The following is a 134518-nucleotide window of genomic DNA, read 5'->3' on the forward strand; positions in this document are numbered from 1 at the left end:
GCTGAGAGCCACTCAGGAGCTCTGTCCCCGCCCCAATGCACGCGCACACAGCCTTCCTGCGAGTCCCACCCCGGGAGCACCCAAAGGTCCTCCCGCGTCAGAGCTGGGGAAAGGGCACCGTCTTCCGTCTTCTGTTGAGACGGGGGCTGACTTTCTGCACCACCGCCACCACCTCTCCGCCCCAACCTCATTCCCGAACGCCCCGCGCTGCCGGCCTAGCCCGGAGGTGCCAGGAAGGTGTCTGCCTCCCCGCCGGGCAGCTTCCGGCTCAGCCTTATCTGCCCCGTGCCCGGCCAGGTGAGCCGGGCCAGGTGAGCCGGGCCAGGCGCCACTCCCTCAGGGGCGGGCCGGGGGAGGGAGGGTTTGGCAGGGGAGCTGTGAGGAGGGTGAGGAGTGCTTTGGAGGAGGCTGGGAGGTGCAGAGGGGAGAGGCTGGGGGGGGGGGCGTGCTACGGGTCTGACCTGGGGGAGGGGCCGCCCCCGCAGCCTCACCTGCCCACGCGGACCGCCCGCTGCCTGTCCCGCCCCGCTCGGATTTAGTCCCGGCAGCGCCCGAGCCCGCGGAGCCGCCGCTTCCGCCTTTGCCAGGTGAGGGCCCGGCCCCGGGGCTGCCCGCCTCGCCCTCCGCTGCTCGGTCCTCCCTGCCCGGTCCTCCCTGCCCGGTCCTCCCTGCTCGGTCCTCCCTGCCCGGTCCTCCCTGCCCGGTCCTCCCTGCCCGGTCCTCCCTGCCCGATCCTCCCTGCTCGGTCCTCCCTGCCCGGTCCTCCCTGCCCGGTCCTCTCCTCCCTGCCGCCAGGCTCCCGGCGCTCTCCTGCCGCCCTGGTCCTTGCTCACCCCGAGTTCCCAGTGTGGGGCCCCGCTGCCTCCCGCTGTGTGTGTGTGTGTGTGTAAGGAGGAGTTGGTGTGCAGGTGTGTGAGGAGAGTGCTGGCAGCCCGGCCCAGAGCGCCGGAGGCTGTGGCTGCCCTGAGCTGAGAGAGTGACTCAGGGCTGCTGCTGCAGGGAGGGGCCCGGAGGGGGCCACGAGGGGGCCCCGGGGTGTCCGAGCTGGGAGCACAGCCGGATTCCACTGCAGATGCTGCGGCCTCCGGTGCGAGGCAGTGACGGGACCTCTCCGGGCGAGGGGCAGTCTGCTGCCTGCGGACTCAGGTGTCTGTGGACGCCGACCTGCTGTCTGGCGTGTTGTGTGTGTCCATGAGGGCCTCGGTGCTGTGGGTCTAGGGGGCAGCGGACTGCCCTGTCTCCACGACATGTGTGTGAGAGGTATGTGGCGTAAGCCTGGCGTTTATGGCCGCGTGCTAGAACGTGTCAGTGTGTGTGTGTGTGTGGGTGTGGGTGTGGGTGTGGGAGGCAGTGTACCTTTGTGTGTATGTGCACACGTGTGTGTGCCTACTTGTTTGAGGTTCTGAGGTACGGTGTGGTTAGCCAGCTGGGCACCTCTGGTATGTATGTGTAAGATGTCTCCTGTGTGAGTGAGGTGTCTCCGGGGTACATGAGTGTGCAGCGGTGTGTCTCCGGTCTGAAAAGGCGTGTGTCTGAGTGTGCTAGGGGCCAGGGCGCTGTGCCACCTGGAGAGTGAGCAGGGGACATGCCTGCAGTCTGTGGTGGAGTCTCAGGTGTGAGGGGCAGGGGCCTCGGTCTCAGCTTGGGGAGCAATCTCGTCTGCCCCTGATGTGTCCCTCCCTCCAGCCCCGAGGGTGTGTGATGGGGAGGGTGGAGCCGGGTCCATAGCCCTGGGGTCCGGTGGGTGTCCCAGGTGCCCTGGGCTGAGTCTGGAGGAGAGTGCTCCATCCCGGCTTCTCCGCAGACATGCTCCCGGAGGCGGGCTCGCCCTGGCTGCTGCGGCTGCTGCGGGACCTGCAGCTGGCCCAGTTCTACAGGCCCATCCTGGAGGAGCTGAACGTCACACGGCCCGAGCACTTCGACTTCGTGAGGCCTCAGGACCTGGACGCCATTGGCATGGGCCGGCCTGGTGAGGCCCCGGCCCCAGGCCCTCTCTCTCCCCCCAAACTGCCCTTTGCTACCACCCCACCAGCCCTCTTCTTACCTTTACATTCCTGGCATAATCCCCCCCCCCCATACTACCAGCCCTTTAATTCCGGTCTCCCCCAGCCCAGCGCAGACTGGCTGAAGCTTTAAAGAGGCACCGTTTGGGGCACAAGCCTAAGAACTGGGTCTACAAGGTGTGTGTTTCGGGGTGGGGGTGAGAGGTTGAGGGGCCAGCCTGGGGGGTGGGCTGTGCTGAGTGGCAGGGGTCTGCAGGCTTCCGCACACCGGATTTCCCTCCCCCGTTTCAGATCCTTGGGGGGCTTGCCCCTGAGCAGAAGGAGACGACCCCCCCACCTTCAGACAGCCCCCCGTCCCTCCCGGAGCCGGAGGGGGGCCTCAAGTGTCTGATCCCCGACGGCGCTGTGTGCAGAGGGGAGCTGCTGGGCTCCGGCTGCTTCGGGGTGGTGCACCGCGGGCTGTGGACGCTGCCCAGCGGTCAGAGCGTGAGTATCGGGGAGCCTCCTGCCCCTGGTCCCTGGGCCAGCTGCCCCCCGCCCTGCTGCCCCTCGTCCTGCTGCCCCTCCGCCCTGCTGCCCCTCCGCCCTGTTGCCCCCCGCCCTGCCTCCCACCCCCCCCCGCCCTGCTGCCCCCGCCCTGCTGCCCCCCGCCCTGCTGCCCCCCCCCCCCCTGCCTGCTGCCCCTCCACTCCGCCGCCCTCGCTCTGGCCCTGGTGTAGCTCTCCCTGTGGGGCCTGACGGTGCCTCTCCCCGCGCCCCCAGGTCCCGGTGGCGGTCAAGTCCCTCCGGGTGGCGGCCGAGGGCTCCGCGGGCTCGGGGCTGAGGGACTTCCTCCGGGAGGTGTCGGTCATGATGAGCCTGGAGCACCCGCATTTGCTGCGGCTGCACGGGCTGGTGCTGGGCCAGCCCCTGCAGATGGTGAGCGACCTGGCGGGCTCCCGGGACGCCGGGCGGAGGGAGAGGGAGGGCGGGTGACTAGGGCCCCTGGGGCGGGCCTCCGTGGGGTGGACCTCCGAGGGGCCTCCGTGGGCTGGGTCTCCGGGGTGGGGCCTCCGTGGGGCGGGCCTCCGTGGGCTGGCCCTCCGTGGGGTGGACCTCCGTGGAGCCTCCGTGGGCTGGGCCCCGCTCACCGGCGCCCCCCGCAGGTGATGGAGCTGGCGCCGCTGGGCTCCCTGCACGCCCGCCTCACGGCGCCGGCGCCCGCGGCCCCGCTGCCCGTGGCGCTGCTCTGCCTGTTCCTGCGGCAGCTGGCGGCGGCCATGGCGTACCTGGGCGCCCGCGGGCTGGTGCACCGCGACCTCGCCACGCGCAACCTGCTGCTGACCGCCCCGCGCACCATCAAGGTGGCCGACTTCGGGCTGGTGCGGCCGCTGGGCGGCGCCCGGGGCCGCTACGTGATGGGCGGGCCGCGCCCCATCCCCTACGCCTGGTGAGTGTGTGTGTGTGTGTGTGGGGGGGCACCCCATCCCCTACGCCTGGTGAGTGTGTGTGTGTGGGCACCCCATCCCCTACGCCTGGTGAGTGTGTGTGTGTGTTGGGGGGCGCCCCATCCCCTACGCCTGGTGAGTGTGTGTGTGGGGGGCACCCCATCCCCTACGCCTGGTGAGTGCGGGGCGCCCGCAGGAGGGTGTTCGGGGGCTGGTCCTGAGGGTGAGGATCTGGAGGGCAGTAACGGAGGGACTGGACCCAGAGGAGTCCGTGGGTCTGGAAGGATTTGGGAGCCCGGGTTGGGGGGGGGGGGTGCTCAGTGGGAGGGGGAAACCCCAGGGGCACACAGCCAGCCCCCTTCAGCTCCCCCTCCGCAGGTGCGCCCCGGAGAGCCTGCGCCAGGGGGCCTTCTCTCCCGCCTCGGACGTGTGGATGTTCGGGGTGACACTGTGGGAGATGTTCTCCGGGGGCAAGGAGCCCTGGGCCTGGGTCCCGCCCTACCTCATCCTGCAGCGGCTGGAGAAGGAGCAAGCGCGGCTGCCCAGGCCTCCTCTCTGCTCCCGGGCCCTCTACGCCCTCGCTCTGCGCTGCTGGGCCCTCCACCCTGCTGACCGGCCCAGCTTCTCCGCCCTGGAGGGGCTGATCCAAGAGGTGGGCACCCTCACACCCCCAGACCTCTCTTCCCTCTCTTCTTTCTCCCAGGGTTCCCTGCACAAGACTAACCACACTGACTCCTGGGCTGGGGGCTGGGACCCCCGTTTGCTCTGAACAGAGCAGTCCGTGCCTGCAGGGTGCTGAGACCCTGGGGAGCAGCTTGGAGCTGCGTAGAGGAAGGCTGAAGGGCTGAGGGCTGAAGGGGGCACAGAGCAGAGAGCTGCAGGCTGCCCTGGGCGTTGGCAGAGGAAGGCTCAGTGTGGAAGGGGAAGGCTGTGGAGGGGCTCAGGGCTGCCCCGCGGGAGGATCCGTGAGGCTGATAAACACCAGAGCTGGCCTCAGAGCACTTGATCTGCCTAGCAGGGGTCTTCAAACTACGGCCCGCGGGCCACATGCGGCCCGCAGAGGAGTCTGATCCTGCCCGCCAGGTTTTTTGGGCAGTGAGCGCAGCCGAGGTGTTACAGTAGGAATTAGTAGTTCATATAGTCCGGCCCTCCAGCTCTCTGAGGGACCGTGATCTGGCCCCCACTTTAAAAAGTTTGAGGACCCCTGGCCTAAGGTACTGGCCTGAGTGCCTCACATGTATTCTTTTTTTTTTTTTTTTAATATATTTTATTGATTTTACACAGAGAGGAATTGAGAGGGACAGAGAGTTAGAAACGTCGATGAGAGAGAAACATCGACCAGCCGCCTCCTGCACACCCCCCACTGGGGATGTGCCCGCAACCAAGGTACATGCCCTTGACCGGAATCGAACCCGGGACCTTTCAGTCCGCAGGCCGATGCTCTATCCACTGAGCCAAACCGGTCCCGGCCTCACATGTATTCTTACACATGTTCACTCATTTAATCCTCACAAAAACCCGGCAAGATCATTGTTATCTTGATTTTGCAGATGGGGCAACTCAGGCACTATCAGTTTAGGTGACTTGCCTGAAGGCACACGCAAGCCCTGACCGGTTTGGCTCAGTGGATAGAGCGTTGGCCTGTAAACTGAAGGGTTCCAGGTTCGATTCCGGTCAAGGGCATGTACCTTGGTTGCGGGCACATCCCAGGTGTGTGTGTGTGTGTGTGTGTGTGTGTGTGTGTGCAGGAGGCAGCTGATCCATGTTTCTCTCTCATCGATGTTTCTAACTCTCTATTTTTCTCCCTTCCTCTCTGTAAAAATCAATAATATATATATATATTTTTTAAATAAAATAAAATAAAAGCACACATAAGTGGAGGAGTTGGCATCTGAACCAGTCTCTCTGACTTCAGAGCTATTCCCTAATTGACTATACTATTTCAGGTGTTCTTTTGAAAACATTTTTGAAATAATTTTTCAACTACAGTTGACATACAGTATTACATTCATTTCAGCTGTACAGTGATTAGACATTATATAACTTACTAAGTGATCATCCCGATAAATTTTGTACCCATCTGATCCTACACATAATCATTAGAATATTATTGACTATATTCCCTACTTTACATCCCCATGACTATTCTGTTGCTATCAATGAGAGATTTATGTGAGAACAGAACATCAGTTGGCTGCCTCCTGCATGCCCCCTACTGGGAATTGAGCCTGAACACCAAACTCTTGCATGTGCCCTGGCCAGGAATCGAACCAGAAACCTTTCAGTGCACAGAAAGATGCCAAACAACTGAGCCACACCAGCCAGGGCTGTTTCTGTTCTGCTTGGCTCTTTATTTTGTTTTTAGATTCGATTGTTGATAGATATGTATTTAATGCCATTTTACTGTTCGTATTTTTAATCTTTTTTTTTTCTTCTTTTCTTCTTCTCCCTTTAACATTTCATCTAATACTGGCTTGGTGGTGATGAACTCCTTTAGTTTTTCCTTGTCTGGGAAGCTCTTTATCTGCCCTTCTATTCTAAATGTAGCTTTGCTGAATAATCTTGGTTATAGGTCCTTATTTTTCATTACTTTAAATATTTCTTGCTAATCCCTCTGGCCTGTAAAGTTTCTTTTAAGAAATCAGCTGACAGTCTTATGGGAGCTCCCATGTAGGTAACTAACTGCTTTTCTCTCTCTTTTTAGAGATAGAAATCTCTCTCTTTTTAAAAAAATATTTTTTATTGATTTCAGAGAAGGAGAGAGAGATAGAAACATCAATGATGAAAATCATTTATCAGCTGCCTCCTGCATGCCCCACAATGGGATCAAGCCCACAACCTGGGCATGTGCTCTTGACCAGAATCAAACCTGGGACCCTTCAGTCCGCAGGCTGACACTCTATCCACTGAGCCAAATCAGCGAGGGCCTCATGTCCTTCTGTGATGCTGTTGAAGTTCTAAGTTCATCTACTCTTCCCCTAAGTTCACTGAGCATCCTTATAACCACTGCTTTGAACTCTGCTTCTAGGAAGATTGCTTGTCTCCATTTTGCTTAGTTCTTTTTCTGGAGTTTTGTTCTGTTCTTTCATTTGGGATGTGTTTCTTTGTCTCCTCGTGTTGTCAGCCTCCCTGTGTTGGTTTCTGTGTATTAGGCAGAGCTGCTTTGTGTCCCAGTCTTGGTAGAAAGCCTAATGTAGTACATGTTCTGTAGGGTCAGAGGCACAGGCTCCCCATTCACCCAACCTCGGCACTCCAGTTGTGTCCACCCCTTCCTGTGGGCTGTGTACACCCTCCTGTTGTAGTTGAGCCCTGATTGCTGTTGGAGGGATTTACCCAGGCCAGTAGGCTGCAAGGGCTGCCTGCAACCAGCATGGAGGATCAGCTGTGCAGGGCCCATCCCACAAAGTAGGACTTCCGTCAGCAAGGCCCAGGTGGCTGCTGAGTTCGCTGCTTAAGTGAGTTGCTTGTGGGCCTGAAGCTGTTCACTGGGTGTGCTGGCTCTGGAGCCTCCTGAAGCTGCAGGCAAAGATCAGCGGCCACCTGTGTTCTGCTCAGGTCGCCTGGCATGAGCTACAAAGCAATCTGCACATGACCACTACTTATGCTCAGCTTGGAAGTATCCAGGAGAGGCCAAGCTGCAAGCCATACAGCTGCCACTAGTATGGGGCCTGGGGCCACTTAGAAAGAGGGATGGGGCGTGCCAAAGCTAGATGCTGCTTGTTTGAGAGATTCTGGGAATGTCTGAAGCATGAGCCAAGACAGGTGATTCACATGGAAAGGCCATTGGAAAGTACTTGGGTGGGCCTGAACGTTGGTGGGGCAAGGTCTCAGGGAATCACCAGGGCAAACAGTGACAGCCAGGGTAGTGGAAACTTGGATGTGGCGCCCTCCTGCAGGCTCTGTGGGGGAAGGACTCAGAAAAGGAATATGGCTTCTGCCAGCACTTCTGTCTGAGAGAAAGCTGCCCCTCCGGCTCTTGCCCTGATCCCAGACACTTCTGTCCCTCCCCGTATGTCCCTGGTGCCTTTTGGGCGCCTGCCCCAGGGCTGGAACTCAGAGGGAGTGAATCCAAGTAGGTGTGCTTGAGCCCTTTAAGAGGAACTGCCTGGGACTCCATAAGCCCCCCATCTCACTCAGCCACAGTCCCCACTGGTTTTCACAGCCACAGCTGTGGAGACTTCTCTTCCCAGTACTACCAGCCTGGAGTGGGGGACCAGGAGTGGGACTGGGACCCCTCACTACTCAGGGGAGGACCTCTGCAGCCAAGATATCCCTCCCAATTTTTATCTGCCATCTGAGGTGTTAGACTTATTATTCATATCCACTCCTCCTACCGTGTTTCCCCGAAAATAAGACATCCTCCGAAAATAAGACCTAGCACATGGAAAGATAAGACATCCCCTGAAAATAAGACCTAGTGCAACTTTGGGAGAAAAAATTAATACAAGACACTGTCTTATTTTCGGGGAAACAGGGCACTAGTCTCAATGTGGCTGCTTCTTTATATCCTTAGTTGTAGGACGTCCAGTCAGCTAGATTTCAGGCAGTTCTGAATGATGGTTGTTACGTAGCTTAGTTGTATTTTTCACGTGGTTGTGGAAGGATGTGTGTCACATTTACCTACGCTGCCATCTTGACTGGAAGTGTATACTGTTACAGGAATTACTCTAAGGGTACTAGGAAGTTGTGAAAGCACTCTGAGCAGGGAAGGAACAAGACTTTACGCACTGTATCGCTCCGGCTTGGTGCAGGAATGGGTTAGAGGGATGACACTGGAGGCGGGAAGCCCAGGTTGGAGAGAATAGCTGTGAAGCAGAAGAGAGATGGAGAGGTCTGGATGAGGGTTAAGACACCGGAGCTGGAAAGAAACGGAAACTTTCCAGAGGTGCTTGGCGGTGGATGTGACGGGCCTGGGTGTGGAGTAAAAGCGGAATGCAGGACGACGCCCTCTTGGCCTCCCTAGGGAGAGACAGACCCCCTTCTGTGGCTCCCTGACCCCTGGGCTGTGTCCAGCGTGGCATGGAATCCAGGCCTGCCTCCTCCGTGGCTACAATCGGGGGACAGGGAGGGCCAGGCCCATCCTGGGCCCAGAACAGGACACAGCTGGGACGGGTTTGACGGTGGGTGTGTAAACCAAGAGGAGTCTTTCTTCCCTGCTCCATGGCACCCTCTGCTGCTTCCCCAGGCCTGGCCCCCCGAGGGGCGGTGTGTGAGGGAGGTCACAGAGCCGGGTGCCCTGAGGATGGAGTCTGGAGATCTCATCACTGTCATCGAGGGCAGGTGAGTGCCTCATGTTTCCTCCCTCCCAACATGCCCGGCCCTGCTTCCTTTCCTGCTTTCCCCCAGCTCCTCCAGCCCTCATCCTCCGCCTCACTCCCTGACGCCCCGCCGTCCGGCCGCCGGCTGGAGCATGCCCACAGAGCCTTAGTGTTGGGGAGAAAAAGGCTTCCCTCCCCCGGGCGGACGCAGCTCCGTGGCACGCGGCCTGTGAGGGACGCCCCCGTGTTTCCCCCTCTTTCCACAGCCCCGGCTCCGCCTCCTGGAAGGGCCAGAATGGCCGCACGTTGAAAGTGGGCACGTTCCCAGCCTCGGCCGTGACGCTGGCTGACCCAAAGGGCGCGCCGGCCCCCTGCCCCGCCCACCGGGGCTCCCCTGCGTGGGGAGAGCAGAGACGGGGAAGCGCAGAAGGGTGAGGACCTGAGAGCCCGGGGACAGAGCTGGGCTGGGGCACCAACCACGCTCAGCAGCTGCTCTGCGAGGGGAGCGTGGGGAGGGGCGGGAGGGCTGGGAGGCTGGCCGTGCCTTCCGGGAGAAGCTTCCACTCTGAGTCTCAGTCAGAAAGGGAGCCCCGGGATCCTTTGGGGGAGACACTGATGTCGGGTGGGGCTGGGTGGAAGGCGAACTGGATTCCTCCCCGGCAGGGCCAGAGCCAAGGCGAAGCCTCGGGAGCCGCCTCCAGCTCAGGGGCCCAGAAGGAACGTGCCCCTGCAGAGGATGAAGGGTGAGTGTGGGGGAAGGGCGGGGCCCAGGGCCTCTGAGACCAGGAGCAACCCTCAGTTCTGCCCCCTGCTCTGAATCCATGCCTTCCGGATATGATTTCCCCACACGTGACTCCTTCCTTCCACCACTTCCTTCTGCCTGTGGGCTCGCAGCTGTCCTTTAAGACCGGCCCTGTCCGTGGCACAGCACCCCGCCTGCGGCGCCTGCCCTCCCAGCTGTGGGTACTTAGCTGCCCAGGCCTGGGTGTGCGTCTTACGGTCCCGGACCCCGGCGGACAGCACAGGCAGACAGAGTGGGAAGGAGGCAGGGCCCTGCATCGAGGCTTCCTCTCAAGATGTCTTTTCTCACCGCGCAGGCATTTCCAAGAGTCTGGAATCTGTTCTGTCTCTGGGCCCCTGCCCCAGAGGGGGTGGTTTGAGCCCCCCTGAACTTCGAAAAGCCAGAGATGTCCCCCAGGGGCCCCCCAGCCTGCCACCCCGCCCTCCCAACCAGCCACCCCGGGAGCGGCCTTCCTGGCCCAAAAGAGAACGAGAACCCCTGCACAGTCACCCCCTGGGCACCCCTGGAGACAGCAGGGCCGCTGTGCTCCCCGGAGGCCTCTTGCCCGACCCCGACTTGCAGAAGAGGGCGCTGGAGGTGAGGTCTCCCTGGCGCGGCCTGGAGTCCAGAAGGGGCTGCAGGCTGGGCTCAGAGCCTAAGGGAGGCTTTCTGCCCTAAGGTGCAGCTCAGCGTCCATGGAGTCACCCACCAGGAGTGCCAGGCGGCCCTGAGGGCCACGGGAGGAGACGTGGTCTCTGCCATCCAGAACCTTAAGGTAAGGGCAGCCCTCCTCTCTGCCCCCGCCGCCCTGCCCCTGCCCCTGACACTCAGCCGCCCCTCCCGCGCCCACAGGTAGACCAGCTGTTCCACCTGAGCAGCCGGTCCAGGGCCGACTGCCGGCACATCCTGGAGCGTTACCAGTGGGACCTCTCGGCGGCCAGTCGCTACGTCCTGGCTCGGCCCTGAGCTCGGCTCCTTCGGACATGGACACCAGAGGCACCGAGAGCGGGCCGTGTGGGGCCGCAGAGCCGAGCTAGCCCTGAAGAGAGCCGGCCAGAAGAGAGCCGGCCCGGCAGGCCCAGGTCCAGGGTCGGCGCTGACATGCGTCTCCTCCTGCCCGGCCTCGAGGCCTCAGAGGGCTCAAGCCCCCGAGGCTGGGCCATGGAAGGATGTAGCCCACCTGCCGACCACATTTCCCACCAGGAGGAGGAGGAGGAGGAGGAGGAGGAACAGAGCTGCTGTGCACCATTCCCACAGGAAGCTTGTCCTTGCTGCGGAGGACAAGGGCCACCCCGCACCCTGCGAACAGCGTCCTGAGGGGCCTTCACACCGAGCCCCTGGGCACAGTGTCCTGAGCGGCCTTCACACTGAGCCCCTGGGAGCAGCGTCCTGAGTGGCCTTCACACTGAGCCCCTAGGCACAGCGTCCTGAGTGGCCTTCACACTGAGCCCCTGGGAGCAGCGTCCTGAGTGGCCTTCACACTGAGCCCCTGGGAGCAGCGTCCTGAGTGGCCTTCACACTGAGCCCCTAGGCACAGCGTCCTGAGTGGCCTTCACACTGAGCCCCTGGGAGCAGTGTCCCGGGTGACGGGAGCAGCCACACTGACTTGGGGTGCGTGGCCCAGACTGCCTGGGCCTGGACCTGGGCCGGGGCCGTCATGGGTGATGAGAGTTGCTGCCTTGGATGCAAGGACACTTGATCCCGGCAGCATGGATTATGAGACGAGACGGGCCAGCCCCGCCCGGCCCAGCTGTCACATTCCCCTTTGTTCCGTCCGCCCTCTCCCATTACACGTATCTTCCAATGTCCAAAACATTACAAAGTTTATATGAATATAACATACAAATGCAGCCTCCTTTGTAGGAACAGGGCAGGGGGGGTGGTTCAGTAAGGCACACGGAGCTGCAGAAGCACCAGCGGTGGGGAGGGCGGGGGGCGGGGAGATTGGCGCTGGGGCCATGGCCCTAGAGCCGTTGCCGGGGAAACAGGGACCTCCTCTGAGTGCCATGTTCTGAGGCCGGACGGATTGGCCGAGCTGAGGCAGAGGGGGCGGCCACATCCGCCATCTTTGGTGCTGCTTACCCTTTCCCACCCCCGCTCTGCTGCGAGACCCCAGAGCAGAGGCCTGGAGGGGTGAGAGGAAGGGAGCAGGGCAGTGTGAAAGCCGATACGCCTGGCGCTGAGGGACGGCGGAGACAGCGGTGAGAGGTAGCGGGGAAGGGCTCTCGTACATACCCTCCTGCGGGGGCCACAGCGAAGGAGGCCGGGGGAGCGGGGCAGGGAGGGGCACCATGGCCCCAGCCTCTCAGGCACCCGTCTGTCCTCTGCAGCGCACCTGGAGGAAAGGGGCTGCCTCCGAGGAGGGGCCGGGCTGGGCCCGGCCAGGTGAGCATCTGGAGTTCTGGCTGAGGAGATGGTCCTCACCCTGAGATGCCGTCTAACTGGTGATGGCAGAGGGCCCAGGGCCTCCTCGCTTCTCGTAGAACATGTAGTCCTGAGGGGAGGGTTCCGTCAGCAGGAGACGCTGTCCCAACCCAGGTCTAACCTGCACCCCGCCCCCACGGAGTCTGTCCCTAGCCCTTCGCCAGCAGGAGGCAGGAGGTGCAGGCCTCCGGTGGGAAAAGGAGGGATAAAGGAGGGACCGCCACTCACAATGAGGAACGTGGCTCCCAGCAGCACCGCCTTCACCCTCACGTCCAGGTCCAGCGGGAACTGCAGGCCGAAGTCGTCTGCGTCGGTGAGGGCCTCCTGGAGCAGCCCGCCCCACTGCTTGCTGATGCGGCCCACGCTGCGGGACTCATCCGGGGTCTTCACCTGTCAGGAGCAGAGAGGCGAGGAGGACAGACCCAGCTAGGGTGGATGCAGCCGCTCGCCTGTCTCTTCCTCCCACGGGCACCCGTGTGGACTGTGCGGCTCCACACTCAGTGAACCCCTAACAGCCTTGAGTTTCCATGTGACTTCTGGGGAAACTGAGTCACCATAAGTCACCCTGGGGATAGCCAAAATCAGGATTCAGACATGGCTCTGTTTCTCTCTCTCTCTTTTTTTAAAAATATATTTTATTGATTTTTGTACAGAGAGGAAGGGAGAGAGATAGAGAGTTAGAAACATCAGTGAGAGAGAGTCATCGATCAGCTGCCTCTTGCACACCCCCTACTGGGGATACGCCCACAACCAAGGTACATGCCCTTGACTGGAATCGAACCCGGGGCTCTTCAGTCCCCAAGCCGACGCTCTATCCATTGAGCCAAAGTGGTTCCAGCGGCTCTGTTTCTCTTGAAGGACCATACATGTCCATGGAACACCAGTGTGAGAGAAACGGAAGCATAACAGAATCCAGTCTCCTCAGTGTGTGGCTGGTTGGTGGTTTGTTTTTATTACCAAAGTCCCTGCCACCCACGTTTGGCGCCGTTTGTGCCCTACACAGAGTAGCTTGGCCAAGAGGGCAAGGAGGCTGCGAAAATTCTGGCTGCACCCTATCGGCCAACCAGGCTCCTAGCACCGTGGTCAGCAAACGGCGGCTCGCGAGCCACATGCGGCTCTTTGGCCCCTTGAGTGTGGCTCTTCCACAAAATACCACGGCCTGGGAGAGTCTATTCTGAAGAAGTAGTGTTAGAAAAAGTTTAAGTTTAAAAAATGTGGCTCTCCGAAGAAATTTCCATCATTGTAATGTTGATATTTGGCTCTGTTGACTAATGAGTTTGCCGGCCACTCGCCTAGAAGACTGTGTCTGCCCAAAGGGTTGCCTTTGCAAAGTAGGGAGGGCCCTGTGCAGCACTGCATTCGAGCCTCAGCCAGAGGGCTCCAAGCCCATCTACTGGGGGAGAGGGTGGCCTCTGAGGACCATGCTTTCCACCGGACCCTCTGGGCCCAGCAGCAGCAGGTCCTGCTGATGTAGGTGGTAACTCACAGCGATGCTGGTCCTTTTCCTATGCTCATTCTCTATGCCCATAGTGACTAGAACTATCGTCATGTCCTTCTACGCCCTTCCCATCCCCTTCCCTCTCCATCCCACCCCCTGGGGCACTTCCTGATGATCAGTCCCAGGCTGGGCAGGTTCTCTCCCAGCCAACTGTGTGTCCCAACATCAATGATGAGAGAGTCATTGATTGGCTGCCTCCTGCATAACCCCACTGGGGATCGATCCCACAACCCGGGCATGTGCCCTTGGCCGGAATCGAACCTGGGACCCTTCAGCCCACAGGCAGATGCTCTATCCACTGAGCCAAACCGGGTAGGGCATCAGTGTTTCTTTTTTTCATTCTCTCTCCCTCCCTCTTCCCCCTCTCTAACAATCAATTAAAAAACTTAAATAAAAAAAAAATATCAAGGGTCTGTAAAGTGTCTTTGTCTCCTACAAGCAAAGGTGCTTTCCAGCCTCACACGGAAACTGTCTCCACTTGGGTTCACCAGGCTCCCGGTGGGCGGTAGGAGTGATGGTGAGAAGGATCTCACCTGAACTCCAGGCTGGAGAGGCCACTGGGCTTCTAGATTGGCAAGGCAAGCCACAGGGTGTTAAAAAGTTGACTTAGGCCGAAACCGGTGTGGCTCAGTGGATAGAGCGTCGGTCTGCGGACTGAAAGGTCCCAGGTTCGATTCCGATCAAGGGCATGTACCTTGGTTGCGGGCACATCCCCAGTAGGAGGTGTGCAGGAGGCAGCTGATAGATGATTCTCTCTCATGGATGTTTCTAACTCTCTATCCCTCTCTCTTCCTCTCTGTAAAAAATCAATAAAAATATACTTTTTAAAAAGTTGAGTTAGTGCTTGCTCCAGGGTCTGAGCTCACAAACCCATGCAGACAGCCCCATGGGCCCTTCTCCCTTCTAAACCCAGCCTGGCCGCAGACTGTCCCCTTCTCCATATGGCTGCAGGTGACGCTCAGCACTGGCCCTCAAGGTGAACCCCACTTGGTCATGCTTTTATAGGACCAGGGAGCCGTCCCATTTCCAAACGGAGGAACACTGGAAATGGGGTGGGAGTCACAGTGAGTTTGGCTCGATGAGCCCCATGTCTGGACTTTAGTGTTGGCCATCCTGCCTCGTGGAAGCTGCCATCTTGGTTTAGGAGGGTTTATAATCTCCCCTGATTCCTGATACCTCAAAGTTGGTGTCTGTGCCGCAGCTACAGGTCCAGCAGGGCCCCACCACTCGCAGGATCGTATGGCGATCGGCATCTTGGATGGAGAACTTGGGGAGGAAGGGGTGCCAGGTCTGCAGCACGTGGCCGATGGTGGTGCCCGGTGGCGACTGCACTTCCATCTGGAGTGGGAGGCAGGCAGGGTTACCTTGGCCCAAGCCCTCGCCACACCAGCTCTGTCCCGGTCTCCCCTCACCAGACCTCCCATCCCCTTTGCCCGCCCGCCTGTCACCCCCTCAGCAGACCTCCAGGCCCACCTGTTCCCTCCAGCCTCGCGCTGGTGATGCTCCATCCCTGACCCTCCTGGCCGCTACCCCACCCTCTCCCGGAGCCACCCCTCCGCGCCCACCTCCTGGCCCCTACCCGCCCTCTCCGGACCCGTCCTCCTTGCCCACCTCCTGGAGGCCGCACGGGCAGCAGCCGCAGCCGCAGTGCAGCGGGCGGAGCAGGCGCAGCACCTCCCGGTCGCCGGGGTCCACCAGCCGCACGCGGAGGGGGCGGCGGGCGCCGCAGCACAGCCGCGCACAGCAGTGGCTCTCCTCGGCCGCCTGCCCCAGCGGCTGCCCGGCCCCGGAGCGCAGCTCGTACCGGTTCCTGGTCTCCCAGCCCAGCAGCGCTGCAGGGGGACACGGAGCTCAGGCACCCGCGCTGCCAGGAGCCCGCGCCCTGCCCGTCCCGAGCCCCCCCTCCCCGCGCGCCCCGCACTCACTCTCCACGCGGCCCGCGCGCTGGTGGACCAGGACCTGGTCAATCTGCAAAGAGACGGGCCGCCCCCTCAGCACAGCCCGGCGCCCGGCCCTCCCTGCGGCTCCTCCCCCCATCCCACCCACTCACCGGCACCAGGAACTCCAGGCCAGCAGGCACCCCGGGCAGCGGCAGGAGCGGGGCGGCGGGCCCGGCGGCAGGACCCGGGCCGCCGGGCGAGGGGAAGACAGCGAAGCCCGGGGCGGGCGCGGGGGCGGGCGCCGGGCCCGGCCCGGGATGCTGCACCTGCTCCGGGTACCCGGCGGCCACAGGGTAGGGAGGAGGGGGCGAGGGGGCGTAGCCTGTGGGGGGGATGTATCCTGTGGATGGGTGGGTGGGGGAAACAGGGGTCGATGAGAGAGACTCGTGACCTCATCCTCTTGCCCCTTAACCCTTTGGTGGGGGGGGGGGGGGGGCCTCGAGGCTGCGGGGAAACGTGGTGAGAAGAGACTGGAGAGGATGGGGTGGGGGAGCAGGGCGGCGGCTCCGGGAGGAAGGGAGGGGCCCCACCCAGCCAGTCGGAGCACATTCCCGGAGGGTGCGTCCGACAGACACCCAGCTCCCAGTGGGGGTTCGCGGGGAGGAATAACGGAGACCCTCGCCCTGGGCCCACCTACCTGCCATGGGAGAGGGATGAGGGCTGTCGCTATACCGGAAGCTTGGCTCTCGGAGTGGAGGCAAGCCCGGGGAGAGCCTGACAGACACACAGACAGACACAAAGACGCACGGGCACACGCGGAGGCGGCTGCGCCAGGCGCCCGCCCAGGGTCTGTCGGGCGGCGCCTCTGACTCGGGGAGAAACCGAAAGTGTCAGCGGGCGGGGCAGGGTACCTGGGACCCCGGGTTCCCTCCGGGGTGTGCAGAACCGCCCCCTCCCTTTGTTCTCCCATTCTCCGCGGAGGCGGCTGTGGGCGGACGGCAGGGCGGGCGGACCCGCGATCGGACCGACGGCCCGACCTCGAGGGCGGCTTCCTGACCCCTCTGCATCCCCCGCTCACCTGAAGCCCCTAAAAGAGTCGGGGTGCCCAACGCTCCGAGGCTCCGAGAGCTCGCGGAGGCGGGCCCGGAGCCTGGCCCCGCCCCCGCCCCCGGCCCCGCCCCCGCCTGGGAGCCGCGCCTGCGCAGAGAGGACGCGGCTCTCCGGCGGCGGACCCGGGACCGAGGGCTCCTCCGAGTGGTGGGCGTCCCGCCTCTTCCGTCTGCCCGCGGCGGCCGCGGAGGAAGTCCTCCCGGGGAGGGAAGCGGCGGAGTCCTCCCGCTCCCCCCCCCCCGGGGTGCGGACTGAGGCTCAGCGCCCCTCCGCGGAGAGCGAGGACGGCCGGCACCGCTCGGACCCCGGGCTCCTGCTCCTAGGTGGTACGGGCCTCGCTGCGCAGCGGGATGCCCTTCACACCATCACTGCTTAGCTCCTGGTTCCCTTCCTCCCTGCCCGAGCTCACCGCGTTCTCTCATTCCTGACGCCGCAGTGACCCACGGTGACCCACACAGATGCCTTGCGATGCAGGCACTTGCTAAGGTCGTGCCCGGCCACGCGGGTGACAGGCTGCCCAATGGTGTCACCAGTGAGTGTGCAGGAGGTTAAGTTGGGGGAGACCAGACGAGGCAGTGCAGTCGGTAGAAAAGGCTCCCCCAAAAGAAGGGACTGGACCTCGGTCCCAGGTGTGAGGGGGAGAGGGCGTGCGCACAAGGCCCGTGGGAGCTGGGAACCTACTGAGAGATTTGACCACATTTAATTAAGAAAAAGTTATGGTCAAAACTTTGTTTTATTAAAACTGCAATGTGGAAAACAATGGGCGCCCAGGCTGGGTGGCTGGCAGCAGTCTGGGGGAGAGGGTGCTGTGGTGGTGCAGAGTGGACAGTATGGAACTTGTCTGAGGATGCGCTGGGGGGTGAAGAGTCCAGGGTAACCTCAGGCGCCTGGTGACGGGGCAGATGAAGGAGAAACTCATCAATATGAACATGGCAGCTGATTTTGGGGGCTCCTTTGCTGGTGTGTCCATGTTCTTCTGGGCTGTTCACCTGCTCCCACAGCTTCAGACAAGGGCTTGACTGCCCTCCACCAAAATGCACAGGCATACAGAAATTCAACTCTTCAACAAAGATTCCGTGCGCACCTACTGTATGCCAGACAGCATTTAAGGTGATAGGAATATTTACCAGATAAAAACAATTAACAAAACAAATATTCCTGATCCCCTGGGGTTCACATTCTAGTGAAGAAGAGACAGATAATGTAAATAAATACATCAGAAGTGACAAGTGCTATGAAGAAAAATAGAGCAGAATAAGGAGAATAGAGAGTGGTGGGCAGTGGTTGCAATTTAATTTTTAAAAATTTTTTTGTTGATTTCAGAGAAGAAATGAGAGAGAAAGATAGAAACATCAATGAGAGAGAATCATTGTTAGGCTGCCTCCTGCACACACACACACACACACACACACACACACCCCGCCCAATGGATTCCCACAACCCAGGCAAGTACCCTGACCTGGAATACAGCAGGTGACCTCCTGCTTTATGGATCAACACTCAGCCACTGAGCCACACCAGCTGGGCATGGGGTTGCAATTTTAAGGAGGGCAGACTAGAAGGTGATCATTGAGCAAATACCTAAAGGAAGTCAACGATTGAGCCATGCAGACTTCTACGTGAAGAGTGTTTCACGCATAGGCAACAGGCAAGGGTCTCGAGGCAGAAGTGTGCCTTCATTGATCAATGAACGAAAAGAAGGCTAGTGTAGCTGGGACAGGGTGAATGGGAGGGAGGAATAGAATGCATGAGAGGGAGGTAGGAGGCCAGATCACATATGGCCTTGTAGGCTATTGGATTACACTCTGAGATGGGAAGTGTTGGAGGGTTTGGACAGAGACAAGACATGAGCCTCACATACTGAAATAATGATCCTCAACTTCTGGCCACAGATTAGAAGCAGTTGGGGTGCTTTAAAAATACCTCTGCCTGGACCCTGCTAGCAGTTCTCTTAGGGTTGCCCAAGACCATTGGAAAACACAAATATTTACATTACGATTCATAACAGTAACAAAATTACAGTGATGAAGTAGCAATGAAAATAATTTTATGGTTGGGGGTCACCACAACATGAGGAGCTGTATTAAAGGGTGGAGGCATTAGGAAGGTTGAGAACCACTGCTTTAGAGGGAGAGAGGGAGGGAGAGAGAAACATCAATTTGAGAGACACATAGTTTCCTCCTGAAAGCACTCCATCTGGGCCCAGGATCGAAGTTACAACCCAGGTACATGCCTTGAACCAGGAATTGAACCCTTGACCCTTTGGTGCACGGGGCAATGTTCTAACCACTTAGAACACGGGCCAGGACCATAAGAACTTTTTGAGAATTCTTCAGCAGGCTTTAATGTGTAGCCAAGGCTGAGGACTACTGTTAGAAGGATTTCTCTTTCTTTCTCTCTGCTTTGTCCAATGTAGGCTGTAGATAATCAAGGACAGAACGAAGTTCTTGCATAAAACTAGGTGAGATTTAAAAGATACATGTTTTTATTGATTTTAAATATTTTTAATATATATATTTATTAATTTCAGAGAAGAAAGGAGAGGGAGAGATAGAAACATCAATGATGAGAATCACTGATCAGTTGCCTCCTGCACACCCCCTACTGGGGATCAAGCCTACAACCCGGGCATGTGCCCTTGACCAGAATCAAACCCAGGACCCTTCAGTCCAAAGGCCAATGCTCTATCTACTGAGACAAACTGGCTAGAGCTGTTTTTATTGATTTGAAAGAGAGGGGAAGGGAGACGGAGAGATAGGAACATCAATCAGCTGCTTCCTGCATGCCCCTCACTGGGGACTGAGCTGGCAACCTGGGCATGTGCCTTGACAGGAAATCAAACTGGCGACCTCTTGGTGCATGGGTCAAAGCTCAACCACCAAACCACACTAGCCAGGCAAACGAGGGGAGATTTAATGGTGGCATGAGTGGTAGCAGTGGGAAATGGTCAGATTCTAGTTATGTATTCAAGCCAACAGGATTTGATGATGGCTTGGACATAGGATGTGAGGAAAAGGGAAGTCAACGTTGACTCAAGCTTGGCCAGGAGGCTCCTCAGTGTGAGCTCCACACATACTCTGAATTGCCTTTTCCTGCTGCCCACTCATCCTGAGATCCAGGTGCTCCTGTTCTCCCTCTTGTTTGGTCACCAGTATGATCTTGTCCCTTTTTTCTGGGGAAAACCCAGCAGGTGGACAGAGGTCCCACCAATCTCCATGCACCAAGAGGTCGCCAGCCCACCTGTTCCTACTTGTAACACTGAACACATTGTATCAAATGTTTGAAGGGTCTGTCTTCACTGTTTCTTGGTGTGTACATGAAGGAAAGAATTTAGCGCTGGGTACTGAACAGAAGAGAGTTTGAATCACGGCTTACCCAGGTCCTCGCTGTGTGATACAGAACAAGTTCCTGTACCTCTCTTAGTTTCACTTTCCATCAGGACTGAGATACAATGTATAGTAACAATAAGGACAAATGAACAAGCAGGCCTTATTCATATTGGTTCCCCAAGAGCCCAGCCTACTGGGAGGACAAAGCTAAGGTATTAGAGATCGCATTACATGGAGGGTGGCCATTCCAGACACCGAGTTCTCCTCCCCCTGCAAGTTCCCTAGGTTCCAGACATTGCCTGAGATGAAGATAGAAATGCACCAAGAGCACTAAACTAAGAGGTAGGTGCCTGAGGATCCAGTGCTGGCTCTGCCAGCGGCATTGTGGGTCACTCTGGGGCCTATTTTACTTATCTTTCTTTCTTTTTCTTTTTTTAAATATATTTTTTATTGATTTTGCACAGAGAGGAAGGGATAGAGATAAAGAGCTAGAAACATCGATGAGAGAGAGTCTCTTGCACACCCCCTACTGGGGATATGCCCGCAACCAAGGTACATGCCCTTGACCGGAATCGCACCCAGTCCCCAAGCCGACACTCTATCCATTGAGCCAAACCGGTTTCGGCTATTTTACTTATCTTTCAATGAAGAATTATTGTGATCCTCTAATACACCTCACATCATGTCTCCTCCCTGGATACAAATGCTTCAGTGGCTTCCCATTGTACTCAGAAAACAGTCCAACCTCTCAGCATAGTCACCCCACCATTTGGCCAGCGCTACCCGCATCCTTCACTACTGACCCTTGTATGATCCTCAAGCCAGTCACCAGGAATTCTTTCAGGTCGCAATTGCTCCCTCTTGCTTTAGGGCTGCCTGGTTTGGAACACACCCTTCTCTCCTATCACCCAGCTCCTTTAAGACTCCACAGAGCACTCTACTACACTGCAGCTGCCACAGGAGGCTGGAGCCCAGTAGGAACTAGGGTGGGACACAGGGATTCTGGGTTTAAAGTTATGCAGATCCTAATGAAAGGCTGAATGAGGTTATCTAAGCATCCTTCATGAGAGGAACCGTCTGTACTTTTTTGAATGCACACCTTCAGAAAAATTAGGTATGCACCTCCAATATACTATACAGATATGCACTTTACAAAACATACACATATAGACATTTAAAAAAATGAAATTATATTGAGAAACCCCCCCCCAAGAAAATGAAATTAAAATATGTATGCATAGTAGTTCTAATTTTTTTTCTTCCCATTAAAATTTGGAAACCATTGATTTAAACTGCATAGGGGAGAAGCTGACAAAGTAGCCACAGAGAGAGAAAAGCCCAGAGTGGTGTCATAGAAGCAATATGATGTGTTTCAAGGACAGTGTGGCCAATTGTGTCAGATGCTGCAGGGAGGCTGAGAAAAATGAGATAGAAAATCATCCATTAGATCTGGCAACCAGGAGGTCATAGTGAGTTATGGGACCCTTCTGAGAGCATTTATGGGATGGAAGCCTGACCAGAGTGGGTTGCGGAGTAAATCTGAATCCAGGCTTCTCTCCTGAGCTCTCCAACTACCTGCGTGACGCCTCCAGCTGGAAGGAACATGTCCAAACTGACCTGCGGATTTGCCTCCCCCTAATCTGCAACCTCTTTCGGTTTCCTCGTCGGAGTAATAGCACCTCCATCAAGGTGTACAAGGCAGAAGCCTCCCTCATCCATCCCTTCTGCTCAATCCATCAGCAAGTCCTAGCAGCAGCATCTTAAACATATATTCTGAACTGGATCCTTTTCGCCCTAAGCCACGCCATCACCTCACACCTGGACCTCTTCAGTGGCTTCCTGACTGGTCTCCCTGTGGCCAACCCCCGACTGGTTCTCCAGATCTTGTAAACATACCCGATCCTAGCACTCTCCTTAAAAAAACCTTTCAATGACTTATTGTTGCACCACAAAGAAGTTCTGAGTGTCTGCCTGCCACATGTAGTGTTCTCCAACTCACCCAATGTTCTCCTGCCTCAGACTTCCATCTAAAAGGATAGCTCCCCTTAACCCACTCTTCCTCTGCCTCCCTCTTCTTTTCCTTCAAGCACAGCACAACTCACAGTGATAGGTTTGTTCAGTTAAGGTCTGTTTCCACTACCAAATGGAAGACTCCATGAGGGAAAGTTCGCACCCGTCTGTTCACAGTTGAATTTCCGTATGTCTGACACATGACCAATACTTGATGAGCACTGGCTTAATAAATACTGGCCCCCTAAACATCCCCCAGTTCGCCACACGCTGGGGTGCTACTCCGCCTGCCTCGCCACGTTTCCCCATTCCTTTTCTCAGAAACGTGGCCCACACTGAAGTGTCCTTTAGTCCCATACTCCTCTGCTCCCTACCGCTGTCTTTGTTTACTGTTCCTTTCACTCAGCAGAGCTCTTTCAAGGATCATCTCAAGCACTGTGAAGCTTTCCCCTTTTTATTTTTGTTAATCCTCATCCAAGGATATTTTCCCCATTGGTTTTTAGTGAGTGGAAGAGAGACACCTTGATTGGTTGCCTGCCACACACACCCCTCGCCAGGGTTGGGGAATCAAGCCTGCGACTGAGATGCATGCCCTTGACCAGAACTGAACGCAGGACCCTTCAGTCCACGGGCTGATGCTATATACACTGAGCCAAATCGGCTAGGGCTTGTGAAGCATTTTCTACCCCCTAACACGTAATGTCCTGTCCCTTCTTTGAACCCCAAAGTATAAGTGTAAGTACAGTAGCCCCCCTCATCCAAGGGGGATATGTTCTAAGACCTCCAGTGTGTGCCTGAAACCACAGGTAGTGCTGAACCCTATACACACACTGTGTCTTCCTGTATAGGCTCAATGCTCTCTGGTATGACAGGTTGCCATCTACAACAGAACACACTTACTGTTCATGTCTCCCACACACAAATTTAATGCCTTCTCCAACTTAACTAAGCATTTACCATGCACTGTGGCTGCAACTTTTGCACTTTGAGCTGCAACAGCAAAATCAGCATGAATTTCTTCCTCTTTCATAATTTTATAGATACATGTCCTTACTACAGATCTTAGCAACCTAAGCATGTCTTTATTTCCATAAGTCAAGCACTTTCACTTAAAAGAAGCACTCTACAGCTTCTCTTGGCATATCTCAATGGCCAGCATCACTACTCTTGTGCTTTGGGGCCATTACTGAGTAATATGAGGATTACCCGAACATAAACACAGCAAGTCCATTACAGTCGATCTGGTAACTAAGACAGCTACTAAGGGACTAATCGGCTGGTAGTTGGACAAAGGGATGATTCACATCATGGTGAGACAGAGAGGATGGCATGGAACAGCACACTTTCTAAAAGGTATAAATTGTTTATTTCTGGAATTTTCTACTTTGTATTTCTGGGCCACAGATGACCATGGGTAGACGTGAAATTGTGGAAAGCAAAACCACAGCTAAGGGGGGGAGGGGGGCTTCTGTAATGACATTCCTTCTGTCCTGCCTTGCCTTAAACTTGGCTTCCGGACTAAATGAGCGCTCACTTTGTGGTATGACAGGGCTGAAAAATTCTAGTAAGCACCAGAACCACAAGATGAGCTTATTAAAATATAGGTTCCAGGCCTTGAAGAGGGCTTCCATGAGAATCTTCAAGTATTATTTATCACTCTGTTGTGAGTTTAAGAACCTCATAACAGATTCACTTGAAGTGAACAGAGTCCTCAGACCCAAAGCTCACAGTCATCTTAGAAAGGGAGGGAGTTCAGAGGTTGACAATCCCTACCCTTCCTCATCCAAGAGGTTAGATGAACAAAGACTCCATATTTCTTTGCCTTTCTCTTTTAATCCCCTCCCTGTGTCACCTCTCAAAAATGTACCCAGAAATTAAACACAGGGAAGCTCAAAGAGCCAAGGCAAGCCAGCCCAAGATCAGAAGGCTCCCTCCCACAGGGGCCAGAGTCTGGATGCTGGTGTCTCCACTCAGAGCGTGGTAGTAAAAGCTGGTGCAGAACAAGGTGGTTCCAGAGGCTAAGAGTAACCCGGCCTGGGGAGATACAAGGAAGAAAACGAGATAATAAGCAAAGGGCAGATTGGACGGAGGGGGTGGGGCTTGTTCAGGGTTAGACCAGGGGTAAGTTTACCCAGAGGGGCTTTCTGCAATGGGGCACCCCTAACAGGGCCAGGCTGTGTAAGAAGTGGTGTTTGTTGGCCTTTTCAAAGAGCTGTAAGAAAAAGAAAAAGAGTTTTTGGGGGTGGGGGGGTAACTTCCTAAGCAACACAGAAGCCTGGATCTCAGGGGCAAAAGGTCGTCCCCAAACCGAAGTCTCAGCTTGCCCCTCCCGGAGGCACCCAACACCTCAGGCTTTCTGCCCTTGCGGCTCCAAAGTCCCGCATTCCGCCCCTCCCCTCGGGGACCCCCCACTTTGTGCCCTCATAGACCCGGAAATCGGGGAGCCCCAGTGCGGTTACTGCACCTCCTTTCCGTAGGCATCCGGAAACTGGGCGCCTGTGGGAAGGAGAGGCAAAAGTTACCAGCTCAGACGCCCCGACTCCCGGGGGACCCTCGCGGGCACCGGGGAGAAGGGCGTCCCCAGGAGGATTCTGACGGCGGAAACACGCACGGGTAGTCCTGGGATCCGACTGAAAGGCTTAGGGATTCGCAGGCTGTGTGGTGGCTGCGAGCCCTCCAATCCCCACAGACTCCATCCCTGCACCAGACCCCACGCGTCGCCCCAAGCACAGCCCAGCTCCACCCCAGGCCCCTGACCGTGGGCCCCGTAGGAGGCCAAGCCCAGGGCCCCGGCTCCAGACAAGGCGCCCAGGCGGCGGAAAGCGGCGCCAGGTCCGGCCATGGCAGTGGATGGTCACGAGCCCGGCGAACACCGCCCAGGCCACCCAGGAGGCCAGCCAATCCCGAGCTTCCATGCAAATCAGGCGCCCGGGTGCCCAATCAGGGCCGTGCTTATTCCGGCGTCCAGGTCTTCACCCCGGTGCCGGCGCCTTTGTAAAGCTCCTGTTGAATGGCGAGGACGTCTGGCGGCGGAGAAATCGAGACCAATGAGGAGCGGAGAAGCGGAGCGGTGGGGGGTGGGGCCGGGGGGCGGGGCTAGGGGATTTGCGTCACGGATTGGCCCACTTTCCAAGTTGATCGCCGCTTCTAACACCCCCTCCCTCCTCCGGCCGATTTCCAAAGACCCAGGTCCCCAAGCTAGTCCCGCCCCTTTCCCCACAGGCTCCTCCTTTCCGGCTTTAAACCAGGCCCACACCCAAAAATAGGCGACCCCGCGGACACCCAAGCCCCACCCATCTCCACCAAACCCCGCCCACCGTCCATAGGGTTCCGCCTCCAGGCCCGCAGGCCCCGCCCTCTTCACTGGATGCCCCGCCCCCTCCGGTTCGCCCCTCCGCCGCCAGCCGCGGGAGCCCCGGGGATGGGCGATCTGGGTGGATGTCTCCATCCTGCCCGATCCGCTTCGTCCATGCGTCGGTCTGTCCACTCCCGCCCTCCTCCACCGTCTCCAACCCCCCACACTCTGGAGGGCGGGCGGGCGGCGGGCGGGTGCGAGCGAGGGGTGTGCGCCGCGCTCTGCAGGGGGCGGGGGAGGCGGCCGCGCGGTGACGCGCGGGGCTGCTGCGGCTGCTCCGCCGACGGATCATCACTCTCGGGCTGGGATGGACGCGGGGCGGGCGGGCCCTGGCGCGCGGAGCCGAGAGTCCGGGCCTCCCGGCTGCTGAGCGAACCCCGAAACCTCCCCTTTACCCCCCCCCCCTTTCCCTTCTAGGAGCAGTGCTGACCCCCGTCCCGGGGTTCCAGACTCTACTCCCGCCTTCCTCTGACTCCCCGGACCTCCCACTCCCGCCCGCCCTCGGGATCGACTAGATCCCTCCCTCTCCCCGAGGATTCCGGCTGGATCTCTGCCCCTGCACCGCGGATCCTGCTCTCCCGGGCTTCGGGCCCCTGGGGATTGCGGTGGACTCTTCCTCCCGCACCCGATTCCTTAGGATCCTCCGCCGGTACCACCTTTTGGTCCCTCGAAGCCGGCCCGCGGAGCCAGTGGATCCTCAATCCAGTCTTGTCCCGTAGCCTCCTCCTCACTCTACTGTCCCCACTGCGGGGTTCCCTGTTCTCGGGTTCCTCCTGACCCCAGCCCCTCCCCTCCCCGGGGATCGACTGGATCCCGGCCCCGCCCCCTGGGGCTGGGGTGATCCCCCTCCCCCGCTGGGTGAGGCGCTGCGGGCGGGGGCTGGGCCTGCGGGACCGCGGGGGCTCAGAGGCCGCCGCCCCCTACTCGGAGCCCTGGATGGAGGCACCACGGCCCCAGGGCTGAGCCAGGTAGGAGCTACGCCGGGCCGGGTGGAGGGGACTGCGTGGCGGTCCACTGGGGTCTCCCACTCCCCATCTCTTTCTGCGCCTGGTCTCTCCCAGCCTGCCGTGTCTGCTTGTCTCCGCCTAGGGATGCTCTCGCCGTGTCTCTCCGTCTCAGTCTCTTTGTCTCTGCCTCTCTCCAGCCCATGAATGATCCTTTGAATGGGCCCACAGACCCCGTGTGTTCCCATCTCCCCCTCCCCCTCCTCCCCTTCCCGGCCAAGCCATTTTCCCCCACTGCAGGAAGAGGGGGGGCTGCGGCCTGAGCCCCTATCCCTCAACTCTCCCCGGCTGGGGGAGTCAGGCCTGGGCAGGAATGGAGAGAGCAAGGCAGAGAGATAGGAGATGTGGCAGACAGAAAGAGAACGGGAGAGGAAATGGGGGAGACAGAGATGGGGAAAGAAGAGGAGAGAGAAATAGAAAAGGCTTGGGGGAGAGATTTGGGGAAGGGATTTGCAGGAGAGAAAAACGAGGAACACTAAGGAGGGAGACAGAGAAGAGAGTGATGGAGAAAGACTGAGGGTGAGAGGCTGGAGACAAGAGCCGGAGCAGTCTGGCCGAGGCTGGGAAAGGTGCTCGGAGGGAGAGCTATGGAGAGGAAGGAGGGGGGGCAGGGGGAGGGAAGGAGGGAGAGGAGCTGGCGGGGAGAAGGCCAGGGGCCCAAAGTACCTTAAGGGAGGAGGGGTGGCGGGCAGAGAGACTGAGTTCGTAGGAGGGGGAGGGGGTGGAAGGCCGGGGAAGCAGAGCCCAGCCTGGCATGGGCAGAGGAGGTCCTGAGGGAGCCGGCCCCAAGCCCCCCGGGGGTGACGGGGGAGCAGAGCTTTGGAGGAACTGGCGGGGGAGGGCTGACGAGGTGTGTGTGTGGGGAAGGATTCCTGTGTCCTCATCTCTGGAATAAATTGACACCTGCAGAGAGCCACCCGCGGGCTGGCGCCTGGCTCCGAAAGCCCCGCGTCAGCAAACAGCTCTGGCAGCTGGGGGGGGGGGGGGGGGGGCGCGGAATGACCCTTCAGTCTGATCCTTCCCTGTCCTGGTCCTGCTGCCCTGGGCACTCAGGCTTCAGAGCAGCATCTGTGGGGAACTGGCAAGGGTGAGGAGCTGAGGGGATGAGAAGAGAGCCTAGGTTTGCCCCCAGGACCCGGGTCACAATGCCATGCATGAAAGAAGTGCCTGTAGTACTAGGCTGTTCAGGACTGGGGGGCGGTCAGTGGGCGCATGGGATGCCCTCCAAACCCACCTCAGCACCCCTTCTACCCAGCCAGAGGCCTGGTCACTAGGACTAGGCTCTGATTGGCCAACACGGGCCAAGAGGCGGGTCCTTTAGGGTTCTTTAATGCCCCAATCTTCTACTCCCCTCAACATATATACTTCCTCTATGCCAAGGTTTGGGGAAACTCTGGCATTCTGATTCCTGCCTCTGCCCTCATGCCCAGAATGGACCCCATCACCAAGGCAGTCCATTACCCTCTTCCTTCAGACCCGAACCGCCCCCCCCCAGGGTTAAAGCTGCAGCCCGTTGCCGAGGTAACATTGCGGGGCAGCATCCCTGTCGCTGGGCAACCGGCTGCAGGATCACGCATCTGTCCCTGGATGTGCCCCCACTCCATCACCCCCTCTCTACGCTAGCCCCTGCCTCGAGGCATCTTAACTTCTGAGGGGAGAAATGGAGAGAGCCTGGGGGAAAGGACCCCCTCCCTCCACTGATGCACAGATGCCTGGGGAATGGGGTGCTGGAGGGAGGAGGGTGCTGGGCCTGTGCAGTCCCGGGAAAAGGTGGGGAGTCTGGCCTGGGGTGGGGGTCCAGGGCCATGAAATCACAGCTCCGGAGTGATTAACACGTCTGAGCAAACCCTCCACATCCTGCTAATTAATGACTTGGTATTTTTATTTTCTCTTCCTTGTCTCTGTCATCCCTCCCAGGGAGGTGGGAAGTGGGACTTCTGAGGCCCCGGAGCCTCCTGGTTGGGATGAAGCAGCTGGAAGGAGGCAGGCGGGGTCTGCCGGTCCCTCGGCTTGTGCCCTGACCGTACCCCCAGCCTCAGACTTTTCTATCGGGTCCCTGCTGATGGAGGGGCTTTTAGGGTGGGGAGAAGTGCTGGGGGGCCTGAGGGTGGGAGAGGGGGGTCAGCCAGTCTGAATTCCAAGTCACTAACCACTTGTCTCTTCTGTTTCCCCGTTCCTTTCTGTCTGCCCCTCCCACCTCTCCCGTGTATTTCCTGTCCGTCTGTCTGTATCCTGCGGACCCTCTCCCTTTAACCCACAGGTCCAGCCTGCACTCACTCCTCCCACTTCCTTCCCCTTCCCCACCCCTCGCCCCCTCCATGGAAAGGAACAGACCCCTTCCCTGTCCAGTCTGACCCAGGTCCCTGTCCACTCCCCTCCTCCCTCCTTTCCCACCCCCTCCTCCCTCCTGGGGCGAGGGGGGGCCTCCCTCCCTCTGCCCCCCCTTCTCTCTCTCTCCGAGGGGGGGGTCCCGGGGAGGGAGGGGGGGTCCCCCTATCAGCATGTGGCTCCTGGCGCTGTGGCTGGTGGGGCTGGTGGGGGCTCAGCGCGGGGGAGGGGGTCCCGGAGGCGGCGCCCCAGGCGGCCCTGGCCTGGGCCTCGGCAGCCTCGGGGAGGAGCGCTTCCCGGTGGTGAACACGGCCTACGGGCGAGTGCGCGGCGTGCGACGTGAGCTCAACAACGAGATCCTGGGCCCGGTGGTGCAGTTCCTGGGCGTGCCCTACGCCACGCCACCCCTGGGCGCCCGCCGCTTCCAGCCGCCCGAGGCCCCCGCCTCGTGGCCCGGCATCCGCAACGCCACCGCCCTGCCGCCCGCCTGCCCGCAGAACCTGCACGGCGCGCTGCCCGCCATCATGCTGCCCGTGTGGTTCACCGACAACCTGGAGGCAGCCGCCACCTACGTGCAGAACCAGAGCGAGGACTGCCTGTACCTCAACCTCTACGTGCCCACCGAGGACGGTAAGGGCGCGGGCACCAGGCGGGCATCCCGCGGGCACAGCCCCCGGACACGCATGCAGCACCTCAGGCCCCGGCACAGCCCGGGATGGGAGCTGGCTCTGTGGAGACAGGGAGCGGGCAGTGTATCCCTGCCGGCTCTGTGCCCGCCCCGGGGGGATTGGGTGCCGGCTGAGCTGTCCCCGGAATGACTCCCATGTAGGCAGCACCCAGGAGCTCACTGCCCATAGAGCCAGTGGGAAAGTCAGCAGGCACTAGGCTGGACTTACCTTCCCCGACCCCACAGAGGAAGCATCCGTCACCCTGCCTGGGCACCCACTCCAGCTCTGCCCCACCTCCCCCACCCTGACTCCCGCCCCACCCCCACCCCCAGCCTGGACTGGTGCCTGGCTTGTCCACTTTGGCAGCACCTTTCCCGTGAGGACAGCTTAGACCCTCCTTTCCCCCAGACCAGTACTGCAGACTTCCGTCTGTCACATCACGCCCGAGCCCCTGCCTGAGCTGAGCCTCTTCTCCAGGATGCTGTGTCCTCTGACTCCCAGACCCCGAGGATCAGGGAAACTCCCGGCACAGCCCGCCCCTCCCCTCAGAACGTCTCCCTGCCCTTCACCGGGCTGTCTGGTCACTAAGCTCTCAGTTCACTCCGGCTCTGCTCACAGTCCCCCGGCCAGGCTCCGCCGGCCCCCCTGCAGCACGCTGCGGTGAGCAGAGCACCTTTCAGAGTGCCTTCCGGCTGTCTACACCAGAGGCAATCAGCAGTACGCCAGCCACCTCCACAGACCATCCTCACAGCCCATGGTACCCTCTCACACGCATGTCACTACAGAGAGCCCCACCCCTCAACGGAGACCTCTCCTACCACACCCCCACAGGCATTTTCCAACAACTTTACACTTAGGTCTGGTACCAGGAACCCCTCTGTGTACACCCTGCACCCAACACTCCCATATCGTGCACTCACATCCCTCAATGGGATCAGGGATCTCAGCTACTCAACATTCCGATCACGTACCCAACCAACCTACACCCTGACCATCTAGATCAGGGGTGGGGACATCTGGCCCTTGAAAGCATTTGGTCTGGCCCTGTCAAGGCAGCGGGGGTGAGTTAATGAACTGTTTGACCAAATGAGCTAATTTTTAAGTTGATAATTTTGTATGTCCTAAGAATGATGGTATAAATATGTGTTCCAACACCCTACAAACTGCAATTCCCAACCCCTTCACACAGCACACACCCCGACAGACACTTCTCTAAAACTGTGCTTCCCATCACACACCTGTGGCTCCCAATCTCCCTGGATATGGATCACGTGCCTAGAAACACCCACAGAGAGATCTTTATCCCATGTGCTCCCCCAGGCCATCCAGACCACAGTCCCTGGACCCAAAGTCCTCTTATGCAACCTCAGGACACCTCCTGTACCTCAACCAACACGTGTCCTTTCCAACAACTTTAGGGACCATCTTCCCTATATTGCTCATACCAACCATGTACCCCAACACCCTAACTACCGATATAAACCATGCCTCGTAGTAACCCATACACACAATGCCCAGAAGTATCATTTACCCTGATCTCATCCAGAGTCCAGGCATCCTAATAGGACACGTACTGAACACCCTCTGTGTGAGAACCGTCCACTCCACCTTCTTCTGCCACCCGTGGACTACTCATCCCAACATCCCAACCAGTATTCTCCGATGGAATTCTTCACCCCAGTGCTTCCACACAGACCATCCATCTCAGCACTCCCCATTCATGGACTCTCCACTCCCACATCTTCATACAGGCCGTCCAACCCATGTCCTTCTCCGAGGGTGGTCTCATCACCCTCTGTGTGAACCATCCACCCAACACTTCCCGCCGATAGACTGTCTACCCCAACACCCATATAAATTACCCACCCTGCCCCACACCGCCCAGGCCCACACCTTCTGTATTTTTAACCATCACTTACTGCCAACCTGCTTGGGGCCTGACACATGCAGGTGATCTCACTGAGTCTTCACACCAGCTGTGGAAGGAAGAGGTTGACTCAGGCGCACACACAGACAACATAGACACTTGATATCCTCACGTACACGCCTGCCTTGCTGACTTCACCCATCCTCATCCTGTCGCAGAGAACAGGCCCTGATCTTAATGGGTCCTCAGGGGCCATTGTCGCCAGTTCGGGAGCAGCCTTCCTCAGGCTGGCCCGGGCCTTGCTGACCCACCCCTCCCTCTGTGGTTGAGGTGAAACCGGTCAGCCTGGGGGAACCCCCTCAGGGCCCGGGGTTCCAAATCTCCCCTGAAAGAAACCTGGAGCCAGACTCGGCCTCAGTCAGGGATCTTTCCTTGACAGTGGGCCACGGGCACACTTTGTGCCTCCGAGCACTTCCTGGCACTGTGTTTCCTGTTCCCTATTTGTGGACTGAACCCCTGCATTGGGGGCAGGGGCTTTTTGGCATTAAAACAAGGTTTGATGAGGGGCGAGTGCCCCTGGTGGGACATTTGCCATTTGGGGGGAGAGCAGGCCTGGGTAGGGGGTGAGGTTTTGGGGGGAGGGGTACAGAGGGAAGAGGTGGAGTGGAGGGCAAGACCTGATGACCCCTTTCCCTGCTTTGCCCCACGTTGGGGAGGTGGGGTGAGAAGCCAGGCCTGTGAGTGCGGACGGAAGGGAGATGCTGGGGCTGAGAGGCGGGGTAGGTGGGCAGGCAGCCTCAGCTGACCTACCCTCAGCCCTCCAGGTGGGTCCAGAGGGAAGCAGAGTCCTTTCTGCTGCAGCCCCTCCTCTCCGCAGCCTTGGGGAGCAGGCAGGTGCTTGGCTGGCCCTGAGGAGGGTCCGCGGGAGTGGTGGCCATGTGGCACAGCTGGCCTTGGCCCCGGGGCAGCTTCCCCTCCCCTCCAACCTCCCCTCTAACACAGCTTCATTTCCAGCAACTAGCCAACCCACCGGCAAGCCAGATCCTTTCCAGCCGAGTCCATATGTCCTAAGACAGGCCTCAGCCCACTTAGGCACGCCCCCCCCCTCGCCCCCGCCACCAAAGCAAGCCTTTTCTTGGGGGCATGACTTTTTCCGGGGAGGGGAACAAAACTGGGTTGTAGAAACGTTTTTCTCTTTTCTTGGTTTCTTTTTCTTGCAAACAAGTTTTGCTTTTTTTGGCTTATTTTTTCTGCCCCCCCATCCTCCCCTTTTCTGCGTTCTGTCCTCCCTTCCCCATCCACAACCTCCCCCGACCCCCATCTTTCCCCACAAAATTGTCCTTTTTTCTCTGTTTTGTGTTCCCGGTCTTAGGTCCGCTCACAAAAAAACGTGACGAGGCGACGCTCAATCCGCCAGACACAGGTAGATTTAAAAATCCCGCTGCTGCATGTGGTTGCTGATCAGAGGAGTTCTCTCACGGCCCTGCCCCTAACTAAACGCCCCCACAGCCCTCCAGGCCCTCAGTTGTTCTCCCAACTAAACACGAAAAAGAAAAGAAAAGAAAAATTTATTAATAATTGGAAAAAAGAATTATGAAAACTTCAAACGAAATTTGAACAATGTTGGACCCACTAGAAAACCTGCAAGAAAAGCTAAACATGGCGAAAACAAAATGAAAAAAAAAAAAGAATTTGGAATGTCAGAAAAAAAATAAAACACCAAAGAATTGGATAAAATGTTTAGAGTTTGACAGAAATTTGGACTGTTTTGGAACTTGTGAAATGTAACACTTGAAAAAAACAATTTAAATTTGAAGCAAAACATTTGAAAAAAAAAAAAAAAAAAAGTAAGATGGCAAACTGATGACACAATTGAAACATCAGAAACCTGCTACAATTTCCAAAAGCCTGTCAGATAAGAAAACGCAAACATCTGAAGCCAATGAAAGGATTTGGAAATTTTTGAAAACAGGGCCCAATATCTTGAAGTTTCACCACAAAATCTTGAAAAATAAAATGCAAAGAACTTTTTTCTTTTTTTCTTTTTTTCCAAAAAACGGATCTTTTTTTTTCTTTTTTTTTTTTCTTCTTCTTGTTGAATCTGCCCTAAGAGCTTCTTGCTTTTTGGTTGTTGTTTTTCTTTCTTGATCCTGTTTTTTGTTGTGGGTTTTGAATTCTTGTTGCCCCAGCCCCCCTTCTTGCTTCTTCCCTTTCTGACTCCCCCTCCCCCCACTCGGGAGTGGAGGTGCTGGGTGGGGAAGAGGGGGGAACTAAGGACATTTAGGACAGGACTTGGACTCCAGCTTGAACTTGCTGGAAGGCCACTGGAGGTTCAGGAACAAGGGGAAATTCGGGGAGGACCCAGAGGGGCACTGCCCACCCAGGAGCTCCTGGCCAAAGTCAGGCAGAGAAGGTCCTAAGAGACAGGACAGGGAGCTGTCTGCAGGGGGTGGAGGAAAGTATCTTAGTGACCTGTTGACCGTCGGCTAGAAGAAGTTCCTAGCAGGATGCAGGAGGCTGGCCATGAAAATCCACTGTGGAGGCCGGGCCTGGCTCTGGAGTGCCCAGGCTAGTCAGAGGCTGCAGGTGTCAAGAAAGAGGCAGGCCTGTGGGCCAGGGGTCACCCAGCCCTGGTGCTGTGATGGGTCACGAGAGGCTGCAGGGGAGGGTGCGTCCTTTGTATGTAGTCTTGGGGACTGTGGTAAGTCCTCTCAGACTCCCCCTCCTCAGTCCAGTCTGGAGGGCCTCAGAGTCTCCTGCCTGCAGCAGTGATGATGGGATCCTCTGGGGACATGACAAGAGAAAGGGCTGGTGCAGAACCCAGGGCTCAGGCCAGTTTGCAGGGGGTTCCCAGACTACAGAGCGGCACCCTGGCTTCATTAAGCAGGTTCTTTCCCACCCTGCCTCCTTCTGCCATAGTAATTAGGCTGGGGGTTGCCATGGTGACTGGGGAGGTGACCTAGAAAGGAATTAGGGCGGGGAGGAGACCAAGCCCCCAGGGACCCTAGGGCCTGGCACCCCCTCATGGACAGACTAGGCTACCATGTGGAGCTGAGCCCCAAGGCCTAAGTCAGAAGAGGCCAGGACCTCCCAGCACCTTCAGCTCCAGGGTCACCGTAGGGGCGCGCTCTTCCAGGCGCAGGAAGGAGATTTGCTGCGTGTGTGTGTGTGTGTGTGGGGAGGGTCCCCTGCGTCCAGATGCCCCGAGGAGGGCCACATCCCGCCCCTGCCTCTGCCGGGCCTCCTGGAAGGCCTGCCAGGCCTCGGAAGAAGTGCGGTGGAGCAGGCTGGCAGGAGGGGGGAGGGGCCTGCAGAGCTAGCTGGGGCGGGAGGGAGGGGAATCCGGTCTTGCCCCCCAGGGGTGGGAGTGGCATGTCCCCTGAGCTCTGGGCTGGTGTCGGCAGGCCTGGGAGCTGGGAGGAGCCGCTTCTGGTCTCACCGTGTCCTTGTCCCCGCTCCCGGCCCACCTGCCCCCCTTCCCCACAGATATCCGGGACTCGGGGAAGAAGCCTGTGATGCTGTTTCTGCACAGCGGCTCCTACATGGAGGGCACCGGGAACATGTTCGACGGCTCTGTCCTGGCCGCCTATGGCAACGTCATCGTAGCAACGCTCAACTACCGGCTTGGGGTGCTCGGTGAGGGAGGGCAGCCCCACCTGGGGAGTCTGGGACGGGGGCCTGCTGGGTGGGGGCCTGTAAACCCGGCAGCACAAGACGGCTTCTGGGACGGACTGAGCTGCCCACAGAAGGGACAGGACACTGTCACACCCCCAGGCAGCCAGCCCCCCTCTCTGCCTCCCCCCGCCCCCAGGCTTCCTCAGCACCGGGGACCAGGCCGCGAAAGGCAACTACGGGCTCCTGGACCAGATCCAGGCGCTGCGCTGGCTCAGCGAGAACATCGCCCGCTTCGGGGGGGACCCCGAGCGCATCACCATCTTCGGGTCTGGGGCGGGCGCGGCCTGCGTCAACCTCCTGATCCTCTCCCACCATTCGGAAGGTACCGGCGCCTCCTCAGCCCCCGGGCCCGCCCCCTTCCCGCAGCCCTGAACCTGCCGGGTCCCCCTTCTCTCTCGGGTTGGCGCCGCCCGCCCAGCCTGAAGCTTGCCTGTCCGCCCAGGGCTGTTCCAGAAGGCCATCGCCCAGAGCGGCACGGCCATCTCCAGCTGGTCTGTCAACTACCAGCCGCTCAAGTACACGCGGCTGCTGGCGGCCAAGGTGGGCTGCGACCGCGAGGACAGCGCCGAGGCGGTGGAGTGTCTGCGCCGGAAGCCGTCCCGGGAGCTGGTGGACCAGGACGTGCAGCCCGCCCGGTACGGGGTGGGTCCCGGGGGGGAGGGGGCCAGGGCCAGGCGGCTGAGGGTCTGCGGCATTGGACTTGGCAGAGGAGAGGCGGCTTCAGGCTCCCGTGGTGGTCCTGTCTTCTTCTCTCGGAAGCCTTCTCCACGTTTGCTCAGGTTGCCAGAAAGGGCTCCAGAGAAGGCCCCCCCACACACACACAGGCCCAGCGCCCTGGGGGTTCCTAGGAGTGTTAACGAGGGAGCGGTGTCTTCGGGGCCCCGGCGGAGGCCGGTGAGCCGGTGCTGAGACCCTGCCCTCTCCCCAGCTACCACATCGCCTTCGGGCCCGTGGTGGACGGCGACGTGGTCCCCGACGACCCCGAGATCCTCATGCAGCAGGGGGAGTTCCTGAACTACGACATGCTCATCGGCGTCAACCAAGGCGAGGGCCTCAAGTTCGTGGAGGACTCGGCGGAGAGCGAGGACGGCGTGTCCGCCAGCGCCTTCGACTTCACCGTCTCCAACTTCGTGGACAACCTGTATGGCTACCCCGAGGGCAAGGACGTGCTGCGGGAGACCATCAAGTTTATGTACACGGACTGGGCCGACCGGGACAACGGTGAGATGCGGCGCAAGACCCTGCTGGCCCTCTTTACCGATCACCAGTGGGTGGCGCCGGCCGTGGCCACCGCCAAGCTGCATGCCGACTACCAGTCCCCCGTCTACTTTTACACCTTCTACCACCACTGCCAGGCCGAGGGCCGGCCCGAGTGGGCGGACGCCGCGCACGGGGACGAGCTCCCCTACGTCTTCGGTGTGCCCATGGTGGGCGCCACCGACCTCTTCCCCTGCAATTTCTCTAAGAACGATGTCATGCTCAGCGCCGTGGTCATGACCTACTGGACCAACTTCGCCAAGACTGGGTGAGGGCCAGAGGGGCTGGGCGGGGCTCCACGCAGGCCAGGGCGCACCTCCGCCTCCGGCCCTCCTCCCTCTCACCCCCTCGCCGGGCCACCCGTGACGGGCACCCTTGCCTTTTCAACTCAGGCACCTGCCGGCCGCCCGCTCTGTGCCAGGCACTGAGTGGCGTGGTGGAGAGTCAGCAGTTAAACGGAGAGGCCCTGTCCCTTCCGGGGTGGGCTCACTTGGTGGCTTTGGCTCTGTGTCTGTCTCTTCAGCCCTCCCTTGTCTGGTCACCCTCCCTCTCTCTCCTCCCAGGGCTCTGCCCTCGGACTGCTCCCATCTGTGTAGGAGTATGCATGAGCGTTTGTGTCTGTGTCCCTTTATTGCTGTCTCTACATCTCTCACTCTTTTTTAAAAAATATATGTTATTGATTTTTTACAGAGAGAGAGAGAGAGAGAGAGAGAGATAGAGAGAAACATCTATGAGAGAGAAACACTGACCAGCTGCCTCCTGCACATCCCCTCTGGGGATGTACCCGCAACCAAGGTACATGCCCTTGACCGGAATTGAACCCGGGACCCTTCAGTCCGCAGGCTGAAGCTCTATCCACTGAGCCAAACCGGTTTCAGCTATCTCTCACTTTTTTTTTTTTAATGTATTTATTGATTTTTTTACAGAGAAAAAGGAGAGGGATAGAGAGTTAGAAACATCGATGAGAGAGAGACATTGATCGCTGCCTCCTGCAACCTCCTCCCCCACTGGGGATGTGCCCGCAACCATGGCACATGCCCCTGACCGGAATCGAACCTGGGACCCTTAAGTCCACAGGCTGACTGACACTCTATCCATTGACCAAACCAGTCTCGGCTGTCTCTCCCTCTCCCTTTGACCCGATTGCTTCTTTTTTTTTTTTTTTTTTACTTATTTATTTATTTATTTTTTTTGCTATATTATAGCAATTTTATTTTTATTTTTTTAAAATATTTATTTATTTATTTCCGATTGCTTCTTGTTGCTCATTTCACCCTGGCTGTCTTTCATGTGTCTTTGTCTTCCTGTTTCTACAGGTCTCTGTCTCTGTCTCAGCCTCTGCCTCTCTCACTGGCTGTTTCTCCCTCTCTGCTTATCTCTGTCCCTCTGTCCTTGTCTCTGTCTCTAGCAGTCTGTCTCCTTCCCTCTTTGTCTGTGTCTCCGGCAATTTCTCTCTCTTCGTATCCATCCTTGCCTCTCTTTTTCTCTGACTTTCCCCTGTCCCCCTGGCTCTAGACATCTCTATCTCCCTCCCCAGTCCTCCCCCACCTTCCCACACGGTCGGCGCCTCACCCTCACTCCTCCTTTCCCCGCCCTCCTGTGCCCACAGCGACCCCAACCAGCCGGTGCCGCAGGACACCAAGTTCATCCACACCAAGCCCAACCGCTTCGAGGAGGTGGTGTGGAGCAAGTTCAACAGCAAGGAGAAGCAGTACCTGCACATCGGCCTGAAGCCGCGCGTGCGTGACAACTACCGTGCCAACAAGGTGGCCTTCTGGCTGGAGCTGGTGCCCCACCTGCACAACCTGCACATGGAGATCACCACCACCACCACGCGCCTGCCGCCCTACGCCACGCGCTGGCCGCCCCGCCCGCCGCCCGGCGCCCCGGGCACGCGCCGGCCCCCGGCGCCGGCCACGCCGCCGCCCGAGCCCGAGCTGGAGCCGGGCCCCCGGGCCTACGACCGCCTGCCCGGGGACTCCCGGGACTACTCCACGGAGCTGAGCGTCACCGTGGCCGTGGGCGCCTCGCTGCTCTTCCTCAACATCCTGGCCTTCGCCGCCCTCTACTACAAGCGGGACCGGCGGCAGGAGCTGCGGTGCCGGCGGCTCAGCCCCCCCGGGGGGTCGGGCTCCGGGGTGCCCGGTGGGGGCCCCCTGCTCCCCACCACGGGCCGGGAGCTGCCCCCGGAAGAGGAGCTGGTGTCGTTGCAGCTGAAACGGGGCGGCGGCGTCGGGGCAGACCCTGCCGAGGCCCTCCGCCCCGCCTGCCCGCCCGACTACACCCTGGCCCTGCGCCGGGCGCCAGACGATGTGCCTCTCCTGGCCCCCGGGGCGCTGACCCTGCTGCCCAGCGGCCTGGGACCGCCGCCGCCCCCGCCGCCGCCCGCCATGCACCCGTTCGGGCCCTTCCCCCCGCCGCCCCCCGCCGCCGCCGGCCACAACAACACGCTGCCCCATCCCCACTCCACCACCCGCGTATAGGGCACAGCGGGGGGCTCCTCCCGCCGGCCGGAAGTGCCCCCGGCCGGAGGTGCCACCGGCCGGAAGTGCCCCCGGCCGGCGGGAGGAGGCCCCGGAACAGGCTCTTCTCGTCCCACGTGGAGGCCCGCGGGGCGGACGTGGGTCTCCTCGCCGGGATGCGGGCTCTCCCACGGCCAGAGGCCCCTCTCTCCTCGGACCTGGGCCTTGGACACCTGGAGGGCGCTCTGTCCCCTCCCCCGGGCGCCGGCCCTCGGTGTGCGGAGTGGGGGATCCTCCCGCTGGCCGCGTGCTTTCTCACGGGGGTGTTTTCCCATGTGCAGGGTGAGGTTTTTTTTGCCGCCCTGGACACATGCTGGCCCTCTCAGAGAATTTCTGCGGGGATTTGTACCCCAGAACCATACTCCCTCATGCCTTCTCCCACCCCTCTCCCCCCCACCCCCACCCCGCGGAGGCCCCGGAAGTGGTGTGTTCATGTGCAGTGACCCTCGGCCGCAGGACAACACAGGGGGGTTCTGGGAAGCAGCGAGGAAACCAGCCCCTTCCCACGCCGCACCCCGCCCTGGGGAAGCATGTGTCCCCCTCCCCGCGGCACAAGTCAGTGGAGCATGGGCTCCTAGGGAGGCCTCGCCTTCCACAGCCACAGTCCCTGCAGGGGCGGGAGGTCCGGGCACGCTCTGAGTGGAAACATGTTCTTGCATGTGGATGTGTGTTTTCCCATGCAGATGGCCCCTTCTCTCCAGTACCTCCCTGCCTCCCCCAGGCCTCAGGCCCAGCACCTAGTTCCTCCTCACACAGCAGGTGGGAACAGGCTTCAGACTGACAGAAACTGAGGGGGGTGCATAAACCCCGAGGGGAGAGCCCTGCTCCTCCCTCCCCCGGGGATGCGGGGCAGGGGGTCAGGGGCGTGGGACCTGCCTCCCCTAGAGGCCGTGCATGTTTGACCAAAGCCCTCACTGGGGTCTGGGGACAGCCTTTCCCTCAGTCCTCAGACCGTTACTCATCTGTGCCAAACCGGGTAGGTGGGTTTGCCAAGGACTCCCCAGTCCTGGGCCAGAGCAGGTACATGTGGGAGCGGGTGGGATACAGGAGGGGGAAGTGGCAGCTATAGGGTCCTACCTGTGTCTCTTGTATCCTCGTCCCTCTGTGCCTCATCCCTCCCCCGTGCCTCCGTTTCCTCTTCCCACACCTCTTCCTCCCTCTTTGAAGCCATCCCTGTGTCTCGGTGTCAAGCCAGCCCATCCCCTCAGCTGCCCATTCCCTCTGTGTGACCTGCCCCCTCTCCCCTCAGCTGCCCACTCCCTCTGTGTGACCTGTCCCCTTTCCCCTCAGCTGCCAGGGCTGGAGAAAGGAGCCGTGGAGGGTGAGGGGAGGAGAGCCAGGGAGGAAGTCTTCATGGTTGGGGAGAGAAGGAGGTCAGCCCGCGGAGAACCAGATGGAGGGGGCTATAGAGGCCAGGTCTTGGTCCGACACCGGCGGAGGGATTTGAAAGGACACATGTAAGGTGGCCGCCCAGAGGGGACCTGAGCCTGCAGGGAAAGGAGCCTGGTCAGGAAGGGTTTTGAGGGACACCAGTGGCGGAGAGAATCCTTGTCTGCTGGCATGTGGTGGGCTGCTAGTGCCAAACTTGAGTTGGGGCTGGGGTGCTGTCTTCCGCCGACATCCGGATCCGGAATCCCTGGTCTTGGCTCCCCAGCATTTTGCCTCTTGACCACCCCTTCTCCCTCCCCCTGCCTGGTCCAGTTCCTTTCCAAACAGCCATGCCCTCTACATGCCAGGGCCCTGGGCCCTGAACCCGATAGACAGATGTCTCACAAACTGGGGCATGGGAGAGGGGCTGGGGGACCCCATGATTCAGCCACGGACTCCAATGCCCCATCCCTCTCCCCAGAACAGTTCCCTGACAACCCCGTGTCCCTGCCCTTCGCAGCTCTGTACACATTTTTAAACCTGGCAAAAGATGAAGAGAATATTGTAAATATAAAGTTTAACTGTTGCTGGTGCCTGCTGTGATGCTAGGGGTCCGGGGCAGGGGGCTTGAAGAAACCAGCCTTGGGGATGTGACTGCTGATGCGGGAGGGGTGTCCCCACAGCCCTTCCCAGTGACTAGCTGAGGCCTGTTCACTGAAGGGGAGTGGGTGCTGAGTACGGTTGCCATGGTAATGGGGCTATTTAGGGAGGTAAGATGAGGACCCCCCCTGGCCCGGTGGCTCAGTTAGTTGGAGCATTAGTGTGTTCCATATACCAAAAGGTTTTGGGTTTGATTCCTGGTCACACAGCCAAGTTGTGGGTTTGATCCCTGATCCTGGTGTGTACTTTCTCTGTCTCTCAACATATCCTCAGGTGAGGATTTAAAAAAAAAAAAAAAAGATTAGGACCCGTGTCTGCAGAGGACTGAGCGAGGTGCAGAAAAGGACCAACTGGGCTGATGGGCGCAGACACCAGCAGGCTGGAGGGCCTAGTTCGCTGGTCCGGGAGCCGGTCACAGGAGAGGCGGGCAAGGGGAGGGGCGTGGCTTCTGCAGGGTCTGGGCCCAGGCTGGAGGGTTGCTCCTGGCCCCAGGACGCCCCCTCTTGGCACATTGTGAGGGAGAGCCCCAGCATCATTGTGACCCGCTGACCCCCAGGAGCCTCTGGGTCAGGCAGGCGGGCAGCTGGCCACGGTGGCACAGTGGGTTGGGGGTCTAGGGGCCCCGGTGGTCCTAGGGACCCCCATGGCTGTGGCTGAGCCGCCATGGCCCAGGTGCGCCTCATACCACAGCCCCAACACCAACAACTGCCAGGACCTGGGCAACTCTATCCTGTTGCTGCTGGGCCTCATCATCTGCATGAACATTTGCATCAACATAGTGACACTGGTGAGGGCAGGGCTGGGTGGGAGGGTGCTGGCAGGCTGGCTGGGGCAGGCCTGGTGGCCAGGGACTTCCTGGGGTCACTGTGCCCTTCCCCCAGCTCTGGCGCAGACTCCGTTGCTTCTTACACCAACTGTTCTGCATTATTATTTCTGCAAGAGGTAAGCTGGGCCTGAGGGGTTAGGGCAGGGGAGGGGCAGATACCCAGAGTTCTCGCCCTTGACCCTCAGCTGGCCCCATCCCCTCCCAGTCTCCCGTCTCAGATGCCATAGCTGTGCAGCTTCTCACCCCGAACCCTACCGTCTGCCCCTGTGGGACCCAGAGTCCCCCGCAGCCTCTCCCCTCTCCCTGTCCACAGAAGCTTCTAAGTCATCCTCAGCTAGAAAGAAGGCCCAGCAGAGCTCCCCTGCAGTCCATCTTCGATGCACCATGGACCCTGTGAAAATGACCGTGACCCCCCGGCCCGCTCGCCGCCAGCGCCGTCGCGGCAGGTCAGCACGCCGTGCCCGCCACCCCGCCTGGGACACTGACGAGGAGGACGGGCTCCCTCACCAGCACGGGGCGATCTGCTCCCACAACTGGAACCACCCCTCGGACTGGGACGACTGCCACTCCACCCAGGGGTACTGGGATCCCTGTGCCCAGGACACCGCAGGGATGCATACCCCGGGCATTCGCTTCCAGCAGGACGTAGACGGATCACCCCTCAAGAGGGAGATGCGGTCAGAGATGAGCCTAGAGGCCTACGTGTACCCCGTGAACCCCCCGCCCCACAGCCCACAGCACCACAGGAACAAAGGAGGGAGGGCGGGCCACGAGGAGGGGGAGGAGCAGTGCTCCACCGACCCCTCCGCCCCACCACCCGTCAGGGGGCCAGCAAACGTCCCAGATATCCCCAGTAAGCACCACTCACGCCACCTAGTGTACGACGCCCTAGACGTGAGGCGGCGGCTGCGGGAGCTGACGCGGGAGGTGGAGGCTCTGGCCCACTGTTACCCCGCTGCTGAAGGGGGGAACAAGGACTGGTCGTACCGCCCCCTGGTAGACTGGCGACTGGAAGGAGAATAAAAAAAAGAGAGAAGCTGGTGTGTGGTGGTTTGGAGTGGGGGAGGGGGAAAGGGAAAGGTGGAGGGGGGAGGGGGCCGTGCTAGGAGCCTTGGTTGCTAAGGAAATGATCTCCTTGGGAACAGGGCCTGGAGAGCCCTGAGGACCCTCATCAACCTCTTGGCCTCAGCCTGTGAACCCTGTCCTCAGACCTTTTCCGGGCCTTCTTGGTTGTACAGTTCCCATCTGCCTCTGCCCAGTTCTCTCCAGCGCCCAGAACGGGCCCCGCCAGTCCACACAGACAGGCAGGCAGCCCCACGCCGGGAGGGAGACCTCCATCCCGGCTCTGGGCCCCAGTGGCCTGGCTCCTGCCAGAGCCCCGGTTTAGGCTACAGCTGCAGTGAGGTGTGATTCCCTCTCAAGCCTTGTTTCTTCTTCTTTTTTAAATCTTTAAACCTTTTTTAAAAAATATATGTATTGTATTAATTTTTTTACAGAGAGGAAGGGAGAAGAATAGAGCATTAGAAACATCGATGTGAGAGAAACATCCATCAGCTGCCTCTTGCACACCCCCTGCTGGGGATGTGCCTGCAACCGAGGTACATGCCCTTGACCGGAATCAAACCTGGGACCTTTCAGTCCGCAGGCCGACGCTCTATCCACTGAGCCAAACAGGTTTTGGCTAAACATTTTTTTTTTAATATATATTTTTTTAATTCTCATCCCAGGATATTTTTCCTGAGATTTCCAGAGAGAGTAGAAAGGAGGGAGGGGGGAGGGGAGGAGAGAGAGAGAGAGAGAGAGAGAGAGAGAGAGAGAGAGAGAGAGAGAGAGAGGAAGAGAGAGAGAGAGAGAGAGAGAGAGAGAGAGAGAGGAACATCGGTGTGAGACACATTGATTGGCTGCCTCCACATGCACCTCTACTGGGGTCCGGGGATCCTGCAACGAAGGTACGTGCTCTTGATCGGGACTAACCACTGAACAAACTGGTCAGGGCTCAACCCTTGCTTCTTTGGGGAGGGATAAGTGAGAGTGAAGGTAGCCAGGCCCTCACAGTTCCCCAATCAGATTACAAGTTCCTGTATCCTTAAGCAGGCTTAGAGTAGAGGATGAGAAATTGGGGACACTCCCTCTTCTGATTCATATCTCCATGTCACACGTGAGGAGACAAGCTCAGAGAGGCCAAGTGACTGCTGAGGGGTGGACAAGGACTGGGTATGCCATCGCCGACAGAGATGACTGGAGAAGAACGAGAGGGCGAGCGAGCGAGCAGGGGGCGGGGCGGAGGCTGGTTTGTGGTGGTTTGGTGGGGGTGGGGGAGGTCGGTCACACAGACACCACAGATCAACTTCACGGCCTCGGATGCCTCATCCCCCCACTTCTGCAGGTAGAATCCCATTGCCACTGAGTCAGCTTCACCCATCAGTCTCCCCCACCTTCCTGGGTTTGCCATGTGAACTCTTCAGAATATTCCATCCACTGGAGAGCAGCTGGGACCACACACACACACACACACACACACACACACACGCACACACAGCTTGGGAATAAGAAGCCATGTGAGGCACCCACGCTGAAGCAGCTGGCCCTCACCTTCATACGGATGGGCTCCTGGAATGGGAGAAGACAGGCCTTTAGTGAATCGCTCTACTTCTCTGTTCATTTTCATTCCGTTAATGCCACTATCGGTTGCAGCTGATTCCATTCAGTGGGTATGTATTGAGCACCTACTCTGTGTTTGGAGTCTCGAAGGAAAATGCTGAGTAGTTTATTGTGTTTTTGACAAATGACTTATGGTACCCATGGCATCCCTTTCATAGACACAAGTGATGAACCTGATTTAAATAAAAAATAAAAAATAACAACTGGCCGAAACCAGTTTAACTCAGTGGATAGAACGTTGGCCTGCGGACTGAAAGGTCCCAGGTTCGATTCCGGCCAAGGGCATGTACATTGGTTGCGGGCACATCCCCAGTAGGGAGTGTGCAAGAGGCGGCTGGTTGATGTTCTCTCTCATCGATGTTTCTAGCTCCCTGTCCCTCTCCCTTCCTCTCTGTAAGAAACCAAGATGGAGGTGTAGGTAAACAACTGGTCTGCCACTCGCACAACAATTTAAAAAATGAAAACTAATACAAAGGACATCTATCATCCAAAACCACGGGAAGGCTGGCTGAAAGAGAGGGGAGCGCAAGTGCTGAAAAGCTGAGGAGCCTGAGGAGCACGCGTATTGGGCTGGTGGCGAATCGGGCTCGTGGTGGGTGACTAGGCGCACAGCGTGGCTTTTCTTTTTAACCTGAAAGGAAACAGCTCCCTATCATTTTGAAATCCAGTTTCTGGGGTCATGTGGGGGACTCAGACACCTACGGGGAGAAGCTGGCCTGTCGGCCATTGGGGCCGAAGTGAGGGTGACTCTTGCAGAGGTGCGCACAGCAATCATTGTTTACTGCGCTGGATCGCGGGCAAGGGGAAACAGGGAAGGGCAAGAATGGCTGATGAAAGCCATCGCTGTTAGCCACGCCCCAACCTAGAGACGTCCTAAGACCCCGCCCCACCCTGAGGCCCCGCCCCGCCCCCAGATTCTACAGACCTACCCAGGCACCACAAAGCTACTTTTACATATGAATGGCCTGTATTAAGGCAGCTTAACCATATGTAAACTGCAGCTCCAGCAACAAAACCGCCAAGTCCCAAGCAAACAGGAAAAAACTGTATGGCTTCAGACAGTAACTGAACTGAATCCCATTGGAGATCCAGAAGCCAGTGTTCCTAGTGGTCAATTTCAACCACTCACAGCCATTTGTGACACATTCGGGAGACGGACTCAGTGAGCACCAAAGCCCCACTGAAACAAACCATGTATCCAGCACAGCAGTTCTTCCTTTATAGACAGAGCGGGTCCTCACAGACAATTGGCCTGGAGATCAATTCCTCCCAGAGTACCAACAGCAAACAAGGCTTAATTACACCAAGACTTTGCACTTAGCCCACAAAGGGATATACCAAAAGCGACCACCCCAGGTGATTGAGGAAGCTGATAGGTCACCTATCATACAAAACCATTCCATCAACACAGGGAGGAGACAGAGAAACATGTCACGAATGGAAGAGATGGAGGAAAGTAAACTACTGGACGTGAGGGAAGAGATTGGACAAGTTCAGAATCACATTTATAAGGTTACTGAAGAATCTTCTAAAAACCGTTGAGAAACTTGAGACCTCCAAGAAGCTTGGTGAGACCTTCAAGGACCTTAAAGAGAATACAAAAAAAAAAAAAAAAAAAAAAAAAAGGAAAAGGACCAGTCAGAAATTAAGCATACAATCTCTGAAATAAAAAATATACAGAAACTCAAATATAGATCAACGTGCCCCAAGAATCAAACCAAAGATCTGGAATAAAAGGAAGAAAAAAATCACCCAACCAGAGAGGCAGAAAGAAAGAAGAATCCAAAAGTGTGAGGATAGTGTAAGGAGTCTCCGGGACTGCTTAAAACGTACCAACATAGGGATTTTTAAAGTGTCAGAGGAGAGCAAGCAGAATATTGAAGGACTATTGAAAGAAATAATGATAGAAAACTTTCCCTACCTGCTAAAATAAAGAGACTTACAAGTTCAGGAAGCATACAGAACCCCAAACAAGAGGAATCCAAAGAGGAACACATTAAGACACATCATAATTAAAATGCCAAGGGCAAAAGACAAAGAATCTTACAAGCAGCAAGAGAAAAACAGCTAGTTACCTACAAGGGAGTACCCATACGACTGTCAGCTGATTTCTCAACAGAAACTATTCAGGCCAGAAATATTCAAAATGATGAACAACAAGAACCTACAACCAAGAGTACTCTACCCAGAAAAGCTATCATTCAGAATTGAAGGTCAGATTAAGAGCTTCACAGACAAGAAAAAGTTAAAGGAGTTCATCACCACCAAACCAGGATTACATGAAATGCTGAAAGGTATTCTTTAAGGAGAGGAAGAAGAAGAAGAAAAGTAAAGGTAAAAATTACGAACAACAAAAAGACATAAAATACATACCTACCAACAAGTGAATCTAAAAATCAAGTGAATAAAAAAATCTGAAGAACAAAATGGATTGGTGAAAATAATAGAATCGGACATAGAAAGGGTTTGGACTAACAATTCTCAGGGGGAAGGGAGTCTGAGGGGTGAGGGGAAGAGATTGGACAAGAATCTTACACCTATGGATGAAGACAGGGGCGGGGGTAAGGGCATGGGGTGGAGCTGGGAATCAGGTGGAGGGGCACTATGGGGGAAGGGGGAAAAGAGGAACACCTGTAATAATCTGAAGAATAAAGATTTATTATTAAAAAAATCAATAAAATATATATTTAAAAAAATAAAATAAACCAAAAAAAACCCCTCCTTTTTCATATCAACACCTATTTTGTGCTCTGTGAGTTTAATATGGTTTTATAAAGGTGGTAGCTAAAGTGGGAAGGCAGCCGAAACCGGTTTGGCTCAATGGATAGAGCGTCGGCTTGGGGACTGAAAGGTCCCGGGTTTGATTCGGGTCAAGGACATGTACCTGGGTTGCGGGCACATCCCCGGTAGGGGGTGTGCAAGAGGCAGCTGATCGATGACTCTCTCTCTCATTGATGTTTCTAACTCTCTCTCTCTCTCCCTTCCTCTCTGTACAAAATCAATAAAATATATTTTTAAATAATAATAATAATAATAAAGTGGGAAGGCAATTGGCTACGGACCACTTCCATGGTTGGAGGGGGTCCCAGGCAGAGGCAGCAACTCCAGCACGGTGGAAATCAGTCTTGTGCTGAAGCAAAGGGGCTTCTGGGCTCAGAGACCACCAATACCTAGGTGAAGTCCCTGCCTAGTCCTGTCCTAGCCACCCCAGAAAGGGGTGGCTAGGACAGGACTAGAGGTATGACAGGGAAATGGTCAGGACGAATGTACAGTGAGGTGACTTCAGAGGGGGCGCTTGCTGTCACCCACCCATCCCGTCACCACACCGAGTAAGTGTGGATGGGAAATACTCACAGGCTACCTAAACTGCCATATCATCTCAGAGAACAATGACATGCTAGTAGAGGAAACCTTTAGACGTGAGTCAATCCCTATGAAGACCGTCTCACTGCTGTAGCTACCACAGTTTCACATCAGCGATCAGGTGTTGAGTTAAGCAAGCTCCCCTGGCGACAAAGGACAGATTGAACTCTGGGATATCTGGGGACTGAGCCAAGGGCCAGCGGGGTGGCTAAAAGGGCTGTCCCCTCTGCATTGTGACTCCTGCCCATGGGCCTCATTATGACCCGGCTCCCTCAGCAGCTGGCCAGGGTCCCCGGGCTGGCCCTAGCATGAGTGCAGTGTGGGTCGGGGCAGGTGGGGGGGTGCGGCCCAGGTGGCCCTAGGACCCCCCCCCCCACCATGGAAAACAGGCTTTGGGATAACACCCTGGGGGACTGCAATCAATACCAACATAACCCCCAGGGTCCTGAGGACTTCCTGTTCCTGCTGCTGTGCCTCGTCATTCTTGTCAACATTGGGATCAACCTGTCAACTGTGGTCAGTGGTGGCTGTGGACCCTCCCTAAGAGTGACGAGGGCCGAGGGCGGGAGCCAGCTTCAGCCTGGACCTCCTTCTGCGAGAGGTGGGGGGTGGGTTGCTGGTGGAAAGCTTGGTCTGCACTCCTTCATTCTCACCCCATCTCACCCCCAGATATGGCAAGGGCTCCAGTGTGTCTCAGACAAGACGGTCAACTGGATTCATCAGAAACGTAAGTATGACAGCTAACGAGGTAGGGAACAGCCCCCCGCCCCTGCTGCCACCACAGCCCAAGAAAGACAAGCCCCCGTGATCCCAGCCGACCTTCACCCTCCCTCACGGACTCTTGCGTTCCCCAGATGCAATCTTGCAGGCTTGTAGAAGTTCCTCCAGCGAGGCCCCAGCCAAGGCCCAAGAAATCCACATCCACTGCGCCCTGGACCCTGTAGAGGTGAAGGTAACCCGGCCCTCTGACTACTCCAGCTCTTCCCATCACCGCCCCCGCAAACGCAGCTACCGCCTCCGGCGCCAGGACCACCGCCGCCCACGCCAGGACCGCCGCAGCCGCCGCAGCCGCAGCCGCCGCCGCCCCCCCTACAGCTCCCCGCAGAGACGGAGGAACCGCGGGCAATCCCCCCCAACCTACACAGACCTCCACGGCCCGCATCGCAGACACAGGCGGTCACAGATGAGGCCCAAACCCATTTTTTATCAGGAGGCCTCAGACTCCTTTCTGGAGGAGGAAGAGAACCACCGATCCTTCCCACGTCCCACGTACGCCCAGTGGGGCTGGGGAGGGCTGTACCATCACCCGCTGCCCTCCAACGTGAGGCTGTGGGGCCGCCAGGGCGGCATCCTGGCCAGCTTGCCACCGCCCTCCATCTACCTGTCCCCCGAGCTGCGCCGCATGCCCAAGCGCGTGGAGGCCAAGTCAGAGCTGAGGCTGCCGCCCTACGGGCACCGCCACTCCCAGTCCCCCATCTGCGGCCACGTGGAGGCCACCGGGCAGTGGACCCTGCCTCCAGCGCCTCCCCACCACCGGCTGCCTCCCAGCCCCTCCTGGGCCCATGCGGGGCACAGCCCTTACCCATCCAGGGGCCAGGTCCGGTGTGACTCCTGGGACCAGCGGCGGCGTGGCCTGGAGGCCTGTGAGCTCCCTCCGTCTGCCCTGATGTACCGGAGCTCCCGGCAAGAGGCCCAGGAGTACTGCTCCCCGCAGCCCCACCGCCGGAGCCTCCCGGGCCACGCTTACAGCCACAGCCCCTACCCATCCACCGGACACCTGAGCCACAGCTCCCGGGATCCCCACGAGGTGCGGCGCCGGGCGGCGGAATGGGCCGAGGCCCTGCCCACCCAGCACCCTCTCACTACCACCTCCCTCACTCTGCTGGGCGAGGTCTCCTACCCGCAGGCCCTGCCCGAAGCCCAGACTCCTGAGCCGCCCCCCATCACCTTCATGCCACTCAGCCGGAGCCCGGGGGGCAATGCCAGTTACCAGGTGTACGACAGCGTGGAGCTGAAGCGGCAGGTGCAGGAGAACAGGGCGAGGGCCAGCTCGCTGCCGCCACCTTCCACCTCGGCCTCGCGGCCCTCCTTGCACAGGAGCCGGGCCGGGAAACTTTGCTGACCAGGGGCACCTGTGGGCGGCGGGGCCGGCCACTGAAAGGGGAATAAAGAGCAACAGAGTCCAGGAAACGCTGTGGTGGTCTGTGGCTGAGGAGCGCCACTTCTCCCACCAGCCTGGACCCCTGCCTCCGCTCCCTGACAGGAGGAGCAGCGTGCTTGGCCTGAGGCTCCCCGTGGTGTGGGAGCCGCAGTCCTGCCTGCAGGTCCCTCCTCCGGTCCCGCACCAGGGCCCCCAGCAGACCTTGCCAAAGCAGGCCCCAAGCCATTGGTCCCTGGGCACCTGCTCTGGGTGAGACTTTCTGTCCCCAAAGGGGAGTAGGAGGCCCAGCCCCACATAAAAGCTGAGGCTAGATTCCGGGGGGGCGGGGGGTCCACATCGGGGTAGATCCAGGCCTGCAGCCCAGCAGAGGGCGGGGAGAAGGCCAAGGCTCTGCATTTCATCCTGGCCTTGCCCAGGACCCTGAGGCCATGGTCTTCCTCGTCTCAGAAGTGTCCAGGGGCCGAAACCGGTTTGGCTCAGTGGATAGAGCGTCGGCTTGGAGACTGAAAGGTCCCGGGTTCGATTCTGGTCAAGGGCATGTACCTTGGTTGCAGTCACATCCACAGTAGGGGGTGTGCAAGAGGCAGCTGATCGATGACTCTCTCCCATCGATGTTTCTCTCCCATCGATGTTTCTAATTCTCTATCTCTCTCCCTTCCTCTCTGTACAAAATCGGTAAAATATATTTTTAAAAAAAAGAAAAAAAAAAAGAAGTGTCCAGAGGATGGGATGCTGTGTTTGAATGAGGTCAGCAGGCAATGAGGGGGAAATGAGGGTGAGATGGGGGCGGGGGGTGGTTGGCTTCTGGGCCCTACTTGACTGACTAGGCTCAGGTTACACAAACCCTTACCGGGGAATGACACTGGCCTTCCTTCTCCTCCTCCCGCCTCATTGTGACCTCCCGTTCCATTATGACCCAGTTCTCCCCCTCCCCCACCAGAAGAGTTTGGCTCCTAGTGAGTATGTGGGGGCCAGGGGGCCCAGGTAGTCCTGGGAGCCCCGGTCATGGGTGAGCAAGCCCACCACGGAGCCCCAGTGTGCTCTGGCACCAACTCCAGGAAGTGCCAGGACCTCGGAGACTCAATTCTCCTGATTCTGGGCAGCTTCATCTTGCTCAACGTGGGGATCAATGTGGTGACTCTGGTCAGGGAGGGGCCTGGGCATCAGGGTGGGGAAGCCCTAGGGTCCGAGGTGGGAGGGGGGAGGTGAGAGGGCTGCTGGGATGTGGCCTGGCTAGGGTTGGATGTCAAGGCCCACCTTACTTCTGGACTCTCCCACCCCTGCTTCCTCAGCTCTGGAGGCACCTGAAGAGCTCCTTGCGGATTCTTTTCCATCATTTTTTCCCCAAAGGTGAGTGAGTGGTCCCCGGCATGGACCCCAGAGGATGGGCCCTGTCCCCTTCCCTCCAGCCCCCTCACCACGTCCAGTCGTTCAGGAACTCAGGCTTTGTCTTATCCCACCTTTCCCTGCAGACAAGCAACCCAACTCCATAGGCAACCAGCCCACGGGGATGAGCTACTCTATGGATTCCAAGAACCTCTGCTTAAGAGTCCCTTCCCGCTTCCATCGCTGTCCAAGCCTCCTGCTCAGGAACCCTAACCAGCCTGACTCCTGCACACCAGATACGAATGATGAGAAGGAATTTAGGTGCTACTGGTTAAAGCCTCAGTACGGACACGCCAGGACTCCCATAGAGACTCCACGGGGACTGTGGAGGGAGGGCATGAAGGGAGCGAGGGAGGCCCCTCACATCACAGCCGCAAAGGCCCAAGACACCTATCTCTCCAGGCAAGGGACATCTGCCCTGTTCCCCAGGATGAGCAAGTTAAATATGGTTCCACTCCGCTTGCCCCAAGGGAATAAGACTAAGGCCCCAGATTATGCTCCAGCCAAGACATGGACCCACCCTCCACCCCGACACCCTGAGCACACCCCCACCCAGGCCCAGATCCGCCTCCCAGTCCACTCCTGTGAGCACACCCCCACCCAGGCCCAGACCTGCCCCCCAGCCAAACCCCCTGAGCACAATCCCACCAAGGCCCAGGCCTGCCCCCCAGCCCAACCCCCTGAGCACAATCCCACCCAGGCCCAGACCTGCCCCCCAGCCCAACCCTCTGAGCACAACCCCACCCAGGCCCAGGCCCGCCCCCCAGCCCAACCCCCTGAGCACAACCCCACCCAGGCCCAGACCTGCCCCCCAGCCCAACCCCCTGAGCACAACTCCACCCAGGCCCAGACCTGCCCCTCAGCCCAACCCCCTGAGCACAACCCCACCAAGGCCCAGACCTGCCCCCCAGCCCAACCCCCTGAGCACAACCCCACCAAGGCCCAGACCTGCCCCCCAGCCCAACCCTCTGAGCACAATCCCACCCAGGCCCAGACCCGCCCCCCAGTGCACCCCTCTGAGAACACCTCCGCCCAGGCCCAGGTCCGCCCCCCTGCCCACCCTTCTGAGCACACCCCTGCCCAGGCCCAGGTCTACTCCATAGTCTGCACCCCTGAGCACACTGGCACCCAGGTCCATGGCCCTGAGCATACCTCAGCCCACACCCTGGCCCAGGACCCAGCCAAGCTTTCCTTGGATGCCTTTGGCCAGTCCCTGGACTACATGCTTGAGCACCTAGCAGTCCCCACCCCAACCAGCAACCCTGCTCATCCAACCTATACCCATGCCCACAAGTTGGTCCCTCCCCCAACCTCTGCCCCAGACCCTCCTCTAACTTCTTCCCTTGCTGCTACTCCTGCCCCAGCCCCTGTTCCAAAATTTGCTTCAATCCTTGCCCCAGCACTGGTCATGGCCCCGACTACCACTCCAGTCCCTACTCATACCCCTCCCCCCACCCCTACCTACAGCCTCACTCCTACTCCCTCTGCCCTGGCTGCCTTCAATCAAGACCTCTCCGCTGGCCATGTGTTCTATGCTGCCCCCATGGCAAAGAAGACCTTATTCTATGGGTGTCCCACCCAGAACACTGGGTACTCCAGAAGGGACTTGGGTACCTTCGCCAGGACCCAAGACAGGCAGAGACTGGAAAACTCTAGTAAAACCGAGCAAACATTGAAGCAACTTAGTGGGGATACTGCCAACACCCCCACAGGACCCAGAGTAGGTTACCTGGAGTCGGAGAATATGGGATGGAATAACTCAAATGATGCCAAAGACAAGGTCTTACAGCCCAAGACCTTCCCTTACTGCAGTTTCCATCCTTGCAATTCTGAGAGGAGAAACACAGACTCCCAGCCTCCAGCCTATCCCAAATTCCTGGTCTACTCCAAGGACGACTCACCTTCTCAACCTTGCTTTCACTCTCCCACGGGCAGCGTCCAGAACTCAAGGTGTGCTGTGCCTCCACCATACACTCTTTCCCTTCCTCTTGTTTCTCCCAGATCCTTTATTCTTCAACAACCTACCAACCACCAGGTGAAGCTCTCCACCTCAACACAAGCCCCCACCCTACCCCCAGTCTCCATACTCTCTTCCCAGTTTCCCATCCCTTCCCAGTTCTCCACCATTTCCCAACCCCCAATCCAACCCCAATCTTCTGAACTTCATAAGAGTCTAGGCCTCACCCAAGACTCTGGCCTCCAAAGAACCCCAGGACCTTCAAAGGACTCTAAAGTTCCCAAAAACCCAGGCCTTGGTCAAGATCCAGGCCTAAAAAAGATGCCAGACCTTACCCAACATCCTCATCTCTGCAAGAGTTCAGGCCCTTCCCAGGACCCTGGCCTTCACAAGAATCCAGTTCCCCAAGAGTCTGGCCCTGAAAAGTGCCTCGGCCCACCTCAAAATGTAGGTGTTTTTAGGATCCCATATTTCACCCAACCCTCTGGCCTCCATAAGAACAAAGCATGTCTCCAAAATCCTGGCATTCAGAGGAACTCGGGCTTTGTGCAAGAGACTGTATTGTGCAAAAATCAAGATCCCTCCCAAACAACTGGCGTCCATAACAGCCCAGGCCTTCCTCAAGGTTCTGGAGGTTACAAGAGTACAGCTCATGCCCAAGATCAGAGAGTTGCTAGGAGTCTAGGCCTTACCCAAGATTCTGGCCCACAGAAGGGGCCATGTCTTGCCAAAGACTCTGAAATAAACAAGAGCTCAGGCCAGGAATCTGGTCTCTACAAAAACCCAGGCCTTGCCCAAACCTGTGGCCCCCATAAGGGCTCAGGCCTCACCAAAGACTCGGGAGACTACAGAAATGTAGGTCTGACTAAAGATTGTGACCCCTGTGTGAATCCAGGCCTTACCCAAGCCAATGAAGCAAAAAAGAGAGGTGGCCTCACCCAAGATGTTGGCATGTACAGGAACCCAGAACACACTCCAAACCCCAACTTCCACAGGTACGCAGGGATTCAACAAGGTTCTGGCCCACAGAAGGGCCCACACCTTATGCAAGATGCTGGCTTCCCCGTGACTCACGGCCTTACCAAGGAATCAAGCCTCATCCCAAATCCTGACTTACACAAGAACCCAGATCTTGCTCCAGGTACCAACTCTGCCCAAGTCTTGGGTCCATCTCAGACTCCAAAGTCCTCACAGCCCTTGAGGTCATTCGTGTATGAGGAGACTCCTCAGAAGAACGCGGAGCAGCACCCCCCATGGACTCCTGACCCCGCCAGCCAGTACGCCTGCCCTTCCAAGGCCCAGGTGGTCTACAGTGACCTGCAAACCTTCTCAGAGGTGCCCGTATTGATTGAGTTACAACCATCCTCCCACCGAGGAGGTGGCCAAGACTGGGTGTACCGCCCTGTGGATGCAGTTCCTCCAGCCTACCAGAACTACCACCAGATGCCTGTGCCTCCAAAATCCAGCTTGAAGACTCACTGCCCTGGGGCAAGCGCCCGGGTAGGGCACGTGGTCTTCGATGCCCGCCAGAGGCCTTGCGGCGTGGGCAGAGACAAGTGTGAAGCTCTATCTCCCAGGCGCCTTCGCCAACAGGCATCCGGCAACTCACTGGAGAACACCGAGTGGGGATATCAGTGTGTCATGAGGCCCTCGGAAAAAGAGGGGACCAGGGTGCCTTAGGAATAAAGGGGCGAGAGAAATGCTCTGTGATTGCTTGAGGACATCCACCCCAGCCCCATGGCTGACACCGGCCTCTCTCAGGGCCTGATGAGGGCTGGAACTGTACTCGCCCCTTCTCCCAGAGCTAAACCCATGATCCCCAAGGCCCCAGAGCTGCATTTTCCAACACACTAGCCATTAGAGACCCATGGCTTTTGAAAGGTAAATGAATTAAAATTAAATAAAATTTAAAATCCCGTTTCTTTGTTTCATTATTTACATTTCAAGTGCTCATAGACATGGGTAGCTGGTGGCTACAATATTGGACAGCACAGATTTAGAACATTTTCATCATTACAGGAAACCCTAGTAGGCAGTAATGCTTTAGAGTTTAGGGGAACTTTCTTTTCCCTGCCACCCACCCCCATCTTCTCCAAAACTCCCAAAGAGCCCAGAGAGCGGAGTTCTCTTTAGGGTGGTTCAGAGGCCACCTCTGCGGGGGAGGTAAGTTGCAGGGATGCCAGATGCCCGATTACCCCAGACTGTGAGGAGAGCCCAGTCTTCAGTTTTCCTGATCTGGTTTCTTGGGTCACAACCAGATGTGTGGAAACCTGCCCCCCAGCTCTGGGCAGTGTTTGGGGCTGAGTTGCTGAGAGAGATCTCTCTCTGTCTAGTGACCAGGGCGCCTGAGACCTGGGCTTCCCAAATTGAGCTCCGGATTCTGAGAATCCCTTCCTGTACAGGCGTCTAGTTTTTCTAGGTGTTTCATTCTCTTGCCCACAGATAGTCCCCAGGGAAAAGGGTATGTAAGAAGTCCTGGTCCAGAGTGCACCCAGCAATGGAGAGGTCTGATCTGTAAGCCTGTCCATGGTTTCCTAACTAAAGTCTGTCCCATTATTCTGGCTCCCTTGTCATCCTGGACTTAAGCTCTGTCCCTGAAAGCACTGGTAACGGAAAACAATTTTCTTCCCCGTAATTTCCCTTTGCTCTGCCCCGCCCAACGGGGAGTTTCCTCTGGATTTGATTTTCAGTCCTGATAACTCTTCTGCGTACACACCAGGGATGAGATTCCCAAGCGTTCTTCCCATCACCACACATGTGTAGCTGAGGTGGGTATCATTGATACGTCCCTTCCCTGAGTCAGAAGTCCATTCCTGGGTCACCACCTGTGTGTTCCTAACACCACTTCCACCGACTCCAAGGGGAGTTCCTTCCTAACACGGCTCCTGCTCAGCTCTGACCTTGGTCTCGTCTCCAAAATGAAGTTATAATTACATGGAAGGACCCTTCTAGACCTAAATAACCAGAGCTCCTCTACTCACATGGGATATACACAGAGGCCCCTATTTCTCCCCAGGCCCTGAGGTATGCCCATCACTATTGTTTGCTATTCAGATATGTCCTATTACCCTTCTGCTCCAACTCCAAGGAGTGTTTGTGTGGGGCTGACCTGGGCTTGGGAACAAAACAGTGTATCTCCATAGAAACTACAACTTCAACCAGGCCCTTCGGAGGAACTGGAGAGGACGTGGAGGCGTAGCCTCCCGGCTCGGTAACGCGGAACACAGACTGCAGCTCCCGGGACAGCGCGAGATCTGAAACAGCGAAAGGCGTGCAGACAGGGGCGGGGCCGGGCCGAGCCACCTGCAGGCTTCTGGAAAGGGGCGAGGCTGGGACGCCAGGGCGTGGCCTTGCGGCAACAGGAAGAAGTTACCTGTTGGGTTGTTCTAGCCATTCTCTTCCCAACTCCTGCAGTTAGGGAAGCCGCAGACCTGAAGCCTTTTCCGGGGGGAAATAAAGAGGTAAGGGTGGTGGGCAGGGACGGTGGAGGGCTAGCACATTCCGGAGGAGGGGCTGAGTTAGGTGCACCGGTCCATGGGGGCGGGGCCCAGATTGTGAGAAAGGGCAAGGACAGAGGAGGTCTTTATTTGCTCGTTTTCAAGACTAAACTCACAGCCCTTTATCTGCAGACCCCTTGGCGCACTTGGTGTGAGGCACCCTCTCGGCCTCGGAAGGAGAGAAGAGCAGAGGTGACTCTTTGGCCGGTCTGGGCTTCCTCTCGTCTGTGTTTTCCCCAAAACCGTAGAGCCGAATGGCTTCCGTGGTCTGGGGGAGTGGCCCCTGGTGGGGCCCACCGCCCCCAGCCCCAGCCCGCCCGCTCACCGACGTCGATTTCTGCTCCGGAGCGCGGCTCCAGGAACTGACCCAGCTGATCCAGGAGCTGGGAGTGCAGGAGAGCTGGAGAGACGGGCCCAAGACTGGCCCAGACCTCCTGCGGGCCAAGGACTTTGTCTTTGCTCTGCTGGGTAAGTAGCCCTCCCGGCTCCAGCAGCGCGCAGCCCCCGCCCCGCCCCGGAGCTGCGTGTCACAGCCCCTTCTCTCCCCGCAGGTCTGGTGCACCGCCGAGACCCCCGTTTTCCTCCCCAAGCGGAGCTCTTGCTGCTCCGTAGCGGGATCCGCGAGGGCTCTGTGGATCTGGGGCCTGCGCCCCTGGGCCCCTATGCCCGGGGGCCTCACTACGACGCCGGCTTCACACTGCTGGTGCCGGTATTTTCTCTGGAGGGCGCTGGGCAGGAGCTGCACCTGGACACGGAATCCTCTTCTGCCTGGCTCCGCCTTCCAGAGCTGATGCGCGGAACCCCGGTGCGAAAGGCCTGGCAGGACTGCCTGGGACCCCCAGTCCCAGGAGGACGTGAACCGGTGCACCGAGCCGAAAGCGAACACGGTCCCAGGGATCCCCAAAGCCCCGGGGACCGCCCGCCCGGTGACGTCACCGAGCCTGGCCTGCACGTGTCTTTGGAAAAATCGCCTAGTGACCGTCCGGGGCCCGAGTCGCCTGGGCCGGATGCAGCTGACCTTGGCGTCCCCGCATCCGCGAGCAAACCGAACGGTGACGTCACTGAAGCAGCCGCGGACGGCCCGGCCGCCCCGCCGTCGGAGGCCCCGGGGGCGTGGCCCACGCTGTGCCCCGCCAAGGTGGCGGCGTGGTTCTTCGCCGCGCTGGCCGAGGTCGCCGGGTCCCTGGTCCCGGTCCCCGGCGCCCCGCTCTTGGTCCACGCGGCCCGCCACGCGGGGTTCACCACCATCCTCCTGGCTACCCCGGGGCCCCCACGCCGCCTGCTGCTTTTCGACCTGATCCCCGTGGTGTCCGTGAACGGCTGGCCCGAGGGGGCCCGGAGCCACTCGTGGGCCGGCCCGCTGGCCTCCGAGGCGCCCTCCTTCTACCTGGTGCCGGGCGGGGGCGCGGAGCGGCCGGGCGCTTCCGGCTGGCAGCTGTGCTTCGCCCGCCAGGAGCTGGCGCTCAAGGCGCTCGTCCCCGCTCCGCTGCTGCAGGCGCACGCGGCGGCCCAGGCGCTGCTGCGCCCCCTGGTGGCCGGGACCCGCGCCGCGGCGCCCTACCTCCTGCGGACGCTGCTCTACTGGGCGTGCGAGCGGCTGCCCGCGCTGTACCTGGCGCGGCCGGAGAACGCGGGCGCCTGCTGCCTGGGGCTGCTGGACCAGCTGAGCCGCGCGCTCGAGGCCGGGACTCTGCCCCACTATTTCCTGAGCGGCCGGAAGCTCTGGGCCGGCGACCGCGCGGCGGCGCTGCTGGCGGCGCTGGCCCGGCTCCGTGCGGACCCTGCCCGCGCCCTGGGCGCCACCGTGGAGGAGGCCAAGACCGCGCGCAAGGGGGGCGGCTTGGCCGGGGTGGGAGGCGGGGCCCACGAAGGACTCCTACCAGCATGGAAAGCCCCGCACGTGGGAGACACTTAGCACCCTGGACCCAAAATTCCGTTCTAGAAGGCATCCCTGCGGTTCCTTGCCGTCATTCCACTCGCCTCGCGCTCCATCCCGGGGAAAGGTCTGTCCAGTCTGGCTTCTCGGCTCTCCCAAATCTGTGGCCAGCATCCCTCGTGCCCTAGTACAGCATGGCAACTATCTCCCTCCAGTTCTCACGGTCTTTGGGGAGTCTATAGGAGGGTGGGAGAGGCGGGGCGGGGGGATATATTTCCTGACAACACACGGAAAGGAGAGCAGTGTGGAGATAACAGACTAATTTGTTCACACAAAGGCAATCCTATTATATTAAGGAGGCCGAATTTCGCCCCAGGCTAGATCTCAGCTCCTTCCCCCTCCCCCCCAACATCTTCAGTTATTACCCCCACTTTCCTCATTCAGTTCTGTCCTCCCATCCTGGGCCTTAGGGTTCCTTCACTCTCTGGGTATTCACCCTTCCATTGATCTTAAGCCCAATCTCCTTCCCCACCCCCACCTACCCCCCCTTCCAGGGTTCCATTCAGTGGAGTCACCTTGGTTCCTCCTCCTCTGAACCCCGAGGTATGCGGCCTTGCCTCGGCTCCCCCTGCCTCTAAGACCATCCCACTCCCTGCCTCTAAGGAACCCCAGGGTTCCTTCGGCCCCACTGAACCCCCCTCTCCCGGCGTCCCCGCCCCCTGCCCCGCCCCCAGGCCGGCTCCCGGAGAAGCGGGAGCTGCGGTTGCCGCGGCCGCCGGAGCTTCCTGCTGTCGCCGCCGCCACCTCCACCGCCGCCGCACTGGGTCCCGCCGCCAGGCCCGGTGCTCCGATTTCACCGGACCAGGCTCTGCGAGGCACCTTCACTCTTTGGGGGGCTCAGGGCGCCCGGCCAGGCGTGGAGGGAAGCTCCGTTTGCGGGGGACAGGGAGGGAGGAGCCTGGAGCCGGCGCCGGCACCATTCGTCGCGAGATCTACAAGACAGGACAGGTCGAGGGGCGTCAGGGGAAAGGGGGGTGCTCTAGGCAGTCCCAGGGAGGAGGAGGAGGAAGCCGTGTGTGTGGCAGGGATGCGCTCGGGTTTGTAGGGGACCTGTTCACATTTGGGAACTGGTGACATGGGGGCACTCCTCTCTTGGGGGGCTGGTTGGGTTGGAGGGCATGGGGTCTAAACAGCCCCCGCTGTTCCTGAGGAAGTTAAGAGGCGGTCAGAGGAAAACACCTCCAAAACGGCTGCCCCCTTAGTATATCCGGGTGGACAGAGGGCCCTCCGACAGGAAGGGTGGATTTGGAGGTGACTTCAAACATAGTGCAGGGTAACAAGGGGAGGGAAAGGGCTCGGCAATTTGAACCCTGAGCCACTAGAAATGGGGGTGCCTTGGTGGGGAAAAAGAGGTATTGTCTAGACTGAGTCTGATCACTGAACAGGAACAGCCTGGGTATTCCAAGACATACTTTGGGGGGCTTTCCGTGGGGAAAAGTGGGGGATCACTTAGAGGGTGGCAGAGACACCGAAGTTGGATTCTCCCCTGACTGTTGGCAGTGCCCCAGCAGGGGTGGGGTGAGTTAATATTCCCAAAGCGAAGGATCCACATCCTTTAGATTATAAAAGTGGATTTGGCAGGCGTGCAGGGGCGCTGAAATAGCGTGAAAAGATGCCTGGGGATGTTGGAACCACATAGCGGAAATTTTGACGGTTTTGACTTTGGGATAGGGTAAGTGGGGACAGAGATGCTGGAGAGCAAGGAGGGGCTAAACTTTCAGGGGGCGAACGTCCAGGGTGGGGTTACCCGAGGTCCATAGGCTTCTGGATCCAGTGGAGCTAGCGAGGGGGCCCCAGGGTGAGCGCTGGCGCTCGGGGGTGGGGGGTGCTGAGGCTCAGCCCTAAGGTCCTGTGGGTGGGGCGGCGAGCCGGGAAGGAGCGCCCAGAGCATGCCGTGGTGAGCGGGCTTCTCCGGGGGAGCCCAGCGCCCGCTGGTTTGGGGGTGTCTCCGCCCGGGGCGCCATGGCGGCGCTGGCCAGTAGCCTGATCCGGCAGAAGCGGGAGGTCCGCGAGCCCGGGGGCAGCCGGCCGGTGTCGGCGCAGCGGCGCGTGTGTCCCCGCGGCACCAAGTCCCTCTGCCAGAAGCAGCTCCTCGTCCTGCTGTCCAAGGTGCGGCTGTGCGGGGGGCGGCCCGCGCGGCTGGCCCGCGGCCCCGGTGAGTGGCTGGGCGGGGTGTCCGGGGCTGGGGTCCCTCTGCCGGGAGGTGGAGATGAGGGGCTCTGAAGCATGGAGCCCGACCGAGGGACCTCCCGGGAAGCGAGAAGGGGTGAGCCACTAAGTCTCTGCCAGTCTCTGCCTCAGTTTCCCTCCTCTTGTGCCCGTAACCCCGAGTCTCCTTGCTTTTGAGGGCAAGGGGAAGGCTGGAGGGGCTGAGTCTGGCGCCCCGAGCCTCAGGGCTCCCGATCTTCCCCCTCCCCACCCTGCACCCCCATAGCCCTTCGCCTACGTGCAGGCTCTCGCGATCCTTTCCATCCACAGCCGAGGGGGCTGGGGGCTCCGGACGCCTGGGTCACCCCGAGAGTTTCTGCGGCGCCGGCGGCCCCGCCCCCACCCGCTCCCCGCGCCTCCACTTCTTGGCGCGGCTGCTCCCGGCCGGCCGGGCTGGCCTGGCTCCGCGCCAATCCCCCGGCTCTCCCCTGGGTGTCCTTGCAGCCACCTCGCCAAGCCGCCCCTCTGCGCGCCCTCCTCCCTGGACCTGAGCTTCCAGAGCGGAGCTGGGTTCCCCCCAACACCCTCCACGGGACTCCGAGACCGGGCCCCGCGAGCGCAGGGGACCCTCTGCTGCGAGGAGCTCAGACACAGCCCGGGGCTGGGGGGGGGGGGGGGAGACCCGCATGCAGACGGGGGGTCGTACCACCTACGAGGGGAGGGGGTACGCGGAAGTCGTCCGAGAGCGAGCGACCGGCGTGGAGAGCTGTGCGGGTCAGCGTGCGGTCCCCGTCCAGGTGCCACAGGCGGGGAGTCCCTCTGGCCCTGCTCCCGCCCGCTCCCGGCTCCGATAGGGTGAGCCCCCTCCGCCCTCCGCCCTCCCCCCCCCCGCCGCCGGCCCGCCTCATGGTACGGTCCGCAGCCCACCCTCAGAGGGGACCCTGGCGCCACGTGACCCAACCTGCCTCGCCTCCTCCCCGCCCCTCCCCCATTTCCTAGGTTTGGTACCCAACGTCCCCCACCCCAGACGGGTTACCTGGCTGAAGGGGAAAGGCTGAGCCTCAGGGAGACCTGGGCCCCCGAGCCAGCGGACTGGCAGGTACAGACAGTGGGTCAGTGTCAGCCTGGCCGGCGCTGGGCCAAGGCGAGGCCCGTGCCAAGCGAGCAGCAGCAGCAGCAGGTGCTGAGTCAGCGTCAGGCCCAGACCCACCTCCGCTCTTGAGGGCGCCCCTACCCTGTGGTCACCTTGCTGCCCCCCCACATTTGCAGACACAATGGCACTTCAGCAGCCCTGCCTGTCTCCCTCAAGCTTTTTGATATATTTCTCCCCTTCCTCCTCCCCTCTTCTGGGTGAGCTGTAGAGTAGGAATTAATCCATTTCAATAAATTTCAATAAATTAAACTGAAAGCTGGCTAAGGTTAGAGGAAGCAGAAGGAACACACACCTCAGCATCCTCCAGAATCCAGGAGAGGTGAGAGAGAGCTTTCCTGGAGGGTCAGAAAGTTGGGGCCGTGGTCCTCTATTCCTTCCCTCCGCTCTCCCTTCTCTTTTCTCCTCTGATCCCACCGAGTGTGGTAATGTTTCTGGGAACAGAGATGTCATTTCTAAAGATTAATGTCTCTTTCTCTAGAGCCTCAACTCAGAGGCGTCGTCACCAAACTGTTCTGCCGCCAGGGCTTCTACCTCCAGGCAAACCCCGACGGGAGCATCCAGGGAACCCCGGAGGACACCAGCTCTTTCAGTGAGAGGGAAGCCGCCCGGGGCGGGAAGGGGGAGCGTGGGGCCAGGAGACTAGGGCAGTTCCATTCCCGCTAGGTTCTGTTGTTTTCAGTCTGCCTCTTTGACTCCCAAGGGAGGAAGTGAAGCTAGGATGGGGGGAGGTCAGATGGGGGTTCAAGGCCTGGGGTACTGATTCCCCCTCTCTCCCTCCCCAGCCCACTTTAATCTGATCCCCGTGGGGCTCCGAGTGGTCACCATCCAGAGTGCCAAGCTGGGTCACTACATGGCCATGAATGCCGAGGGGCTGCTCTACAGCTCGGTGAGACGCGAGGCTGAGAGGCTTGGGGTGTGGAGTCCCCAGCTACAGCTTTCTCAGCTTCAGCCCTTTTCCAGTCAGGGCTCCCGCTCACTCCAGCGCCCGCTGGCGTCCTGTCATCACTGCCCACTCCAGAGCATCTCTCCGGTCCCTCTAACCCTGCTCTCCCATAGCCCTCCAGATACCCCCAGGCTTCTTAAGTGTCCACCTCTCTCAGCCTTTTAGGGCCCCTGTTTCTCATCCCACCCCATCCAGGCTTCATTGTTACTCCCTGCCCCAGAGTCATTCAGGACCGGGACTGGCCAGGGGCTGGGAAGAGAGTGGAGAGAAGGTATCTTCTCATTCCAGAGTCCAGTTCCCAACCCACAGGGGCCTACCAGACTCTTCCTCGTCCCTGCTCTCTCCCACTCCCCACATGGATCAGAAGGTGGCCCCCCCAGCCTGGAATGTACGGGTTATACTCTGGCTTGTTCTTCCCAGCGCTCCCTTCTGTCCAGTGATGTGTCTCTCTGTCTCTCTGTCTGTGTGTGCCTTCCTGGGTCTCTGTCTCCTCAGCAACATTTCACAGCTGAGTGTCGCTTTAAGGAGTGTGTCTTTGAGAATTACTATGTCCTGTACGCCTCTGCTCTCTACCGTCAGTGCCGTTCTGGCCGGGCCTGGTACCTAGGCTTGGACAAAGAGGGCCGAGTCATGAAGGGAAATCGGGTCAAGAAGACCAAGGCAGCTGCCCACTTTGTGCCCAAGCTCCTGGAGGGTGAGTATGGACTGGAGAAAATAGGGGCCATGTAGGAGGTATTTTTAAAATATATATATATTTTATTGATTTTTTTACAGAGAGGAAGAGAGAAGGATAGAGAGTTAGAAACATCGATGAGAGAGAGTCACCGATCAGCTGCCTCTTGCACACCCCCCACTGGTGATGTGCCCACAACCAAGGTACATGCCCTTTGACCGGAATCGAACCTGGGACCTTTCAGTCCGCAGGCCAACGCTCTATCCACTGAGCCAAACCGGTCTCGGCGTGGGAGGGTATTGACCTTGACATGGTCATTCAGTGCCATGCATCTCAGGGGCTACAAGTGTGAGGAGGACCAAGCCAGGAAGGCTTTGGGGGTTTGGGGAGTTCTCCTCCTATGGGCTTGGGGTTCTCAGAGGATTAATATAGGGGAAGGGAGCCCTTTCAGAGGTCTGATTCTGCCTAGGTCTCTCTGTGCCTAATTCTCCTTCCTGCCCTTCTCTCTCCCTCTCACAGTGGCCATGTACCGGGAGCCTTCTCTCCACAGTGTCCCTGACACTTCTCCTTCCAGTCCTCCTGCCCCCTGAAGTGTAGACCCTGGACTGGACTCTCCTGCCCTTGCACCGGTCTAGCCACCGCCACAGCCTGTCTCCCAGCCCTGCTCCCGGACCTGCTCTCACCCCAGCTGCCACCCTCATGCCCTGAGCAGCCGGGTCCCACCAGGTGCTCTTCCCCGAGGGAGCCGAGGAACCGCTGCAAACCTGAGATGCTTGGGCCTTAGAGGTGGATGTTTGAAAACGGTCCTGGCTGATCACTTCCTTCCTCCCACACGTACACCCCCCGCAAAGCCTTTTCCTAAGATGGCACCGGGGATTCCAAACAGAACAGGACTGCAGTGCTCCCCTCCCCAGGCTCAGCCAGCTCCTGGAGCCCCTTTCGTGGCCTCGGAGTCATGGATTTATAGATCTCCCGGAGCTCCGGATGAGTGTCCTTTCCCAACTCCACCTGCTGCCTTGTTCTGAACAGGTTCTGCGACACCAGGCGCCTCAGCGGGGCCATTTCTGCACTGAGGCTCTGTGCTGGGTCCACCGGCTTCCTCAACCCAGACAGACCTCGGGCTTCCACGCAGAGAGGCAGGATGTGAGCCCTGCCAGCTCTTGGCCTTGGCCTGAATTGGGGCCAGTCTCAGATTACTACAGGTTTAACTTTTTTTTTTTTTTTTTTTTTTTAAATCCCAGAGACACCCAATACTAGAGCATGGTGTTCTGGACACATATTGGAGCCATACTTCCTTCTGAGTCTCAGCTCTAGAATATAGACCACGGCTCCCCACCCTTCCCTCCAGGATGGAACTGGGGCCTATACAGCCATCTAAGTTCTAGGCCCATTCTCTAGTGAAATCTAGTAAGGATGAGTTCTGGAAAGGACCCAACTGTTATTCAAAAAAGAACTAAGTCCTGGATGAATTAAGAGCTACTTCTTGTTTTACTTAGATAATTTTCTAAAAATCATACTCTTCCTCCTAGAGGATGCTAACCTTATTTTTACATGCAGTTTAGGTCAGCTGGGGGCCAGGGAAATAAATCGGAAGAAGGGCTGAGGAGTTCTAGAAGGAAACCCTGGCTTGTGGGGGAGCTAGGATGGGGAAGGGGTCAAAATCATGACATAATTGGACCTGTGCCTGGGTTTGGGGGACATGAACACTTCGCTACCTCCTTCCAGATCCCCTCCAACGCTGAGGGCATTAGGGTACTGGGTCTAGAATAAAAAGAACAGAGAGGACATAGACCTTACAGTATCCAGATGATGTAGAATTGTGCACCTGAAACCTGTATAATTTTGTTAACTAGTGTCACCCCAATGATAATAAAAATCATTATATAGACTTCACCGTCCCTCGGAAGATACCCCAGTTCAGCCATAAGTCCCACCACGCTCCCCTAAGTCGGGCCAAGGAGGGTGAGGGCCTCTCTTGGGTTGCAGACCTCATGTAACCCCAGAGCTTCTAACTGAATAGAACTTGCTTTACTTTACAGCTTATAACCTCGGCTGTGTTTTAGGTACCTAAAAAGAGCCTGACTAGATTCTTCTGGAAAACAAACAAACAAACAAACAAACAAACAAAAAACCACGGAGAGCTGGGGGCAGGCCTGGCAAAGATCAGGAACCTACCAGTGAATTAGGGGGTGGGCTCTGGGCAGGGAGGACTGGAGGCCCTCAGGGAGGGCCGGAGAGGCAGGTCGCTTTTCCTCAGGCTCTTTCTACTTCTAGCTTGTTGCTAGAGGGGTTGATGCTTCCCTCACCCACAGAGACCCCGTCCAGGCCCTGCCCGTGTCCTGGCTCTGCTCCCGGGGGGACCAGGTTCCACTCCCTGCATTCCCACATAAAGAAGATTTGTACAACGGATGTGTTGTCTGTGATCAGTGGGTGGCGGGCACTGGCAGTTGCTCGGGGCGGGATCAAGTCCCAGGGGCGGGGCGGGGCGGGTGGGCTGGCGGCTGCCCCCCAACAACAGGTGCACATTCTCGGGCGCCTCGTCACTTCCCCTGCGCTGGCCCTCCCGGTGCTCACTGAGCGGACTCCCTGACCGCGGCCGGCCGGGCCATGGCCGCAGGGGCGCTGCTGCTGCTGCTGCTGGGGGCTCTGCGGGCGCCGTTCGCCCCGGGTAAGTCTGGGCTTCCCAGGGCCGGGGCCGGGCCAGAGGTCACGGCCGGGCACCACGGCTTCATCGGCGCTCTCCTCCAGGCGCACGCGGCTCGGAGGCAGAGGGCCGGCTCCGGGAGAAACTTTTCTCGGGCTATGACAGCTCGGTGCGGCCGGCGCGGGAGCTCGGGGAGCGCGTCGGGGTCAGCGTCGGCCTCCGGCTGGCGCAGCTCATCAGCCTGGTGAGGACGCGGAGGTCAGGCTGGGCGCGGGCCGGGCGGGCCACCGGCGGGCCGGACCGAGGGCCCGGGGGCGGGCCGAGGCCGAGAGATGGACGGGTCGCCGGCAGAGACAGGGTCCAAACCGGCGTGACTGCCGGAGGGGCAGAGCCGGGGACGGGGACGGACCCGCCTTTGGACGCGTATGAAGGGAACTGGGGCCGATGGGCTGGCTGGGAGGCGGGCCTGGAGGCCGGTCCCAGGCGGGGGCGGGGCTTGGGGCTGGATCCGTCAATCAGCAGCAGCGGGCGGGGATGCGGGGTCCGGAGCTGTGGGTGGGCCCTCCGGGGGAGGCATTGACTGACAGCTCAGACCGCAGGAAGTTTGGGAGGTAGAGGCGGGGCTTGGGCCCAAGAGGGAGGGACTCAGAAAAGAAAAAAAAGGGGGGCGGGGTTTCCAGGGAGAGCTAGACCGCCGAACCCCCTCCCTTATCTCCACTTATTTCACCTCTACCTTTTACACGTTTCTCTTCTAGAACGAGAAGGACGAGGAGATGACCACAAAGGTGTACTTAGACCTGGTACGGAGGACCCCCGGGATGGGAAATGGTGTCCCGCAGCCTTTACAAATGTCCTCGAATGTCCGGCCCAGTCAAAAATAATTTTTTTTCACCATGAACTAAAAAAACACACACATGTATAACGGAAACAGAAGGGTCGGGAAACAATGCCATCTTTATTGCAGGAGTTGTACTTCATGCTTTTTTTTTCATTCTATTAATATATATATATATATATATATATATATATATATTATTGATTTCAGAGAGGAAGGGAGAGGGAGATATAGAAACATCAATAATGAGAGAGAATTATTGATTGGCTGCCTGCTGCACGCTCCCCACTGGGGATCGAGCCCGCAACCCTGGCATGTGCCCTTGGTGGGAATCGAACCGGGACCTTTCAGTCCGCAGGCTGACGCTCTATCCATTGAGCAAAACCAGCTAGGGCTCATTCTAATTTTTTTAAAAAACTATTTTGGGGCCCTTAATTTGACTCCTGACCCACTAACGGGTTTCCAACTGCAGTTTGAAAACCACCGTTTTAGACTAGAGGATACCCAGTGCAGCGTCTTGGTAGTTATAGACTAAAACATTGGGCCCCGTTGCGAGGGAGGGGAATTAGCTGCTGGAGTCCGAGCCGGTGCAGGTGGAGCCAGAACCAGAACTCCCGGCCTCCAGGATCTCCGCCCCCCTCCCCCGACACCACCCACCCCCGCTGCCCCCCACCCCTGCCCTCACCGCGCTTCCTTCGGATCCTCCAAGTCCAAGTCCCCTCCCAGCCGCAGCTCCTCGGCCCCCCGGGCCTCTGCTTTCCTAGGAGTGGAAGGACTACAGGCTGAGCTGGGACCCCGCCGACTACGAAGGCATCGATTTGGTCCGCATCACCGCTGCATCCGTGTGGCTCCCGGACGTGGTGCTGCTGAACAAGTAGGGCCTTTCCAGACTGGAGGGGGGTGGGGGGCCGAGGCCCCTGGGAGGGGGGCACCCGAGGCGGGCCTGATCCCACCTGAGCAGATTCCTCCCGCAGCAACGACGGGAATTTTGGCGTCGCGCTGGACATTAACGTCGTGGTGGCCTCCGATGGCTCCGTGCGCTGGCAGCCCCCTGGCAACTACCGCAGCAGCTGCAGCATCCAGGTCTCTGGGCCCCACCCGGGGACTCAGGGTGCTCCTAGAAACCCTCCCTCTCTTCAGCTCTCCTGACCCGTACCCCTCCGCCATGATGACCCTCACATTTCTCCTGATTTTCCATTGTTTCAGTGCTTCCTTTCACTGACTTCCAGTCCTCCTCAGTAACTCCCCTCCAGGGCCCATGCCTCCCCTAATAACCTTCCAATTCCTTTGTGACCCCACTTCCCTGTGACCTCTCCTGGCCCTCAGCTTCCTGGTGCTCCATATTCCACGACCCCTATCTGCCCTGTGATCTCCTTAACTCCCGCAGCGCTGACCAGGTCTCTGCCAGCTCTAGTGACTCCTCCTCCCATGCAGGTCACCTACTTTCCCTTTGACTGGCAGAACTGCACCATGGTGTTCCGTTCCTATAGCTACGACAGCTCCGAGGTCAGCCTGCACACTGGCGCGGGTCCAGATGGGCAGGACCGGCAGGAAGTGTACATTCATGAAGGGACCTTCATCGGTGAGTGGGCCTGGCTCCCACTTCCATGGCTTTTATGGCTTCCGGTTTCTAACAGGCTGATAAGTATACTCCATCCCCCATGCCCATACAAACCTGTGGTGTCAGCAAGAGAGCTATGACTGTCTACATTTTGCAAATATGGAAATTAAGACTTACTTTAGTTTATTAGGGTCACAGCGAGCCCCTCATCGCATCAGCCTCCTCTGCTCTGGAATGTGGTAGAGCCAGCCACATCCGCGCCAACAAGGACCAGGTCCCACATCTGTGTCCCCTTCTCCCGTTCTTCTTCCCCTTCACCAAGAGAATAGCCAATGGGAGATCATCCACAAGCCTTCTCGGCTCATCCCACCTCCAGCGGATCCCAGGGGGTCGGGGGAAGGGCAGCATGAAGAAGTCACCTTCTACCTCATCATTCGCCGGAAGCCTCTCTTCTACCTGGTCAATGTCATCGCGCCCTGCATCCTCATTACTCTCCTGGCCATCTTCGTCTTCTACCTGCCGCCAGACGCAGGTGAGGGAGAAGCAGCCCCAGCACTGGGTTGTTTGGTGTGTGTGTGTGTGTGTGTGTGTGTGTGTGTGTGTGTATTGATTTCCGAGAGAGGAAGGGAGAGGGATAGGAGGATAGAATCATCAATGATGAGAGAGAATCGTTGACCAGCTTCCTCCTGCACACCCCCTACTGGGGGTCGAGCCCAAAACCCAGGTATGTGCCCTAGGTATGTGCCCTGACTGGAATCGAACCTCGCCCTCTTGGTTCAGGGTTGACACTCAACCACTGAGCCACACTGGTCAGGCCCAGCCTCATTTTTAGCAGTAGCTCAGCTTCTTCCTCTCCACCTTTATTTTTATTTATTTATTTAATATATTTTATTGATTTTTTGCAGAGAGGAAGGGAGAGAGATAAAGAGCTATCGATGAGAGAGAAACATCGACCAGCTGCCTCCTGCACATGCCCCACCGGGGATGTGCCCGCAACAAATGAACATGCCCTTGACCGGAATCGAACCCGGGACCTTTCAATCCGCAGACCGACGCTCTACCACTGAGCCAAACCGGCTTTGGCTTCCTCTCCACCTTTAATCCAGGCAAGGTTTTTCTGTCGAGTCAAGCCACCACGGACTGTGCTTCAGAGATCTCACTCAGGTTTTCTTCAACCAGAGCCTGTTTTTCTGGATCCAGATTTTTCCTCCAGCCTCAGGCTCTGTCTGTCTTCTGCTGCTCACTGCTTTTCACCCATAAATCCTGAATACTCAGAATGCTGGTATCTCATCCTGCAAACCTCTACCCCTCTGGCCAACAACCTCCCAGACTTAGACAACTCTCCTTTTCCCTGTCCTCATTCTTTGTGTCCTCCTTCCCTCACTTTTTAGACACCTACTAGTTTCTCTCCCTCTCTCTCTCTCTTTATTTCTTTAAATATATATATTTTTTATTGATTTCAGAAAGAAAGGGACGGGGAGAGAGATATTAGAAACATTAATGATAAGAATCATTAGCCAAAGCCGGTTTGGCTCAATGGATAGAGCGTCAGCCTGCAGACTGAAGGGTCCCGGGTTTGATTCCAGTCAAGGGCATGTACCTTGGTTGTGGGCACATCCCTAATAGGGGGTGTGCAGGAGGCAGCTGATCGATGTCTTATCTCTCATCAATGTTTCTAACTCTCTATCCCTCTCCCTTCCTCTCTGTGAAAAATCAATAAAAATATATATATTTTAAAAAAATCATTGAAGGGCTGCCTCTTGCATGCCCTCTCCTGGGGGTCCAGTCGCAACACAAGCATGTGCCCTTGACTGGAATAGAACCTGGACCTTTCAGTCCACAGGCTGACGCTCTATTCACTGAGCCAAACCAGCTAGGGCTCTCTCTCTCTCTCTCTCTCTCTCCTTTTTTAAAAAATATGTCTTTATTTTTAGAGAGAGAGGGGAAGGGAGAAGGGTAGAAGGAAAGAAACATCATGGATCGGCTGCCTCCTGCATGCCCCCTACTGGGGATTGAGCCTGCAACCCAGGAGTAGGCCCTGATGGGAAATCTAACCAGTGACCATCTTTAAAAAGAAAAAGAAAAAAATTTTTTTTAAAAATTGATTTCAGAGAGGAAGGGAGAGGGAGAGAGAGACATGACTTCATGTTTCATAGGTCAACGTTCAACCACTGAGCCACGCCCACTGGGCCGCCTACTAGTCTCTTAAACTCCTATTTCTCTTGGCAGTAACAGCCACCCTTTCTCTAGGCGGCAGCATAATGAAGTAAGAGTAACCTTGTGCGAATTCCTTCATCTCCATGTGTCTCCAGTTTCTTAATCTAGAAATGAGGACAATGGTTTTTCCTACAGAATAGGATTATTTTGAGGATACGCAGTAAATTCTAGGTAACTGGTGGTGTTGTCTTTGCTATTTTTGAGCACTTGCTGTAAGGTAATCAGTACTTACCTCAGAGTTGTTGTAAAGGTTAGAATTCAGTTAATCTGTGTAACATATTAATCAAACTGTGACCTCCTGGTTTATAGGTTGACACTCAACCACTGAGCCACGCTGCCATGCGGGCAGGGCCTGATTTACATTTTAACTGGCCAATGCTGCTCAGTTGGTTGGGCATCATCTTGTGCACCCAAAGATTACTGGCTCGATTCCAGGTCAGAACGCATGCCCAGGCTGTGGGCTCCATCCCCAGTAGGGGGTGTACAGAAGGCAGCCAATCAATGTTTTTCTCTCTCTCACTCCTTTCCTCTCTCTCTAAAAGTCAATAAAAATTATTTAATTAAAAAAAGATCAATTTGGCTGCTCTCTTTAGAACAGAGAAAGGGAGGAGCAAAGGATAAAGCAAAGAGGAGGTCCTTATGATAACTCAGACCTGAGGTAATGGTGGTTTATACTCCATGAGTGTTAGGGGTGGATGTGATAAACCATCAGTTTCAGGATTTATTCTGAAAATTGAGCCATTAGGATTTGCTATGGATCAGATGTGGGATGAGAGAGAGAAGAGAGCTGAGAATGACTGAAAGGGTTTTGGCCTGAGCCACAGGAAAGATGAAGTTGTTATTTATGAAATGGGGAAGACTGTGGGAGGAGTTAGTGATGAGGGAATTGGGTTTTAGACATGTTAAGTTTGAGATGTCTGGACATCCAAGCGGAGAGGTTAAGTTGGCAGGTGAATAAGTTCATGGGAATAAGTCCAGGCTGGGGGTATAAATGAAGGAATCATTTGTATGCAGTTGGTCCTTCCAAAAGTCTGTCCTTGAGTGGGCTGGAAACACGGTCACCAATTATGCCATGGGGATTGTCTCTGGCAAAGCCTAATTCTTCTGCCTTCCCCTCTGCCCCCCAAGGAGAGAAGATGGGGCTCTCAATCTTTGCCCTGCTGACTCTTACTGTGTTCCTGCTGCTGCTGGCAGACAAAGTGCCTGAGACCTCGCTGGCTGTCCCCATTATTATTAAGTACCTCATGTTTACCATGGTCCTCGTCACCTTCTCAGTCATCCTTAGCGTCGTTGTTCTCAACCTGCACCATCGCTCACCTCACACCCACCAGATGCCCCTTTGGGTCCGTCAGGTAAGAAAATTCCCCCTCTAGCTCGTATGCACTCTTAATCTTAGTATTTGGCTTTTTGTCCAAGTATGACTTTTCCCTCCTACCACTTCAGCTTTCCCTTTCACAGGCCTGCTGGGTGTCCAAACATTGCACCATTAAATTTACCCTTTTATCATTACCATTTCATAGGTCTCATACTCTCATCATCAATACAGCCCTGTCAGGGTCCCAGGGACACATTCTCAGGGTAGAAGCCTCCTAACCTTCCTCTCCAGTCAGGATCGCTCCAGTCTACCCAAGAATTCGGAAGGCTGTGCGGTTGCATTTCCCTGTCTGTGTAGCTCTGGGGGACATATGCGCACATGCTTAGAAACGGGCATGTGGCGTGGGGGTGGCTGGCTGTTTCCCTTTTGGTCTAAAAGCATGAGAGCCCCCTCCAACACGCCTCTCTTCCACTCTGCAGATCTTTATCCACAAGCTCCCTCTGTACCTGGGACTGAAGAGGCCCAAATCTGAGAGAGACCAGAAGCCGGAGCCGCCTCCTGTGGCCCTCAGGGAGCCTCCGGGAAGTGGCTGGGGTCGGGGAACAGATGAATACTTCATCCGGAAGCCACCGAATGATTTTCTCTTCCCCAAACCCAACAGGTAGAGCCTGCTCAGAGAGGGGGAACTACAATTTCCAGAAGACTGTGCGGGGGCGGGCGGTCTGAGCTCCCCAAAGATGCTGAGCATCACGGGAGTTGTAGTGTCCCTCCTGCTGCCCCCTTTGCTGAAAGGTGGCAACTACGCCATGGAGATGGGAGGAATTAGGGGCGGTTGGCGAAGTCCTGCCGCCGGCCGGGAGAGCCTGAGAGCGGTAGAAAAGGGGCAGGATGCTGGGGCGGGGGCTGGAGCCAGAACGCAGCCTGTGTCTTGACACCGGGGACCCGACCCAGCGGTCCCGCCTCCTCCAGGTTCCAGCCTGAATTGTCTGCCCTGGATCTACGGCGATTTATCGACGGCCCCAGCCGGGCCGCGGGCCTGCCCGCCGAGTTGCGGGAGGTCGTCTCCTCCATCAGTTACATCGCCCGGCAGCTGCAGGAGCAGGAGGACCACGACGCGGTGAGTCCAGCCAGGGTGGGACAGGCAAAGCCTCGGCTCCACCCACAAGCGCAGGCTCCGCCTCTAAGACGTTTTTATTTCTGATTGGAAGCTTTCCTCACTTGGTCCCGCCCCCTGCTTTCCGACTGGTTCTTTTTTTCTTTTCTTTTCTTTAAATCTCACTGGTTCTTCGCTGTCACCATTCGGTGGTTTCGCAGCCTGCCCCTCTCTCAGAGCTGCTGTAGGAGGACCAGGCCGGGTGCAGGGACGTGGGGGGCGGCCCTCCCCGGGGCTCAGGGACAGTTTTCTCTGCTTACCCCCAGTTGAAGGAAGACTGGCAGTTTGTGGCCATGGTAGTGGACCGCCTCTTCCTGTGGACCTTCATCATCTGCACGAGTGTCGGGACCCTCGTCATCTTCCTGGACGCCACATACCACTTGCCCCCGCCCGACCCCTTTCCTTAGGACCTAGAGCCCAGACCCAAGTCCTCAGCCAGCTGAGTTGAGAGTTTGGTCCTATCCCTTCCTGCCTCTTAGCTCCTTCCCTAGGGATCCAGTCATGTCATTTTGTTTCCAGGGAAAACCCAAGTGGGACTGGGCATACGGAAGCCTTGAGCCCACCAGAGATGCACTATCAGCTTATTTACCCCTTGGCTTCTTAAAGAAACTCCTTTGACTATCAACACCCAAGGTTCCAGTAAAAAGGAACAAAAAAACGAGACTGTAAGCCTTATGAGTGCAGGAACTGTGTCTTGGATCCCAGCACCTAGCCCATGTCCTGCTTAACAGTTGTTGAATAAATAGGAAACTTTTTTTCTGGAAGGAAATACAACAATTAATAGCACTTACATTTGCATGTTGGGACTAGTGGTCATTTTTGTTTTTAGCATTCTGTAACGTAATATGTTTTGAAATAAGTATTATCTTTAAGATAAGGGGGGGAAAGGTTGTTTCTAAAAGGATGTATTTGTAAATGAGAAAAAGCACACTTAAAAAAAATCTTCCAGTTCCAGCTTTGGTGCTTTAACTTTGAACAAGCTACTAAACTGCTCTAAGTTTCTAAATCTTACAGTGGAGCTAATAATAGTATCTGCCCCTTACTCTAAGGTTCATAGGAGAATAGAGGCCTGATACGCAAAATTCGTGCAAGAGTAGGCCTTCCTCTCCCTGGCACAGCCCCAGCTTCATCCAGAAGGTCATCCTGAAGGACGCTGGTCTGATTAGCATATTATGCTTTTATTATTATAGATGGGAACAAAAGCACTATGTAGTGTGTATCAGAGGTTGTAAACTTGTGTCTTGTTTGGTCCATGGTTTTGGCTTGAATAATTCTTTTTTAAAATTTTTTATCCTCACCCGAGGATATTTTTCCATTGACTTTTAGAGAGAGTGGAAGAGAGAGGGAATGACAGAGAGAAATGTCAATGTTAGAGAAACACAACTGATTGCCTCCTGTGCACAGGCCCCCAACCAAGGCCGGGGTCTGGGGGGCGGGGAGCCTGCAACCAAGGTCCATGCCCTTGACTGGAATTGAACCCGGAACCCTTTGGTCCGCGGGCCAATGCTCTATCCACTGAGCCAAAGCAGCTAGGGCTTGGCCTGAATGATTGTAAATTTGGATTAGTTAGCTAATTTTAAAATTTGGGTATTTCACAGAGAAACTTGGATTTCTGGCTCCTCTTGAAAAATGTTTAAAAAACCTGTAGTAACACCGGGCCGGATTCCCCTGTTGGCAGCAACCCGCTAGAGCTCATAGTGGTTGTCCACTCTGATCAGTTCCTCAAAGCTCCCGCCCACCTGACCAGCTTCACTCATTTACTTACCCATCCCTCTGTGACATAGACAAAATACAGGGAGGGCACGGGGACAGGAGTTGAAGCCAATGGGAGGACAGGAGTGGAAGCCAATGGGAGGAGTGGAAGAAAGAAAGGTGGTCGTGTCTCTCACAGTTATCCCATATTTGGGGCCTGTTTCCTTTCAATTTGGAGAAAGGGTTACACCTGATTGAAGGCAGTGCCTTTCTGGGACATGAGGACCTTGTGCCCAGCAGGTTGTGTGAACTGAACTGAGTTGAATGTTTCTGCCTGGAGGTCAGACCACGTTCAGCTGGAGCCTCGTAGGCTGCTGCAATCACAGTGACGCACCTCACACCTACTCGGTTGCTGTCCTAAGAGAATGGCTACAGCTCCCCAGGATCCCTGCGGGACGAGGCCAGCGTGCCCCTGTCCAGCCAGCCCCACCGACCGCACAAAGAATCGCACCTGGCATCCCACTGCGGAGCACAGTTTGTTTGTCTTGTTGGTTTATTGGCCTAGAGAGTTGGACACACACACAAATGCGGAGATAAATATTGGTCAATTTCTCTAAATCTGGGTCCTCGCTACATATAGAACTAGTCTGCAGAATTCTAAGTCTCGCGTGCTGTGGCACAGAACCAGTGGCCTTCCTACTCCACCACCACCCTTCTACCCAGGGGACGTGAGGAACGGGCACAAACTGACAAGACGATACTTTTCAAAAGATGAAATCGCAAAACCCCAAACTCCCAACATCTGAAATTCACAATATTCAAGTTCCCCACGTCTTTTCATCGCCATGTCGCCACACTCCCCTTTGTTGCCCAGAATGACCAAATTCTGGAAACTTTTCCCTAAATCATATTTAAAAAAAAAAAAAAAATGTCTACAATCTCAGTTCTCCCTAAATGGGTTTAGATTTTTTGACCTGCAGAAACGAAAATTCCCTGGCTCATCCTCAACCCCTTCCATCTCCTGTGCCTTTTTGCCTCAGTGGTTCAGGTGAAGGACACAAGGGGACTGTCATCCCATCTGGCCCCTGCCTCCAAGGCCTTCCTCAGTCTCTCTTGTGGTTCCGCTGTGTGTGTATATATATATAATCTGTGTGTAGATATAGATATATATATGTACTCTTTATTATGTACTTTTTTCGCAGTTCTTCTAAAGTGCCAGAAACAAGATTTGTGGGAACGTTTTAGTGATTTTTTTTTTTTTTTGCATTTTCCCCTGTTTAAAAATGTTTGTTTTTTTTTTCTCCCATAAAAATTGGAACTTGGTACATTCAGTAGGAAAACTCTTCACTCGGACTGTGGCCAAGACCAAGAAAAGTGCAAAGAGACAGAGGAGTAGTGAAGGAGCGATACCCCTCCATGGTTAACATTCAGGGGGCCTGGCAAGAACCTCCCCCTTGTGTAGTCTGGGAGGGAAAGAGGAGGCAGGAGGATACTCCTGGCCCCTCCCCCAAGTTCACCTCCCTCTAAAAGCCATGATCTTGCCCTTTCAACGTGTTCTGAGAGGGCAGCCATCTTGGCCCCAGAAAACAGTAGCTGGGAAAAAGGCTGCCATTTTGAAAAAGGCAACTTCCCCCCTTCCTAAAACCACACTCCTCTAATTCCCATTTTTCAAATTTGCTCCCAGGACTGGCTCTCCCCTTGTGAGCTGGGTTTTTTGGGCGAGGTGGGCTAGATGGGAAATGCTCATCCAATCACAGCGAGGGGAGGCCATGTTATCAGAGAATTAGGAGCAAATGTTTCTCCAACAACCCACTGGAAGGAAGCAGAGGGACCCTGACCAGGGTTAACTAGTGCAAATTAGGGATTAGGGACTCGGTAAGGTCCCTGAACCCCATCCTAGGCTGGGATCTTTGGGTGTGGGGAATTGAATCAAAGATGGGGTATAAGGTGCTATTTTGGAGGGGAAATTGGTGGGGATACCCCAAAGCCCACCAAGGGAATAGTATGGTTTCCCCAAAACCATCTGGAGTGATTGGTGAGGGAAGTGGTACTGGGGATGATGGGGTGAAGGTAAGGATGGGAGGTCATGTGCAAATCTTGAGCTTACCTGCCCATCCAACCCCCATTATTTTTCTGGCTATTTGGTCTAGTCTGGGAGAAACCATCAGGAAGAAAAAAAAGAAGGAAAAAAAAACACAACAAAACACAGGGAAAAAGTAGATTCCCTTCCCCATCCCCTATGGAGGTCCTCCCTCCTAGCCCCCAAATCTGGTTTAGCCCAGAAGAGGCCATATGTAGAGGCAGAAAGAGATGTGAACTACTCATCTTTTTCGCCTTGGAAGAATCTGGGCCTCACTGGATTTGGGGGTCAAGATAGAACCAAGATTGGTGCTGCCCTGGGCTGGGAAAGGAACAGATGGGTAGCCCTCCTCCCCAACACCTCCTTGACCTGGCCTGGAAGAGGCCATCTCCAGGGTCGGGGAGACTGAGGAGGAACATGGAAGATCCAAAGGCATGGAAGCCAAGGAAGGCATGGCCTCTGAACGTGAAGGAAAAAGGGATACAGAAATCCAAAGCCAAGCTCCCCTGTGGGTGGGTGTCAGGTATCACAATGGTCTGGTCCAGGCCCTGGGCCAAGAATGGAATGTGCTAGGAAGCATCTGGGCAAGGGCTTAGAGAAAGCTTCAGGAGGGAGGATCATTAGGTAACAGATGGTTTCCCCCTAGGTGTACGAATGGGGGTGGATCAGACATTCAGAGCTGGTGGGGGCCATGAGTAGAGAGTCATGTAAGTATATTGCTCAGTTGCCCCAAGGGCTGGCCAAGGGGATGGGAGCTGGCCCTGCCCCTCACGGAGGTCATTCCCTGGAGGAGAACTGAGAGGGGAACCACCGAAGATCCCTTCCCAGGAGATAGGAAAACTACAATCTCACACAAAGCAGCCTGACTCCTGAGCTCCGGGGCCCCCCAAGTCCCTGCACAAGAGTGTGGAGGGGCTCCCGAGGGGCAAGGAGGCCAGGGAGCTGGTAGTGGCGGGGGTTCAGGGCGGGTGGCATCTGGTGAAAGGGGAAATCTGGGCCCAGAGCTCACCCCACATCTCCCTTCTGGGTTCCTTCAACCCCTGCCCACTCCCCTTCCCCCTTAGGGGGGACCGGTGGAGGAAGAGTTGGGGGAGGCGGTGTTGGGGGTGCAGGGGGTACTGTTTGAGGATTGACTGCGTAGCCGAAGACCCCCGGTAGGAAGGGAAGGGCCCCTCCGCCCTTCTCATCAGGCAGGACCATGTTAAGAGCCACCGGGAGAGCAGCCAAGTTGCTGAAGTTGTAAGGGTAGGCAGCAAGGAGCTGGGGGCCATAGACGAGGGGGTAGGGCTCGGGGTAGAAGGTGACTTTGGCAGCTCCTATCCCTTCCATTCGGTCCCCCTCCCCAGCCCCCACCGGCCCCTCACTACCAGCCTTTCCCCTACCACTGCCCGGCTCCCGGCCGCTTCCAATCAGAGCCAGTGGGAACTCCTGCACAGGTGGGTATGCATAGGCGCCCCCTCCTGCCACCGCGGGGAGCTCCTCACCCCCCGAGATGACAGGGTCCTGGACGGAGGCGGCTTCCGAAGCCTCCTCGGCGGCGGCAGCCCCGCCCCCGGCCTCCCCGCTGGATGAGGAGACCTGCATCTCTTGGGGGGCCTCCTCCTTGACATCCCCGGGTCTGGCGCCCGTGCTGCCCTTGGAGTAGGCAATGACAGGTGTGGGGGTGCCCCCCGGCCTCTCAGCAGCGTGCCTCTGCCCGTGGCGGCTCAGGGCGGCCGCCGTCTTGCACACCTTGGCGCAGTGAGGGCAGGCAAAGCGGGAAGACCTCCGTCCGGCCCGGGAGCCGTGGGAGCCCCCGCTGTGGGCCTCCTGGTGCTTCCGCAGCTTCCTCTGGGTGGCGAAGGTCTGGGCGCAGTCCCCGCAGCGGTGCCTCCGCTCAGCCCCCGGGCTCTCCTCCCAGCTCCTGGGCTCCAGCTTCTGTCTCCAGCGCGGCGGCCTGCGGCCCCTGGGGGTCCCGCCGCCCCCGCCGCCGCCCGCGCCCGCAGCACCGGCCTTGCGCTTGGGCTTGTACGAGTAGTAGGGCCTCCACAGTTGGTCCTCCCCACCGGCCTTCGATTCCTCCTCCTCGTCGTCCTCCTCTTCCTCCTCCTCCTCACTCTCCTCCACTTCCTCTGTGCTCAGTTCCCCGGGGCGCAGGTCAGTTTCTGAGATGCGGCGCTTGACGATGGCCTCCTCGCCGATTCGCACAGTGATCTGACACAGCGGCGGCGGCGCCTGCAGCTGAGGGCCCCGGCCGGGCCCTGCGGGGGCACCCCCGTCCCCGCCACTCCCGCCGGCTGGCTTGGCCACGTAGGTCAGAGTCCTTCCGGCCCGCAGGCTGCGGCCTTTGGTCTCCTCCGTGGCCGCGGCAGGCCCTGCAGGCGTGGCCGGGCTGCCCGCCGTGGCCGGGCTGGGTGGCGTGGGTGTAGGCACTGGGGGAGGAGGTGGGTACTCACGCTTTTTGGGGGGCCTCGGGGGAGCAGTGTAAGTGATGACTGAGGCGGCCTGGGCCCCACCTGTGTTGGCCATTCCACCCCCTGTCCCACCACCACCGCTGCCCCCGTGGACGATGACAGAGGGAGCCGGGCGGGCGAAAGTGATGACGGAGGGTGGGGGGCCGGGCTCCGGGGCAGGCGGGGGCCCAGGCGGAGGGCTGGCTGGCACTGCTGGAGGGGCCGGTGTGTTGAGGCTTGGAGATAGGGGGGCCTCGGGGGCTCCCTGGCTGTAGGTCTTGTAGGGTCGCTTGGCTGCCCGCATGGGGAGCAGGCGGTACAGCTTGAGGGTGTTGAGCTTGGGCTTGTAGCCTCCGTTGGGTGTCTTCTCACTGGCTAGGAGGCCTGGGCTAATTCCATGAAAGGCTCGCTGGTGGGTCTTCAGGTTATAGTAAGTGACAAAGGTTTCCCAGCAGAAGATGCACTGGTACCTGGGCCGGCACAGGAGACAGGGTGGGGACAGAGCCAGTTGAGTCAGGAGCCCTGAAGCCAGGGCCTCAGCTTCCCGTAACCTCTACTGCCCTCCCCTCAGACCTGGAACCCCCTCAGCCACTGCTCACCCGCCTTTCGTGCTGCTTACCCACCCTGCCAGCCTCGGGAGGGACCCCAGTCCTACCTAGCGCAGTGTCCCCACCCCAGCTGTCCCAGCTGTGACCTGGGATAATCACACACCTCGCCTAATTCACCAGGCCTTCTTTTAAGCTCATATGACAGGGGAGAGGTCTTATGAACAGGGACACTATGGAAAGACATATTATAACGACTGATGGGCACAGTCTTTTCCCGTGAGGATAACTTCTATCCTTCCTCCTCGGTCTTCATAGCACCAGCCGGTCGTGGCACCTAGAGGTGCTAGGAAGTATCAGCCGGAGGAGCTGGGCTGAAAGGAGGCAGATGGGGAAGGGATGGAGAGCAGGTGATGGGCCGCGGCGAGCAGGGCCTCGGATGACTTCCTAGGCTCCATGCTCTGCCCGCTCCCTCCCTGGTCCACGTGGTGCCTGGGTGCTGACAGCTGACTCACTGATTCCCCTCTCCCCCGCCCCCCATTCCCCCCAGCCACTCACCTGCGCTCCCCGGTGTGCCACACCTCGTGCTTGGTGCGGTACTCGGCCAGCGCGAACACCTTCTCGCAGTAGCGGCACGGGTACTTGCGGCGCCACGAGTGCACGTTGCTGTGCCGCTTGAGGCTGGACAGCGTCACGTAGGAGCGCTCGCAGGCGGCGCACACGTACAGCACGTGGCCGCCCACCACCTTCACCACGTGCTCGGGGCCCCCCCGGAGGCCCGCCGCGGGGGGCAGGGCCGCGGCGTCCATGCCGGCGGGGCCCCCGGAGCCCCCGGAGCCCCTGGCGCCGGCCCCGCGGCGGCACTGCGCCTGGTGCGTGTGCAGCCTCTTGGGGTGGATGAAGCTCTTCCCGCACCGCGGGCAGGGCAGGGGCGGCCGGGGCAGGGCGGGCTGCGGGGCAGCGGCCTGGGCCTCCGCCCTGTCGCTCTCCCACTCCCCGGCGGGCCCCGGCCCAAAGCTGTCCTCTCCGGGCTGCGCGGGGGCCGCGGGGGCCGGGGCGGGAGGCACCCAGGCGTCCCCTCCCTCCCCCAGGCCCTGCAGGCGGGAGATGCCCAGGCGCCGGCCCAGGGCGCCGATCTCGGCCACGGCGGCCCCATCCCCTCCGCCGTCCGGCAGCGCCAGGCGGGCGCTGTAGATGAAGTTGAGGACGTCGGAGAAGGCGGCTGCCGGGACCCCCGGCAGCTCTAGGACCCTGGGTGGGGAGGGAGCCGGGGGCGAAGCTGGAGGTGGAGAGGAGGAGGAGGAGGAGGAGGAGGCAGCTGTGGTGGCGGCAGGGTTAGGGGCTGAGCCCCCAGTAGCTGGTGGGAGGGGCAGCGGAGCTGCAGCGAGCAGGGCCTCCCTGAAGAAGGGGCTGGAAGCCGCCAGGACGCTGCGGTGAGCAGGAAACTTGGTGTCCCCGGCTATGAGGGTGACATCGCAGAAGAGGCCTCGGAGCCGCTGTTCATTGAGCTGGCGCAGGACGGCGGGGGCGTGGGATGGGTCCGTCACCTCTGCTGGGGGGGGCATGGCACCAGCCTAGACAGAGGAGAAGAAGTAAGGGGAGCATCTCAGAGGGGGGGCCGAGGGCAGGGGCCTCAAAACGCAGGGAGGTGAGCTGGGGGTGGGGGTGGAGGGTTAGATGTTGTCGGTCAGAGACCAGTGGAAGGCTGACTAGCTTCCACTAGTCAGGGGTTAACCTTAGCCACCATGTCTGGCCGGCACCCAACACCAGGATGTCCAATATCTGGGGCTGGAAGATGCCAGGGATACCTCAGGCCTGGATGAAGGTCAAAGGTTAAACCTCCAAAGTCACAGGCTAGGAAAACAAGCAACGGACACCTCTTTGCACTGGACTGGCGGCCATTTCATAGGACTCCCGAGGCTAGACAAAATGGCTGGCCCGCCGCCTCCGGGCCAAACGTTCCCAGCTGCAGACCTCTCACCGCCTCACCTGACAGCACCGCCAACATGGAGCAGAATGAGGGTGGCTCAGCAAGTCCCTCCGGCCGGGCCTCTTCCCTCTGTGAAGGAGCAAACCACGTGCTCAGTAGAGGATCTGAAATGGGAGGGACCTTGGGAGCGAGGGGGTGGGAGAGTGCCGGGGTCAAAGCGGACTCTCCCAGCGGCCTCTGTCAGGCTGTTTGCTTAGCCACCTCCAATGGGACCCGGGAGGCCACACGGAGAACCGCAGCCTTCGTCTGCTGGCCCCGTCAGGACTGGAACAAGAGAGTTTGCATCTTCCCAATTCAAAACACACCGCAGCTCAGTGCGGTCCTCCAGGCCCAGGGAAGCCTGTCGGATCACTCTCCAGTCCCTCTGGCCCGATCTTAAAGCTCAAAGGAAAGCACACATTTGCATATTGTCTTTTTTATAACGGTTTCATTTACATATCAAAATAGAATTGCTTGAGACGTTTTATTGGACCAAGCTGCTAGATATTCAAATTAGGAAAGGACCTCCTCTCTCGGGAGCCAGCCCCGTCAGTCTTTGAGGGATTTCTGGCCACCAAAGACCACCATTCATACACAGTGCCCAGCTCGCTCCAGTCTCTGGAGGGCACTGGAAAGGCCACCAGACCAGGGGTGAGGACACGTGGGTCCCACTCCTTACTCTGAGAGCTAAGGGCCTTAGGTCTGTGGCTTTAAAACAGGGCTTGTGGGAGGGGGTGGAACACAACTCCTATCTTACCTCTTCCTGGGAAGCTCATCCGAAAGGGACAGTAGGCACCCCCAAGGCGAGCTGTGGCAATCACCACACAGAAGGCACTCACAGCCGCTCTCGCCCCTGTGGGCACAGACGGGGCTTTGGGGCTGTATTTTCCAGTTGAAGATCTGAGTTCAAGAGCCACACAGTGACTTAGCCAAAGTCACACAGAGCTGCTAACAGCAGGGGGGGCTGTTCACAGAGCCAGGCCCGCTGACCCGAGAGCAGAGGTTTTGGCCCCTCTTGGCTGCCCTCCTCAGAGCCAGGGCATGACCTCCTTCAGAATGCCCTGGGTCACACGCTTTCTGACGCGTCCTGCATCAGGAGTTCCCCACCCCATAAAAACCTTATCTTCCTGCTTAGTAATCATGCTATCTGGACTAAAAGGCCTTCCCTCCACAGTCCCTTTCAATTCCCCAGATACTGCTCTGACTCCTCCCCGGAGAACCGGCGATAAACAGAGGTGAACACACACGATCGGCAGCTCCAATGGCCGGCACATACCCGGGTCAGTGCTACCCTCAGCTGCTGGGCTGCAGGTGGGTCTGTTGTAACGTGAGGCGAGCACCCCCTCCCATGACAGCCACTGGCCCACTGGGACCCCCAGAGTCAATGCTTTAATGGGGTTACTTCATTTATTCCTTACTCTTCACCCTAAAAAGTAGCTTAGCTTCCCCATTTTATTTTTAAATACTGGTATATTTTTATTGATTTTAGAGAGAGGAAGGGAGAGGGATAGATAGAAACATCCATAAAAGAAATACTGGATCAGCTGCCTCCGCACGCCCCCTACTGGGGATGGAGCCTGCAACCAGGGCATGTGCCCTGATACGGAATCCAAGCGTGACCTCCTGGTTCATGGGCCAACGCTCAACCACTGAGCCACACTGGCCAGGCTAGCTTCCCCATTTGTAAGTGAACAACTGAAGCTCAGAGGTGCTAGGTAGCTGACTCAAGAATATATGAGCAGTTAGCGGGGGCTGGCACCTGGTCCCAGGAAGTTTGGCTCCAAAGCCCGTGTTTTTGATATACCAAATCAGGGTGAAGGGCTTGTTTACAGATGTGAGCTATGATATTCTGAGATATTGGGAATATCTATATTTGGTCTTCATCTCCATGGCAGACAGAGAGCCTCTAAAACTTGAAATTTCCTAAGTGGTGAGAGCATTAGGAGCATCTTTTGTTCTAATGGTTGGTCTTTGATTCTGCTTCCTGACACCAAGCTCCTAAGTCCGTGGGGATTTCCTGGGTTATAGCAGCTTTTTTTGTTCTAATGAGGTGACTGCTGGTGGGCTCCCGGACAGGGGCTGGTCAGCAGAATGACCAAGCCATGATAGAAGCTTGGGACTTCCAGTCCCACCCACTCCCAACTTCTGGGGAGCGGAGAGGGACTGGAGACCGAGTTAATGATCCATCATGCCTGCGTGATGATGGCTCCATAAAAATTCCTTAACTACAGGGTCAATAGAGCTCCCAGGTCGGCAAACACATCCACCTGCTGGGGAGATGACGCATCCCGACTCTTCGGAGACAATTCTGCTCCTGTGCGCAAGCCCCTTTCAGACCTGCCCTGCTCACCTCCACACGGCCTATTCGTCTGTTAGCATCTGCTCCTTAAATAACCGGTGAACCCAAGTATTTCCCTCAGTTCTGTGAGCCGTTCTAGCAAATGATCCAATCTGAGGAAGGGGTCGTGGTAAACCCCAATTTATAGCTGGTCGGTCAAACGTACAGGAGGCCTGGATTTGCGACTGGCATCTGAAGCGGGGGGCTTGCTGGTGGGACTGAGCCGTGCCCTGTGGCACGTGACACTATTTCCAGGTAGCTGGTGTCAGAAGCGAATGGAGGACACCCGGCCGGGTCAGGACTGATCAGCGAGGGGAAAACCCACACCCATGATGTCAGAGTGTTGTGAGTCGAGCACAGACAAATGGTTGTGTTCTTTCAACAGCCCACGTGTTAACATGAGAGAGGCCCTTCACCAGGAAGCAGCAGCCTGCACAGCCAGCAAAGCGCAGGTTCCAGTCCAGCCCCCACACTCCCGGGCCAGCCGGCCCACCTGCCCCGCCCAGGCCGGCTGCCCGCTGAGGCGTGGCGCCCGCTGAGGCGGGGCGTGTTGAGGGGACAAGGCCTGCGGCGGCTCCTTAGAACCAGGGAAGCCCAGAGCTGGCCTGGCCCTGAGAGACCACCCAGGACGGCGGTCGCCAACCTTTCGGACCTCCGGCTGGCGACCGCTGACCGAGAATCGTCATGATCGTGGTACATATGTGTAGCTGCCGTTTGTGCAATACTTACGATGTACCAAGTACAGAGCTAAGCATTTTATCTGCATCATTGCATTGCAAGACTCAAAAAGGGCCATTGTGAGGCTGTACAGATGAGGAAACTGAGGCTTTCAATGCTCTACACTCCTCACTGTCAGGCAGAGAGAACACAGGGGCAGTGTGAACTGCCCTGGCCTTACTGCTAACCAAAGAGTCTGAACCCAGCTCTCCTGAGCTCACCTGCCCCACCATTGGCCACTGCCCTACAGGGCTTATGGGAGGTGGAGAACTAGCTGTCCGACTCTGGGCAAGGTACTTAGCCTCCTGGATCTGTTTCATGGTCTGTGAGAGTGAAAAGTCCCCTCCGTGTGGCTGCTGTGGAGAAGTGAGCGGGGAGCTGGCAGCACCAGAGGGGCACCTGGCACGGTAAGTGCTCAGTCCGCGCTCACTCTTACATCTTAGAACTCGGTCCCAGAAAATGATGCGGCAAGTGAGGAAAAAGCAGCAGAGTCAGGCTTCAGGGTGGGCTTGGTGGCTCTGTGGTGTTTAGTTTATTTGTTCTTACTGCTTCTCTGCTCTTGACTGGCTGTGTGGCCTCAGAGGTGTGACTGAGGTGGGGATCCGGGCACTGCCACCAGACACACTCCACCTCCTGCTGTTCCCTTTGCCCGAATGTTTTCTCAGCCTCACGCCTTGCTGCCCCCCCCCCCCCCAAGTCTAGGCTCAAAATCACCCCAATCCCCCACGCCCCACCAGGCCTTCCCTGTCTCCCAAAACTTCCCGTCCATCTCCCCTACTTTATTTTTCTCTTTGACACTTAGGGAAACATATTACTCATTTATCTCTAGAATGTAACCTCCAAGGGAGGAAGAGGTTTTTTCTTGTTTTTGTTTTTTTTAAGTTTATTGATTTTTAGAGAGAGAGGAGAGAAAGATTGGTGTGAGAACGTGAAACGTCGGTCAGCTGCCTCCTGCATGTCCCCCACCAGGGACCAAGCCCGGAACCTGGGCACGTGCCCTCACCGGGAATAGAACTGGCAACCGTTTGGTGTACGGGACTACGCCCAACCAACTGAGCCACACTGGCCAGGGAGGGAGGGAGGGGTTTTTGTCTGCCTTGTCCACTGCTATCCTCAGTGCTTAGAACAGTGTCTGATATGTAATGGGAGATTTTTAAAAAATTGGTGACGGCATGGACCTGTCTTCTTCAAAGTCTGCGTGCAGTCTGTCCACCCTTGGGAAGGAAGTCCTCTTCAGGGCAGGACTGAGCTGGTCAGGGACTGGGATGGTGCATGTAACGGGACCACTCCTGGGCACTCACACCTTGCTGACACGCCTCCGGGGCATTCCATGCATTGCCTCATTTACGGATTTCCCCCAGACGACACCCAAAGTGGGCAATTACATTATCCCAATTTTACACATAAGGACACGGAAGCTCACAGAGGTGGGCATACCTTGTTCAAGGTCACACGGCTTGTGAGGAGCAGAGCAAAATTCAAATCCAGGCCTGTGAGCCCAGGTGCTGAGCCTTGCCCTCTGCCACACTGCCCGTCCTGCCCCGAAAGGGCCCACGGCCAGCGAGCGGGTTGCAGAATCGCCGCACAAGGTCTCACGTGCTAAAGGCTCACGGTGTCGCGTCTGATCTGTCCTCTCCCTCGCTCCCCACATCCAGCAGCCCCCACGTCTGGGCAAACCGGCAGCCCAGCTGGGAAGCCTTCCCTTTAACCCACCCCTGGCCCCCAAATTAGCTCGGGGCCTTGTCAACACTCACATGGTCCAAGGTCATGGTCTCCCAGCTACTCCCCTGCCTCCAGGCTTACCTCTCACTGAAGGTCAACCTCCCCCGTGCAGCTCGGTGGCATTGCTCCTCGTCTCAGAGCCCCCCCGGGTCCCTCACTCTAGAATAAAGCTCCAACTCCTCCGCAGGCACTCGGGGGCTAGCTCCAATCTCCCTGTCTAACCTTGCCCGTGCTGGTCTCCCTTCAAGCACCCAGTGTGCTATAAGCCCCAGCACGTCCTGGGCCTCCATGCGTTTGCCTATGCTAGTCCTCCCATCAGAAATGCAGCCTCTCCTCCACCTCGTCTCCAAAGCCCTGCAAAATATTAAGATGGAACTCAAATGCCACCTCCCTGGTGGCCCTGCCTGGCCCACCGGATGACAAGCGCCCCCGTCTTTTTGCTTCTGTGGCCGGCACCCAGCAGCAGATATGAGCTCACTCCCCCCGCCGGGCCTCCCTGAGCTAGTAGGCACACGGGCCTTCTGAAAGGATCGGTGGGGGTGCTATTGATACAGAAACTGGGGAGCAATGTGTGCACAGAGAGGCCCACAGAAAACTGCAGGAGGACAACCGAAAGCAGCTGGACCTGGACCCTGACTGCCTGCGTTCAGGTTCCCACACGGGGCAGCTCCTGTGCCTGGGGAAGGGTCTGAATTCGCTCCCGAGGCAGATTCCTCAGCACGGGTTCCCTCACCTCGGGGGCCGGGCCCTGGTGTAGAGCGCACAGGACCGGGGATCTGCCTGCCTGCGTTCGAACCCGGCTTTCCCTCTTGCTAGCTGAGCGACAAACTGCGGCCTCATCGGAAAAGGGGAGGTGGTGAGAAGACCTACCTCCACGGGGCACTGTGAAGACTCGGTGAGTGATCGCACGGAATGCTGAGCACAGCGCTTGGTACACAGGAAGTGCTCAATAAGTGTTTACCGCTATTGCTATTAGCCAAGCCCCAGCGGGGGCTCCGCGCGGGCAGAGGGCTGACAGTTGCTGGCACAGGCATAGTCTCCGAACTGGAGCTACTTTCCTGGCACCTTTCCCATATGCTACTTGCTTACGACCCTGTTGGGAGACAGGCAGGGCAGACCATTAGTCCCATTTTACAGATCGGGAACCGAGGCTCACTCAGGGGAAGTGCCAGTGAAGAAGCAGGAGGGCCGGAACCCCTCAGTTCTAGTCTAGACCCCCTTCCCCTCCACCAGGCCGGGGTGCACCTGTTGTGCCGGCCTCTCTCAGCACCCAGCACCCCCTCCGGGCAGGAGGCCCCGGCCATCGTGCCTTCCTGCCGCTCCCCATGCATATCCTCCCTGCAGACAGGTGAAACGCAGTACCCAGCAGTGTGAACACACACACACACACACACACACACACACCCCTCCAGAAGGGCCCGGGCCCCCGAGGTGAGGGAACCTGTGCTGAGGGATCTGCCTCGGGAGCGAATTCAGACCTTCCGCAGGCACAGGAGCTGCCCAGCCTGCGTCACAGACGCAGAAGAGATGGAAAAGCAGAGATACCGGCAAGGGGGGCCGGGAGAGGGTGAAGCGAGAGGCGGAGGCTGAAAACTTGGTGTTTCTTTTTTCCATTTCAGTGACAAGAGTCACACCCGACCTTTACGTAAACATGGCCAAGGAGCCGCTCGGTCCAGGCTCGGCTTCCTTGCAGCCGCCAGGCCTCTCCTCCCCGTGACCCTGACACGCCGGGCAGGCCGGCGAGAGGCCAGCGCTCAGACCCCGCACGGGGACCAGCCCGGCCACCCGCCCGCTGCCCTGGCTCTGCCCCGTGTTTACCTCCCTGCTCCTTCCCAGCACAGCCCCACAGGCCGCTCACACACGCGAAAGGCCGCACGCACACACGGCTGCGGCTGATCTCTCGACGCCGAGGCCCACATGCCCTTGTCACGCCACCTCCCCTCGCCCCCCCCACAAGTGTGTTCTGAGCAGCTCGCCTGCCTCCCAGCCCAACAGCAGGGACAGGCTCCCCGCAAACAATGTCACAAAAGGATCCCTCAGCCTGTGGCGCACACACAGCCTTCCCCTCGCCAGGCTGCCCACGGGCCCGTAAACACAACCTGCACGGTCCACCCCAGCCCCTCACACCGGCGCCAGCTGCCCCACGGGTCCTGGAGACACACCCTGGGGTTCCCCCAGTCCCTCAGGATGAGTGGCCCCTGAGTTCTAGACCTGCGCCACCTCCCCACGCAACTTGCTCATCACACAGACACAGGACCCACCCGGCGGGGCCATCCTCGCTCAGCAGCACGGAGAGGACCACACCTCAGCAGCACAGAGCCGGGGCCCAGAAGGGACACCTTCCAATTCAGAGGTAAACAACCGCCCCCCCAACAGGCACACAGCCTGCGCCCCGGTGCCGCCCGGCGCGCTGACACCGGCTGGCTGTGCAGACAACAACAGTTCCAAACAGTTCCTCTGTGCAGGGGGCAGCAGCAAACACTTGCTGCTCTAAAACCTGCCCAGAACCCCGCGTCCAGCAAACTCCGCACGGACCCTGTCCTGCTGGGAAGGCGGACCTGTCACCCGAAGCCACGGGGCCGCGGGCTGTAATTCTGCCCCGCAACACCGGACACCCCGCCACCTGGCTTTCCGTCCCCGTGGCCCCGGAGGGCCCTGCCCAGACCCCGGGCTGCCAGGCCGGCACCCAGCGGCGGTTACCTGGCCCCACGGCACGGCAGGAGACACACAACCTCCGGGGCTCACGGCCACCACCCCGCCCCGACGGCGCGGCGGCCCCGGCCCCGCTGGCCCCGCGCACCCCGCACACCCCAACTCCGGGGCGCGCACCGGCCACCCCTCCCCCTCCTGCCCGGCTCCTACGCCATCGCCCTCCCGGCTGCTAGCAGCGCCGGCCGGGGCTCACCCCCGCCCAGCCCTACCCCCAGCCCGCCCCAGAAGCCGAGGGGGGCATTCGGCTGCAGGATTAACCTTTCAGACGGGGAGCGAGGGCGCCCCTTCCCCGGCCCCCGCGATCGCGCCTCCCCTGGCCGCCGCTGGGCCGGACGCCGGACCGGGGCCCCCGAGCCGCCCCCTCCCCGCGCCGTGCGCCCGGGGGCGGGGCCAGCCGCAGCCCCCGACCCCGGAGCCCCCGGGTCAGCCCGAAGGGGAGCGGGCGGCGCGGGGCGCAGCCCTGGCCCCCGCGGCGCCGGGCGGCGGGGAGGGGGCCCTGCTGTGGGCTCCGGTCCGCCCGGCCCTGCCCGGCTCGCCCGGGGCCCACCTGACTGCGATGGCGCCGCGTCCGCCGGGCCCGGCTCATCCCCGTGGCGGCCCCCGGCCGCTCCTGCTCCGCCCGCCTCCAGCTCCGGCTCCGGCTCCGGCCCCGGCCCCCCCAGCGCCCGGCCCCGGCCCGGCCCCGCAGCCGCCGCCGCCGCTGACATCATCGGCTCCCCCCCCACCGGTTCTACCCCCACCCCCACCCCCGGAAACAGTCCCCCCCAGCGCCGCCGCCGCCGCGAGCAGAGGAGGGAGGCCGGCGCAGGCTGCAGACGCGACACAGGCTCCGGCCCGGTGGGGGCCGCGCCCTGGGCCTGGGCCCGGAGCGATCCCGAGCGGAGCGGCTCCAGCAGGGCCGCCGGCCGCGGGGCACCCCCGGGCCCGGGCCTGGCCGCAGCTCCCCCGCAGGATCGCCGACCACCCACTCCCTAGGAAGGGGCAGCCCCTTCCCCCAACACACACAGACACACACACACACACACACACACACACACACTGCCTCCACTCAGCGTGCACACCGCCCGGAGAGCACCGCCTGTGAGGGCGCAGACCCACAACATGGCAGGCCCGGCAGGAAATCAGGCCTCGGGGGACCCACAGACCCAGGTTGAAGACACACATACACACACACACACACACACACACACACACACCCTCCCCAGAAAGGCAGGGAACCCCACCAGGCCGAGGCCCTGGAAGGCCCAGCCGCTCAGAACAGGCACATAGGTGACGAGCAGGCAGCTCGGTGTTTTGTCCACCAGAGGAATGTCCGGTTCTATATCGCAGAGGCCTGGTGCGGGCCTCCTAGGACAGCACCACCGAAACACACAGAAGCAGCACATTCCTGACACTCCGGAGGGACAGCCCCAGAGACTCCTTCCTGGCGTTCAAAAATTCAAAACCCGGGAGGCCGAGGAACCAGCCCTCGGAGCTCCTTTCTGGACAAGGTGAGGCACCACACGTTCATTTAAAGCCAAAGACGTCTCCTCACGGCGCTAGTCTTACAGAGAAAATAAAGAGCCAGAAGGACTTCGGAATCATAGAGCATAGATGTAAAGAAGAACTTTGGAGTCACAGAGGCATAGATGGAAAGCGAGCAGAGTTGGACACAAAGAGAAAAGAGGCCCACCCCCACCTCAGGAGGTTCCAGGGAGGAACCCCGCCCCCGTGGGATCGGGTCACAATGGCTGGAGCTCTAAGGGTCCCAGGGCCCTGAGCCAGGAGGAGTGGAGGAAGTCCGAGGAAAGATGGTGAGTGTGGGGGCCAAGGGGCCACAGCCTCCTTCCTTATAGCTCCGGCTGCTCCCTGTCCCCCCGCCCCTAACACTGCCCAGCTCTCCTAGAGAAGGAGCAAATGAAATTCGCCATGGTCTACCCAGCTGTCCCTGGAACCTGTGACATCACATCAACACATAGCATCAGAGGCCACCTCCTCTTCCTCATTCCAGTCGTCCTTTCCTCCTCCCAGAGGCTCAGTGCTCGGGGACTACACACTCCCTACTTCCTGCTCTATTACCACACTGTGCTTCCTCAGCCATCTTTCAGGCCCTTTCTAGCTCCCGCGTTCCTCTACCGTCACAAGGGGTCCTAGCCCCCAGCCTGACATTCGCCCTGTCTCCGTCCCCTGGACTATGGCTGCCCTAATGCCTGAGCTCTTTTCTCCCTAACAAGCTGACACTCACCCCCATTTCAACCTGCCAGCTTCACCCCGTCACCATGGCTGGCCCTCCACTCGCCCCAAGCCTCCCCTGGCACCTGTACTGTCACCAGGCGACTGCGTGCGGCCCTGCTGGGCGGGGGCCTGCGTCTGGTTTCCTGGGCCCCTTCTCCCAGGCGTCTCACCAGATTTCCCACTCATCCTTGCTGGCGCTGCTGCTCTGTTCATGCCTCCTCCTCCTCCCCTTTACCCCTGCCTGCACACCCCCACTCTCCTCAGCCTTGGATGTGTCTACAGGGCAGTTCAGGTGATGCCTGCTGGCAACACTGTCCTCGTTCACAGAAGTTCTTTTTTCTTTTTCTTTTTTAAAATATATTTTATTGATTTTTTACAGAGAGGAAGGGAGAGGGATAGAGAATTCAAAACATCAATGAGAGAGAAACATCAATCAGCTGCCTCCTACACACTCCCCACTGGGGATGTGGCCACAACCAAGGTAACATGCCCTTGACCGGAATTGAATCTGGGACCCTTGAGTCCGCAGGCCAATGCTCTATCCACTGAGCCAAACCGGTTAGGGCACAAAAGTTCTTCCATCATCTGCTCTGTTCTTTGCACCCTCTGTCTTGAGAGCCAGGGTCTCAGTCACTGGGACTGGCATGGCCTATTGGGCAGCCCCGTGGGACTAAGCGTCATTGTGGGCCCTGGACTAGGGGCACTACTGAAGGGGGGGAAGGCCTCTACATGGCTCTGAGCCATGTGCTCGCTTTTCTGGGCGGCCTGGCACCATCGCTGGGACTTCCCCTCCTGCCTACCAGCAGTGGCCTTCCTGTTTGGCTTGATGGATCTTTGTGGGCTGTGGACCAGGCCTTTCTCCTGTCCCCTGCTGCCCATTGATCCTCTGAGTTGGAGCTGTGCGAGGGCAGTGGTGACCCTTGTTCTGGTTGCCTGTGTGTGTGTGAGCTATTCCGTCACCAAGGCACACCCTGCCCCGGTGTGCACTGTCCTGCACTCTGAGGTGGTGGTGCCTCCCCTCCCCCAATGCGGCAGTATTATGTGCTCCATGAGACTGTGGCACCTTCTCTTTTATTTTCTATTTATTTATTGAATTTATTTATTATTTTAAAATATGTGTGTGTGTGTGTGTTTTTTTTTTATTGATTTCAGAGGTAGGAAGGGAAAGGAAGAGACAGACACATCAATGATGAGAGAGAATCATCAAAAGGCTGCTTCCCAAACACCCCCTATTGGGGACTGAGCCTGAAACCTGGGCATGTAACCTGCCCAGGAATTTTAAAAATATTTTTTATTGATTTCAGAGAGGAAGGGTGAGGGAGAGAGGGAGGGAAAAAGGGAGAAAGGAAAAAAGAGAGGAAGAATGGGAGAGAAAGAGAGAGAGGGAAAGAGGGAGGGAGAGAAACATCAATGATGAGATGGGGTGGGGGGGGGAGGCAAGGGCAAATAGACTGGAATAAAAACGTGGAAGAACAAGTGACTGGAAAAGAACTGGTGTGGGACAGGGATAGACCTTGGAGTCGAGGGGAAGGGGGACTTGGTGGAAAGAGACTGCCTGGAAGGCCTGGAACAGGTCTGGGACCAAGCGATGCAGAACCGAGGCTGGGGCTAGAGGGTCAGAGGATAAGAAATACCGTCCGAGGAGCAGATCAGAGGAGCCGGCAGGCCATGGGCCATGGGGAGCTCTTCACCTCGGCACAGGGAGGAGGCCATGGGCTGGGGTGCCTGACGCTTTCAGGCAAACAGAGCGAGCAGCTGCGCTGGGGGAAGGGAGTCTGCCTTTTCCCCTCGAGTGAGATTTCCCTTCCCAGTGGTGTGTCCCCCTTCCTCTCCCCACCCAAATCCGCCCCCCTCCCCGGCCAATTTGGGGTGGTGACGTGACATTGACATCAAACGAGGATCACGCTGAATGTGGCTGTACAGTTTGTGTCATCGCTGCTTTGGAAGGACCGTGGAAGCCCCCTCCCCCACCCTTTTTTCTGAAATATTCTAGAAGGGAGAGGATTCCCTAACGTTCAGAGGCTTAGATCCTGAACCCCCCAGGGCTTGCGTCCCGCCCCGTGGCTAATCTGCTTTTCCTGGATTGTCTGTGTCCGTTTCTCCCTCCCGGCCAGGGGCCAGCGGCCAGCTCCTTCCGGACAGGCGGGGGCTGAGGTCTGGGCCGCTCCGGCCGGGACCCCGCACCGGAGCTCCGCACAGGGCGCCTTCGCGAGGGGCCAGGAGATGCCCACCGGTCCCCGGAGGCCTCTCGGCAAATAGCGACTTCCGGACAAACAATCGGCCTTGCCATCTTGATTTATTCATACATATTCAGCGCGGCTACTGCATATTCATGACCGGGGACGGCCCCAGCACTACCCGCTCCGGGAACCCCGGCCGGCCCCGCCCTCTTCATTACCGATTCACGGAACAGACCACTTTCCAGCGGGAGTGGGGGGGATATTAACGGCAAACTTTTGCTGAAGATGAAAACACACCCCAAACTAGACTATAAGCAGCCTACATTTAGCCTCGATCCTTCAAACCTTAAATATCAGTGCGGGAGTGAGCAGTCTAGGGAGGTGGAGGGATTAAATCCCCCCTCCCCCCCCCCGTCACTTCACAGGTCGCTCAACCCGAGAGCCGGGAAGGGAGGAGCAACGTCCGGAGCGCGCGCCCCCGCGCGGGCCGGCGCAAACCGGCCTGTGGCGCAAGGGAGGGCGGGAAAGGAAGGGGCGGGGATGCAGGGCCGGATCTATAAAAGGCGTCATTCGGTCAGTTCTCTTCTCAGAAGCGCCGAGAGCGCGGCCGGGACGGTTGGCGAAGAAGGTGGCTCCCGGAAGGGGGAGAGACCAACTGCTGTAGCCTGTGCCGTTCCGGAGCCCGGTTAACTATTTATTCGTTACCCTTTTTCTTCTACCCTCTCTGAACCCTTTTCCTTCCCCTTCCTCTTTTTTTTTATTTCCTTTTTTGAGAAGCGGAAAAAAACCTCCGGAAAAAAGGCAGGAAAACTCCTTTCGCTCCTTTTTTATTTCCCCGCCTCCTTCCCTCCCCCAACCTTTCCCTCCTCCGGCTTTCTCTTCCCTACTTAGGGAAGGTCCTTCCCGGCGGCCGGCCGGACGGGGTCTGAGCTCTTAGGCGGAGGCGGCGCAGGCTTTTTGTAGGAAGGTTTGCGCCTGCGCAGCGCGCCGGCCTCCGCGATGCACGGGGGCGGCCCCCCCTCCGGGGACAGCGCATGCCCGCTGCGCACCATCAAGAGGGTGCAGTTCGGAGTCCTCAGCCCGGACGAGCTGGTAAGCGGACCCGCCCTCGCGCCTCTCCCTCCTGCGCCGCGGGCGGGCGGGGTTGGACGCCGGCGGCGGAAACTTGGCGCTTCCCGCAGCCTTTGGCGACGGGCAGGGGGAGAGGGGGAGATGAGTTAGCAACGCCCCCTAAGGCAATGTTTCTCAGAGTTACATTTGTTGGGGTGTTAGCCTGGCCGCAGCTGAGGCTGGAGGGTGAGAAGGGGGGACCGGTACCACATCTCAGAGACCCCCCCCCCCCCCCCCCGACATTAAACGAAATCAGACGAATTTTAGGGGCCCGTTGTTGCAAGTCTAGGTAAGCTGGGCTCCAGATTTTCCCCTTCCCCTGTCTATTAATATTAACTGAGCACCTGCTACGTGACAGACACAATAGATGCTGGAGATGCAGAGCCGAGCAAGGACAAGGGCCTGCCTTTTATGTTTTTATTTTTATTTTTAAAATATTGTATTGATTTTTTACAGAGAGGAAGGGAGAGGGATAGAGAGAAACATCGATGAGAGAGAAACATCGATCAGCTGCCTCCTGCACACACACCCCCACTGGGGATGTGCCTGCAACCAAGGTACATACCCTTGACCGGAATCGAACCTGAGATCCCCCCAGTCCGCAGGCCAACGCTCTATCCATAGGGCCTGCCTTTTAGAGCACTTTCTGTAGGAGGGGTCAGGGGAAACCCACAAAATACATGCAAATAAATGAAGGAACAAGATAGTTTAGTTAATGGCAAGTACCTTACATAAAGGGAAACTAATTCGATGGCGAGTCACTGAGGTGAGGTGATGGCAGGGTGGTGTCAGGGTCTAGGAAGGCCTGTCTGAGAAGATGGCCTTACCGGAAAGAAGCACCGGTCACCTAGGCCTGAGGGACAGATAAACCTGCTGTGTCCCAGGGGCCAAAAGGAGGCCATTGTGGCTGGGATTCCGTGGGTGAGAGAGAGAGTATTATGGAGGTGGGGCAGGCCAGGTGGGATGTTGTAAATCATGGTAGAGGTCTGTATTTAATTTATTTCCAATAGGAAGCCACTGGAAAATCATAAGCAAGAGAGAAACATCAATTTTCCATTAAAAAGGAAAGCAACTGCTTTGGTTGTCCTGTGACCAACCAGTTTGGGGCGAGTGCAAAGCATGGAACAGACAGACCAGGAGGAAGGCAGCTCTAGGAGAGAGCTGTTGGTGACTGGAACTCCTTATTGAAGTGAACTGCAGGGAGCAGCTTGGCTGAGGAGAGCGGAGTGGAAAGGCTGTGTTTGTGATGGAGACAATGTTGCGGGAGGAGAAGGCTCAGCTCTGTGAAATCTGTGTCTGGAGTTAGAAACTCCTGAACTCACACCACACCACAGGACCAATTCTAGACGGAGCTAAGGTTGAAATCTGAAAGACAAAGATAAAGCATTAAAAAATATAGAAAGCTTTGAGGGGTTGCTGCCAGAGACAGAAACCCCAATTGTAGTGAATTCATTATAGGTATATTTTACTGAGTGCTTACATAAAGTAAGAGCCATCTCTGTTTATCAGAGACACCATGGGTAGCTAAAAAGTAGACATTTGCAATGTGACAGTTAGGATTAGACTTATTAACATACAGGGAACACTTACAAATCAGTAAGAAAAGCACACATCTATCTACTAGACAAATGATTAAAAGATTTGAATAGGCAGTTCACAGAAGTAGTACAAATGGTCAATAGAAAATACTCAGTTTACTAATAAGAACATGCAAATTAACATTTTTTCCCTGCTGGCAAAACTATTGGGATAGAGGCATGCCTCTCCATTGTTGGTAGGAGGGTAAATTGTAGAACCTTGGGGAGGAGAGTGACAGTTCTGTGAGTAGTTTGGTGGGAATATTCCTGGGTGTCGCACCACTACTACTTGAGCATGTCCCTCCCCCTAATGCTGCCTTTAGCAAGCAAGCAGTGGCTCCACTATTCATCCAGTTGCTCAGGCCAAAAGCCGTCTTGATTCTTCTCTTTTCTTACAACCTCCATTCAGTCCATCTGCCAAGCTATCAATTCTGCCTTTAAAAATAAGTCTGGAATCCAGCCATTCATGAGTGTGCATCTCAACCACATGGTCTACCCCACCACCATCTTTCCCAGAGTGGACTGCGGGAGCCCAGCCCTAGTTGTTTCCTACAGAGTGCAGAGCCCTAGAGAGCCTTCCTCTGTCTCTCCTTCATTGACCCTCTTCAGAGGATCCATGCCCCTTTACTGTGACCTCCGTGGGCCTGTGTGGTCTGGCCCCTGCTTGCTTCTCCATCTCCATCTCCTCTCTTTGCTCCTCTTTAACCACACTGATCTGTTTGTTTTTTCCAATGTTACAAGCTCATTCCTCCAGGATTTTATTCCCTGTTCCTGGTGCTCAGGACAGCATTGCCCACACTCTCTCAGGCCTGTTCCTTTACATCAGGGGTCCTCAAACTTTTTAAAGTGGGGGCCAGATCACGGTCCCTCAGAGAGCTGGAGGGCCAGACTATATAAACTACTAATTCCTACTGTAACACCTCGGCTACGCTCACTGCCCAAAAAACCTGGCGGGCCGGATCAGACTCCATGCGGCCCGCGGGCCGTAGTTTGAAGACGCCTGCTTTACATTATCAGTAAGTTCTCCGTTCAGATGCCGAATCAAGGGAGCTCTTTCCTGACCGCCCTATTTAAATGATACCCTTCTGCATTCTGTAACCAACCCTTAGTTTATATATATATATATATATATATATATATATATATATATATATATATATTTGATTTCAGATAGGGTGGGAGAAATAGAAACAATGATGAGAGGGAATCAGTGATTGGCTGCCTCCTGCACACCCCTATTGGGGATCAAGCCCACAACCCAGGCACATGCCCTGATCAGGAATCAAACCGTGACCTCCTGGTTCATGGGTTGGCGCTCAACCACTGAATCCCTTGGCCTTATAACCCCCCAGTCTTGATTTATTTTACTTCATAACCTGTCACTATCTGAGAGAATTTGTTTTTCTGTGTGTGTTTGTTTTTGTTTGTTTGTTTTTGGTTCCCTCAATAGAATGTAAATTTCATAAGAGACTGTTTTCACTCTCAGCATCTCAAATAGTGCCTGGCACATAAGGCATGTAAATGAGTGAATGAAATAATTGGACAAGTACACAAAGATACATGTAGAAGTATTTTATTGCGACATTGTTTGAATTATAAATTTCCTAAATACTAACTTACTAATAGGAATCCTGTTGAATAACTCAAGTTCTATTCTTACAATAGAACAAGACCTTCCCAATAGATTAGATCCCAAGCTGCTGAGGCAGCAAACACACAGGTGCCCGGTGAGCGATTTTAAAATTTCTGGAAACAGGCACTCCTGGAACTACTAGTGCCAGGCGGTTCCTTTTCAACGTTAGGTGGCACCAAAGCCTCTCAGATGACGTCATGTCTTTGTGAAGCTTGGCTTTTAGCAGTGGCTGATCTGGGCAAGATCCATGTAGAGCAGGAAATAGGGTGGTCCTGTCCAGTCTGATTCTAAGATTTGGGAAGTTGTGCAGTGCTCAGCGGGCATCTTAAGTAAAGAATGGTGGTGATTTGGGGGGAAATGCTTTATATATTAAAAATGTTTTCTCAATTTAGTGTGCTTTTTCAAATGGCTGTTAAGTTGGCAGGACATGAATACTTAAGCTGTTTGGATCTAAGTACTTAGTGGTGTGTTTTTTGTGTGTGTTTTTGTCTAGGGAGTGTTGTGAAAATTACTGAGACACTAAGGCTCTGGACCGATAAGTTTAGTATCTGGATAAATGAAAGTATTACTGAATAGGATGCAGACTGAGGCCCCATTTATGAAAAACAGAAACATTTTAATTTTTTAAAAAGATTAAAAGGCTATTCACAAAACTTACAGGGGTCATTGCTTGCCGTTTATATAGTGCTCCTGTTGTTTTTTTAATCACCTGAAGATATGCTTTAATTGATTTGAGAAAAAGAGGAGAGGGGAAGAGAGGAGAAAGACAGCAGTAGATGTTTCTCACATTGATGTTTCTCTCTCTCCCTCACTAAAATAAATTTTAAAAAGAAAGAAAGAGGCATCAATCGGTTGTCTCCCATATGCATTCCGACGGGGGGGAGGGATTGACCTCATCACCTGGTATGTGTCCTGACCAGGAGTTGAACCTGTGGCCCTTTGGTGCACAGGAAGAGGCTCCAACCAAGTCACACTGGCCAGTTTGGAGGGAATGAAATGTCCACTTTGGGTAGGGGAGGGTGGGTAAGGATCCTCTCGTGGAACAGATATATTTAAGGGTAGAGCATTTTCTCAGACGTCTTGAGGTGGGTGTATAGTGAGGACTGAGGGCTCTGAGAATTGGCTGCAAGGTAAAGCTGTTGTCTTTGCTGTTAAAAGATGTTTGGCCCTGGCCAGTGTGGCTCAGTTGGTTGGAATGTTGTCTCGTGCACACAAGAGTCGGGTTCGATTTCTTGTCAAGGTATATGCCCAAGCACTGTTCGTGACCTGTGGTCGTGCTGTGGCTGACGGGTTCCATTCCAGTGCGACAGCAGCCCCACGGCCACCACTGACAGACTGACTGACTGACTGTGGCTGTCAGTTCCAGGTCTTGGAGACAAGCATGGGGAGGGGGAAAAAAGAAGGTATATGCATGAACTTGGAGCTGAGGGAGGTGAGAGTTCCCTTAGGCTTTCTTGTAGTAACTCTTTTCATAGCCAGATGCAGACCTGCTTCGGCTTTTTTGTGTTTCAGGTGAGCAAACCCCCCGTGTTTCTCACAGTGCAGCTGATGGGGTTCCAACTTTGTGAACTCAGTCACCCTCCAGACCTGTCTCCCTGAGATCTCATCAGGTCATCTTGATGAGTATCATGGGAGCTCGGAACCTCTTGCAGCTGTAGGACATTTTAATTTCTACCCAGCTGTGGCCAATCAGATCCATTATGAGAGGGTTACTGGTTTGACTGGCAGGGGACAATCTCTTTTTTTCAAGTTCTTTGAGGGTGCCTCCCTGTCTTGGCAGGTCCTAAGTAGTTTAGTTCAGTCTAACCTTTACTGGTAGGAAATGCTGCCTGCCCAAGAGATGCTTAAATCTACGGGGAATACAGACCCCAGTAGATAATGTCATTGAATGAGATGTACAGGGATAGAGGGTTGCAGACACACAGAGAGGGGTGCCAGTCTGTCTTGGGAGCCTGTGGGAAGGCTTTGAAGAATTAATGCCGGCCCTAGTCGGTTTGGCTCAGTGGTAAAGTGTTCGTTCGCCTGAGGACCTAAAGGTCCTGGGTTCGATTCCAGTCAAGAGCATGTACCTTGGTTGCAGGCTCCTCCCTGGACCCTGGTCAGGGCGAGTGCAGGAGGCAACCAATCTATGTATTTCTCTCACATTGATATTTCTCTCTCTCCCGCTTTCCCGCACTCCCTTCCGTTATTTTTAAAAGATGGAAAAATATCCCCAGGTGAGGATTAACCGAAAGAAAAGAAAAAAGGCAAGTAATGCCTGAGCTGAGTCTTCAATAGCAGTTTGTTTTGTGGGGAAGGACATTTCAAGCATGTATGATAAATAGCACATACAAACACCCAGAGCAGTGCCGCGATAGGGGTCCACAGGGAACTCTGTCACAGACGTGGAAAAGAAAGAAAGGTGAACACATCATCAACCCCTTTTGTAAGCTGTCTTGCTGAATGTGGACATCATTCTGAGGATAAGAGGGCATGGAGATTAGAGTTCCATTCTAAGGGAACCCAGTTGTGGCAGGTCTGGATTGGAGAGACGGATTAATGACCCGTGGAAGGCTCTGACGGCCGAGAGGAAGGCTGCCTCGGCGCTGGGAATCGGTGCAGCAGAGGGGCAAAACCCAAGAAATATCTCCGAGTTACAGAAGAGATACACCAGGACTTAGTGAATGACGGGATAGTTACCTCCTGGGCTTATTAAGTCCTTAATGATTACATACTTCATAATTCTAAACCAGGAGTTCACGCTCTTTCTACTGTTTTATGCCTGAGGGTAAGTGTTAAGGCCGCCAAATGAGGAACACTTGAAGCCCAAAGGGGTAAAGAATTATGAATTTATTAGATAATCTGGATACCCAGATGGACTGAGCCCCAAAATGTCTCCAGCATCCAGGGACAGGGAGTCAGATTTTTAAAGGACTCTAGGGGGCGTCCTAACTAGTTTGGCTCAGTGGATAGAGTGACAGCCTGCAGACTGAAAAGGTCCCAGGTTCGATTCCGGTCAAGGGCATGTACCTTCATTGCGGGCACATCCCCAGTAGGTGTGTACCAAGCAGCTGATCAATGTTTCTCTCTGTAAAAAATCAATAAAATATATTTTTTTAAAAATATTAAAAAATAAAGGACTCTAGGGGGCTTTTTCTGAGTGGGGAGTTCTCTGGGCGTGTCCTGAGGGGGAAAGATAATGGTCTTAGCAAGTGGAATGTGGTCTCAGCAAGCGCTAAGCAAAGGGAATGTACGTTGTGAAGTGGCCTAAAGGTCGGTTCTCGGGAGAGGTGTGTTCCTTTAATTATCCCATCAGACCAGTAAGAGGCTAAGGATTGGTTTGGGTCTTGAGTGCCACATCTTAGAGGGGACTACAGGAAAAGGAGAGGTTTTTGTGGGAAAGGCGTTTGATTTTAGACATGTTGAATTTGGCTTATCGGTAGGTATCTGCAGGAGGCTTAGTAGAAGTTTCATATGTGAAATCCAAAAGCAGGGTGATGCCCGGAGGAAAGGTGGGCCTCGTCAGTGTATAGTGACAACCGGGGTCCCTATAGAGTGCTGCCAGGAGTGTGGGCGCCGAGACTTGGGGAGGAGCAGTGATTGAGGAGGAGCAGACCAAGGCAGAGGAGCCTGGGGAGAGACTAAGAAGCAGCAGCCAGAGAGGAGGAAGAGAGATGGTAGAATTGCCAGGAATGTCTTGAAGCAGGACACCTGTGCCATTCCAGCGGGAACAGGCTCCTGCCAGGGGCTCAGATTCTGGGCTTGATTTCTGCTTGGGGCAGAACCAGGCATTGGTGGTGTGTGTGTGTGTGTGTGTGTGTGTGTTTTCTTAAAACAATTTTTTATTGTTGTTGTTGCTGTTCAATCCTGTGTGTTAGTGGCTTAGAATTCAACCTGGAGGGATGTCTGGTGTTGATGTCCTAGAGGTAGCAACTTGTGTGGAGCTTGAGATTAACCGAATGCTGGTCTCATCACTTCTCCCTAACTCAGACAGTGACTCGGGCAGGGTTTTGACTTGTCATACTCACTTTTGGTTATTTCCAAGGGATTCACATACTGACCCCCCACTTCCCTCACTCCAGGGTAAACTTGCTTAACCTGCCAATGGTTTGTGGGTCTTTGAGGTTTTAGGTGTGTAAAATCTGGAAACGAATCCTATTTAGTTGTTATTGGCCTGCTTCTCCCTTCAGAAGCGGATGTCTGTGACGGAGGGTGGAATCAAGTACCCGGAGACCACGGAGGGAGGCCGCCCCAAGCTTGGGGGGCTTATGGATCCGAGGCAGGGGGTGATCGAGCGAACTGGCCGCTGCCAGACATGTGCAGGTGAGTGTGTGAGTGTGTGTGTGTGTGTGTGTGGGGGGGGAGCTGGTGTGGAATCGTGAAGGGAAGGAGGAGCTTAAGTCCGTAAAGAAAACCAGGCCTGTGAGGGGTCACTGGAGACCTAGTCTGTGAGGTGAGAGCTGGAGAAAGACGTCAGGTGTGTGCTCCCACAGGAAACATGACCGAGTGCCCTGGCCACTTCGGCCACATTGAGCTGGCCAAGCCCGTGTTCCACGTGGGCTTCCTGGTGAAGACGATGAAGGTTCTGCGCTGTGTCTGCTTCTTCTGCTCCAAGCTGCTCGTGGACTCCGTGAGTGGATGGGCCGTGGCCTGGGGGAGGGGTACAGGGTGCGGGGCAGAGGAGCAGGCCCAGCTGACACCGCTCTGCTCCGCCCCCAGAACAACCCGAAGATCAAGGACATCTTGGCTAAGTCTAAGGGGCAGCCCAAGAAGCGGCTCACGCACGTCTACGACCTCTGCAAGGGCAAGAACATCTGCGAGGGCGGCGAGGAGATGGACAACAAGTTTGGTGTGGAGCAGCCCGAAGGGGACGAGGATTTGACCAAAGAAAAGGTATCGCTGGGGAGGGGGGAAGGGGTCCTGGAGGCTGGCCGCTGGAGGAAGCGGCCGCCCTGGTTCTGACGGCGCCTGCTGTCCTCGAAGGGCCACGGTGGCTGTGGGCGGTACCAGCCCCGGATCCGGCGCTCGGGCCTGGAGCTGTATGCGGAGTGGAAGCATGTCAACGAGGACTCTCAGGAGAAGAAGATCCTGCTGAGCCCTGAGCGAGTGCACGAGATCTTCAAGCGCATCTCCGACGAGGAGTGCTTCGTGCTGGGCATGGAGCCGCGCTACGCCCGGCCCGAGTGGATGATCGTCACGGTGCTGCCTGTGCCGCCGCTCTCCGTGCGGCCCGCCGTGGTGATGCAGGGCTCCGCCCGCAACCAGGTCAGTGCTCTGGACTCGGGGAGGGAGCCCCGGGGTCAGGGGGCCAGCGGGGAGCACAATGTGCGTAGGTGACAGACAGATCATCCGAGTCTGAAAACGCCCTGCCACGTGCTAGCTCTGTGACCTTGAACAGGGTCCCTAAGGGGGTTCAAGTTCATGGAGGAGCTTCTGTAACTGGAAGGAGAGGTCAGCCCTGCCTCGGGGGTGGGGGGAGTGCTCATGGAGCTGGGTTGTGACTGTGCGGACTTCCTCCCTCAGGATGACCTGACCCACAAGCTGGCTGACATCGTGAAGATCAACAATCAGCTCCGGCGCAATGAGCAGAACGGCGCGGCGGCCCACGTCATCGCGGAGGACGTGAAGCTGCTGCAGTTCCACGTGGCCACCATGGTGGACAACGAGCTGCCTGGCTTGCCTCGCGTGAGTCGGCACACTCCCTGCCCGGGCACGGGCGGGAAGGGTAGGGGGCCAGCACGAGGCCCCCGAGCTCCGGAGGAGGGCTGGTGCCGCCTGGTGGGGGCCGCTCACCCCGTGTCTCTCACAGGCCATGCAAAAGTCCGGGCGTCCCCTCAAGTCCCTGAAGCAGCGGCTGAAGGGCAAGGAAGGCCGCGTGCGAGGGAACCTGATGGGCAAGCGAGTGGACTTCTCAGCCCGCACGGTCATCACCCCCGACCCCAACCTCTCCATCGACCAGGTGGGCGTGCCTCGCTCCATTGCCGCCAACATGACCTTTGCCGAGATTGTCACCCCCTTCAACATCGACAGGTGCGCTCCGCTCGGCGGTCCTGCTGAGCTGAGGGAGGCCGGAGGGGTGTGCTCGGAGTGAGCCGAAGGAGCATTGACGTTTGGAGCTGGCTTCCTCCGGGCCCGCTCTGAGGGTCGCCAATAGGGCTTTCTGGGAAGTTTTTGTTCATTTCTTGTTTCCTTCCTAGACTTCAGGAACTAGTGCGCAGGGGCAACAGCCAGTACCCAGGGGCCAAGTACATCATCCGGGACAATGGGGACCGCATCGACCTGCGTTTCCACCCCAAGCCCAGTGACCTTCACCTGCAGACTGGCTATAAGGTACGGCAAGGCCAGGCCTCGGACTCCCCTGAGCAGGAAGCTAGAACGGGGGCTGGTGGCGGCTGTCCTGTTTGTTAGGATCCAGACTCATTGACTCTCTTTTCAGAAAACCTGCTGCTCCAGGCTACACTGGGGTTGTTAGCCACTGACCTTCTGGGCGGGAGCCCCATAAACCCAAGGGCAGCATGAGGGGCACAGATGGCAGGGTAGAGGGAGCAACAGCAGAGGCTTCTGGTTTGGAATCTCTTAGTTTTCTCCCCAGGCTGAGGTCCCTGTGGTTGGTGGATCTCTGATAACCTGGCACCTGCCAGGGCCCGGCCCACAGAGGGTTGATAAGTGTTTAAGTGAAGTAATACCAAAGCATCCCTTTCCGTCTGCAAGGCACGTGAGGTCCCCTCATTTCATCCTTAGCGTGCCCCCTTCACCGAGACTCTCCACGCTCCCTCCCCAGGTGGAACGGCACATGTGCGATGGGGACATTGTCATCTTCAACCGGCAGCCCACTTTGCATAAAATGTCCATGATGGGCCACCGGGTCCGTATCCTCCCCTGGTCTACTTTCCGCTTGAACCTGAGGTCAGTCCTCTGGCTGAGGCTCCCGGGCTGGGCTGCTCCGTGCGTCCCTGCGGCGGCCGCATCTTCCCAGCTCTGACGTGTGTCTCCTGCAGTGTGACCACCCCGTACAACGCTGACTTCGACGGGGACGAGATGAACCTGCACCTCCCACAGTCTCTGGAGACGCGGGCGGAGATCCAAGAACTCGCCATGGTGCCGCGCATGATCGTCACGCCCCAGAGCAATCGCCCCGTCATGGGCATCGTGCAGGACACGCTCACCGCCGTGCGCAAGTTCACCAAGAGGGACGTCTTCCTGGAGCGGGTGTGTCCGGAGGGGGGCCCGGCGTGGGCAGACAGGTTCCGGCTGGGAGGGGGTGGGGCAGGAGGACTGTGATGTTGGCCCTGACCTGCTCTGCCCTGACCTGTGAGATTCTCTTGCTTGTGAGGTGGAAGGAATGTAAGTTAGGAAAGATCAGAGGCCAAAGGATGTACGACTTCAGCTCCCACTTAATTCCATAAAATGTCATGTGATCTCGGGTGTTGTCTGGGAAGTAAAGGTGAAGGGGAAATAAGTGACCTTGTTAAAATTCTGTTTATCCTCTTTTTACTTTCACGTATTTCCTAATTGTTATCAGTAATTCATACTTACTGGTGTGTGTGTTTTAAGTCTCATTGTGACAACGAAAATTTTAAATTAAAATTTTGGAAAACATTTTTCTTTATTTGCCTCCAAAATCGGCTTTCCTCCGTGGGCAGGCAGCCTCCCCGGCATCTCCAAGGGTTGAGGCTGCATTTCTAAGCCCCCGTCCTCCTTGCTCTGGTCTCACAGGGAGAAGTGATGAACCTCCTCATGTTCCTGTCCACGTGGGACGGGAAGGTGCCCCAGCCGGCCATCCTGAAGCCCCGGCCCCTGTGGACCGGCAAGCAGATCTTCTCCCTCATCATCCCCGGCCACATCAACTGCATCCGCACCCACAGCACCCACCCCGACGACGAAGACAGCGGCCCCTACAAGCACATCTCCCCGGGCGACACCAAGGTGGGCCTGGCTTCGGGCGTGGGCCCGGGACCGGACACGGGGACCCGCAGGGCCCTGAGCGGTGCTCTGCCCGCAGGTGGTGGTGGAGAATGGCGAGCTGATCATGGGCATCCTGTGCAAGAAATCCTTGGGCACGTCCGCCGGCTCGCTGGTGCACATCTCTTACCTGGAGATGGGCCACGACATCACCCGCCTCTTCTACTCCAACATTCAGACCGTCATCAACAACTGGCTCCTCATCGAGGGTGAGTGCGGGCTCTGCCAGGCCAAGCCCTCTGCAGATCCTCTGCCACCGCTCGCCGCCCTCGGCCATCCCTTTCTCAGTCCTCAGATGGACTGTCCCTCCTCCTCTCTCGGCTGTGATTCTGTCCCCTGGTTCTTGGGAGACAGAGAAGGTGTTGCTGATGCTTCTCCTTATCGCTAGGTCATACCATTGGCATTGGGGACTCCATTGCTGATTCCAAGACTTACCAGGACATTCAGAACACTATTAAGAAGGCCAAGCAGGATGTGATAGAGGTGAGAGGGACCTCAGGAACCTTTCATGGACTTTGAATTTAATTACGGTAACAAAGAGGGTGTGCAGATTAGGAAGAAGGGGAGTAAGACCGGGATCGGTGTTTCACCGAGAGCTCTGCCTCCATCTCTGCATCCAGGTCATCGAGAAGGCGCATAACAACGAGCTGGAGCCCACCCCCGGGAACACCCTGCGGCAGACGTTTGAGAACCAGGTGAACCGCATTCTCAACGACGCCCGAGACAAGACTGGCTCCTCTGCCCAGAAGTCCCTGTCTGAGTACAACAACTTCAAGTCCATGGTTGTGTCCGGAGCTAAAGGTTCCAAGATCAACATCTCCCAGGTGGGACCCTTGTCCTTTCAGATGGGGGCCGACACGGGGGGTTGAGAGGTGGGGGGGAGTATGTGTTGCGGGGGGAGCAGTTGGGAGGAGCGCTGGGACTCCTCTTGGGCAGAGGGAGTGAGATGTGCCCACCTCGTGGTCCCAGGTCATCGCCGTCGTCGGGCAGCAGAACGTGGAGGGCAAGCGGATCCCGTTTGGGTTCAAGCACCGGACGCTGCCTCACTTCATCAAGGATGACTACGGGCCTGAGAGCCGTGGCTTTGTAGAGAACTCCTACCTGGCCGGCCTCACACCCACCGAGTTCTTCTTCCACGCCATGGGGGGGCGTGAGGGGCTCATCGACACGGCCGTCAAGACTGCGGAGACTGGTGAGGCTTTCAGACCAGGTTTTCCGCGGCGGTGCCGGGTGGCCACAGGCAGAAAAGTGCCTGGGGGTGGGGACGGGGGTTCTCAGGCCAAAATCTTCCATTCCCAGAGATAGGATTTTGGCCTTTGGGGAACAAATAGAGACTAAAGCTCAAGAGCTAGCAGCTGCCCTCACTTGATTGCTGTATAGCATTTCAGGCTGAGGGATAGAGCCCGGGCTCCCTGCTGCTGGCCTATCGCATGGGCACTGGCTCCTAGGGCTCTGCTGGGCCCTGTCCACCTGGTAGTGGACTGAGCTTTTCGTGTGAGACCTCAGGGATGATGGGCTTCCAGCTGGCTCTTCTGAGGATCAGGTGGTTAAGGCTCCCGAGCAACCAGCAAGGCTCCTCCTGAGATGGGGAGGGCGCTTGGACTTCCAGCCTCTTCCAGCCTCGGGTCCCATAGTGATTGCCTCCCTCCAGGATACATCCAGCGGCGGCTGATCAAGTCCATGGAGTCGGTGATGGTGAAGTATGACGCCACCGTGCGCAACTCCATCAACCAGGTGGTGCAGCTGCGCTACGGCGAGGACGGCCTGGCGGGCGAGAGCGTGGAGTTCCAGAACCTGGCTACCCTCAAGCCTTCCAACAAGGCTTTTGAGAAGAAGTGAGGAGCTGGCAGGCGGTGGTTCTCCCTGCAGCGGCTCAGGCCAGAGTTGTAGGATTCCCCTTCCCACGCACATCACCTGGGATGTGCTTTGCAGTGGCCTTACACCCCTCTGACAGCAGCCTGTGCTGTGGCAGAGTTGAGACCCATCACTGCTTTGTTCCTGGTGATGGCACAGAGCAAGCTTGGAGGGCCTGGCACAGGCTCGGGTCCCCTTGGCAGTCCTTCGGCCCAGATCTTGTATTTCCCTGCCAGGATCCTCGTCTCCAAAGCTCTGTTAGTGAAGAACGTGCACCTTTGGGAGCCTCACGGTGCTCCTGTGCAGAGACCAGGCCCCAGAGCCCACCTGGTTCTACACAGCACGCCCTGTCGCCTGCAGGTTCCGCTTTGACTATACCAACGAGAGGGCCCTGCGGCGCACTCTGCAGGAGGACCTGGTGAAGGACGTGCTGAGCAACGCGCACATCCAGAACGAGCTGGAGCGGGAGTTTGAAAGGATGCGTGAGGACCGGGAGGTGCTCAGGGTCATCTTCCCAACCGGGGACAGCAAGGTGCGTGTGGACAGGACGGCCGGGCTGGAGAAGTGTCCCTGTGTGGCCGTCCCCAACTGTGATCCTCCCTCCCTGCGCTCCTGCCTCAGGTTGTCCTCCCCTGTAACCTGCTGCGCATGATCTGGAACGCTCAGAAAATCTTCCATATCAACCCTCGCCTCCCCTCGGACCTGCACCCCATCAAGGTGGTGGAGGGTGAGTACTGCTCTGGGCCTCCAGGCAAGAACAGTGGTCAGGAGTCTGCGGGACCGTGGTCTGCAAACTCCTCATCCCTCCTTTGTCCCCAGGAGTCAAAGAACTGAGCAAGAAGCTGGTGATTGTGAACGGGGACGACCCGCTGAGCCGGCAGGCCCAGGAGAACGCCACGCTGCTCTTCAACATCCACCTTCGCTCCACGCTGTGCTCCCGCCGCATGGCGGAGGAGTTCCGGCTCAGCGGAGAGGCCTTCGACTGGCTGCTCGGAGAGATCGAGTCCAAGTTCAACCAAGCCATTGTGAGTATTACCATTCCACCTCAGCCTGGTTTTTCTCCTTGGACCTCTCTGGGTTCTTGAGAACAGCTCACTTCTGCTCACAGACACCTAATACCTCTCATTCATGTGAGTCTGCTATGTGCCAAGTTCTGTGTTTGAGGTATTTTATTGATTTTTTTACAGAGAGAAAGGGAGAGGGATAGAGAGTTAGAAACATCAATCAGCTGTTTCTTGCACACTCCCTACTGGGGATGTGCCTGCAATCAAAGTACTTGCCCTTGACTGGAATTGAACCTGGGACCCCTCAGTCTGCAGGCCAATGCTCTATCCACTGAACCAAACCGATTAGGGCTGTTTGAGGTTTTATATATCTTTATTCCTTAGCAGTCTTAAGGGTTGGAATTGCAGTAAGCAGAAAAGAGATTTATAGGTACTAGAATATACCATCACTGTCTTTAAGGATTTTATAGGTTAATTGAAGGAGAGAAGCATTATGATTATAGGCATGCTTTATAATTCACATGATCTAAATCTAGTTTTATAAATTAAATAATTAAAACTCATTAGGAAATACAAAATATGGTTGAAAGAAATTAAAGAAGACTAAGTGGAAAGATACTTTGTGTTCATGGATGAGAAAACTTGATATTGTTAAACGGCAATAATACTCAAACCAATCTATAAATTCCATACCAAATTCTAGCTGCCTTTTTTGCAGAAATGTATAAGCACATCTTCTAATTCATGCAGAAACGTAAAGGGACCCATACATAATACCCCAAAACAATTTTGAATACGAACAAGGTTGGGGGACTCATTCTTCCTGATTTTACTAGTAAAACTTATTACAGATCTACAGTAACCACAGCAGTATGCTACTGACATAAAGATACATATACACTGAGTGGCCAGATTATTATAATTTCTGAACACATAACAATCTGGCCACTCAGTGTGTGTGTTTGTGTGTGTATATTAGAGGCCTGGTGCATGAATTCATGCATGGGTGGGGTCCGGCCAGCCTTGCCAGAGGGAGGGGACATGGGTGGTTGGCCTGGTTGAGAGGGCAATTTGCATATTAGCCTTATATAGGATATACACTGGAATGACAAAAACAAAATGTTAGGAGACAAGTGTTGGCCAGAACATGGAGAAATTGGAACTCGAGCTCACATAATGCTGGAGAGGATGTGCAACTGCTTTGGAAGACATGGCAGCTCCTCAAAAGTTAAAACATACAGCCCTGGCTGGAGGGGCTTGTCCTCCGTGCACAGAGAGGCTGCTAGTTCGATACCCGGTCGGGGCACAGGCCCGAGCTGTGGGCTCCATCCCCAGAAGGGGGCATGCAGGAGGCAGCTGATGGGTGTTTTTCCCTCACGTCCATGTTTCTTCCGTTTCCCTTCCTCTCTAAAATCAATAAAACATACTTTTTAATAAAATTAAACATACAGTTACCATACAACACAGCAGTTTCATTCCCAGGAATATACCCGAGAGAATTGAAAGTGTATTTCCACATAAAAATCTGTACACAATGTTTATAGTAGCATTATTCATAATAGCCAAAGCAGTAGAAACAGCCTAAATGTTCTTCCATTAATGAATGCATAAACCAAATTGGTATGGCCATACAAGGGAATATTATTTCATGATAAAAAGTGACAGGCTATAAAGCCATTAAAAGGCAAGTAATGAACCTTAAATCCATATAGACTAAGTGAAAGAAGCCCGTCTGGAAAGGCTATATACTATATCATTCCAATTAAAAGGTTGTATTTTATCGAATATGATTATATCTCAATTAAAATAATGCATGGGGGAGCATCTCATTTAAAAGACTTATTACCAAATGAATCTTTATCCTGTAAGTTTGGCATACTTTTGGAGATTGGGGTCTAGATGGTCTGGCACCTTTTCAAGTCTCTGCATTTCCCAAACGCCTGTGTCCACGTCCTTTAAGAAGATGGTTTCAGCCCTGACCGCATCTCACTCCCACCAGAGGGAGGGCTGTTTCTGATGTAGCTTCTTCTCCAGGCCCATCCTGGGGAGATGGTGGGAGCTCTGGCCGCACAGTCCCTTGGAGAGCCTGCGACCCAGATGACCCTGAACACCTTTCACTATGCGGGTGTGTCTGCCAAGAACGTGACCCTGGGCGTGCCCCGGCTCAAGGAGCTCATCAACATCTCCAAGAAGCCGAAGACACCCTCGCTCACCGTCTTCCTGCTGGGCCAGTCTGCGCGCGACGCCGAGAGAGCCAAGGTAGGACTGAGGGGGAGGAGGGAGCTCTTTCCCGAGTAGAAAGTGTGGGATTCTCTCTACAGGAGGTGTGAAGAGGTGTCACAAACCCCTCTTTCTTCCCAGGACATTCTGTGCCGCCTGGAACATACAACGCTGAGGAAGGTGACAGCCAACACAGCCATCTACTATGACCCCAATCCCCAGAGCACGGTGGTGGCAGAGGACCAGGAGTGGGTGAACGTCTACTATGAGATGCCCGACTTCGATGTGGCCCGGATCTCCCCCTGGCTTTTGCGGGTGGAGCTGGACCGCAAGCACATGACTGACCGGAAGCTGACCATGGAGCAGATCGCTGAGAAGATCAATGCTGGTAAGCGGGAGGCCGGCCAGCTCAGGTCAGCCTGGGATCCCTTCTGTGGTGTCACTGCTCTCTGGTCTCCAGCACTTCCCGTGCTCTGGTTCTGTCCCCAAAACCCCCTCCTCCGTTCCTTTCTCTGTCCCTGCTCCTCTTGTGGGTCCCCTCCCTCTTTCCAAGGGGTTCTGTGAGGAGGAGGGGAGCCGGAAGAGCACGCTGTAAGGAGAGAGAGCTGCCGATGAACAGGGACCGGAAGCGAGTCCAGTAGGTGTGATCTTTCTCGTGGCTCCTCCCACCAGGTTTTGGCGATGACTTGAATTGCATCTTTAACGATGACAACGCAGAGAAGCTGGTCCTCCGGATCCGCATCATGAACAGTGATGAAAACAAGATGCAGGAGGTAAGTGGACCCAGAGGAACTTGATATGTCAGAGACAAGAAATCGTTAACTCTTGTTCGTGCCCAAAGAAGTTACAATGAAAGCAACATTGAGGTGCCGGTCGCCCCACCTAACGTAGGAATGGGTAATTGTGGTTAGCAATGATTTCCAAAACTTCTAGCATCACAAGTCTTTGCGATCTGAAGTAGCAGTCACACAGCTGAGGCAGGGAGCGTTGGAGTGGGGTCAGCCCTGTCACCGGCTCTCTCCCCTGATGCTCCGGCCTGCAGACAGGTTGGACCGGAGGAATTGCTGTGTCCTAGGAAGAGAGGTGTGAGAGCAGGTGTAACGAGACCCTGAAAGTGTGGCGGATGGCTCCACTCGTGGGCATAGCTCCTTGTTTGGCAGGTGTGGGTGCCTGGCTGGAGCTTTAATAATGAAAAATCCAAACTTACCGCGGACTGTGGGAGAACAGAGTGTCACTGGGATGGAAGTCCCTGAGGAGACTAGCGTTTGAGGTGATTCTGGGAAGGTTCCAGCTCACCTCGCTCTTGTTGCAGGAGGAAGAGGTGGTGGACAAGATGGACGATGATGTTTTTCTGCGCTGCATTGAGTCCAACATGCTGACGGATATGACCCTGCAGGGTATCGAGCAGATCAGCAAGGTCTGCCATTCCCTCCCAGCAACCCCTGCACCTCCTCCTTCTCTTCCTCCCCCTCTCCCCTCACCCCCCAACCTGACCCCCCTCTGTGCCCCTCCAGGTGTACATGCACCTGCCACAGACAGACAACAAGAAGAAGATCATCATCACGGAGGACGGGGAGTTCAAGGCCCTGCAGGAGTGGATCCTGGAGACGGACGGCGTGAGCCTGATGCGGGTGCTGAGCGAGAAGGACGTGGACCCCGTGCGCACCACGTCCAACGACATCGTGGAGATCTTCACGGTGAGCCTCCGGCCGGGCCGGGCCGGCAGTCCGCGGGGTCGCTGGCTCAAGCCCCGCCCTGGTCTCTTGGCAACAGATGCGTTCTGCCTTCCACTGCGGCTCTCCTCGGTCCGAGACTCTACGCCTGCGCCCACTCTGGCTCTGGGCTTCCCTGGCTGCCCCCTGGGTCTGGGTGACGGTGGGAGCTGGGAGCAGAGCTACTCTGCCTTGACCTCCCCCACCCCCAATCCAGGTGTTGGGCATTGAAGCCGTGCGGAAGGCGCTGGAGCGGGAGCTGTACCACGTCATCTCCTTTGACGGCTCCTACGTCAACTACCGGCATTTGGCGCTCTTGTGTGACACCATGACCTGTCGTGGCCACTTGATGGCCATCACGCGACACGGAGTCAACCGCCAAGACACTGGCCCGCTCATGAAGTGCTCCTTCGAGGAAACGGTAACGCAGAACGGCTGAGCAGGTGGGAGGAGGGAGTGCGTGGGAGGAAGAGCGTCCAGTGCTGGGCCTGGTGCTGTCCTCCCTGTGGGTGGGTGCGCCGTCCGTGTGGAGGGCCCTGAGCACCCTGTGAGGGTCTGTGGGGCCTGACCCTCTCCCCGCTGTTCAGGTGGACGTGCTCATGGAAGCAGCTGCGCATGGAGAGAGCGACCCCATGAAGGGGGTGTCTGAGAACATCATGCTGGGCCAGCTGGCTCCTGCTGGCACCGGCTGCTTCGACCTCCTCCTCGATGCCGAGAAGTGCAAGTACGGCATGGAGATCCCCACCAACATCCCCGGCCTGGGGGCTGCCGGACGTGAGTATGCGGGTCTCCGCCCACAGCGCCTGGCCGGCCTGGGAAGGAGAGGCAGGCCCTCCTGGCTGGAGGGCGGCTGTTCCTCACGGCCCTGTGTGTCTTTCGCAGCCACCGGCATGTTCTTCGGCTCCGCACCCAGCCCCATGGGAGGAATTTCTCCAGCCATGACGCCCTGGAACCAGGGTGCGACCCCAGCCTATGGCGCCTGGTCTCCCAGTGTGGGTGAGTGGCCTGGCCGAGGGAGGGCTCTTTCGGGGACCGGAGGGCTCGTGAAGGGTCACCAGGTTGGAACACTGGAGGCCACGGAGCTCTGGGGAGGGTGCTGGACTCCAGCTCTGTGTTTTTTTGAAGTTGAACATGTTAACTTGATTTCTGTAAAGCCAGAAAGTATGACTTGCCACGTGGGTTTATGACATTCGTCCTGAACTAGACAGACTGACTTCCCTGCCTCACGCCTCCCAGACAGCTCTCCAGCTTGCTCTGAGATGGGGAGTGACTGTACACGGGCTCCAGCTCTGTGCTAACGGAACGTTTCTCCCGCAGGGAGCGGAATGACTCCGGGGGCAGCCGGCTTCTCCCCCAGCGCTGCCTCCGATGCCAGCGGCTTCAGCCCCGGCTACTCCCCCGCCTGGTCGCCCACACCTGGCTCCCCGGGCTCCCCCGGCCCCTCAAGCCCGTACATCCCGTCACCAGGTGAGCGGTCCTGTCTCCCAGTGCCAAGTTCATCTCTCCCCGACCTTTCCTTTGGGCTAGTCTCTCACTTACTCCTTCCGGCTTCTTTCCTACAGGCGGTGCCATGTCTCCCAGCTACTCACCAACGTCGCCTGCCTACGAGCCCCGCTCCCCTGGGGGCTACACACCCCAGAGTCCCTCGTACTCTCCCACCTCACCCTCCTACTCCCCTACCTCCCCGTCCTATTCTCCAACCAGCCCCAACTACAGTCCCACATCACCCAGCTACTCCCCGACCTCTCCCAGCTACTCCCCGACTTCTCCCAGCTACTCCCCGACCTCTCCCAGCTACTCTCCCACCTCTCCCAGCTACTCTCCAACTTCCCCAAGCTACTCGCCGACATCACCTAGCTACTCGCCAACCTCTCCCAGCTACTCACCAACTTCTCCCAGCTACTCACCAACTTCTCCCAGCTACTCGCCAACATCACCCAGCTACTCTCCCACCTCTCCCAGCTACTCGCCGACTTCTCCGAGTTATTCTCCGACATCACCGAGTTACTCACCCACTTCCCCAAGTTATTCACCCACCAGCCCTAACTACTCTCCAACCAGTCCCAATTACACCCCGACATCACCCAGCTACAGCCCAACTTCTCCCAGCTACTCTCCTACTAGTCCCAACTACACACCAACAAGCCCTAACTACAGCCCAACCTCTCCAAGCTACTCTCCGACTTCACCCAGCTACTCCCCAACCTCGCCAAGCTACTCCCCTTCAAGTCCACGGTACACACCACAGTCTCCAACCTACACCCCGAGCTCGCCCAGCTACAGTCCCAGTTCTCCCAGCTACAGCCCTACCTCACCGAAGTACACCCCGACCAGCCCTTCCTACAGTCCCAGCTCACCAGAGTACACCCCAACCTCCCCCAAGTACTCGCCTACCAGCCCGAAGTACTCGCCCACCTCCCCCAAGTACTCTCCGACCAGCCCCACCTATTCGCCCACCACCCCGAAATACTCACCCACCTCTCCCACCTACTCCCCGACCTCTCCAGTCTACACCCCGACCTCCCCCAAGTACTCGCCTACTAGCCCCACCTACTCCCCCACCTCCCCCAAGTACTCGCCCACCAGCCCCACCTACTCGCCCACCTCCCCCAAAGGCTCCACCTACTCGCCCACTTCCCCCGGCTATTCGCCCACCAGCCCCACCTATAGTCTCACCAGCCCGGCCATCAGCCCAGATGACAGCGACGAGGAGAACTGAGGGCCCGCGGGGCGCGGCCGCAGCTGGCTAGGGCGGAGGGCGGTCCTCTCGCCCGCCCTGCTCCTTTGTACATAGCTCCTGAGTCCCGTGAAGTTCTGTCCTGTCTCCGGTGGAGCTTTGTCTTGTTCTCCACGTGTGCCATCTCCGAACCCACTCGCCTGACTGGTGTTCTCCTACCCCACCACCCACGTCTCCCCAAACGGATCCCTCCTTGCCTGTGGCCTGATTGGGGGTAAAGGGTATTTCAACTTCTTAGGGGTAGTTCCTGCTCTGGGTCGTTACATCTGATCCTCAAGAACAAAGCTAAAGCTGCCTTTCTGTGTATTTTTTGAAATTTAAATAAAGTTTACTAATTTTGACCAAAAGCATGTATATTGAATACTTATTGCTAGGCATACCCAGGCTCCTGCTGCCTGCCTGGGCTGTTCCGCCATTTAGTGCTTCAGGTGCTTCCTGTTAATGGGGGAAGAGGGGGAGCGGGGAGAGGCAGGAACGTGAGAGCAGGTAGTACATTGTACCTACTGAACAAACACCTACCGTGTCCCAGGCAGTGCTCTGTATCTCATCAAACAGATACAGCACTTGTCCCACATTAAAGCAATATTGAATATAATGGCCTAACCTATTTTCATGATTATAATATGCTAGTTGCCTGGTGCATGAAATTCTTGCACAGGTAGGGTCCTTGGGCCTGGCTGGTGATCTGGGCTGATACTTCTGGCTGCTGTGGGGGGGGGGGTCCCTTTGTTCTACGTCAGCCCACATCATAGCGAGCGATAGAACTCATGGTCGAACTCCTGCAGGGACACTGCATATTCGCCTTTTATGTATATAATTTGGAACAGTAGAGGAAGATGTGGTACAGGAGAAAAGTTACCACACTTAACATGACCACCAGGAGGCAGGTCTTTGGTACTTTTTTTTACATGTTTCTCAAGTCACTTCTAACCAGTTTTTGTTTTGTCCTCAAACTGACAATGAGAAGATTAAAAATAATGTAATTTGTTTTAAAACTGGAGTTAAAGGATTTGAGGCTAATTTGCTGTTTTCAGTTGGCCATTGCATAATTTCTTTTATTAGCACCATAATGTAGATAACAGCTTTCTATATTTGCAAGTTATTTCTGGTTTACTTGAGATATTTTTAATCATGTTTTTATTGATTTCAGAGAGGAAGGGAGAGAGAGTTAGAAACATAGATCAGCTGCCTCCTGCACACCTCCACACTAGGGATGCACATGCCCCCGACCAGAATCGAACCCGGGACCCTTCAGTCGGCAGGCCAACGCTCTATCCACTGAGCCAAACCTGTTTCAGCTGGTGTTTGTTTTTTCAAAGTATTGGATTATCTATTCTCCAAATATGGGCAGCACTCACCTGAACTGGTCAGAGCAAGATGCTATCCTTCTTTGTAGGAAGATAGTTATGTACTGACTTAATTCCTTAGTTAATTATAGGACTAATCATGTTTTCTATTTCTCCTTGACTTAGTTTTAGTAAAAAGCATTTTCATAGAAACTTATTTTCGAATAAAGATATTCATAATATCTTATTTTTATTACTCGCTCAGTGTCTGCCGTTTCTGGAGTAAGGTCAGCGTTTTGTCTCCTGTGCTGTTTAATATGTATATATTTATGTTTTCATTGATTTCAGAGAAAGGAAGGGAGAAGGAAAGAGGGATAGAAACATCAATGATGGGAGAGACTCATTGATCAGCTGCCTCCTGCACGCCCTCTACTGGGGATCCAGCCACCTCCAGCCGGGCCTCTGTATTGGCTATTTGTTCTCCGGCCATCTTGCTACAGGGCTGTCACTTTTTCTTTAAAAACTTTATTGTTGAAAGTATTACAGACATTCACCATGTTCTTCCTCCCAATGACCCTCTCCCACCCACCCCACCCCCGTTCCTCCCCCACCCCACCACAGGCATCACTTTTTAACTTTTAAATGAACTTTTGTCTTTATTGATTGTATTATACGTTTGAATCCTAATTAATTTCTGTTCTTAGCTATATTGTTTCCTGGCTTTCAAATTTCTTTGGAGTTTGTTTTGGTATTCTTTTAATGTTTTCATTAGCTTTTAATTTATTTAAAAAAAAATATATTTATAGCCCCAACCGGTTTGGCTCAGTGAATAGAGCATCAGCCTGCGGACTGAGGGTCCCAGGTTTGATTCCACTCAAGGGCGTGTATGTACATTGGTTGAGGACACATCCCCAGTAGCGGGTGTGCAGGAGGCAGCTGATTGATGTTTCTCTCTCATCCGATGTTTCTAGCTCTCTATCCCTCTCCCTTCCTCTCTGTAAAAAATCAATTAAAAAAAAAAAAAATATATATATATATATATATATATATATATATATATATATATATATATATTGATTTTAGAGTGGAAGGGAGAGGGAAAGAGAAATAGAAGCATCAATAATAGAATCATTGATCAGTTGCCTCCTGTACGCTCCTCACTGGGGATCTAGCCCACACCTTGGGCATGTGCCCTTGACCGGAATAGAACCTGGGATCTTTCAGTCCGCAGGCCAACACTCCATCCACTGAGCCAAATCGGCTGGGGTATTCATTAGCCTTTTAGCTGCAAACACATACATTGTGGGGTTTAAGTATGAGGAAGATAGTCTTATATTTGCTTAGCTATTTAGCATTTTCTATGCTCTCCCTCCTTCCTGAAAGTCTGGTTTTTCCCTCCGGTATCATCTCCTTCAGCCGAAAGAACTTCCTTCAGTATTTCTCACGGAGCAGTGCGGCTGGTGACAACGATGGCAGTTTTCTCCTCTGTGAGGGCAGCATCACTGTATACACCAGTGACAGATTCTGCTGTGACAGGCTCATTGTCCTTTCGGCATCTCACGGTGGCCTACTGATCTCCTGGCCTTCGTAGTTTCTGATAAGTTTGCAGCCTTGTGTTATTTTTCTCTGGTTGCTCTCCAGATTTAAAAATAAATAAATAAAGCTTTGCTTTTTTTGTTGTTGTTGTTAGTCCTCCAGGATATTTTCCCATTGATTTTTAGGAAGAGTGGAAGGAGAGCGGGAGGCAGAGAGAAGCACAGATGTGAGAGAGACACATCCATTGGTTGCCTCCTGCATGCACCCTGAATGCTAGTGAACCAGAAACCTGGGCATGTGCCGTGACTGGGAACTGAACCTGCAACCTTCAGTGCACTGGACGATGATCAACCAACTGAGCCACACTGGCCAGGGCAAGAGCATATTTCTTTGCCTCATTGAGCATAGTTACAATAGCTGTCTGAAGTCTTTTTTTACTAATACCAACCCTTATCTCAAGATAGACCTCTGTTGATCTTTCTTTTCCCTTTGGAGTCCATCATAGCTTCCTGGTTCTATGCATGTAAAGTAATTTTGGATTGTACTTGTACATTATTAATGTTATATTATGGTGACTCTGGATTCTGTGATATTACTCTAAAGACTGTACTTTTATTAGGCAAGTGACTTGGTTAGACCCAAGTGCAAATATTGTCTCATCTGTGGTAGAAGGCAGGGGGCTCTGAGGCCAGTTATGTCAGCTTTGTTCTCAGCCCACGAGAGCTCTTAGCTGCACCTCACCCACCTCCTCTCTGGTGAACCAGCTGACCTATGGCTTACCTTGCTGCTTTTAATTACAATGAACTTCCAGCTCCTCTTGTTTGCTTACAGAATCCCCATAGTTATAGAGAGCAGCCGTAAACCTGACCTTCTCTGCACTGTTTCGAACAAAAGTCGGTTACGCCAAAACCGGTTTGGCTCAGTGGATAGAGCGTAGGTCTGCGGATTAAAGGGTCCCGGGTTCGATTCCGGTCAAGGGCATGTGCCTTGGTTGCAGGCACATGGTGGGGGGTGTGCAAGAGGCAGCTGGTCGATGTTTCTCTCTCGTCGACATTTCTGGCTCTCTATCTCTCTCCCTTCCTCTCTGTAAAAAATCAATTAAAAAAAAAAAAGTCCGTTCCTTTGGAGAGAGCGTGAGATCTCTGTCGTTATGCACGGCCTTGTCCCTGGGGAACAGAAACCTCTCAGCCAGGACCCTGGGTGCTGGGTTGGAGGGTGGGGAGCTCTGACCTCCTCAGCTGGCCTCTCCCCAGATGGAGCCTCTGTCCTGTGAGTGAGCTGAGGCGAGGACATTGGGGCTGCAGCCAGACCTGGGATCAAGCCTCTTCCCACTGTACCTGCTCCCAGATCGGGAGCTGAGAGGAGAGGAACTCTGTCTTCTTGGCCACACCTGCCCCGAGCTTCCGTGGAAGTGGGCCGGGGCTGGGGGCGGGGAGAGGCGGGGCGGGGAGGTGGATGTGGAGAGGGAGCAGGGGTTTGTGGTGCAGATGCTGTCGGTCCTCGCTGTGCTTACTACGTTTTAGCGGGTTTTCTTGAGTAAATGTTTCCTCACCTCTGGAATCCCCGTGGGACAATTAGCAGGCTTTTAAGCCACATTTAAAAGCGTTTCCTCCAGTTCTAGCTGCTTCACGTGGGAAGTAGTCCAGGGAATCCCTCTGGACTGCTTCCTGGAGGCGAAACTCCCCCTTTCTTCTCCTTGTCTTCTCTCTCTCCTGAAAAGTCAACAACTTGGTTGGGATATCACTTACACCTCATACAGTTCTCCCATTTCAAGCACACAATTCAGCGGCTTTATACATTCACGGGTATGTGCAACCATCACCGCAATCCCTTTCTGTCACCTGAGAAAAAGAAACCCCATACTCTTTAGCTATTGACCCGCCTCCCTGTCTAAACACCATTTATCTACTTTGTGTCTGAATAGCACTGCTCATTCGAAAGATTTGATATAAATGGAATCATAGTGTGTGTTCTTTTGTGATTGGTTTCTTTTTACCTTTTTTCTTGAATGATAGTGTTGCTGATTTTTTTTTTTTTTTTTTAATGTTTTTCTAGCCCTAGCCGTTTGTTTCAGTGGATAGAGCATCAGCCTGCTGACTGAAGGATCCAGTTGGATTCCGGTTGTAGTGGCAGAGGAAGAACGACATTGGTGATACATTATTTGAAAAGCTTCTGTCAAAATGTGACACCTCCCTTTTAGTCACATTTCATTGTAAGTCATGACTAACTTTCAGGGGTGGCGAAGAGTATTTGGCTTCCAGGGAGAGAAACAGGTATCGGTGAACAGTAAAAATACCACTCATGCCCTAACCGTTTGGCTCATGGATAGAGCATCGGCCTGTGGACTGAAGGGTCCCGGGTTTGATTCCGATCAGGGGCATGTACCTTGGTTGCGGCACATCCCTGGTGGGAGGTGTGCAGGAGGCAGCTGATCGATGATTCTCTCTCATCGATGTTTCTAACTCTCTGTCCTTCTCTTTCTCTCTGTTAAAAAATCCATAAAATATATATTTTTAAAAAATACCACTCATGGAAAACAGTGTTAACTCATCTTTCATTTCTGGCAGTTACGAGTGAAGTCTCTGCCAGGGCTGGACCGAAGGTGAGGCAAGTAAGACACAAGCACAAAATTTAAGGGGAAACAAAAATCTCCTAATTAAAAATGCCATTGCTATTTTAAAGCAATATTTTTTAAAGCAAAAGTAACGTACAAATCCAGATGAATGAAGTGTCGACATGTTCCATTATGAAGGGTCAGCATTAGTAACTCCCCCTCTGCCTCTGACCCCGCGTGTCGGCGGGCGCTGGTCTCTGTGGGCCTAACCGCCCGGCCCCCGGCACCTCCCCTGCCCGCGAGCTTTACAGCTTCCGCTTGTGCGTTGGAACCTTATCTGCGGGAGAACTTTGAGTCCCTGATTGAGGTGGCGAACCTCTAGAATGAATCTGGGTCTGCTTTTTTTTTTTTTTTATATGATATATTTTATTGATTTTTTTACAGAGAGGAAGGGAGAGGGATAGAAAGCTAGAAACATCCATGAGAGAGAAACATTGATCAGCTGCCTCTTGCACACCTCCTACTGGGGATGTGCTCCCAACCAAGGTACATGCCCTTGACCGGAATCGAACCCGGACCCTTCAGTCCGCAGGCCGAAGCTCTATGCACTGAGCCACACCGGCTTGGGCCTGGGTCTGCTCTTGCTGGGTCCCTCTGCCTCCCGGGCTCCTGAGCCGGGGGCAGGGAGCACAGGCTGTAGGGGCTGGACTGGGTCTCAGGGTCTCAGGAGAGAGCTTTTCCTTCTGCCGGAGGTGAAGGCGGGCCAGTCCCTGGGTCCTCCCCTCCCTGAGACGCGTTCTGGTTGTTTTTGCGCGTGTTTGTTCAGAGGCTGTGGCAGTCCCGACCACGTGAGGACCCTCCCCCGCTCTGGGCAGGGAGAGCCCGAGCTTTATCTCCGGTCCGTCCCCCGCATCCCAGAAAGCCCTCTGTGCGGAACTCAAGGTCCCCCTGCCCGGCAGAGCCGTGGGAGCAGCGCTGACTTTGGAGCCCCCTTATCTCCCAGGCTCCCGGCTCAGCTTCCCTGCGGGCCGCTGGGGGAACACTGCTTGTTTTTTTTTTTTAATGGATTTTTTTTTTTAATGGATTTTATTGATTTTTTTACAGAGAGGAAGGGAGAGAGATAGAGAGCTAGAAACGTCGATGAGAGAGAAACATCGACCAGCTGCCTCTTGCACACCCCCTACCGGGGATGTGCCTGCAACCAATGTACATGCCCTTGATCGGAATCGAACCTGGGACCTTTCAGTTCGCAGACCGACGCTCTACAACTGAGCCAAACCGGCTTCGGCTGTTTTGTTTTGTTTTTAATGTTTTTAATGTTTTTATTGATTTTTACAGAAAGAGAGGAAGAGAGAGAGAGAGAGAAACATTGATGGGAGAGAATCGAACCCGAAACCTGGGCATGCGCTCTGACCGGGAATTGAAGCCAGAGACCCCGTGGTACATGAGGCGACGCTCAACCACTGAGCCACACTGGCCGGGCAGCAGTGGGCTTTCTCTATTTTTATTTTTACAAAATATTGTACCCTAGATTTTTGTTTTTTCTGTGTGAAGAGCTATTCAGGATATCCAGTCTGTTGTAAGGCGTCCTGGCTCCTGATTGTAGCTTTTACTCTTGCTGTTTGGTCAGGTTTTGTACTATTTACTTTCTGTTCTGCAAATACACTCCCTCCAGTTATATTCTATAGTCTAACGTAGGTATTTAAGTGGCTCATCTGTATGCAGTCTTACCACTGCTTCTCCCCTGTCATTTTTTTAAATTCATCTCTTTCGTACATTTTTAGAAAGATTTCATAATTGCTTTGTTATAATCCCTGAATTCTTTTATTTTTGAGAATTTCTTCCTATAGCCTTTAAAATGGAAGCACATCTTAGCTGGATTTTTTATTCTTTCAGGATTTTATAGACATTACTTGATTTTTGTAGTACTGTGTTTCCCCGAAAATAAGACATCCTCCAAAAATAAGACCTACTTACAGGTTTCCTTCTGAGTGGAATATAAGACATCCCCCGAAAATAAGGCTCCCCCAGGCTAAACATGAGAGATTTGGTCCACTGATTCTGAAAGAAATGGAGTCACAAGAAATTCACCAGGAAATTCAGGAATTGGGTTGTTATGATGATGTTCCAGAAGATGATGACATGATTGTCATTGAATAAATGAGTAAATTCTTAATACTGTAGGATTCACAGTTTATCTGGTTTGTGTTGATAACTACAGTACTACCGTACCGTATACAGGTAATAAATTTCCTTTATTTTCATTTAACAATAAATGTGTACCGTATTCTTCTTCATGGAAAAATAAGACATCCCCTGAAAATAAGACCTAGCGCATCTTTGGGAGCAAAAATTAATATAAGACGCTGTCTTATTTTCGGGGAAACAGGGAGTAGGGATTCTCCAGAGAAACAGAACCAGCAGGACGGATATATCAATGAAAGGAAGTTCGCTAAGAGGAATTGGATCATGGGATTATGGAGGCAGAGAAGTCCCCCAATCTGCCGTTTGCAAACTGGAGCTGAGAGAAAGCGGTGATGGCCTGCCCCAGGCTGAAGGCCTGCCAGCCGGGAGCTGACGGTGTAAACTCCAGTCTGGAGGCCAAAGGAGAGAGATGTCTCCTCTCAAGCTGAGGCAGGAAAGAAAAGGAATGCATTTCCCTTTTTACCTTTTTTTAAATATATTTTTTTATTGATTTCAGAGAGGAAGGGAGAAGAGGAGGAGAGAGAGATAGAAACGACAATGATGAGAGAGAATCATTGACTCGGCTGCCTTCTGCACACCCGCTACGGGGATTAAGCCTGAAACCTGGGCATGTGCCTTGACAGGAATCGAACCCAGGACCCTTCAGTCCACAGGCCGATGCTCTATCCACTGAGCCAAACTGGCTAGGGCTAGCTCTTATCTTTGATTATGTTCAGGACCTCAATGGTTGGGTGAGACAGTAATCTGCTTTATGAGCTCACCAACTCAAACGCTAACCTAGCGGGCACACCATGCAATGTGCAGAGTTTGTAGCAGACACCCACACCTGAAACCTGTATGTTCATGTTGACAAATGTCACCCCAATACATTTAATTTAAAAAAACCCACAAATGCCAATCTAACCCTGGCCAGGTAGCTCAGTTATTTAGAACAACATTCTTATATGCCAAGTTCAATCCCCACTGGGTTCAATCCCCAGTCAGGGGCACATACAAGCACAAATAAATGGAACAACAAATTGATGTTTCTCCCTCTCTCAAATACATTTTTAAAAATTAAAATCAGCCAGAACCGGTTTGGCTCAGTGGATAGAGCATCGGCCTGTGGACTGAAAGTTCCCAGGTTTGATTCTGGTCAAGGGCATGTACCTTGGTTGCGGGCACATCCCCAGTAGGGGGTGTGCAAAAGGCAGCTGATCGATGTTTCTCTCTCATCAATGTTTCTAACTCTATCCCTCTCTCTTCCTCTCTGTAAAAAAATCAATAAAATATATTAAAAAAATTTTTTTAAACAAACTGGTTGGCCAGAATGTAAGAATTTATACTTTTCTAGTTCTTACTCATCCTTCAATGTCAAATCAGTGCTATTTCCTCTGACCGGCACCCCCAACTCCCAACACCCATTAGACAGGGCTTTTGTGATGTGGTCCCAAACCCCACGCCTCCGCACACGTGCAGCACTGTCTACCTGCTTACTGCTCCTTTATGTCTCTGAAGAGCCAAACTCCGCGCAGCACTGTAGGATTGAGCCCCCGGTGCTGCTCCTGTAAGGGAGGTGTTGGTCTGCCTGCAGGAGCCGCTCTGAAGGTGACTGACTCACCCGTTTACCGGGACTGGAAGTCCAGGGTCCCGAAAAACACCTCCATCCGAGGCAAGCTGTCCCCCTGCCCCTGGCGCCCGAGGACAGGCTTGGGGCGGGGGCTCTGAGTCTGTATCATGCTCCTCGGCACCCCCCGAGTCTGCGAATCTAACTCCTTCCCGTGTCTGTGGGGAGCGGACTGTGTGCTCTGCCAGCCACGGACCTTCCTGATCCCCCGAGGCCGCCTCCCCGCCACCCACAGGCCGGAGCCGGGGAGGGACGTGGCGGGAGGCAGGGCTCCTTGCTCCGAAGACCTGCCGTCCTGAGACCCGGGCCGGCCACGCTGAGAAGCAGAGAACTGACCCCCTGGAGGCCGGCGCTCATCACCGGCCTCAGAGCTGCCTTCCCCAGTGTGCTCTCCCGCCGAGCCCCCGCCGCACGGAGGTCTTTCTGAGCGATGCCGTGACGATCGCTCTCAGTGCTGGCGAGGTTATTCTGTGCCCCACCCCGTTAGCGGGTTCTCGGGAGAAAGGCTTCCACGCAATTTATCTCAATACCCAGAGGAGGCGTTTTCCCAGAGCAATCGCTTTAGCACTCAGTTTCTTTTTCTTTAAAAAAATATATATATATATTCTATTGATTTTTCACAGAGAGGAAGAGAGAGGGATAGAGAGTTAGAAACATTGATGAGAGAGAATCATCGACCAGCTGCCTCTTGCACACCCCCCACCAGGGATGTGCCCGCAACCAAGGTACATGCCCTTGACCGGAATTGAACCTGGGACCCTTCAGTCCGCAGACTGACGCTCTAGCCACTGAGCCAAACCGGTTTCAGCCCGAACAGTTGCTTTATTGTTAACCTCAGGGACTCTTGAAACTGTCACTGAGAAAGTCCCTCTTTCTCCATGAGCTCGGGACATTCCGAGGAGATGGGTGCCTCCCACACAGCAAACAGGGCGTCCCTGTCCACACGTTAGCGGTGCTTCTCGTTTGTGACGGCCCCACCCTGACTTTCGTTCTTCTTTCCCCCGCTCCTCTCCACTAGGACATCCAACGGAGCGCCCAGGTCTGAGGTGCACGATTGGAGGAGTTTGGGCAGCACAAACGTTGACACCATGTACCTTTCAGACAACCTCTGGAGGCGTTGGCTAGAAATAAATGATTATGATCTAAGGCACATGTGTCAAACACACGGCCCGCGGGGCAAATCCAGCCCGCCAGGCCTTGCAATGTGGCCCGCACCGCGCTGTCATCGCTGCACTCCGCTGTCAGTTTATGACATTGTCAGTTTATGACTGTTCAGTAAACCCTTCGGCCCGCGATTTAGGCTGGATTTTAGATTTTGGCCCCTTCTCTGATTGAGTTCGACACCCCTAATCTAAGCGGTCGTAGGGTTTGCACACCAGAAGCAAACTAGGCGATACCCGGAGTGTTCCAAAAAAGAAGAAAAGTTACGAGTTCCGGCGGTGAAAACGACGAGGTTGAGAAGAATTCGTCCTGCGTTCTTCCCTCTGGAGCGGCCCAAGATGTCCTTCCTCCGGATGGCGGGGCGGGGGCGGGGGGGTGGGGAGACGGATGGATGGATAGATACATGTCTGTGGTCCAAGTGTGTGAACATTCTTCCCTTATCCTCCGGGGTCACTAGAGGGTTCTCTGGAGGTTGGATGTCCATGCCGACCTGTCTGCCAGCACACCTGGGAGCAAGTTAGTGGCCAGGATGGGCGCGGCCACTGCAAGTGCACAACCTTCTCTCTCTCTCCTCTCTCCTCCCTCTCATGCTCAGGGTCCCTGGCTCTCCTGTGGCCGGGACTCGCTCCCGGTGCCCACACGGTGCCTGGCCACGTTGGAGCCCACACAGGGGCTGACAGGTTTGAGCCGATGTTGAACTTCATCGGCTGCCACGTGGGACGGCAGCTCTGGACACTGGCCCTGCTCCTGCTCTGCCGCTCGCCCAGCAGCCCCTTTCGGGCCTGGCGTGGGGGCCATGGGACAGCGGACACCGAGGAAGGTAACTCCAGGCCAATGCGATCTACCACCTCTCACCCTCCCGCCGGAGCTTCTGAAATTCCTTTTCCAGAGGCACCCAGCACCCACCCTCACAGAGGTGTGTGTGTGTGTGTGTGTGTGTGTGTGTCCCCGCATGCTCCTCCGGCAGCACCACGCCGGGCTGTGTGAGCTCTGATCACCACTGTGAACTTTTTCAAATAAACCGAAAGGGCCCGGCCGGCCTGGCAGGGGTTGAGCGTTGACCTATGAACCAGGAGGTCACAGTTCGATTCCCGGTCAGGGCACGTGCCCGGGGCGAGGGCTCGATCCCCAGAGTGGGGTGTGCAGGAGGCAGCCCATCAGTGATTCTCTCTCATCATTGATGTTTTTCTCTCTCCCTCTTCCTTCCTCTCTGAAATCAATTAAAACACACACACAGAAAAGGAAAATGAAACATACTTAACAAAAATGATTAAATGCCGTCAGAAAAGGGGAGAATTCTCCCTTCCACCCTTCCTTAGTTCTGCTGGTGGAATAAAATAAGAAAATTGACACAAATAGAGTCAGAGGCAAATACCAATTGGGCACATGCACATGTGGGGTCAGAAAATGAGGCTCAAAGAAATGATGAGCAAGGTGCCTTTTCATACTTTGTGGACAAAGAAACAAAACATTTGTGAGAACCTGATAGAACAAAGGAAGTCAGTGTTCACACGAAAGGATCTGAGGAGACCTGGGCTGGGGCAGCAGATTGTGAGGCCGTACAAGGTCTGTTTACACAGGGTTCCGCTCTGGGTTTTACAGCTCCTGTGATAAAGCTGTCTCAGCCCGCACAGGCAGGGTGGGCATGGAAAGACAGAGAGACAGAGGAGACTCAGAGCGAGTGCTGCCTTCTCAAATGACTTCAATTTGACAAAATCACCCTGACCGGTTTGGCTCAGTGGATGGAGCATCGGCCTGTGGACTGAGGGGTCCCAGGTTCAATTCCGGTCGGGGGCATGGACCTTGGTTGTGGGCACATCCCCAGTGGGGGAGGGGGGGTGCAGGAGGCAGCTGGTCAATGTTTCCTTCTCATTGATATTTCTAACACTATCCTTCTCTCCTCCTCTCCGTAGGAAATCAATTAAATATATATATATTTTTAATTTTGAAATAATTACCATGCCAGTGTGAGATAACGTGGGGTGGCCTGCCCTAGGCCCCAACAGCGCCCTCCCACCATCCGTCCCTGAAGCCCCCTTCAGCTCCCTGCCCTCCACCCGTCCACCGTCCCTTGGCAGCCAAACTTCACCTTCCCCCACTGCAGTCTGGTCCCCACCTCCATCTCCATGGAAACTGTTCCGATCTCCTGGTGACGTCAGCACAGCTGGCCCCACTCTTTTAAAAACATCGGGACTGTCCCGCCAAAAGCGGGACGCGGTCACCTTACCCCGGAGGGTTGCTGTGAGGGTGCAGGTAAGGAACACCGCCTGTCCACAGCCGGATCACGGCTCCCGGCACACCACCTGCCCCGAGCGGCCGCGGCCCCGTTAGGACTAATGGGCTGCGGTTAGGCCGCTCGGGGGCAGCTGTGCAAATGTGGGCACGGCCCCGGCTTCTCGGGCTCCCTGCTTTTTCTCTGTAACATGCAGATAACAACCCTCCCCTCCCAGGCTTGTTTGGAGAATCAAAGGAGATAAAACATGAAAGCAGCATGGTATCTAAGCTAAAACACGGAACTGTGAAAGCACGAGCTGGAACACCAGAGATGGAGCGAGACGTGTGGGGCGCAGGCTCACCGGCTGCCCCGGGCTCCCCCGAGGCAGGAGCTGCGTTAGGCCGCGGGACCAGGAGGAACCGGCTGCTCATCATTTAACTTTCTTCTTTTTTTTAAAAAAATATATATTTTATTGATTTTTTACAGAGAGGAAGTGAGAGAGATAGAAACATCGATGAGAGAGAAACATCGACCAGCTGCCTCCTGCACACTCCCTACTGGGGATGTGCCCACAACCAAGGTACATGCCCTTGACCGGAATCGAACCTGGGACCCTTCAGTCCGCAGACCGACACTCTACCACTGAGCCAACCGGTTTCAACTCATGATTTAACTTTCAACTCAATTAGACCAGTGCAGGCTGCTCCTACTTCTACAGAGAAACGTACATGTAGAATTGTGCGTGTGTGACTTATAGATTATTTATATGTATTAAAATATAAACATTATGCCGAAACCAGTTTGGCTCAGTGGATAGAGCGTCAGCCTGGGGACTGAAGGGTCCCGGGTTTGATTCCGGTCAGGTGCATGTGCCTTGGTTGCGGGCACATCCCCAGTAGGGGGCGTGCAGGAGGCAGCTGGTCGATGTTTCTCTCTCATCGATGTTTCTATCTCTCCCTTCCTCTCTGTAAAAAATCAATTAAAAAATATATATATATATGTATATAAACATTATATTTGTATTTCTGTTCATACATATATAACTATAAAATCCTCTTTACATATATCTAATATATAAAACTGTCTCCTTGTGGGCCTGTGGACTGAAGAGTCCCAGGTTTGATTCTGGTCAAGGGCGCATGCCCGGGTTGCAGGCTCGATCCCCAGTGAGGGGCGTGCAGGAGGCAGCCGATCAATGATTCTCTCTCATCATGGAGGTTCTATCTCTCTCTCCATCTCACTTTCTTTCTGAAATCAGTAAAAAAAAAAAAAAAAAAAAATATATATATATATATATATATATATATATATATATATATATATATTATTTTAAACTTTATAATATGTGCTAAATGTGTGTGTGTGTGTGTGTATGTGTGTGTGTGTAGTTGCATAGATCTGAATTAGATCTAGATTGAGGTTAGTTTTGAAAAATGTACATTTAAAAAATGTGTTGTCTGGCCGATGTGGCTCAGTGGTTGAGCATCGACCTAGGAACCAGAAGGTCATGGTTCATTCCTAGTCAAGACATATGCCCCGGCTGCGGGCTGGGAGACCGGTGTGGGGCGTGCAGGAGGCAGCCGAGCACTGATTCCCTCTCTTCTTTGAGGTTTCTATCTCTCTCCCTCTCCCTTCCTCTCTGAAATAAAACATAGCCCTAGCAGCTGGTTTGGCTCAGTGGAGAGAGTGTTGGCCTTCAGCCTGAAGGGGTCCTGGGTTTGATTCCGGTCAAGGGCACATACCCGGGCTGCAGGCTCAGTCCCTAGCAGGGGGTGTGCAAGGGCAGCCAATCAATGATTCTCTCTTATCACTGATGTTTTCTCTCTCTCTCTCTCTCTCTCTCTCTCTCTCTCTCTCTTTCTCTCTCTCTTTGCCTTCCTTTCTGAAATCAATAAAAATATATTTAAAAAAAATATTTAAAATAAATAAATAAAATAAAATGCGTGGCATCATTGTAAATATTAAAACAAACACAGGTTGTTGGTAATTTCTCGTTGGGAGCAGGTGAGCCGTGCACACGGAGGAGGAGCCGCGCCGCCCAGCTCCCTGTCTGCAGAGGAAGCCGCTGTTACTGGCTTCTGTGTCTCATCCCAGGGACATGGGTTTCTGTAGATACAGGATGTGGTGTGTTTTACATTTTTGTTCTTTTCCCCCTTAACGTGCTCCTATGCATTAGGTTTTGTCCATTATTTTTCTGCCACAAACAACTCCACATGACAAAAGACTCAGCTTTAAATGTGCCGCGATGTGACCCCCGCTCTCCAGGCCAGCAGAGCCCCCCCCCCTCCTCGCCCCCGAGGCCGAGTTTCCTTCAGCCTGTTTTCCCGCGTGAGAACCAGAGAGCGGGGTGGGGTCACCAAAGGCTCGGAGCCGGTGGAGACCGGGATTCAGCTTCCCCATCTCCGGGCCCACCTCTGGGCAAGGCCTTAGCGACTGTCGGCGGACACGATGCATTTTTCTGACCGATTTCTGCATTTACATTTGGCTTCCCAAGAGGGCCTGCAGTGGCTGCCTTTGAGGTGTCAGGACGTGTGTTTGCTTTCAGAGCATTCTCTCCTGCTTGTGGGGAGTCCAGACGGTCTGAGCCGTCACAGCCAGGCCAGAGGGAGCGAAGCTGCAGCTCAGGGCCAAGGCTGAGGCAGGTGGCAGGGGCCGGGCCAGACTCCATCGATCACATTAAGCTTCAGGCAACGCACCTTGTTGCCAACACAGCCACGTCTGCGCTTCAGGCCAGACAGCCAGGCCCAGTGGGGGGAGGTGGGGGGGAGTGTCCGATGCACAGAGCACCTGGAACTCTGGCACCTGCAGGACTCAGCACCTGACCAGGCTGTCTTGCTTTGAGGCAGATATAAAATGGACGGAGAGCTGGGGATAACAGTAAAAACCTTGGACTCTGCCCTGACCAATTTGGCTCAGTGGATAGAGCGTTGGCCTGAGGACTGAAGGGTCCCAGGTTCAATTCCGGTCAAGGGCATGTATGTACCTTGGTTACAGGCTCATCTCCAGTGGGGGGGGAGTGCAGGAGGCAGCTGATAGGTGTTTCTCTCTCTTCAATGTTTCTGAATCTCCCTCTTTCTTCCTCTCTGTAAAAAAATCAATAAAATATATTTAAAAAACAAACAAAAAACCTTGGACTCTCAGAGAAGGTCCAAAGGCAAAGAAATGATGGGAGTCAGGCTAATAATTGCCCATCTGACCTTGGAAGGCTGGCCCTCTCTGCTCACCAGATCCTCCGAGTCTTCAAGGCCCGGTCCTCGTTCTCTGCCAGGAAGTCATGGAACATGTGGGGAGAGGAGGCCAGACAGGCCCACAGGTGCACATGCACCGAGCCTCTCTAGGGGTGTCGAACTCAATCAGAGAAGGGGCCAAAATCTAAAATCCAGCCTAAATCGTGGGCCGAATGGTTTACTGAACAGTCATAAACTGACAATGTCATAAACTGACAGCGGAGTGCAGTGATGACAGCGCGGTGCGGGCCACATTGCAAGGCCTGGCGGGCTGGATTTGGCCCGCGGGCCTTGTGTTTGACACACTAGAGTCTAGTCCATAATAAGAGAGAATCATTGACCAGCTGCTTCCTGTATGTCCCCTCCTGGGGATCGAGCCCCCGACCGGGCATGTGCCCTGAGGGCATATCAGGAAGAGAACCATGACTACCTGGTTCATAGGTCAACGCTCGACCACTGAGCCACCCTGCCAGGTGGGAATCCATGTTTTGAAATCAACATAGATATTGGTTCAGGCAAGAATCATCAACGGATGCTAACCTCTTTAGATGAAAGTTGGCAGGAAGCAGGGTGTTTACAGAGTCTCACAGTGTTTTCCCACAGACTGTTCATTCACAACAAAGATAAAAGCGGTAACTGTGGGGTAGAGAAGCCTGGCACACGTGACCTCAGCCAGGACGGCACAGGGAGCATCACCGGGAACGGGATGAGCGGCACCAGGAAGGGCCACAGAGCGTTTCCATGGCTCTCCTCCTCCGCGTGAGACAGAGCGCGGGGACATCTGTGACGTCGTGATTCACAGTAAGAAGTAGATATTGTTGCCTTCATCTCCATTTCTGGCCCAGAGCTCCTCAACCCTTGCAATTTCCCAAACGAAAAAGAGAAAAGGAGGAGCGTCTTCTGGGATGATATTTGGTCTCGTGCGCTCCGCTCCGGAAGCAGCCGCGGAGCCATCAGGCGGGAGAAGGACTGTCTGCGTCATAACAAGCTCCTTCCAGCCTCAGCCGGGCTTGTGTTCTCGGGGTGACGTTTGAAAAGCCTCTGCGGATGGGGGCCGGTTGCCAGGGAAACCAACCAAGGGATGAGAGGGTTTGAACTTTCAGCCTCCGGGAGGGGGAGGGTCTGGAAACGGAGCTCAGTCACCAATGGGTGATGATTTCGTCATCAGTGCCTCTTAATGAATGACAACTCCGTGAAAACCCGAAAGGCCCGGGTTCAGAAAGCCCCTGGGGGTGGGGTCCGGGGTGGGGTCCGGGGTGGGGACCAGGGTGCCTGCCTGGAGAACGCACGGAAGCTCCACGCCCCTCCCCGCTCACCGCGCCCTGTGCATCTTGTCCGCCTGGCTGTTCCCGAGTTGTACCATTCTGTAATAAACTGGTAAGCTAGTAAATAAACGTCGAGCGCTGTAAGCCACTCTAGCAAATTAATCAAACCTGGGGAGGGATGCGTAAGAAGCCCTGGTTTACGGCGGGTTCGGAGAAGCACAGGTGACCTGGATTGGCGTCTGAAGACGGGAAAAGGAGCAGTCTTGCAGGACAGAGCCCTTAGCCTGTGGGGTTTGACCCAATCTTCAGGTGGATGGCGTCCAGGCTAAGTTAAATGACAGGGCAGGACATTCGGTTGGTGTCACAGAATCGCTTGATGTCCGGAAAACCCACGCAGAAGCGAAGCAGCATCCGAGAGCACTGAAGAGCAGAGGGGACATACAGCAGGAAGTGAGTTTTTCTTTCTGTAAAGCAGCTGGCCTGTATTCAAAATATCAGTGTCATGAAAGACCCAGGAACAGTTATCAACAAAGGAGCCTAAAGACATAGTTCCCCATGTGATCCTAAATTAGAAGGAACAATCGCTACACAGGATGTTTTTGGGACAATGGGGAAATTTAAATATCTATGTTAGACGACGGTATTGTATAGATAGCAAATATCCAGAATTTGGTAATTATATTGCAGTTAAATAAGAGAAAAAAAAAAGTTAAAAACAAAAGAACAACAAAAAGTAACTGCAAAAAAAAAAAAAAAGAGAGAGAGAGAGAAAGAGAGAGAGAGAGAGAGAGAGAGAGAGAAAAATCCTTGTTCTTAGGTGTTCCATGCTGATATCTGCCACTTCCTCTCACATATTTCAATTACACACACACACACACACACACACACACACACACACACATATATATATATATATATATATATAGAGAGAGAGAGAGAGAGAGAGAGAGAGAGAGAGGGAGAGGGGAAATGTTTAAGCATTGGTGAATACAGGAAAAAAGTCTTCAAGTGTTCATTGTACTATACTTTCCTGAAGTTTAAAGTTATTTAAGCCTGGCTGATGTGGCTCAGTGGACTGAGTGTCCTCCCATGCACCAGGAGGTCACTGGTTTGATTCCGTCAGGGCAGATGCCAGGGTTGCAGGCTTGATCCCCAGTAGGGGGTGTGCAAGAGCCAATAGATCAATGTTTCTTTCTCATTGATGTTTCTATCTCTCTTTCCCTCTCCTTTCCTCTCTCTCTAAAATCAATTAAAATTAAATAAATAAATAAATAAATATCCTTCAAAATAAAAAGCTAAAAGCATACCCAATATAAAACACATTGGTGTGGCCCTTGCCAGTTTGGCTCAGTGGATAGAGCATCAGCCTGCGGACTGAAGGGTCCCGGATTCAATCCCAGTCAAGGGCACATGCCTGGGTTGCAGGCTCGATCTCCAGCAGGGGGCGTGCAGGAGGCATCTGATCAATGATTCTCATCATTGATGTCTCTATCTCTTCCTCTCCCTTCTTCTCTGAAATCAATAAAAAATATATTAAAATATGTTGGAGTGAATTCAATGAACAATTATGGGATTTCTATTTAAACTTCGTTTGTGATATTTTTGGTAAAATAACAAACGGGCCGAAACCGGTTTGGCTCAATGGATAGAGCGTCGGCTTGGGGACTGAAAGGTACCGGGTTCGATTCCGGTCAAGGGCATGTACCTTGGTTGCGGGCATATCCCCGGTAGGGGGTGTGCAAGAGGCAGCTGGTCGATGACTCTTTCTCATCGATGTTTCTAACTCTCTATCTCTCTCCCTTCCTCTCTGTACAAAATCAATAAAATATATTAAAAAAAAAAAAAATAACAAACAGACCAATTTAAAGATAGCACATTTCTCTTCCTAACATAACTAACGAAGCAAACTAGGACCCAGGAGGCCTGAGGCCACGGAAGGCGGGTTTCCAGATGAGAGAGGGGAGCAGCAGGTGCTGAGGATTATCTGTGGGAGGAAGAGCGGAGGCTTCGGAGGAGCAGTGGGAGGTGAGGGCAGAGAGGCCTCAGTGGACGGACGGTTGGGAAAGCCTGGGGAGGGAGGGGACGATGGGTGGGGGTGGCAGGAAGGGGTCCAGAATAGGCTCTGAGGAAGTCAGATGTTTTATTAATTGATAGAAGTTAAATAGAGTTTATTAATTTTGACCAAATGCGTGTGTGGTGACAGTGGGGGAGAGTGATGATG

General features: G+C 56.0%; 13 protein-coding genes across 21 annotated transcripts; 10 read left to right on the top strand and 3 right to left on the bottom strand.

Moving 5' to 3' along the window:
* The first annotated feature begins 1768 nt into the window (after positions 1-1768).
* On the top strand, positions 1769-10773 carry TNK1 (tyrosine kinase non receptor 1). 2 transcript variants are annotated; one of them, XM_084863843.1, is made up of 12 exons: positions 1769-1969; positions 2110-2180; positions 2295-2489; positions 2766-2921; positions 3149-3432; positions 3809-4082; positions 8616-8710; positions 8955-9119; positions 9352-9431; positions 9786-10066; positions 10149-10244; positions 10322-10773. In XM_084863843.1, exons 1-12 carry the CDS (start codon positions 1807-1809, stop codon positions 10433-10435), a joined length of 1974 nt encoding a protein of 657 aa, XP_084719969.1. In that variant the 5' UTR covers positions 1769-1806; the 3' UTR covers positions 10436-10773. The 2 variants fall into 2 exon arrangements, with proteins under 2 accessions (XP_084719969.1, XP_084719970.1); XM_084863844.1 differs by having other exon boundaries at positions 10155-10244.
* Positions 10774-11275: 502 nt separating this feature from the next.
* Positions 11276-16528, bottom strand: PLSCR3 (phospholipid scramblase 3). 2 transcript variants are annotated; one of them, XM_084863866.1, is made up of 8 exons: positions 16350-16528; positions 15969-16136; positions 15442-15671; positions 15317-15359; positions 15003-15223; positions 14568-14729; positions 12122-12283; positions 11276-11963 (listed from the first exon to the last, which is right to left on the bottom strand). In XM_084863866.1, the coding sequence occupies exons 2-8, from the start codon at positions 15973-15975 to the stop codon at positions 11907-11909; spliced, it is 882 nt and encodes a 293-aa protein (XP_084719992.1). In that variant the 5' UTR covers positions 15976-16136; positions 16350-16528; the 3' UTR covers positions 11276-11906. The 2 variants fall into 2 exon arrangements, with proteins under 2 accessions (XP_084719992.1, XP_084719991.1); XM_084863865.1 differs by having other exon boundaries at positions 15969-16140; positions 16350-16447.
* Positions 16529-23063: 6535 nt separating this feature from the next.
* Positions 23064-24740, bottom strand: TMEM256 (transmembrane protein 256). The gene is made up of 4 exons (XM_084863813.1): positions 24478-24740; positions 24185-24216; positions 23852-23932; positions 23064-23754 (listed from the first exon to the last, which is right to left on the bottom strand). Exons 1-4 carry the CDS (start codon positions 24560-24562, stop codon positions 23611-23613), a joined length of 342 nt encoding a protein of 113 aa, XP_084719939.1. The 5' UTR covers positions 24563-24740; the 3' UTR covers positions 23064-23610.
* A 327-nt stretch (positions 24741-25067) lies between these two features.
* NLGN2 (neuroligin 2) lies at positions 25068-40350 on the top strand. Of its 3 annotated transcripts, XM_084863809.1 has the most exons (9): positions 25068-25197; positions 25493-26043; positions 28340-29037; positions 32315-32365; positions 34429-34578; positions 34754-34939; positions 35060-35252; positions 35546-36142; positions 37484-40350. In XM_084863809.1, the coding sequence occupies exons 3-9, from the start codon at positions 28581-28583 to the stop codon at positions 38355-38357; spliced, it is 2508 nt and encodes an 835-aa protein (XP_084719935.1). In that variant the 5' UTR covers positions 25068-25197; positions 25493-26043; positions 28340-28580; the 3' UTR covers positions 38358-40350. The 3 variants fall into 3 exon arrangements, with proteins under 3 accessions (XP_084719935.1, XP_084719936.1, XP_084719934.1); XM_084863808.1 differs by lacking the exon at positions 25068-25197 and having other exon boundaries at positions 25291-26043; XM_084863810.1 differs by lacking the exons at positions 25068-25197; positions 32315-32365 and having other exon boundaries at positions 25290-26043.
* Positions 40351-41050: 700 nt separating this feature from the next.
* On the top strand, positions 41051-42278 carry SPEM1 (spermatid maturation 1). 2 transcript variants are annotated; one of them, XM_084863811.1, is made up of 3 exons: positions 41051-41211; positions 41306-41366; positions 41564-42278. In XM_084863811.1, exons 1-3 carry the CDS (start codon positions 41068-41070, stop codon positions 42271-42273), a joined length of 915 nt encoding a protein of 304 aa, XP_084719937.1. In that variant the 5' UTR covers positions 41051-41067; the 3' UTR covers positions 42274-42278. The 2 variants fall into 2 exon arrangements, with proteins under 2 accessions (XP_084719937.1, XP_084719938.1); XM_084863812.1 differs by lacking the exon at positions 41306-41366.
* Positions 42279-47652: 5374 nt separating this feature from the next.
* Positions 47653-49396, top strand: SPEM2 (SPEM family member 2; the record flags this gene model as incomplete). Its single annotated transcript, XM_084862296.1, has 3 exons — positions 47653-47790; positions 47944-48001; positions 48129-49396. The coding sequence occupies 3 exons, from the start codon at positions 47653-47655 to the stop codon at positions 49394-49396; spliced, it is 1464 nt and encodes a 487-aa protein (XP_084718422.1).
* A 1044-nt stretch (positions 49397-50440) lies between these two features.
* On the top strand, positions 50441-54458 carry SPEM3 (SPEM family member 3; the record flags this gene model as incomplete). Its single annotated transcript, XM_084862297.1, has 5 exons — positions 50441-50578; positions 50728-50785; positions 50908-51103; positions 51251-53076; positions 53404-54458. The coding sequence occupies 5 exons, from the start codon at positions 50441-50443 to the stop codon at positions 54456-54458; spliced, it is 3273 nt and encodes a 1090-aa protein (XP_084718423.1).
* A 1894-nt stretch (positions 54459-56352) lies between these two features.
* On the top strand, positions 56353-58190 carry TMEM102 (transmembrane protein 102; the record flags this gene model as incomplete). The annotated part of the gene is made up of 2 exons (XM_084862298.1): positions 56353-56743; positions 56827-58190. Exons 1-2 carry the CDS (start codon positions 56530-56532, stop codon positions 58188-58190), a joined length of 1578 nt encoding a protein of 525 aa, XP_084718424.1. The 5' UTR covers positions 56353-56529.
* Positions 58191-60106: 1916 nt separating this feature from the next.
* FGF11 (fibroblast growth factor 11) lies at positions 60107-65541 on the top strand. 2 transcript variants are annotated; one of them, XM_084863883.1, is made up of 5 exons: positions 60107-60366; positions 61991-62101; positions 62295-62398; positions 63035-63149; positions 63648-65541. In XM_084863883.1, exons 1-5 carry the CDS (start codon positions 60174-60176, stop codon positions 63716-63718), a joined length of 594 nt encoding a protein of 197 aa, XP_084720009.1. In that variant the 5' UTR covers positions 60107-60173; the 3' UTR covers positions 63719-65541. The 2 variants fall into 2 exon arrangements, with proteins under 2 accessions (XP_084720009.1, XP_084720008.1); XM_084863882.1 differs by having other exon boundaries at positions 62951-63149; positions 63648-65540.
* A 79-nt stretch (positions 65542-65620) lies between these two features.
* CHRNB1 (cholinergic receptor nicotinic beta 1 subunit) lies at positions 65621-73649 on the top strand. Of its 2 annotated transcripts, none has more exons than XM_084863850.1 (11): positions 65621-65796; positions 65877-66016; positions 66528-66572; positions 67372-67481; positions 67582-67690; positions 68042-68189; positions 68491-68700; positions 71514-71737; positions 72180-72361; positions 72670-72817; positions 73120-73649. In XM_084863850.1, the coding sequence occupies exons 1-11, from the start codon at positions 65736-65738 to the stop codon at positions 73258-73260; spliced, it is 1518 nt and encodes a 505-aa protein (XP_084719976.1). In that variant the 5' UTR covers positions 65621-65735; the 3' UTR covers positions 73261-73649. The 2 variants fall into 2 exon arrangements, with proteins under 2 accessions (XP_084719976.1, XP_084719975.1); XM_084863849.1 differs by having other exon boundaries at positions 65665-65796; positions 72652-72817.
* Positions 73650-75075: 1426 nt separating this feature from the next.
* Positions 75076-89772, bottom strand: ZBTB4 (zinc finger and BTB domain containing 4). 2 transcript variants are annotated; one of them, XM_084863836.1, is made up of 4 exons: positions 89608-89772; positions 81592-81661; positions 80161-81176; positions 75076-79527 (listed from the first exon to the last, which is right to left on the bottom strand). In XM_084863836.1, exons 3-4 carry the CDS (start codon positions 81165-81167, stop codon positions 77631-77633), a joined length of 2904 nt encoding a protein of 967 aa, XP_084719962.1. In that variant the 5' UTR covers positions 81168-81176; positions 81592-81661; positions 89608-89772; the 3' UTR covers positions 75076-77630. The 2 variants fall into 2 exon arrangements, with proteins under 2 accessions (XP_084719962.1, XP_084719963.1); XM_084863837.1 differs by lacking the exon at positions 89608-89772 and adding an exon at positions 89319-89482.
* A 2004-nt stretch (positions 89773-91776) lies between these two features.
* Positions 91777-92559, top strand: SLC35G6 (solute carrier family 35 member G6; the record flags this gene model as incomplete). Its single annotated transcript, XM_084862299.1, is given in 4 exon segments — positions 91777-91978; positions 91981-92053; positions 92055-92286; positions 92289-92559. Coding segments are annotated over 4 exon segments (639 nt in total), but the record flags the coding sequence as incomplete, so codon positions are not given.
* A 1461-nt stretch (positions 92560-94020) lies between these two features.
* On the top strand, positions 94021-115589 carry POLR2A (RNA polymerase II subunit A). The gene is made up of 29 exons (XM_084863831.1): positions 94021-94546; positions 101944-102076; positions 102247-102383; positions 102473-102646; positions 102737-103018; positions 103277-103438; positions 103563-103783; positions 103951-104083; positions 104535-104659; positions 104752-104962; positions 105470-105679; positions 105756-105924; positions 106104-106198; positions 106336-106539; positions 106685-106907; positions 107367-107550; positions 107930-108101; positions 108191-108296; positions 108389-108594; positions 110608-110832; positions 110935-111181; positions 111466-111566; positions 112106-112210; positions 112308-112490; positions 112723-112926; positions 113093-113279; positions 113388-113501; positions 113823-113972; positions 114068-115589. Exons 1-29 carry the CDS (start codon positions 94454-94456, stop codon positions 115222-115224), a joined length of 5913 nt encoding a protein of 1970 aa, XP_084719957.1. The 5' UTR covers positions 94021-94453; the 3' UTR covers positions 115225-115589.
* Positions 115590-134518: the final 18929 nt, after the last annotated feature.

This window comes from Pipistrellus hanaki (genome assembly GCF_964339955.1).
Source record: "Pipistrellus hanaki genome assembly, chromosome: 16".
Taxonomy (NCBI): Eukaryota; Metazoa; Chordata; class Mammalia; order Chiroptera; family Vespertilionidae; genus Pipistrellus; species Pipistrellus hanaki.

Excerpts from the sequence above, each read along its gene's own strand:
- PLSCR3 (XM_084863866.1), bottom strand. Across the intron at positions 15,360-15,441 it reads GCCTGGAGTTCCTGGTGCCG|ATTGACCAGGTCCTGGTCCA; the intron begins GTGAGTGGGTGG and ends GTCTCTTTGCAG. Across the intron at positions 14,730-15,002 it reads GCCCGTGCGGCCTCCAGGAG|ATGGAAGTGCAGTCGCCACC; the intron begins GTGGGCAAGGAG and ends CTCCCACTCCAG.
- FGF11 (XM_084863882.1), top strand. The coding sequence starts at position 60,174 with ATGGCGGCGCTGGCCAGTAGCCTGATCCGGCAGAAGCGGGAGGTCCGC. Across the intron at positions 62,102-62,294 it reads GGAGGACACCAGCTCTTTCA|CCCACTTTAATCTGATCCCC; the intron begins GTGAGAGGGAAG and ends CTCCCTCCCCAG. Across the intron at positions 63,150-63,647 it reads TGTGCCCAAGCTCCTGGAGG|TGGCCATGTACCGGGAGCCT; the intron begins GTGAGTATGGAC and ends TCCCTCTCACAG.
- ZBTB4 (XM_084863836.1), bottom strand. The coding sequence starts at position 81,167 with ATGCCCCCCCCAGCAGAGGTGACGGACCCATCCCACGCCCCCGCCGTC. Across the intron at positions 79,528-80,160 it reads TGGCACACCGGGGAGCGCAG|GTACCAGTGCATCTTCTGCT; the intron begins GTGAGTGGCTGG and ends GTGCCGGCCCAG.
- SPEM1 (XM_084863811.1), top strand. The coding sequence starts at position 41,068 with ATGGCTGTGGCTGAGCCGCCATGGCCCAGGTGCGCCTCATACCACAGC. Across the intron at positions 41,212-41,305 it reads GCATCAACATAGTGACACTG|CTCTGGCGCAGACTCCGTTG; the intron begins GTGAGGGCAGGG and ends CCCTTCCCCCAG. Across the intron at positions 41,367-41,563 it reads CATTATTATTTCTGCAAGAG|AAGCTTCTAAGTCATCCTCA; the intron begins GTAAGCTGGGCC and ends CCCTGTCCACAG.
- TNK1 (XM_084863843.1), top strand. The coding sequence starts at position 1,807 with ATGCTCCCGGAGGCGGGCTCGCCCTGGCTGCTGCGGCTGCTGCGGGAC. Across the intron at positions 3,433-3,808 it reads CGCCCCATCCCCTACGCCTG|GTGCGCCCCGGAGAGCCTGC; the intron begins GTGAGTGTGTGT and ends CCCCCTCCGCAG. Across the intron at positions 9,120-9,351 it reads AGACGGGGAAGCGCAGAAGG|GGCCAGAGCCAAGGCGAAGC; the intron begins GTGAGGACCTGA and ends CCTCCCCGGCAG.
- NLGN2 (XM_084863809.1), top strand. The coding sequence starts at position 28,581 with ATGTGGCTCCTGGCGCTGTGGCTGGTGGGGCTGGTGGGGGCTCAGCGC. Across the intron at positions 32,366-34,428 it reads GCTCAATCCGCCAGACACAG|ATATCCGGGACTCGGGGAAG; the intron begins GTAGATTTAAAA and ends CCTTCCCCACAG. Across the intron at positions 34,940-35,059 it reads CCTCTCCCACCATTCGGAAG|GGCTGTTCCAGAAGGCCATC; the intron begins GTACCGGCGCCT and ends CTGTCCGCCCAG.
- CHRNB1 (XM_084863849.1), top strand. The coding sequence starts at position 65,736 with ATGGCCGCAGGGGCGCTGCTGCTGCTGCTGCTGGGGGCTCTGCGGGCG. Across the intron at positions 68,701-71,513 it reads CTACCTGCCGCCAGACGCAG|GAGAGAAGATGGGGCTCTCA; the intron begins GTGAGGGAGAAG and ends CTGCCCCCCAAG. Across the intron at positions 72,818-73,119 it reads AGCAGGAGGACCACGACGCG|TTGAAGGAAGACTGGCAGTT; the intron begins GTGAGTCCAGCC and ends GCTTACCCCCAG.
- TMEM256 (XM_084863813.1), bottom strand. The coding sequence starts at position 24,562 with ATGGCCGGACCTGGCGCCGCTTTCCGCCGCCTGGGCGCCTTGTCTGGA. Across the intron at positions 24,217-24,477 it reads GGCCTCCTACGGGGCCCACG|GCGCCCAGTTTCCGGATGCC; the intron begins GTCAGGGGCCTG and ends TCCTTCCCACAG. Across the intron at positions 23,933-24,184 it reads CGGATGCCTACGGAAAGGAG|CTCTTTGAAAAGGCCAACAA; the intron begins GTGCAGTAACCG and ends TTTTTCTTACAG.
- POLR2A (XM_084863831.1), top strand. The coding sequence starts at position 94,454 with ATGCACGGGGGCGGCCCCCCCTCCGGGGACAGCGCATGCCCGCTGCGC. Across the intron at positions 103,784-103,950 it reads ACCCCCTTCAACATCGACAG|ACTTCAGGAACTAGTGCGCA; the intron begins GTGCGCTCCGCT and ends TTTCCTTCCTAG. Across the intron at positions 107,551-107,929 it reads AACAAGGCTTTTGAGAAGAA|GTTCCGCTTTGACTATACCA; the intron begins GTGAGGAGCTGG and ends TGTCGCCTGCAG.